This window comes from Protopterus annectens, chromosome 9.part0 (assembly GCF_019279795.1).
Source record: "Protopterus annectens isolate FY-2018-M chromosome 9.part0, PAN1.0, whole genome shotgun sequence".
In the NCBI taxonomy this organism is placed as follows: Eukaryota; Metazoa; Chordata; order Ceratodontiformes; family Protopteridae; genus Protopterus; species Protopterus annectens.
The window spans coordinates 73034742-73149741 of record NC_056743.1 but is presented as its reverse complement, the minus strand read 5'-3'; the positions used below and the strand labels follow the sequence as shown (position 1 = coordinate 73149741).

The following is a 115000-nucleotide window of genomic DNA, read 5'->3' as shown; positions in this document are numbered from 1 at the left end:
CAAACTGAGTATGGAGCGAGTGCTGACATTTTAGGGATTTGACTTGTTTGATTTGGCTTTTTCTCAGGTTGGGGAGAGAGGGAATTTTTTTTAAAACTCTAAAATTCTAAAAACGTAAGTTAGTTTCTGCGGGGGGGGGGGGGGGACAGAAAGTGCAACACATGAAAAACTGAATTCTTCATACTGTACTGTATTTCTTTGATTTTTTTGTTCTGGTTGCTTGAGTTCCGGTTAACTGAGAATTTACTGTACAATGTTACACAACAGGGAGGGCATGAGTCAATGAGTAAGATTTCGGAACCCAAGGCTCTGCGTCCAGCTTCCAACTGATATGAATGACACACATAATTATTATTACAGCAAAGTGTTTACTCCCAGTATTAGCAGAATACAGAACTAATGAAGGAGAAAATGAATATTGAAAAAGGTGCAACAGCAAGATAAATAGGTACTCATAGCCAAGGCTAATACCAAGTCAGTATTTTGGCTGCTAACCATCCATAGGGATAATCGGAGCTAGTTAGGTACTGAATTTGAAGATCGGTCCTACAGGCAGAGAAACAGGCTTAGGGGTTCTTCAGAGAACTGCACAGTATTTAAGAAAGTTGGTGCTTTTTTGACACTGAGCTTCAGTGCAGACATCAGGGTTTAATCACTACATTGTTGGCACTCCTGCTGGGAAATCCCAGTGGAAAAATCTGTCATGTGCAGGCCATTGGCAAAGGGGGCAGAATGTATTAAACTGCACTTCAGAATTACAATGTTTTTTGAGGTGTGCTTATTCATGTTATTAGGGATGTTGGTGTAGGGCACAGAGGTGACCAGAGGAACTGGCAATTCTTAACTGATGCATTAAGGAGCACAGGCTCTGGGAGACACATTAAATGGAGATTATCCATTACTTACCCTTTAAAAAATGTTGATGTTCGCTGAAATTAGTTTTGATGGATAGGGGTTGATGAATAAGCTGCTGATGAAAGCTGATTTCGACAATCTAATATAGACCCATCTCCCCATATCACATCACCCCTACAGGTGTACCTCAAAGATCCATCCTTGGCCCATTACTGTTTAATGTCTTCATCAATACCTTACATACATCCTCCTGTGAAGGCACTCTAATCCAATATGCAGATGACGCCACTATCATCTGTGCATCAGACACATTAACTCACCTACAACACATAATTCAACAAGCTTTCTCTTCCATAGAAACATGGCTCTCCAATGCTGGTTCTATAATTGACGACAGACTTTCTGCAGTAACCCACTGTCTCTAAGAATGCCCTCACCTGCCGCTTGGTAACAGGGGTAGGCCATGCCTGAATGGCTTCCACCTTGGAAGGTTATGGCCTGATCTTACCACTCCCCACTCTATGTCCCAGGTAGGAGACCTCTGCCATACCCACCTGACATTTGCTGCACTTAATGGTCAACCCTGCCCCCTGCAGTCTGCCCAGCACTCCCCTGACATGCTGAAGGTGCTCTTGCCAGGAATGGCTGTAGATGGCAATATCATCTAGGTAAGCAAGGGCAAAATCTCCTGCTCCTGCTAGGATATGATCTACCGGCCTCTAGAAAGCTACTGGGGCATTTTTCATCCCAAAGGGCATCTTCATGAACTCATACAAGCCAAAAGGAGTCACAAAAGCTAACCTCTCTCTAGCATTGTGAGTCAAGAGCACCTGCCAGTAACCCTTCGTAAGATCAGTAGTGGTAAGATACCTAGCCTCACCCAGCTGCTCTAGAGCTTCATCTGGCCTAAGCATGGGGTAAGCATCTGACTCTGTGTGACTATTTAATTTCCTGTAGTCCGCACAAAACCTGGTGCTGCCATCTTTCCTTGGTACCAGCACTACTGGGGAGGCCCAGAGGGCCTGCGTAATAGGCCTTTGGGGTCCTGTATCCACATGGTACTGCACCAGGTCGGTGCACCCTATTTTCCCTGTGAACATGTCCTCAAACTCCTGTAACACTGCTCAGATTTCTCAAACCTGGGTAGGGGATAGCTGCTGGGACATTGCTACCCCTTCCACTGAGGTGTCAGCCTGAGCCTCACTGAGGGGATCAGTCACCAGATCCCCCTCAGACTCCTCCTGCCTTCCACTGCAAATACTCAGCACAAGGGCCTCCCTGTCATGGTAAGGTTTCATCATGTTAACATGGTACAATTTGTGCGCCTGCCTCCTGCCTAGCAGTTCTACCATGTAGTTAACAATCACTGACCTTTCATACTACCTTGTAGGGTCCCTCCCAGGCTGCCTGCAACTTGTTGTTTCTGACAGGAATGAGAACCATTACCTGCTGCCCTACAGCGTACTCTCTAGCTTGAGCATTCCTGTCATACCAGACTTTTTTCTGTAGTTGGGCTTCAGCCAAGTTCTCCTGGGTAACATCCATGAGTTCCCTGAGCCTTGTCCTGAGGTTTAGGACATATACCACAACAGACTTCTTGTGGGATTCACACTCACCCTTCCACTCATCTCGAATCAAATCTAGGGGTCCCCTCACCCTATGACCATACAGCAACTCAAAGGGTGAAAAACCTGTGGATTTTTGGGGCACCTCTCTATAACCAAACAACAGACAGGGAAAATATTTGTTCCACTCCCTCTTAAACTGGTTTGCCAATGCCTGTAGCATCTTCTTGTGTGTAGAGTTTAACCTCTCAACAAAACCATTAATCTGGGGATGGTATGGGGTGACCTTTAGGTACGTCACCCCACAGTACTTCCAAAGACAAGCCAGCAGGTCTGACATGAAATTGACACCTCTGTCAGTCAGTATTTTTTTTAGGGAAACCTACCCTGCTGAAAATCTCTAACAAAGCATGTACCACCTTTTCTGCCTCGGTGGAGGACAGAGCAACTACCTCAGAGTATCTGACAGTGTAATCTACTACCACTAGGATACACTTTTTCCCTCTGGAACTTGGGGTACACTGAGGCCCCACAATATCCATAGCTGCCCTCTAAAATGTCTCCTCAATCACAGGCAAAGGCATCAAAGAAGCTTTCACCTTGTCTCCTGCCTTGCTTACCTTTTGGCACTGCTCACAGGTCCTGCAGTACTTTTTTACATCTCTGGAAATCCCAGGCCAATAAATGTTCTGCATAATACATTTCTTTGTACGTTTTATGCCCATATGACTTGCAAAGGGAATATCATGGGCTATAGCTAGAAGTGCCAGATGGCAGGCTATGGGCACTACCAACTGCTGTATTCTCTCACTTTCTAGCCCTCCCTCAGGAGTCAACTCTCTATACAGTAACCCTTTGTACCAGTATACAGATTCCCCCTTCCCTTGAGAATCTGGTGCCTCACTAGCTACCTCCCTCAGGCCTTGTAATGTAGGATCTGAGAGCTGAGCCTGTCTCAACTCTCTCTTAGTAACCCTTCCCAGCTCTCCTTCCACAGGAAGTCTGGTATCCTCTGACAGCGGTGCCTCACTGTCAGCCTGGGTACTACTATTCACCTCTGCCCTTGCAGTCACTCTGTCCAAGGGAGCATCAGTACCCACAAGCAGCTGTGGCTCACCTTCAGTCTCACTGCTACAGGGTAGCTCCCTCCCTAAAGTAACCAACTCACCAGTCCTGGCTGCAAGTATGTGGTCTGTCTAGGTCTCCCCCAGGCTACCAGACCCACATGCTTGTCTCCAAGCCTGACTGCATGTAACTGCATGCACACACGATACTGCATTATCAAAATCATTCTCTATCAGGACATCTGCACAGATATCCTCAAATGCACCTACTTGCTGGCTTCCTTTTCCACCCTCCCAGTCAAGGTGAACCCTAGCCAAAAGTATTTGGAATGGGGTCCCTCCTAAAGCTATTACTGGAGTAGACTGCTCAAGCAAGTAGTGCTCCTCTGTAACCATTGCAGGCTTCACAATAGTTAGGTCAGTGGCTGTGTCCCATGGCCTCTTTCCCACTTACTAAGATAGGATATAACCTCCTGTGGTAGTTTGGATTCCCTTGTTGTCTCAAAACAACCTACTGTTGGTATTTTGTCATTCCCACTTACTGGGTCTCCCACCTTTTGTTCCCACCCTGCCTCCATGAACATCTATATGCTACATGGCCCCACTGGTTGTATTTAAAACATTTAACCTTGGTCCTGGACATGTACCTGGGCCAGTGGCTTCCCCTGCTACTGGCGGACTCTGTTGGGGCAGTCTGTGCTTCCCACCATGGGTTCCCTTAGACCCATGAGCAGCACTGGATATCCTTTTCCTGTGCAGTGATGCCCTGCTTGCTAATTATAGGTCTCCCTTCTTCCCCAACTCATCTGCAGTATTGCATTGTCTGTCAGCTAACCAGATTGTCATGTCCTCAGGCAAAGTGATAAGGGCTTGTTCCCTCACCAAAATGTCTGCCAGCCCTTCAAAAGTGGGGACCTGACATCCACTCACCCACCTATGAAAATAAGTGCTTACTTCAGCAAAATATTCACACACAGTTGCATCTGCCTTGCGTCTTTGCTCATGAACATTTTTCCTGTAAGCTTCAGGTGTTAACTTAAAACATTCTAGCAAACAGTTCCTTACAACATTATAATTTAAACAATCAATATCAAACTGTTTAGAAATTGCAGTTACAGCTTTACCATGGAGAAAAGTGAGTCAGGAACCGTACTCAAAGCCCTTGGTCAACATTACACTGTTTACATACCCTTTCAAACATATGAATGAAACTATCAAAATTATCCCCCACTGTAAATTGTGGAAGAAATTTACTGACCTTTGTTGCTTCTGGGGTTCAGTTACTTCCTTCCCCATTAACTCCATGACTCTGGTGGAGAGTCAGCATCTCCTTTTCATGTTGCCTCTGCCTCTTCTTCTCCTCAGCTTCTAAGCATCACAGTTTCTCATCTTCTTCAGCTTTCAGACATTGCAGTTTCTCATTTTCCTCAGTCTCCTGATGTCTCAGTCTCTCTGCTACCTCTATTTCCAAACGCTTGGGCTCTAGCTCAAGTTTCTTTAACTCCAGATGGATTTTTAAGTCCTCAGTGGAAAGGTTGAGCAGTCCATTTTTAGAGAGTTGTGCATCTCCACGGCCAGTTTGTTTGTCCTGCTGGTTGCTATTCTGTGATGCAGCTGTGACTAAAGCTACAATCATGTCTGCTTTAGTCAGGTTGGCATGTGTCACTCCTATAGCCTGGCACATTTCAGCCAACTGGCTCCTTGTCAGCTTGCCATACTCCTCTGCTGACATGTTTGTCTGCTCTCCCTGGCTAACTAAGCTAAAAAAAAAAAAAAATTGTGATAAGAACTTAGAATGTTCACTGCGTGGCTGATTGAAAGTACAAACACCTTCAGTGACCACAGTATACAGGCTACAGGAATTCAATATCCACACCACTACAAGCCAATTAATATGGCTAACTCACCACTGTCAATTAATTAATATGTGATGTGGATATCCCACCACTGCCAAACAATATGTGAAGCCCCTGCACTGGCCCAGTAATCAAGGAGCCTCAATCCCCATCACTGGCAACAGTGAGGGATGTACACAATGGGAAGATGACAAGTACACACACAGTAAATTACAATTTCCCTTAAGAGTACACAGAGATCATAGTCAGTCTGGGGCTGGTTTCTCCCTCTTTCTCCATATCCCCAGTAAGACTCCCCACTGGCACAGCTATAGGGTTAAGATCTCAGTTGAGGGGTCAAACCAAGACCTCCAGCACATTCTCTGTCCAACCAGTGCTTCGTGTCCCTGCTCAAGTAGCTGAGACACACACACTTTGAGATTTGATTTATATACAAATACACACACAAACACACACACACACACACACACACACACACACACACACACACACACACACACACACACACACACACACACATACCTGGGGAAGGCTGGAACAGGTTTACTAGCTATGCCCCCTTCTGCCCAAACTATAAGGTAGTTATCATTGCCATCAACCCCTATTTATCAGCTACTTAAGGCCCTTACAAAGGGTGACCAATCCTACTGTGTAATGTTACTATTATCCAAATGGTATGTGTGACCAAGAGCAAGGCTATTGGAGTGGCCTATACAGTGTCACCAAATACACATGCAAATATGCTAAGGTCTTAAATATCTCTAAACAAACCAGCCACAAAGATAAGTTTAAATATATTTAATAATAAACAATAAAAGAACAAGACAATATTCAATCAACACAGTAACTACAGAGTTCAGAATCACAGGAAATATTTTAAAACAACATTGCAGAACAGTCTCAAATAAATATAGAAAACATCTAAACTAATCTTTACTATATTCCTATGTATATCTAAGACAAATTACTGTACCCAAGTTTCTTACTATTAGCAAGGCAAGTGCAGATGTTGATGATAATGGTGGAGGTTTCTATGTCTAAGACAAGATACAAAATGCACAGTCTTTCTCTAACAGAGTTCTTAAAGCAATATTAAATATTACTGCTGGGTCAGCCTGGATGATATCACTCTTTGTCATCTGCCTTCAGTTCCCAGGCTAACAGCAACTAACATAATTTTAACATCTCTGTGTGTGAAGTACATATCTCTCAGAAGTTTGCCCAGAACTGGAAGTAATAAAACAATTAAACATTTTTACATTTTAAACCTAGTAATTACTTCTCTCCAGGCAACAGAAAACATTTCTAGTTCTAGACATCCTGTATTCTTGCTGCATTGAAACTAACTTTTGCAGCACATTATAAAGCACTTAATTTCAACTTATTGTCTTGAAGTTTTGTAAGTTAATCTTCTATGTTCCAGCAGGGTATGTTGCGGTTACATTCTTGAAACTCAGTACATAACATACAGTTCTGTATAAATCATATCGATATTCACAAATGACATGGAATTATTTACAAAATTCCAGATAGCTGGGCTGGCAGTGTCACAAACCTAACAAAACCCCAGGCCTAAGCCTTATCTCATGCTCTGTGGCAAAACTATGGAACTTCTTTTCTGTAACTATTAAAACTGCTACTAACCTGCCCTCCTTCAAAACCTCTGTAAAAGAATACTTCAACAAAGCTTGGATTTGCACCTGTATGAGCTCAGGCTGAGGCACTCTTACACATTTTCCTACCTCTACTCTCTCTATCCCCACTACTAACTTACTCTTCCATCCCTTCCTCTACACATACTCCTCTGAGGTTACACTCATACCTTTCCCACATCTATCACAAATAAAGCAGCATAGTGAAGTACCTTAAAAACAACTAATAACTAAATTGTAAGCCACCATGGACCAGCCAGCAAGTAAATAAAACTTAAAACATTAGCACCACATTGGAACCACTTAAGAATGACAGAAACAGAAAAATAACTGAAAACCTTCTTAAGGACTTCAAAGAATTTATTAAATGTTAAGTGCTTTCATCCCAAAACAATAAATGGAACTTCATCAGAACATTACAAGCATTTCAGTTATTGTCTTTTATAAAAAAATGATTACCAATTATCCAGTTAAAAACAATTCATCTTAAAGAGACACTTCATAATAAAAAAGGCATATACAACTTATATAAGATCAAACATCATATAAAAATGTGTGAAATCACTAGATGTTGCCTCCACTTAATAAAATCCTTAAACCTTTTATTATTAAACTGAGTAAATTTAAAAACTGCAAAAAGAACAAAATATAATCATACCCCAGGACTTTCCTAATCTTGTAAAAAAACTATATAATCCATACCACATCTTAGTACACTGATAAAAAAAAATAAGTACCAAATGTGAAAAATCTAAAACTTGAGTTCCATCCATTTGGAAAAACTCCATTTTAAAAATCTAGGGCTTTCTTTCTTAGAATAAGAAGTAAGGAGAGATTTTCATTGATGCCTGGAGGAAGGGTAGCATTTAGCTTTATTTAACGTGTACACAGTGGTTGATCAACTGTGGTACAGACGTCGGCAATGTCAATAAATTTGTCAAGGAAGAGGTGAGCAGGCCAAAGCCGCGACATTTCCTGTGCTCAAAACACTTTGAGGATAGCCAATTTGAACAGAACTATATGTACGAGCTTTTTCCTGCAGAAATGAAGCCACGGCGACCAATTCGGTGACTAATTAAAGAAGCGGTGCCTACAATTTTCTCATTTGCCAACAAAAATCAAAGGACATCGAGACTACAGCATCGACAGCAGAAAGAACGGCGCAATGTAAGTAGATAGTCTGTGCATGAGGTGTGTTGAGCATGAAAAAGTCAGACTATGCAGATGTCTGAAGTGTGCACTGGTCATGACTTATCTGAGATACAGCTTGATACTTGCAGTTTTAGATGTGGGTCAATTCAGCAAAAGACCTAGACTGCATGAACGGATGTAGACATATCTTGAGCAAACTTATAGGTACGTGACAGACTAGGGAGAGTGGACACAATGTTGATGTAACATTGAGTGTCCATAAATGGTATGAATTAGGTGTGGAGACAACTATGTAAAATTTCTTAATAGTTTGACCTTTATTCTACAGCTTATAGAGAAACTTCTGAACAAACCACCAACAACCTTGCCAGAAATTGTTGATGCTGAAGTTTGTGCACAGCGTAAGGTAAGTCTATGTACATGCAATTCAGTGCACATTATCAAGCAGTCAGTACTTCACCTTTACACATTTGATGTAAATGGTGCTTCTTGATTTGACCAAAAAATTCTGTATTGCAGACTTGTAGCAATCAACAGCGAAAGAAGAAGAAAACTGCAGCAGACTCATTGGCAGAAGGTGCAGAAGGAAGTGTGTTTACACAACCAAACAGAGATTGTGATGTGGCCGTGGAACATGTTCAGGTAAGCAATAACTTCTTGCAATTAAATGAGCCCTGTAGAGGGTGCGAGTTTCACAGTGGAGGAGTATCGGTTGTCATAAGTAAAAAATGTAAAGTCATGTAGTAATTATACATTGAGTAGTGTATTGAGGTTAACAGTCATAAAGTTAATAGCATAGCTAATAACTGTGTTGTGTTTTGGTAACTTCAGTATGGAGTTTATTTTGAAAACTATTGGCCCGTATTCTGTATGGTATTGGAGAATGTCAATTTAGGGACAGACATGCTGTAATTCTTGGGATAGACTTACTGTAATGCAACTAATGTCCAGCACCATTAGATGTAGATATAGAAGTTGTTTTTAGACATGCATCACAGCCTCATAAGTAATGACAATGTTTTACTTGCAGGAAGCTGGTCCTGAATTGTATGAGGAAGCGGAAACCATTGAGATATACACTATGGAAATTCCGCAGTGTATTCAGAAAACGGTGGGTTGCCAAACGAAGATTCAGAAAAAAGGTTGCAGTATAGGTGTGCAAGCAAAGTGTTCAGAAGTTAAAACTCAGCGTGTGAAGATGATAGATGCAGCAGTACAGTTTCCTGAGGTGGTGTCAAAATGGACAGACCACACTTACTGCAAGCAGTCGAAGGTGGTGCAAACCGAAACAAGACAGCCTGATTTGGAGGGAGATCACATTTTAAGTGAACTAGCCACAAGCAGCACACATATGAGTAGCTGTAGTCATCCAGTGGAAGATAGCTGCATTGCTCAAGTCAACTCGAGTGCATCAGTGCCTTTTCCAGTGATGGCTTGCAGCACGCCGAAGAAGTGTCCTCCAGAAAGCCTGCAGACAAGCATGCAAAGTGACTCCTCTATATCAAGGTGTGGAAATGATGACATTGAAATGGATCCTGACTGGTGCTACCCCTCAGACACCGTATCAACCTCTGACATGGAAGACACAGTAGAAGTGGATGAAGATGAAAGGATGATAAGTGAGCCAAAGTACATAGTGTTTGAGTCTTGCCTGGATTCACTACTGTTGAAGTTGACTTGTCCCCAATGCCAAACGCCTGCCGTGGAAATTGAAAAAAAATCTAAGATCGGTTCTTGTGTGCATGTGAAGGTATCCTGCATCAGTGGTCATAAAGTACTGGAGTGGCAAAGTCAACCAGTGTTGGGACGGATGCCGGCGGGCAACTTACTACTTGCGTCCTCTGTTCTGTTTAGTGGCAGTACATATGCCCACATTGCTCGATTCTGCACATACCTTGGAGTAGAATTTATCAGCGAGACTACCTTCTACACTATCCAACGACAATATTTGTTCCCTGTATTACAGCATACCTGGACACAGCATCAGAATCTGTTACTGGCAAATGAAGACGGGAAAGAGATAAGGTTAGCTGGAGACGGTCGCTGCGATAGTCCTGGATATTCGGCAAAGTACTGTTGCTATAGCATGATGAATCTGGATTCAGGATACATAATCGATTTTGCAGTAGAGCAGGTTTCCATGGGAGTGACTTCTGTGGCACTGGAGAAAAAAGCGTTTAAGAGGTGCATGAATAACTTGAAGGGTAAGAATATGAAAATCAGCCTGGTGGCAACAGATAGACATCGTGGAATCAGATTTGTAATGCGCAAGGAATTTCAAGAAGTTGAACATCAGTTTGATGTATGGCATATGTCCAAAAGTTTAACTAAGAAAATAATGGAAGCGGGAAAAAGGCAGGGAAAACGTGACTTACTACGGTGGTGCCACAGCATTTCTAATCACCTTTGGTGGTGTGCAGAAACATGTGATGGGGATGGAGTACTTTTGGAAGAGAAATGGCTGTCATTGTTGTACCATGTGACAGACGTACACAGTTGGAGTGGGGCAAAGAAGTTGTCATGCTGTGAACATGACATGCCAATCATAGACGGAGATGAAAAGAAGTGGCTTGAAGATGATGATGCGTGTCACAGTGCCCTGAAGAGGATAGTTACAAACAGAGTATTTCTAAAGGATTTGAAGCAAATAACCAAGTTCTGTCACACTGGCAACCTTGAGGTCTTCCATGCATTGCTATGCAAGTACTGCCCCAAGTTCGAGCACTTCAGTTATGCAGGGATGAAAGCTCGTGTCATACTTGCCATCATGGATCATAATGAAAACCTTCATCGTGAACAGGCTGTGGTCAAATTCCCGAACAGCACGTCAGCAGCAATAGGTGAACCTAGATTCAAAGTTGTGTACCCAAAGGCAAAGCAGGAATGGGTTGCTAAACCAATATTTGAGAAGAGAAAGTTTGACTACATCTATGACTTGATGATGGAAGTGCTAAGAGCCAAACGAGGGAATTTGGAAATTGAACCCATGTCCATACCAGCCCATCCGAAGAACATCGCAAAGTGTGAGCGTCCAGAGAAGAGTGCAGTGATTGCAAGACACATTTCAAGATTTGGGAAAAATAATTTGAAGCCTGGATAATGGAGTAGCATCTATCGACTGGGTGAGTACCATGTCTGAGTATTTCTCTGAGTAGATGTGTAGTTTTGAGTGCAGGGAATGAAGGTTGGTAGTACAGAACACCATTCATTATAGATGCGCAATGGATTGTTGCAGTCATTTTAGGGTCTGGCAGATGACATTGCACATATTTTACTTTCCTCGCAATGAAAAACACATTGATGATAAATTAGATTACTAAAGTGGCACCAGGGAGTGGACTTTACTGTATTGCCATGATTGTCAACCTGACTGTGCATGGTGAATGGAGCAAATGAGGGAGAGTGCCTGTGGCTGTTGATGGTAGCATAAATAATCTCCTAAGCAAGAATTTAGTAATAGTGGGCAAAGGGCAGACGTAATGACATATTTGTGTTTTGGTATTATTTCTAGTAGATTGTTTTTGGAGTAGACTCACTCTTGCTATATAGTGTTCTCATATGTATTGCTCTGTTCTGGTGTAATACCATGGTGCTTGACATGTATGAGTTTTTCTGGTGGTTCGAGAAAAGTGGCCCATTCAGTTGAGTAACGTGTATTCTCAAAATGTGTACATGAGTCAGTGCAGTTGAATTACTTATAAACCATGCTATTAGCAGTAACTGTGGTAATACAGGTATGTGTTATGTGCTCTGGGAAGATTGATTGGTATGCTGTATATGTGAATTACATCTACCACATACTAATTAAATTGTACGTAGTAGCGAGGTCTGAGATGAAATATTGTGCTTTGAAATTGCACTTTTGTAATCCGTGCAGTTTGGGAGTTATCAGCCACACACGTGAAGTGGTAACACTGTTGAGTTAGAGTAGTATATGTCCCTATGTCCAAGTATGTCACAATTGGTTAATGTCATCTTGAATGTACCTGTTAATGGTAGCTGATGTGAAATGATAGTCGTGTGAATTTATTGTTTAGTGAGAGTATCAAAAGCATGGACAATGGCAAGAGTTGCATGTAACGTCTCCCATTTCATTGTGGTGCTGACATGCATGTAACGTCTCCTATTTCATTGTGGTGCTGACATGCATGTAACATCTCCCATTTCATTGTGGTGCTGACATTCCACTAAATATTGTATAAGACGCATATGAATATATTCTTCTGTGTATGTGTATATATGTGTATATATATATATATATATATTACACAAACCAAAAATACACTTGGCTTCCTGCTGCTTTCGGGTCTATGAAAGATACTGTGTAGATACTGTGTATGTTATGTGTTTTGCGCGCTGGGTGTTGGTGATGGGTCTTCTAAGTTATGTAGAGGTTGCTCCGCCTTTTTGTTTTTAAGCGCCTGTCATTAATTGCAATAGAGATGCATAACTGTTGTTGCTCTTTTCCTAGTCAGCAGATGTCAATTTACTAGATTGACAATGGCTCGATGGAACTAGCATAGCTGCTGTTGGTATTCCTAAATGTTTGAACAGTGAAGTTAGTGAATTGTATCTTTCCCACTCATGAGACAATGTAAGTAAAGACAAATCATGATCTTGTGGCTTGTTTCTGAAAATACACGGAATAGTAAGAAAACTTTCCTAGTTTGGTGGCATTGTGAGGAAACTAGTTTATTGTTACTCAGTTGTTGTGTTGCAAAGGTGGAGTAGCGTGTGTATTTATCCAAAAGCCGTTGGGACTATGGGATGGCAAAGTCTATAGCTGCTTATGAACAATCTGTAGAATAGGTGCTATAGTTGTTTTTCATGAAGGATGTGGATTTTAGCTGACACAGTATGTAGATGGATTGCTGATACTGTACAGTTATTGTAATATTGGTTGCATCAATTGTAATCGTCGTTGTAGGTGGTGTAGTAGGTATGAAGCTGTTGTCAGTTTGCCAGGATTCTGTATAGAAAATAGTAATGATTTTTCTTTTTATAATCTAGCAAGTGTAAATTCTATATTTAATGGCAACCAGATCAGTGCTTACAGGTAGCATAGGACTGTGTACGTGATGCAATAATCTGAACAACTTTTGTTATACATGTCCGAGTTTGCTGCATGATGTGTATGGAGATATTCAGTATTTGCGTTTTTTGCTAACTGACCGGTTTCGGTTAATGAAGGCTAATATCAGTGGTATTTCATGATGAAAATTTTGCACCTGGGGATGTTTTGCTCTCATGGCTGCTGCTGTTTGTATCCTTGTTTAATCCACGAAAGTTTTAAAGGAAAAAGAGCCATTGTAATAGGTGCGTCATCAATAGTCAGTATTTTTTTCCTTGTGTTCTATCTGATGGGTATCGTGTTTGCTGTCACCAACCCCTAGATTTTTAATTGATTTAAATGCACTGCTACTTCCATGAACACCCATGAGTGTCAGTCACAGATCTGTGGCAAAATGTCTTACCGTATACTTCACTGCCATATCCAGCGTTGTCATATTGTCTGCTTTGAAACACAGGTGATCAAACCACTCTTGCGATGATGTCTGTAATATTTTCTGTAATTGGAGCTACTTTGGGTTCTGCTGTGATGTCCTGACTCCTTGTCCTGTGTCAGTGTGCACCCTATCAACTTTCTCAGTCGGTTCATTTTCATCACCTGTAGCTTATTCACCTATTCAACCTATACTGCCCAGGGTTCCGTACCATAAAGTAGTAAAGGTTGCATCACTGTGTTGTACACCTTAACATAATTTGGCATTCGTCTGTGATTGCCTACACCAGGTCATGTATAACAGTCTGCTGTGCCCTACTATGGCTATAGCTTTGACATCTTCAAAAGACCCTTATCCTGAACTACCACGCCCTGCTACTTGATGCAGTTTACCTGTTGCGCCATATAACCTATCTGTATTCACAAGATCATATTACATGCAATTACCTTAGATTACCGCCAGTGTTTCTAGAAATTAACAGTGCATTATGCTGTCCTTTGCTGAAGTTCAAGCTCAGTCTGCCTGTACTGTCATATTGTCTGTTTACAGCAGCTTGGTTATCTGTCCCCTGCAATCTGATGGGTATTGTCCATGACCAGTATGAGCTGCAGCGAGAACAGTGGTTGCTTGGGACAATGTCATAAGCATTTCTGCAAGTTAAAGACTGCGCATGTGGAGTCTGTCCTACGTTCCAGCTTCGTCTCAAGTATGTGTAGCACTGCAAACATTGTGCCAGCCATGCTTCATCCTTATCTGAAAAATATTTTATCTCCCATCGCACAACCACCCTCTCCAGTAGTGGCATGCAATGTATTCGGACTTTGATGCCTTTAACTCCCACAGCTGTGAGGGTCAACTTTGATTTTGTTCACTGTATTTGATTGGAAAGTTATGGCTCGTGCTGTGGGCTGTCTTTTTTACTTGCGGATGTCTTTGGAGTCATGAATTCTACCCTAGTGACTCCTCCATACGAGGAATAAGTCTAGTTGCATTTGTAAATCATGGCTTGGCTCCTTTCAAGGCATTTGGCATACAAAAGTGTGGAATGGCTTCTCCTTCCTGTTGAGCCACCCATGTGTACTCGGGCAGTAGTCAAATCCTGTTCAGTTTGCTCTGATAATGGCATTAAAGTCATCCATTATAGATCGTCATGTTCTGCTGCTTTCTCCAGTCGGTCCTGCAACAGCTCTCTGCAATGTCACAATTTGGTTAATGTCATGTTGAATGTACCTGTTAGTGGTAGTTGATGTGAAATGATAGTTGGGTGAAGTTATTGGTAGTGAGAGTATGAAAAGCATGGACAATGGCAAGAGTTGCATGTAACGTCTCCCATTTCATTGTGGTGTTGACATGCATGTAACCCCCCCCCCATTTCATAGTGGTGCTGACATGCCATTAAATGGTGTGAGACACATATCAATACATTCTTAAAATCTACACAGATGTCAATATGCTGTATAACATTATCACACTAATGTCATTTTCTGTCTGAGAAATGGTGAAACCATACAACCGTAATGCTTGAAAGCTCAAGGGGATGTTTGGCAACTCGGCTGCTGAGTTACTGCTGTGATTAGTTATATTGCTGCTAATGTTTTTCACTGACTAGACCTCATCGCTATATTGATCTGCAATCGAACCAGGTGTGGAATATTTTCTTTGTATATACCAAAAAAAATATTGTTGCCTTCCTGCTGTGTCCGGGTCTTTGAAAGATACTGTGTATGTTATGTGTATTTCGTGCTGGATGTTGGTAATGCGTCTTCCAAGTGATGTAAAGGTTGCTCCGCCTATTTGCTTTTAAGCGCCTGTCATTAATTTCAATAGAGATGGATAACTGTTGCTCTTATCCTAGTCAGCAGATGTGTATTTACTAGATTGACAATGGCTCAATGGAACTAGCATAGCTGTGGTAGGTATTCCTAAATGTTCAAACAGTGAACTAAGTGGATTGTATCTTTCCCATACATTACATCATGTATATAAAGACAAATCATCTTGTGCCTTGTTTCTTAAAATGCACATAGTAGTAGGAAAACTTTCCTAGTTTGGTGGCATTGTGAGGAAACTTGTTTATTTTTACTTAGTTGTGTTGCAAAGATGGAGTAGTGTGTGGATTTATCCAATATGCGTAGCACTCTCTGATGGTAAAGTGTATTGCTGCTTATGAACAGTGTGTCTGTAGAACAGGCACTCTAGGTTTTCATGAAGAATTTGGATTTTAGCTCACACAGTAAGTAGATGGATTCCTGATACTGTACTGTTATTGTAAAAGAGGGTTGATGCATCAATCCTAATCGCCGTTGTAGGAGGTGGAGTAGCTATGAAGCTGTTGTCAGTTTCCAGGATTCTAAATTGAAAATGGTAATAATTTATCTTTTTGTAATCTAGCAAGTGTAAATTCTATATTTAATGGCAACCAGATCTGTGTTTACAGGAAGCAAAGGACTGCGTACATGATTGAATGATCTGAAAAACTTTTGGTTATTATACATGTCCGAGTTTGCTGCATGATGTGGATGGAGATATTAAGTAATTGCATTTTTTGCTAGCTGACCGCTTTTGCTGAATGAAGGCTAATAGCAGTGGTATTTCATGATGAAAAGTTTGTACCTGGGGATGTTTAGCTTTCATGGCTGCTGCTGTTTGTGTCCTTGTTTAATCAAAGAATGTTTAAAATGAAAAAATAACACTCATTGTAACAGGTGCTTCAACAGCCAGAAATTTTTTCCTACTGTTCTACCTGATGGGTATCGTGTTTGCTGTCACCAACTCCTTGTTTTTTAATTGATTTTAATGCACTGCTGCTTCCGTGAACACAAATGCGTGTCAGTCACAGATCTTTGGCAAAATGTGTTACCGTATACATCACTGCCAAATCCAGCGTACCATATTGTCTGTTTTTCAACACAGGTGATTAAACCACTCGAGGTGATGTCTTTAATATTTTCGGTAATTGGAGCTACTTTGGGTTCTGCTGTTATGTGCTGACTCCTTGTCCTGTGTCAGTGTGCACCCTAGCAACTTTGTCAGTTGATTCATTTTCATCACCTGTAGCTTATTCACCTGTTCAACCTATACTGCCCAGGGGTCTTTACCATAAAATAGTGAAGGTTGCACCACTGTGTTGTACACCTTAACGTTCATATAATTTGGCTTTCTTCTGTCATTGCCTACACCAGGTAATGTATAACTGTCTGCTGTGGCCTGCTGTGGCTATAGCTTTGACATCTTCAAAAGACCCTTATCCTGAACCACCCAGCCCTGATACTTGATGCAGTTTACCTGTTGCACCATATAACCTCCTATCTGTATTCACAAATTCCTATTGCATGCAATTACCTTCCATTACTGCCAATGTTACTAGAAAATAGTGCACTATGCTGTCCTTTGCTGAAGTTCAAGCTCAGTCTGCCTGTACTGTCATATTGTCTGTTTACAGCAGCTTGGTTGCTCTGTCCCCTGCAACCTGATGGCTATTGTCCATGACCAGTATGAGTAGCAGTGGGAACAGTGGTTGCTTGGGACACTGTCATAAGCATTTATACAAGTTAAAGAATGGTCATTTGGAGTCTGTCCTACTTTCCAGCATCGTCTCAAGTATGTGCATCACTGCAAACATTGTGCCATTCATGCTTCAGCCTTATCTGAATAACAATTTGTTAATCTACCATCGCACAATCGCCCTCTCCAGTAGTGGGATGCAATGCAGTCGTAGTTTGATGCCTTTAACTACCACGGTTGTGGGAGTCACCTTAGCTTTTGCCCACTGTACTTTATTGGCAAGTTATGGCTCTTGCTGTGGGACAGCTGTTTCACTTCGGGATTAGTTTGGAGTCAGGAATTCTACCCTACTGCATCCTCCATACTAGGAATAAGTATAGCTGTGTTTGTAAATTATGGCTTGGCTCCTTGCAAGGCATTTGGTATACAAAAGTATGCAATGGCTTCACTTTCCTGTTGAGCCACCCATGTACACAGTACAGGCAGTAGTCAAAATCGTGTTCAGTGTGCCCTGATAATGCCATTAAAGCCATCCATTATAGATGGTCATACTCTGATGCTTTCTCCAGTCTGTCCTGCAACAGCTGTCTGCACTCTTTTCCTCACTTTCAAAACACCCTGTTGTGATGCATAGTCTGACATTATGAATACTGTCATATCATTACACTGCAGTCTGCCATGATTGAGTCACAATTGGTGATGTCCCTCACTGCTTTCAGAAGAGCAGTCACCATAATTCATACATTGCAGCCTTGTCCTCCACCGGAGTAGTATAGTGTGGATTTCAAACCAGTATAAGCAGGAATATGTCTTGGACTAGATAATGTATTACTACTGACACCTTCCTGATTGCATTACATGTATGGCAGGCCCAAAAAAGGTGCAACAGGAGCACAGGTTCAGTGAACAGCCCACAGGTACAATCTGCTACTGTCAGATGGATTTTGGATGACTGGTTTGACCACAGTTTCAAATTGTGACTTTGAGCATGTCAGTGTAATGCCCACAGTCTGTCATGTGCAAGACTGTACTTGTTTAGCGATTTTAACTGTGTGCAAAATTTTTAGCCTTTGTATCTTGGTAAATGAGAGCAGTATACACAGAAGTACATGTTGTATGGTAACTGGAGAGCAATAGTTTAATTTGCGGACATAGAGGTAGCTATTGTGTGTGGGAGCTGGTTTGGATACATAGCTTGCATATAAGTAACAGCCAGTGATGCGTTTCCGTGCCTGTAGCAAGCAATAGTAGCCCGATTAGCAGTTATAAAAACAGTGACACCGGTGTCCTGGGAAATGTATTGTTACAGCCAGATGAGGAATTCGTACTTCCTGGTAATGCAATGTTTATTTTTAGCTTGTGTTCAGTGTAACATCCATTGATGGACGATAACTGAGTAGTGACAATATTTGTTGGTGTTGTGTGAATGTTGAAACAGTATGTAGATGTTTGGACTTGCTATGTTTGTTGCAGCTGCAGATTGAAAGCATTGTTGTAGTGGTAATGAATAGTCTGAGTATGGTGCTTGACTCCAGCTGATGATTGTGGAAGGCTGATTACCTGCAGGTGTGTTCTGAGAGTTTTGAGATGACTGGCTAGGGCTGCAGCTGCAAGTAGCGTTGTGGTGTGAATGGACCTCTGTGATGCTAGCTACCGTGAAGTGGTACAGAGGCTTGTCACAATGGTGCAATGTTGGTGAAGAACATTTGCACTTTGTAACCAAAAGCCAGCTTGTGTGGATGTCTACAGAGTGGGTAAGTATTGGTCAGCATGGATTGGTGCATAATTTAAAAGTTGAGTAATGTTTGTGAAAGTTCTCTTAACTTTTTATGACCAGGAATGAGTAACAGCTTGAGGAGACTGACCAAGAAAGTGCCGAGCTTTTCCACATCTTAAGAATGGATGACTGCTAACTAACTGATGTATTGGATGAGCTAGAAACACTTAGTCAGGTCCTGGAAAGAATGACTACAACTCTGGCACACGAAGGATTAGGTTGTGCAGTCAACATGGGATGAAGGTAAGGGGTATTATCTTTTCTATATCAGTCTTATTCGCGTAGTTGAGTAGAACTGTTACGTCTCAAGGTTATGAGCTGTTCTCCACGCAGGACTTTTAATTTCACTGTAATGTAAGCTATTAGATGGATGGATACAGAAAGTAGCAAATGTGCTATAAATTGTAAGCAACTGAGAGCGGACTCTATACAATTTATTTGCAATTGTGTGTCTAAAATATTTGGCTCTACTTATGTGCAACTACAGCACTGCGGTGGTGGTGCTGCTGTAGCATTGTCGCATGACAGCCAAACTTTGTCCCGTTTGCTTCTCGGGTAAAGCATCATCCATGTAGAGACATGCGTGAAGGGGCGTACCTTTGTTGAAGGTTGTATCAAGGCCGGCAACTCGCCACATAAAAATCTTCGTAGACCGGAGTTCCGCTGTGGCAACGCCTAACCGAGAAAAGCCGGAAGACACAACTTATGTGTAACCATATTTCAAGATGTAACTTGAATGACTGAGATATTGAGCTTGAGGTACTACTGACTGAGAAGGAACTTGTGAAGTCGCATGGTCAATATGCAGGGCAGTAACACTAACAATTTTAAAACTCCACAGGACAGTGGTATGAGTTGGCCAAAACTTAAGGTAGTTTATCCTTCTAAAGTAATGCTTTGGATTTCGTGGAGAAAATGTTTGTAGATGCAGGTTCAGAGGTTAAATGGTAATCTTCAAAATGTCAGTCAAGGTTTGTGATGTAGTCTGGCAGTGTTTCTATTGTTGAAATGCAAGCATGGTGATTATAAAGCCAATGGTTGGTGTATTACACTCGTTACAAGATCTGTGTGTTGCCAAACAATCCAATAAGTAGGTTGATTTATGTAGGCGGCAGTGTGCTAAAACATATTTGGTATAGTGATAAAGTATGACACCACAGATTGCTTGCAGCAACTAAAAAAATAAGTTGCTGAGCAACAGTTTTGTATAGGCATTTGCCAGCTGGGTGAAGGGTTGGTACGGGTTGCAAGTACATAGTCCCATGCTTTGGTGAACCATGTTAAGGTGCGTGAAAATGAATGGACATAACTAGGCTGGCAAATGTGAAGAGGCCTGTGACACTATAGTAATGTAAAGGAACTTTCCATGACAGGGTTATAGTGATAAAACATTGCAGGATTTGAATAAATGCAGTTTATTGAAATAAGGAGAGGAAGGAATTGTGAACAGAAGTACCACATCTGTGGATAATGTCCTTCCATGTCAGGGCTTGGTTATTATAGTGGCATTGAACAGATGTGTAATGCTGTATGGAGAGAAAGTGAATAAGTATTGCATTTTGCCTGAGATAGTAAAGTCTGGACAAAGTCTGTACATGCAGTGGCCTCTGTATGATAGGTATTTATCTTGATGGCCTTTTACTAAGCATTCTTGACAATAACTGACCTGGAAGCATCACACAGCACCCACGATGGTGAATGGGGTGTTACAAGAGGAAAGGGTAAAGGTACAGCAGTACTTGACAGACTTGCTAAGCTGATGTGCTGGGTATATTTTTAAGGAGAAATGTACAGAGTAGGCATAGCTAATTTGTTATAATGAATGGGAGGAAACATAAATGTGTAGTGACACACTGAATGCTGACTGGTAAACTGAGGTGTAACCGTATTGACAAGTGCCTAATTTAGGATTGGGATTGTGGTTCCTTTATATGCACTTGTCCTCACAGACTATATGCTTTATGTCCACATGCAGTGTTTTACGTACAAGTAATACAGGAATTTACAGTAGAGCAAAAATGTGAAGACCTGCATTGCAATGCTGCTGTGGACAAATTAACTACAATTACATCTTGGTGCAGCAGTGAGCATTCAAAAAAATCCTGAAAGTAACATGGTGTTTACTGATTAATGCAAAAGTGTAATGTCCTAGAACTGTCCTATTTTTCTTCACTGCAGCAGTCAAAATGTTTGGTACCTACAGTCAACAGGAAGGCATGAGAATGTGAGATCAAAATGCTTGCAAAACAGTGCCTCATGAAGTGCTATTGAGCATGGATGGTAATTTTGACAGACTGTGGTGTAGCTAAAAAAATGTCCCACTGTGAGAGTAAGACTGGAAGAGGTAAGCAGGCCATTAGTCAAGACTCCTGCTGTGAAATGTCAATCACAGCCAGAAGCAGCTCAAATTACCTTCAGTTCTATGTAAGCTAGGGAGGTGGTGTGAAGGGGGAGGGGAGATGAATAGAAGAACTACAAGCCAAGGATAACAAAAGACTTAAAAATTAGCAAGTCTAACAAGAAGCTGTAGTAAAAAAAAACTTTGAAAGTCTGTTCTTTGGAATTGCAGCTGCTTGTGGTATAATTAGCCACTGAAAAGCAACCATTGTTTGGTAAAAAGTTTGTGATTGAAGCAACAGAGTGGATGCATGCTAAGTGAATACTGTGACAGCAACTGTGGAACAGGTAAGGCTGCGTGATGTCATGGTTTTGAGACAAATACTGCATTGTGGGATAGCAGGAGGCTTAGTAAAACTTTGAAACAATTTCAACATGCTAGCCCCCATGTGGCAAGAGTATAACATTACGTATAAAAATTTCAAAAAAACTGTAAATGGTCCCAGAGTGCTGTTAAAATATAGGAAATATCAAAACTTGATGAAATAGACATTGTTTTTTCAGTCTGTGGGTGCGGTTCTCCTTTAATTTCTAAATCCAACTCCCACCATCCACCCTAGGGTTGTAGGGCACCACATCCAAAATACCAAACCTAAATTTTGTAAAACCTTGGCAGTCTAAGGTGTGTTTATAAACAGAATTATTAACATTAGCTTTAGAGATGGCATAAAAATGTTCATAAATTCTCTTTCTCAGTTGTCTGTTTTTCCAACATAAAAAAACACATTTGTCACAAATCGCAATATAAATTATACCTCTAGTGTTGCAGTTCCCCTTTTTTTACTTAATTACAGATGGTATCCCTTGTAAATAAACAGATGTTACTTCCAAAATATAAGGACATTGTTTGCATGTTCCACATCGGGTTGTACCTCTAAAATAAAGGGATGGATTGATTTTGACATGCTGAAAAAGATATTTAATATTCTTGTCATCTTTGTATACAAAACAGGATTCCTATGACAACCCATATTCAAGGTTGGTTTTGTTGATTCTGGTAATGAGGTACCAGAAGAGGTAGGAATCAGCAAAACAAACATCAAATGATTTTCTGAAATCAACTTGTCTGTGTTTCTTTTGCAAAGTTTTCAGTCTTCTTTATTTTTTACTTTTTACAGCGACTGAGTAAAAAGCATTCTTTATTAAAAAAAATCTTTTTTTTACTCATATTTTTATTTTTTACTTTTTAGTAATCAATGTCTCCCTAAAGGTTAATGGACTGAATGAATCATCAGGCAAATGTCTTAATGTATGCATTTCATGAGTAGGAGTCAAGAAAGGGCAGTTCAGCAATTCATCTTATTTTATTTTTTTAGTTTGCACGAGTCAAGAAAGGCCTCTTCAGCGATCCATTTTATTTTATTTTTTAGTTGTCAGAGAGGTTATTTCCTTCATATTATGTCTTTAAATTAAGACACACACACACTTAAAAAAAAAAGAGAAAGAAAGAAAGAAAGAAAGAAAGAAAGAAAGAAAGAAAGAAAGAAAGAAAGAAAGAAAGAATGAAAGAAAAGACGGAACCACAATTGCATGATTACACAGACAGTCTTTGGAGAGTTAAATTGGGAAACTCAGCAATAATTCACAGTAAGCCAACAGGGAGTGGAGAGGCCGGATGATGATGCAACTTAGTGGGTGTTGCTTCTGCAACCAATAAGAGAAGCATGAGAGAACCACAGAGAGACAGAGCCACAAAGCCAATTTCAATAAAAAGCATTCTAATAATAAGAAGAAGAATTATAAGATATTTACCTAAATTACATTTTATATTATGGCATGAACTTAAACTGATCTTTTAAGAATATCTAGCCATTCCTCTTCTAAATATTTTGGTATGGTGAAGGTTGTGGTAATAGCAATCTGTGCAGGGTAAACTAGACATCCCTACTCCTAGCAAAAGTCTCAAGACCATCCCTTGAGATCTCCGGGTATTGCCAGGCAAGCTGAAAGATATAATCCCTCCGTCATGCTCTGAATGTGTGCCAAGGCTTCCTCTGAGTAGATTGTATGTGGTATACGTTCCATGGGAGGCATCCAGGAGGCATCCTCACAAAGTGCCAAAATTACCTGAACTAATTCCTCTGGAAAAAAAACAGGTTTAATGGCTCTACTCTAAGATTCTCCCAGACTGTAAATCTCTTCAAAAATATTATTAAAAAAGAGACCAACAACCTTCCAAAGGAACCTCATTTCTACTACTTATGTCCACAATTTTATCCTTTTTGGTCACTACCTACAGCTCATGGTGTGGAAGGGGATGTAGACTGACGGGTAAATTGATGGTTTTATCCTATGATTCAGTTCTTGTTTCATCACTGCAGTCCAATGCAATGCCCATAACACTGCTGCCACTGCACCCATCTCTGGTCAAGCTCACAAACCTTACTATCTTATTTGTTAAAAAAACTCCAAGTTACTTAAAATACTCCAGCTGAAATGGCTGCTATCCCTCACTTGCAGATAGCTATTGTTGCTCGTCCTATATTATGATTCAAGATGAACAGGCGGGGTAATTCATTTATATGCTTTATTATATAGAAACATCAGGATGGATAGCAGCAACATAAAATATAAATGAACTGATTAACTGACAGACCATTATATACATGCATGCGTACATCTCAACAGCTCTCTACAAAATGGCAGTCTGGCTCACACGTGCTCACTATGTATACACATGTTCAAGCCCATGGAAAGCTACTTAAAGGTATGCATATATACTGATCTGCATCATCCATCCATAGTGAACTGCCCACAATAAAATGACATCTGAAAAACACATGCAATTATACAGACACTGAGAAATAAACACAACGTTCATGTCCAAGTTGCTGTGTATCTGGAACATGGTCTGTAAATATGACCTGATCTGGTGATATAGCAATTAGAACTGGGTTTAGCAACAGGGACAGTCATTGGTGACCATTCTGTTTCAGGAGTTTTGGGAATCTTCTCAGGAACAGGGAAATTTGCTGGACTGTCCTCTGAGACTGGAATACTGTATAAGTCACTCTGAGATCTAGAGTCTTTTTCAAAGGTAAGATGCTGCAGCACAGGCTTGGACACCAGCACTGTTTCCAATTCTGCCTAAATTCAACTCCTTGTGATTCCACAATGTATGATCTCGGCTCTAGGCATATACGTTTCATGACTTCAATCCGATCAAAACTTTGCATGTCTGCATCCTTACTGTCTCCCCTTCTTGTAATGGATTGAACAGTTTGCTGGACTCCTCATAATAGGATGTCTGGGACAAACACCTTTTCATGAGTTGAGCTGTCACTGCCTTGTTGTTCTTGGCACAGGGAACCAACAGATTGCTTGGTAGTGTGGATCTGGTTTGTCTAGATAAAAGCATTTGTGCAGGTGAACCAGGACGATTCAAGAGATTCAGAAAAACATCGCTATTGTCTCACTTCGACTTCTCGAATAACTGTTTTGCACTTTGAACTTCACATTCTGCCAAACCATTTGACTGAGGGTACTCAGGGCTACTTGTAACATGGATTAAGTCCCATTCTCCAGCAAATCTCTTGGACTGCTGGCTTGAAAACTATGTACCGTTGTCAGAAATAACTTTGTGTGGACTACCATGGACTGCAAAATGACGCTTCAACTTAGTAATGACAGTACTGGACACTAGATTAAGAAGTAGGTCAATCTCAAACCAATTTGAATAAGAGTCTACAAACACCAAGTAATGTTGACCATTCCATTTGAAAATGTCTGTAGCTGCTGTCAACCAAAGTAGTTCAGGAGTCTGGTTTAGCTGAAGTGGTTCCTTCTGTTGATGTGGCTTAGTACTATCACACACAAAACAAGATGAAAGCACTCTCTCAATATCTTTTGAGATAGAAGGCCAAAATACTAATCCTCTCACCCTTCTTTTGGTAGAATCAGTTCCTGGATGGCCACAAAGCAAAATGATAATATACTCTTGTTGTAAGGATTTTGGAACAATCACCTTTTGACCTTTCATGATGATACCATTGTCAAACAAAATCTCATCTCTGTAAGGAAAATATCGTTGCAGGTCATGAGGTAAACAAGATTGCCTTAACAGCCATCCTCGACTGATAAAGGGATTGAGCTTCTGAAGTAATGAATCTGAGGCTGTGTGACTTTTAAGCTCATCAAGATGTGTGGAAGAAAAATTTCTCACTTCCATGACTTCAAAATCAAGTCTCTCATTTTCATGCTGTTGGGTGGTATTTCTGGGCGATCTGGACAATGTATCAGCAGGAGAAAGAAGTTTGCCTTTTGTGTAGACTAGATGGAAATTATACTTTTGTAATTTCAACATCATGCATTGCAATCTGGCAGGAGCTCTATGCATAAGCTTTCTCAAAATAGTGATAGAAGTTGGTGATCTGTTTCAGTTTGAATACTAGGCTGACTATAAATATAATCACAGAACTTCAAACATGCAAACACAATTGCCAAGAGTTCTTTCTCTAGCTGGGCATAATGCATCTTGGTTTGGGTTAGAGCTCTGGATGCACAGGCTACTAGTCTACCCTCCTGAAGAATGACTGCACCAAGACCAAATTTGAAGCATCAAAAGAAAGAGTTACTGGTTTGTGAACGTCATAGTATCTGACAGTTGGTGTACTGGCAATTCTCTGTTTCAGGACATCAAATGCTCTTTGGTGCTGTTCTAACCAGGACCAGAATACATCTTTATGTGTCAACTCTCTGAGCGGTGCTGAAAGTTGGCTCAAGTCTGGAATGAACTTGCCTAGGTAGTTAACCATGCCAAGAAAACATTGCAGGGCTTGAACATTGTCTGGAGCTGGCATCTCAAGAATTGCTGTTTGCTTAGAAGAATATGGTTTTAAGCCTGAACTGGTAAACAAATGACCAACATAAGTAACTTCTCGTAGCCTGAATTTACACTTTCGAGGATTCAGCTTAAGATTCACTTCACATGCTCTTTCCAGAACTTTCCTAAGGTTTCTGTCATGTTTGGCTTCACCACTACCTCCTACTAGAATATCATCTACTGTAATAGCACATGGATAACCAGAAAAAAAATTGTTGCATGGCATGCTGGAAGACTTCACTGGCAGAATATATCCCAAATGGCATTCTTAAAAATCTGTACCTGCTAAAAGGAGTACTGAAAGTGGTTAGAAGTGAAGATTTTCGGTCAAGCAAAATTTGCTAAAATTAACTCTTTGCATCCAAAACAGAAAAAACTGCGGCATTTGGCATAAGAGCAGCAACTTATTCGACTGTACACATTGGATGATGAGGTATTTTCTGTGCTTTGTTCAAATCTCTTGAATCAATACATATTCTGATATAATCTGAGCTTTTCTTATGAGCTGCCACCAAAGAAGATACCCATTTGGCAGGATCGTCAGCTGGACAAATTACACCTTGGTACACCATTTTATATATCTTAGCTTTGACTCTGTTCTGCATAGCTAGGAACTTTCCGGGCTGACCTCTGGGTCTAACTTCATGAAGTACACAGCTAAGAGTTTGTTTAGTTTGTCTATGAAAAGCTCAGCATAGGTAGACAAAAATAGACTGCAATTAGAGCTGTGGTCTTTCAAGCTTACATGGTGGACTTCCTTATTAAATGAAAGTAGTCCCATTTTCAAACTATCTCTGAGGCCTAATAATGACTGTACATGCCTTTTGACTATGTAAAATTGCAAGACATAGCTGTTTCAAAGTAACATGAAAGCACTACTGAACCTTCAGTTTGAATTTCTTCACCACCATAAGCAACAAGCTTTGCACACTTTGCTAAATCAAGCTTCTCGCCAGCACATACTCTAGCAAATGTTTCTGCTGACATAACATTGCACTTTGAACCTGTATCAGCTTTGAGCTCTGTGCATCTTCCATTAATCCGAACAGTACAAAATACTTCATTATTTGCCCATATATCTACTGCATTGACTGTTTTATGAAGCACAGACACACCATCAACATAAAAAGCATGGTCACAGTTTCTAATTGATAAACTTGTCTCTTTGAATGTTCTCTTTTAATAAAAGAATGTGCCTCTTTTGATTTACAAAATCTTTAGAAATTATTCTACTTTTTACATCTTTGGCATTGCTGACCAAAAGTTAAGCACTTTTCTCTTTTAGTCACATGACTACCACCATAATTTCGAAAGTTGATTATGAGGCTAGATGAGAGAACATTCGTTGAGTTTGCAGACTCACCCTTGTGCTTCACTGAGACTGGGCATGCTCAGGAATTTGCTAGAAAGCTGCAGAGTTTACCAGGGAGTGTTACAGGGTTCACAGTTGCTGTCATGTGTTTGGGCCTGTTATTTTAACCACATGCTGCATACTATCAACATGAGCACTAGAAGATACTGGAAGCATGCATTTCTCATTTATAAGCATATTTGTGTGCTTTTCTGTGAGCTCATATATCTGACAAATCGCAATGGGCTTATTCAAAGTTAAATCACTGTCACAAAGCAAAATCTTTCTCACAGCATCATTTTTTACACCACACACCAGGCTGTCTTTTATCAACATTCCTTAAATCATCAAAGCTGCATGTTTTAGCCTTATTTCTCAAGTCAGTTATATATATGCTGCAAAAGTTAACCCAGGGTTTTGATCCCTTGTGTAAAATAAGTGCCTTTCCATTGTAATATTTGTTTGGGGGTTACACATTTCTCTAAATGTAGATTTTAAGCACTCAGGATCCTCCCTTGTTTCAGCTGGTACCACTATATGACAGTTTTCCCCCTCCTGAAAACACAGCAGGTGCATACACAAATGAACTCCGTCTTTCTATGGCTTCTGAACCAACTAAATCAAGCTGAATAAATGCCTTTGTACATGCATCTTTATCAAACAATGCAGCTTGCATGAAAATATCGTACTCTTGCTCACTCTCCAATTCTCGGCAATACTAATATCAAATACAAGTGGATCTGGTCTACGAAAGCCTTTACCCATGTCAACCAAGTCTGCTTAAACATACTGCAAATATGGCCCTTGCAATTATGTACGAACATGCACACACACCAAGTACTAATAATAACATTCAAATGTACAAGAAACTTTTCAAAATACTGTACTTTGAGAAATATGCTTTGAAATTAGCCTTGCCTTGTAGTGATACTAATGCTTAGTTGTGTTCCATATTTCTGATGAAGTTCGACATGAAACATTTTATGAACAAAAGCGCTCATTTTCTAGTTATATCTTTAGTGATCACTTATTAAAGCTGTTTGTCTTATTCTGAACATAGTTCTTCCATTTTTCAGAAAGTATTTAACATATATATATATATATATATATATATATATATATATATATATATATATGTGTGTAAAATATGGTTTACTATCAAAAGCTTGAAATGAACTTTGTCAAATGTTTCAAAAATGCACAGTGCAGAACCCGAGTACAAAGAATCCATGATAAAAAATATAAAACATGATTTGTTAGTATGAGTTTGGCTTTGTGAATGGAGATTGTGGTACAGTGAGGATCAAGCAATTTTTCCTTTTCCTCACTGTTGTGCGATCTTGTAATTAGTATATATAATTAGCAAGGGGTGTGGTGGGTGCATCTCCCCACATGGGGGGTACAGGGTGGCTTACCCCCTTGCAAAACAAAAACACTAGCACAGACTTTCAATTTCAAACATTTGGTGGTTTGAGTGGAAACATTGTGGTTAACATTTCCGACATTTAGTACAGAACAATGAGCACATTTTTGACATTCTAGATCAGCAGTATGAATAAACACACAATTACCATTTTGAATTTTGATAGTAAACCATAATATATATATATATATATATATATATATATATATATATATATTGCAATTTTTTTCACAGGTTGAGACTGAAATGGGTTCATTGAAATTAGTGCTCTACACTGGTTAACAAATTCAAAACAAAATAAAATAAACATGGTATTGAATTCCAACATTGGTCATGTTAGGGCTTTGTACAGGTTGTAGCAGTGGTCATGGAACCCTATAATGTTGTATCCCTTTCCAAAAGGCACTCATTGGTAGAAATGTATTTTCCATATCCACAAAGCACATGTAGCTGGTACTGGCAAACTCCCATGATCCTTCCAATATATGAACAACGACAAAGAGATGATCCACCGTTTCATAGTGAGGATAGAATCTGCTTTGCTTCTCCAGAATTAGAGATAAAACTACTGGATTCAGTCTCCTTTCTAGCACCCTGGAATATGTTTTCCCAGGGATGCTGGAAAATGTAATCCCTCTATATTTGGAACACACCTTACTGTCTATCGTTCTGAAAATGAGATGTACCACCTCTATTTACCAATCTGCAGGTACTTTCCAGGCTTCAGAGTAACACTGAATGATATAGAGTAAACCACAACATCTAGTGCCTTCACGACATCCATCTAAATGTTATCAAGTCCTCTAGCCTTGCTTCAGCAGAGCTTTTTAATTAATGCAGTCATCTTAATTTAAAAAATGGATCCTGTGCTGGGGGGAGAGGGTAGCTAGCCTGGGAACAAGATTGCTGCCTAAGTTGAGAGGCCCTTCATGTGTAATGATATAACTGTTGTTTCAGCAGATTTACTCATGACAACAGACCTTTGAAATATGACCAAGGATTGGTTAAGTGTGCAGACTTTATTATTAGACAAGTGGTAGCTAAAGTAGAGGCCTAGCAAGATAGGATGGTAAGGCAATAGGAGCAGCTGAAAGTGTTTGAAAGAAAACTTGAAACTTTTCCAGAAAATACCAAAATCACTTGATGAGGATATGAAGAAATAAATGAGAATGTGAAGGAAATGACGAAAGCGATGCAGTCACAAGCAGTAAATGCTGATGATCTCAAACATAGATTGAGACAGATCAATGTGTAGATGAGGTGCTTGCCTTAAACAGTAGCAGATGAAGATATTTGTTCTGTCATGGAGAAGATTCTGTGAGAGACGATGCCTCTGCCAATGTTTATGGGCTCAGCTACTGAAAGAATTCATAAAATTTGGAAGAGATTTTTGAAACAGCAGAGACATGTGTTAATGGTCTTACATTTGGCAAGAATAAGAGACTAGATTATTAATAATAGCAAGAAATATAGAGGGGTACTGTGGAGAAGATATTTAATTTTTACAGCAGAATATTCAACTAAATTATTTGATTTTTGACAATGAATGGGGAGTTTTAAAAACAAGTTGCACTGTTATCAGTACATATTTTGATTGGTACATTCAGCTGCACTAGTGGCTGAGGTTGATGGAAGAAAATATTTCTTAATAAAGTTGAAGAAGTGGAAGAATTTATGCAGAAAGTTAGAGTAGATTCATCAAAAAGATAATGCTCCACAGGAGGAAGCGGTATCAGAAAACGAAGTAGTGTCAGAAAAAGAAGTAGCATGGAAAGGGCTCAGCAGTAAGAGGGGAAAACGGTGTACACCTCATAGCCTAATTAAAGCTTCTGCTTAACAGCTCCCTGAGTCCCATAAAGAATTTTGTAGATGAAATCACTTAACTGCTACTTTGACATTTTACCTCTTCGCCTAACCTGAAAAAAGATGAAGCCAGTAAACTGTAGCTGAAAAACATAGAAACCAGGTTGTGCTTGTGAAATGATTTCATGAGGCATATCAGAAACAATGAGGATTGTTTAAAACAAAACACAGCCAACATTTTGGCTTATGATTGTTCTTATAAACATAGGGATAAGGTGTGTGTGTGTGTGTGTGTGTGTGTGTGTGTGTGTGTGTGTGTGTGTGTGTGTGTGTGTGTTCTCGTGTGCATGTGTGTCTGTTTGCATGAGCACATACATGAAGATATGGGGTTATGACAACATAAGGATATGAAAATTGTTTCTGTTCAAGTCAAAAGCCTAAGGAATTCAGAAAGATAGACTGTGGTATTCCCATACATTAGGAAACGGGAGGGAAATATTTACGGTATTCCATGCAGTAGGGGAGCAGGATGCTTGCATGAAGACCTCTCTCCCCTGCCATGCATTAAGTGTAGCCCTTGTTCATATCCAAGCACAGAGCTGGTGTCAGAAGAGGGATTAACAGTGGCTGTCACTGTACACATCCCACAAATTGACCAACCCATGCCATCACCTTATGACATCTTTCCTTGTGTGCTCTTAATGCCCTAAATCAGTTTTGTTGTTCCAGTGCTGAGAGGACCAGTAAGCTCATCACTACCTTGGCTACATGTCTTGTCCCCAAACAAGGTCATAACTGTCTGTTAATGAGTCTTGAACTAAGAAGATTTGACACAGTAAGTATTGCCATACTTCATACTTTATAGTGTAAGCAAGGACTCTGTAACCATGAGTCCACAGAAGTTACTTGGCAGTTTTTTTTTTTATAAATACTACTAAAGCTTTATTACAAATTGCCTAACATAGCATGGCAGGTTAGATGTCATTTGGAAGACTGTTCAAATGGTAAGTCATGTTTGATATCCTTATTCTTGAGAATTTCAGTTCCCGTGATTCTACATCTCAAAATCATCATTTTGAGGTTAGGAACAAATTACAAAGGATGCTGCAATGTGCCCAACAATTTTATCCATCCTTGTTTACTTTCTAGTGGTGGCAACTCCCCATAGTACTTACCTTTTTATAATCTGGTTTTAGATCTTCCTAAGTCAATAAATGATCCCTGCCTCAGCTTAGTAGGTCTAATTTTGCACTTGCTTTTACTCCATTTATGATTAATATATCTCTCTTGGTATTCAGCAACTGAATCAGTCTATGATAATATTCTTCGGTGGTGGCACCCCAAGAAAATGTTGTCAATGGTATTAAGTATGGTCTCAAGATCTTCAATTATCTGCACTACTAGAATACTTCTGATGCAGGAAAAATTCCAACTGGCAATAAAAGCATGTTCAAATGCTGTATTAAATGTGTCCAGCTTAATACTCTCCTTACCTAATCTCCAACACCCTTGATTAAACTCTCTTCATCTAACCTAATTTGAGAACACACTTTTTTATTATACAGCACTCAGGAGAACTTTGCATTTAGCAGGCTGACCACAAGTTATTCTACACCACAAAATGTACTCTGTTGCCTTTAGTTGTTCTACTAAGGTTCTGTGAATAAATGCATGGATGAATTGTATTACAGTAAACCAAAGTATCCATGCTATTCACCAAGGCATTTGCCAATTTTCCAACAAATGGCTCTGCAAATAGAGATTCAAGGTAGGCTGTAGTTGTGCAATTTTCACTTCTATCAATGTTGGTATCATGTAACACCATGCATCATTTAAGCTTTCAGGCTCAACAGAAGACTGACTACGACAGCAATACCTGATTCCATCTCACTGACTACTTGTGCAGCTGCTGTACGTAGCAGAAAGTGTCACATGGCTATATACATCCTTGTACTTTTATGCTGAAAGCTGCAAATACATTGGAAAGGGTGCACATGTGTGTGTGTGTATGAGAGAGAGAGAGAGAGAGAGAGAGAGAGAAAGAGTGTGCATGTGATTACATGCATATCTCATTTTGAGGAACATACTCAATGAATCTTAAAAATTCTGTGTTCCACTCTCATACATTTCAGCTGTACCTAAGTTCCTCATTTTGGCTCTTAAAGGTTCTATATTCTACATTGTTCCACATAAAAAGTGTAAATAGCATTGAATAATACTAAATTAAACTGAATCATCAATAGAACTATTTTTTTAAAGTATGAATAAACAGTCAATAACAATGCTGTGAGCTTGAGTTGTTAGTGAGAATTCTGCATTTTTGCCCATTTGTTTCACATTGTGAGAGGTATTGTTTCACATTTTGGAGGTGGAAGGTTAAGGGTTATGTCTATGCTGTTCCATGTTAAAAGGGTCTGCCACACATCCTTTATTATTTTTAACACATATCTGTACTAAATAATGAATTATATTACTCCATCAGAAGTACTTTCTGTAAGTATGAAGAAACAAGTATTGAGCAAGCTATTTCAAATTGTTTAATATTAATGAAACCAAAAGGAGCAACTAGGCTGATGCAGAGTCACAAGTAGAAATGAAAGGCAAAATCCTCAGGTTAAAATCCAAATGATTTTGCCTTTCATTTCTACTTGTGACTCTGCATCAGCCTAGTCGCTCCTTTTGGTTTCATTAATATTATTCAAGTTTTTCTGGAGCACTGGGCGTTTATCCTGTTTGTCAGCAAGTTGTTTGTTCCTATTTCAAATTGTTAGTAAGTATTCCTATTTTGCTCATTTGCTCAACATAATGAGTAGAGTTCCACATTTTAAAGAGGGAAGGTTGAGAGCTGTGTGTGTGCGTCCTTACTCCCTAATCTACCACTGACTATGGTCATCTCATCAAGAACAGGTTCTCTACAAACCCCTTGAATACATGAAGAGGCTCAATTTCGCCACAAGCCTTGGTTGTGGGGGATTACTCTAAGTCAGCAGCATGAATATAAATAGAAGTAGCTGCAATTGTTAAGCAGATCTGAAGAAGGTTGATAAACCGAAAGTGCTCATCTCTCTCTCTTGCGTTACAACGCTAACTTTCAAATGGTTAGGTTGTAGCTTTTAGTTTGTTTTTTGTTTTAAATCATTTTAATAAACCTTTTTTTAAAGAAGAAACAAGGAGAAGCATCTTAACAAGAATTTTAACAGCAGTAGCCAAGGAGGAAAGCACCAGCCTGAATAAAAAGGTCAAAGAGAGTATCCAAAATAGTATCCCAGACTGTATTCTGCACCATCTCCAGCAAGAACTAGCTTTGCCACTGAGCACCCTGTTCAACCACAGCCTAAATACAGGCTTCATTCCAGCTGAGTGGAGAACTGCTATTGTCATCCCTTTTCACAAAGGTGGTGCTACTACTGGCCCAAGAAACTATCGTCCCATCAGCTTGACATGTCTGGTCTGTAAAATCATGGAGCGTATTATTATGGATCTCATAAGCAAGGACATAGACAATCTCCAAGCACCCAACCCCACTCAATTCGGATTAGTCAGGGGCAGATCTTGCCTACTGAACCTAGTTGACTTCTTTGAGACTGTCACCAAGGCCCTGGATTAGGGAAAAGTCAGTACATACAGCTTACCTTGACCTGGCCAAGGCCTTTGACACAATCCCCCACTCAGGCATCATCGAAAACCTAACACAACTTGGTGTTAATCCCTATCTAGTCAGATGGGCAGCCAACTGGTTCACAGATAGGACCCACAAGGTCAGAATAGGGGCTGCCACCTCCGACAGCAGACTTGTCACTAGTGGTGTTCCCCAGAGATCTGTCCTGGGACCCCTGCTGTATGGCATATACTTCTCAGAGGTCCAGGCAAAGACAAAGGGCCTATAGCTGACCAGGTTTGCGGATGACTGTAAGCTGGGTGCTGTCATTGACTCCCCAATTGATGTCACAGCTATGAATAACTGGTGCCAAAGTCATGGCCTTAAGTTAAATGCAAAAAAAAGTATTATCGTACCATTCGGCAAAAACACGGCCCCTACTGATTTCCACATCAACAGCAAACCCCTAAGCACACAACCTGTGGTGAGAGACCTGGGTACTCAGGTTGACAACAATCTCATATTTGAACATCATGTGGCGACGGTGGTCAGAAAAGTCTTCTACTTGGTTCATCTCATAAGTAAAGGGATTGCATCCAGAAAAAAGGAGCTTATTAGCTCTCTGTACTCCTCCCTTATTAGACCTATAATTGAGTATAATGCCCTATTTTGTATGTACCTCTCCAAACACCTGCACCAACTGGAAAAGCCACAGAAATACCTTACAAAGAGAACCCATGGCCTCCAACACCTATCCTATGCCGACAGGCTTAAATCACTACCACTCTACTCTGTATCGTACAGATTGCTCAGAGGTGATGTGTCTCACCTACAAGGCAATATCGGACCCTGCCCTACTAGAGATGCTCAATATCCATAAGTCTAACTCCTCATACATTACCCACTCGATAGGCCTAAATCTAATATGCGACATCAACAAAACCTACTGGAGAGACATGTTTGTCTCCCAGAGGCTGCCCCATCTCTGGAATAGACTTCCCATACATGCCAAACAGAGTACCTCACTGAACCTCTTCAAATGCAACCTTGATGAGTGGATGGGAAACCATAACTTTGTCCCAGGGGTGCCATCTTTGCCCTTTATTGACAGGGCAACAGGTGCTGACTGAGGTTTCTTTTTTGGGGATAAACTCTTGGCTAGGTTTGTAAGGGTCCTAGGGCCATTAGCCTAGTAACCTCCTATTATCCTATGAAAAGAACAATTTTAAGTATAAAGAGACAGTTGATAAACATTCTACATGCTCCCCAATTGAAGTCATTAGTAAGTGTTTCAATTTTGCCTATGTGCTCCATAATGTGAGAGGCAGTGTACCACATTTTGGAGAAAGAAGGTTGAATGCTACATACACAGGACTACCAGAATTGTAGTTGGTGTGCAAATTTAAAAGTTCTGACAGTATGTCTGTCGCTGTGGTAGCTGTCAATAGATTAATTCCAAGTGGCAGTAGAAAATAAAGGAACTGCTACAGGGGGAGGGGGCTGTGTCAAATAAGCAAACTGCCATTCCTCTCAATTGTTATGATTTAGGCATAGCACTATGATTTTTACCCCAGAATTAGCTTTGCTCCTCTTAGAGTTACTGATTTCCTCATAAATTCAAACCTGATTATGTGTGCATACCTTATTAAATAAATAAAATAAGCCTACGCAAAGACTCCCCAGCGTTTAAGTGAATAGATTATTGTACAGTATATAAGGACCTTTTCTTATGAAGAATAAGAAAGTGCTCCTCTGCTGTGATTTTAAAGGCCAGTCTATGATTTTGATGCTTGGGGTTGAGAGCTACGCTAGCTGCAACCCTTAAATGAGATAGATAAGGAAAGTGAATTCCAAATGGAGATAAGACAGACTGTAATGTAACTCGTGCCTTTCTTCTTCTTCTTCTTTTTGTGAAGTAAGTGACAGGAGTATATGGACAGATAGCAAGTATAAAGGAAACGGAACTGGTAGGTGCGGTAGCAAGTAGCCCTGCAAGTTTGTCGGGTTGTGTGACAGAACCTGTAGCCAGACAACCAGGCAGTGATTAACAAACGGACCAAAAAAAAAAAAAAAACTTGCCCACCTCCAAGTTGTGCAATAACGATGACGAAGACTTACAATATTAGGAAGTAAAGGTGGAGAGCCGGGTAAACAGGTTAGAAATACTACAACTTCCTTGATAGGGATTCCAACTCAGCAACAGGTGAAGTGGCACTTGTGGAGGAATCACATTATTTCATATCGTGCTGTATGTCTTGTCGCCAAAGGTAACGCATCTACTGACAGTTTACACCTTAACATACAGGTGAGCATGACGCCACTCTAGTAAAATCTGCTAAAGTTTAATGGGGTTCGGGGACGCGGGGGTAAATAAAAGGCACGATCATAGTGAGGATGCGGGAATTTTGCAGAACTTATTTTATAACTTAAAAATATATGCTGCTATTAAGTGATATATATGTTCTAGTTATTAATATATGATAACATTCCGATATTCTATTAAACATTTATTATTTTGGTCAGTGATTGGGGATCCATTTTCTGGACCATCTAAGAAGAGTGGAAGGAAGTTAATAAATAACGTATCAGCAGTGAGTTACATAAGACGTCAGATTTCATTATTAGTAGTTCAAATGGGAGTGGGGAGAAGAGGCAATTAAATAAATACGCATGTAGACTTAAAGTTTGTACTTTTGTGTTGACGTGACGTTTGCATGATAGCTTGGAAAAGTACAGCTGATATATTCTCTTAATTATGTTGTCCGTATTGCCTAGGTACCGTCTGTCAGGAAAACTGTGCTGCACAAAATGTGACAGCAGTACTTGTTAAACTACTTCACTATAAAGGGACCCAAATGCTGCCAGCACAGACTCAAAACAACGAAGCGTCAGTAATAATAACCTCACGCGTGCATTGCTCTTACAGCAACACCCTGTGGCCGGCTCAGTGTGAATGACGTCATAACACAAGGCGGAAGCTGCAAAATAAGATCAGTGAAGGCAGGGGCTCTTAGTGGGAGTATGAGAGTTTGTTGTGAAAACATTTGTTGGGGTTTGGGGAGCTTATGCAGTGCCTAAAGCTTGAACAGGAGCAGCTGCAAACAAACGAGAGGGTACAGCAGTGTGGGAACCACGATGGAGAAAATGGCTCAAGTTTGTCTGTAATTAGGAATTAAGGAGCTTCATAAGTTTAGACAGAGGGAAGATAAAAAGGGGTATCCCTAAAGGGGGATAAATTAGTTGGTCTGAGTTTTTGGAGGAGTAGAAAAATACATCGTTATGAATTTTTACATCTCAATAAACAAGTTGTCATTTTTGTTATAGGAAGGAGGTGACCTTTTTAAAAACAGTATACACGTCACTGTTATTGAGATAGCGAGGACAATAAAGGAGGGAACTGTCTTGAGGAATGAACGGTTGTCTTCATTGCATAGTTATTGAAGAGAGTGCCAAAGAATTGGAACAGTCAAGCTCCGTGATGTTACTAGACGATGATATTGTTGTGTGTTTATATACAGATGTTCTTGTTCCATGCACACGCAAGACAGCAGACAAGGACTGTTAAGGAATTTTAGGGAGAATTGCTGGGAGGACAGGCTCAGGTTTTGGTAGAAATCCTGTAACATACCCTGGCTTCTTATGTGAATGGCTAATTAAAATATACGTAGGCAAGGACAAGTGATTTTTTTTCACAAATTGCTGGTTTGTATAACCATTTCTTTACTAAACAGGAGAGCCAACACTTGGTAACTTTTGACATCCTTGCTTCCGTATTTGGGGCCTCCTTGACTGTTTTCTGACATCTCTATTTTCTGTCTCCAATGAACAGGACACAGCTGAATCGTTCCAGGATCCTCAGAATGGCACTTTCTGGCTCCACGGACTCACAGGATCCTGAGAACAAAGAGGAGACTTTCTTGCTGAAGTCAATGAAGATTGCACTGGTGGTAACTTTGTATTGGTTTGTCTCCATAACCATGGTATTCTTGAACAAGTACTTGCTCGATAGCCCTGCACTGAAACTCGATGCCCCACTCTTTGTCACATTCTTCCAGTGTGTGGTTACTGTTGTACTGTGCTGGTGTATGAATATTCTTGCTATGCTGTGCCCTGGATCTGTAGATTTTCCCTCCATTAAATTTGACCCCAAAGTTTCCAGAAGTGTGCTTCCACTGTCAATTGTCTTCATTGGTATGATCACCTTCAACAATCTGTGCCTCAAGTATGTAGGGGTAGCCTTCTATAATGTTGGCAGATCCCTCACCACCGTTTTCAATGTCTTAATGTCCTACTTGATACTGAAGCAGACTACCTCCTTCCAGGCGCTGCTTTGCTGCGGAATCATAATTGGTAAGATATTTATTATATTCACTTTGCATAAAGATATAGTGGTCTGTTAAATGGGCAATCCCTTTACATTTTAAAATAATGTAAGTGTTATAAGGTACATCTAGAGGGCAAGAGGGAAAAGATATAGTGTGCCTTGTACAACTGTTTGAGAGATAAAAAGTGAGCCTTTAGGAAGATATTTGTTCTGTGAGTCCAATGGGGAAAAAGTTTAAGAGAGTGATAAGGAAATAATACTTTGATGAATGAATGAATGGAAAGTACCCAGATGTGCTGCTGAAGATTGTAGACAGGTTCAAACACTGTGGAGAACTGGTTATGTTTGTGGCAAAGAAGAAGAAAAGAATACCATATACCACACTGTCTTCAGAAGTGCTTGTTATACTAAACTTGAGTAGTTTGTTAGCAAAAGAGGCTTTCTCATTGTTATTTATCAGAAAGTGGTCTTTATTGTTCTGTAGCTGCATTTGGACAGTTATCTGTGCAGTAATCAAATAATTTTGAACATAGCCTAGTACCAACCTATGAATCTATCAGCCCTAGGGCCTATACAAGCCTATCCATAACAATTCCCTGGCTATTTCTTCCCACAATACTTACTTCCCTGGACCCCTGTCTAGCCGTGTGACTGATGTGATCCCCGGGGTCAGTTTGCTATCTCCCATCCAGTCGTCAAGGTTTCTTTTGAAGATGGCCAAGGAGGCACTCTGCTTGACATGTATGGGCAGTCTATTCCAGAGTATGGGGAGTCTCTGGGTCAGGAACCTATCCCTCAAGGTGATAACGTTATTGCCTCTTTCTCCAGCAAAGGGAGAAGCCCAGTTTTCTTCCTGATTTGGCTGCAGTGGAAAGCTTTCTTCCCAGCAACTCTAATAGAGTTCGGGAGGGGGGGGGCTAGGTGACTCAGCTTGGGATATCCCACATTGGCTACATAGAAGTATACCTGTGTACTTGTATGTGCTGGATATATTTCTGTATTTAATGTACATTTCTTTATAAACTTTTTATGTGTGCCTGTTTATGGTTAACCATTTTGTTTACTCTTAGAGCTGCATTTTTTGTTGAATAGCTTAATGACATAACCACAGAATTCACTTTGTATTTTGATTTAATTTATTTTTAAATTGATAGTATAGTATATTTTAATGATACATTACTTTTTGTGGCTACATCAGTACTTTAAGAGTTGTGTAGCATCATGTCACTACCTTTTTGCTAGACTAATTTGATATTCTCTGTATAACACTCTTACTGCCTGGGACCCTGGTTTTGGCAGAAAAGGTCAACTTGAATCAGACCACTAATTAACAAAAATAAACAGGCAAACAAATATTTACAAAAAGGAATGAGACAGATGTGTAGGGTTAAAACTACTGGGAGGGTGGGTACAAAAACTAGACTGAGTAAATGCCAGGGTATTCTTTTCTTTATTTTTTTTCTGTTGTGGTGAGCTCCAGCTGCTTCTGTGACTTGGCAGTATTGGTCTGTTTAAATCCAGGCACATGTAACTTAAATGGAGCTAGATATAAGCCAGCACCATGACGTTGAGGGATAAAGCCCTAACTGCGACCCATGTGACCTGGGTTTGATTATCGGCTTGGGCATCTGAAGTGCTGGCAGTGAGGGATGGCAGACCCTGTCACATGGTATGACATTTATCAAATACTTTCGCTGAGGAGAGGCACGGTCCACAGAGGGGAGTAGCCCCCTGACATTGACTATAACTGCAGGAGCACTGGTCAGGGAAATGAGGATAGGTCATAATATAACCCCTGTCAGCAGCAAAAGCAGTTGGTGGCACACCCCTCCCCCAGGATGCCCTTAAGGTCCACATTGGCCCCAGTTCACTTGGAGAAGGAGGTGCAGGTAGATCCAGCGATGGATGGGGGTCACTGTGATGCCCAGAAGGAGGGAAACAGCAAGGGGAAGGGAAAAATTGCGACCAGACATATATTACCTCATTACCTTGAACTTCAAAGGAAAAACACATCCCTTGTCGAGGAATGTTTAAAGTGTAGCTTTTCTGTGTATTACATTTTATTGTGTACATGAGAAGCATTCTGGTCTTGCAATAAATGGATGTGATTTGGTTGCTGAATGTTTAGGGTATGTATACTTAAAGGGTTCCATGTAACTAATGTTAGTGTAAAGTTGAAAAGTCAGCATAGCTTGGAGTTTAAAGAACTTTGGATTAGCTGCATTCTACATCCCAAATTTGATTTCCACCAATTGTGAGCGAGTTATATAGCTACCCATGTTTCTTACAGATAAGTACTTAATGAGCCTTACTTGGTTACCAAAAGAAAAATAATTTTTCTTTCATTTATTGATGTTTATGAGGTAGGTGGACTGATTCATAAAGTACCACTTTCAGACAACCAAGGGATACAGCGGTAAGATTTAAAATATAGGTAAATCATAATGTGAATGAATATCACAAGTATAAAAAAAGCAAGTTTCTGACTGTGCGCCTAACACCCCTGTAAGCAAACAAACCCACCACCTTTGCAGTAATACAGATGTGTATTTATTTATAACTGTTAATGTAACATCCAGTACAACACTTTATGATGGCAGCACCAACATTCAGTTTTGTGTCATGATGTGAAGTTTATCACTAAAATGATAATAATATAACAAGTAGTTTTGATCATTACCGTGCTGCCTCTCTTGATCAGTTTGATGTTAATTTTAACAGTGCATTATTTAAAGTCATGACCTTAAGTGGTTCATACATGCCATTAAGAATGTTTTAATTGTAACTATTTTTAGGTTTGTGCTCTGTGTACTGGCATCTTTGAAATAGCAAACCTTTCTGTAAAACAAATGCATACTCCCTGTCATGCTGCCTGCCCAGCTATCTGGAATTTTGTAAATAATTCTGTCATCTGTGAATATTTATATGATTTATACAGAACGGTATGTTATGTACTGAACTTCAAGAATGTAACCACTGCACCTCCTAGAACGTAGAAGATTAACTTGGAAAACTTAAGAATAGTTGAGGTTAAGTTACTTTATAGCCGGGGCATAAACAAGAGATCTTATCTCTCATTTTCAACGCAGGAGCACACACAATGTCTAGAGCTAGACGTTTTTCTATTGTCTTGAAAGAAAAGTAATTACTAGGTTTAAAATGTAAAGTGTTATTGTTTTACGACTCCCAAGATCTGGCAACATCTGAGAGATATGTATTTTTAACACAAAGATGTGAAATTCTGTTAAGTTTCTGTTTAGCCTTAGAACTGAAGTCAGCTGACAGTGATGTCATCCAAGCTGGCCCAGCAATAATGTTTGATATTAATTTGTGCACTCTCTGAGAGAGACTGTGCATTTTGTATTTTGTCTTGGACCTAGCAAGAACATCTGCATTTGCCTGTCTGTTAAGTAAGATTTGGGGCATAGTATCTCTCTTAGATGTAGATAGGAATATAGTAAAGATTAGTTTGTGTTTTCTGTATTTATTTGAGACTATCCTGCATTGTTGTTTTAAAATATTTCCTGTGATTTTGAACTCTGAAGTCACTGTGTTAAGTTACTGAGTATTGTCTTTCTTTTATTATGTATTATTAAATATATTTAAACCTGTCTTTGTGGCTGATATTTGTGAGACATATTTAAGGTCTTAGTGTACTTGCATATGTATTTGGTGACACTGTACAGGCCACTCCTAATAGCCTGGCACTTGATCAGAACTACCATTTGGATTAATAGTAACATTGCTCAGTAGGATTGGGCACCCTTTGGTAAGGGCCTTATAGTAGCTGATAAGGGTGGCTGCTTGCAGCTGGAACTAACTTGTAGTCTGGGTAAAAGGGGGCATAGCTAGTAAACCTGTGCAAGCCTTTCAAGGTGTGTGTGTGTGCGTGTGTGTATATCAGTCCAGTCTCAGTGTGTGTCAGCTGCTTGGGCAGGGACACAAAGCACTGGTTGGACAGAGAGGGTGATGGAGGTTTTGGCTTGGCCACTCAGCTGTGATCTCATCCCTATAGATGTGCCAGTGGGGAGTCGTATTGGGGATCTGGAGAAAGAGGGAGAAACCAGCCCCAGATTGACTGTTGTCTTTGTGTGCTCTTAAGGGAAATTGCACTTTACTGTGTGTCTACTTGTCATCCTCCGAATGTGTATGTCCCCTAGCTGTTGCCACTGGTGAGGATTGTGAGGCTCCTTGATTACTGGGACAGTGCAGGGCCGTCACACTCACAAAAAGGGGGGGATTGGAAGTTTTAGCAAAGTTCTCATGAAAGTTTAGGGAACAGCATACACCTTTTAGGAAATTTAAGGAAACACAGAAGGAGGAGCTGAAGATAATGAACAGTGTCTGTTTTGAAGCAAAAGGATATGGGGGAAATGCAGCCAGGAAAGCAAAGGACTGAAAAGGGCAAGTTAACCAGTTTAGTTAAGGAAGGTGAAATCTTTTGTAAACATTTAAGAGGAAGAAAATATAAAGTGGATGTGTGGTGAAGATCAGTAGAATTGATGTAGAAACAAGACTTATAAATAAGTCATTCTATTAGGCCTCATTGCATAGTGCCAGGAGATTCACATTTTGTGTTCAGTTTGTCAAAACCATGTGTTCTTGTAACATGAGAGCTGGTGGTACGCTCTAGTGTATTTACTTTTCCCCACTGTGGTGTGACCATGGAGTTTGTGTGTGTGTGTGTGTGTGTGTGTGTGTGTGTGTGTATACGTAATAGGTATAAAATCTTAAGGGGTGGAGGATGTTTTTTTTTAATCTTTGTCATGTTATGCTTTGTGTTGTTGAACAATTTAAAGAAGTTTGACTCAGAGAATGACTCAATGGAACACAGGGAAGAAGGCCTACATCTAGACTAACAAGGGTTTCAGTATTTTTGAAAATTTCTGCTGAGAGCATTACATAATTAATATGAAAGGCTTCACAGCTGTGGAATAAGATAGCTTGAATAGTTATATGTGTGTGTGTATGTATGTATGTGTGTGTGTGTGTATATATATATATATATATATATATATATATATATATATATATATAATGTGTGTGTGTATGTATGTGTATATATTTAGAGTATATAGTGTGATGCTTCCATTCAGAGGAATCAAAACCCTGAATGTGTACAGGAAATACTTGGCAATCGTGGTGGTTATAGCATTGCTGCAAACTGAGTATGAGCAAATTCTGTGTTGTGTGTTCTGTGTATATTACTGGCAGCAGTTCTGTGGTATTTTAATATCACATTTGACTGTTGTATAGGACCAGTTAACAAATGGTAAACAAATGCAAACTCTTCTCATTACTAACATTTTTGGCTCAATACTTGTAGTAAGAAGGAATAGAACCAGGAGTGTATTACATCATCTGCTCTTAGATTTGTGCTTCTGTGTATCATATACACACATTTCTGCTGTCAAAATGTGTTTTGACTTCATTATTTTGTATAGAGTTGGTTCTGTGATGTATGAGAGGTGGTATTCCGTTCACCAGCAACTTTGTGACTGCATTTTCAGTGATCATTGAGGGTGCCCTTTTCCCCACTGCATGGCTGTGGAGTTGTGTATACCTTGGGGTGTGGGTTCTTCCCTCATATGTGTGGGAGGTTGCAGGAACAGCTTGAAACTTGTTTCTGTGTCACATTTGGAGCACTCTGTACTAGAGTTGCCACTGCTTGTGCTGCGTATATGTTCACCATACACTACAGAAGTCTCTGACTAGGATGTAAACATCCCAAGGTAGACAATATGTAGGTGGGACAAAGAACAAGACAAAAGTGGAGGGAGTATATCCTGCCTGGAAGGGAAGGCCATTGTAGCAGTAGAACAAACAAGTTGGAACAAAGAGCTGACAAATCACTGTTGGCCAGATTGGATACAGGAAATGCCAAGACACTCCTCCCAGAGATGAGAGGTTATTTCGATTTCTGGAGCGTAAATTTGGGCAAAGTGAGGGAGTGCCTCAGGAAAACTATAGCACACACAAAGGAAGACAATGTGGACACACAACTGGGAGACATAAAAACTGTCATCAAGGGCAAATGTGTATGTTCAGTGATGACATTGCTAAATATAGCTTGTAAATGTCTTTTGAGAGGAATTTATGCCTCTGTTGATGGGCTTTTTTGCTTTCTTGTTTTCATTCTTAATTGGTACCTAGAGTTGGGGTTAATAGCTCTGCAGTCTTCTTGTGACGACAAAAGTTTCTGAAGATAATATTCCTTCCACTATTTTTGTGCCAGTAAGTGACTGTAGCCATGCAGGATGTTATAAACATTTTTCCTTGTTTAGCTAGTTAAATGAGGAGGAGGATGATAAACAAAATACACCTCTCTCTAGCTAGTTGTCTGGCTTGCTAGTTTGAGTCTGTGTCTCTGTGCTGATGCTTTTTGCATGGGAACATTTACACATCTTCTTCAAAGATGGCTTGATGATAAACAGAAACTAAAACATCTTTCTACATACATTTCGGTGTTTTTTTTTATCTATGTACTTGCTCAGGCATTTTTTTACTGCTTGCATTACCTTAGAAGCAACGTGTGAAAAAAGCTCATTAATCAAAAACAATGAAACAGCCATTGTGTTTTTCTATTGAAGTTATCGTTGATAGAAAAAAATTATAGCATTTAGGAAACGGAAGAAAATACAGAAAGAAGGCTTATGGATACAACAGCACAATGCTGTTAATGCTGAAAGCAGGAAACACATTAAAAAAAAAAGTAAGAGCCCAAAGTTTGGAACACGTAACTTGGCTAAGAAATAATAAAAAAAAAAAGGCATCTGTGATGGCAAAGTAAGTAAAAATATGGTGAACCAAATAAACCAGCTATGTTGAAATCCAATAAATAAGTAAACCAAAAACACAGCCAAGGAACCACATCATAGAAACCATTTAAAAAATCCACAGTAAAAAAAAAAATGTTGTTGCATCAAACGCAAACATGACTTCCCGAACAGCTGATATTAGATTTGCATAGTTGTTAGCACAGGCAGTACCCATTGCTACTCCTGTGATTTGTAAATAAAACATGTTCTCATATAAAATGACATCCTCACACATTATTCAAGTAGTAGACCTAATCTGTTTGGTGTAATTTGTACTACGTTTACAAAGGCCCTGATGAATATTATCCATACCATATGCATTTGGTATTACAGTAAAAAGTGATTGTATATCTAATGTAACAATATGCTTTGAGTATTATTTAAGATTTATAACTTGTATATAAATGCTCCAAAAACAAGGTTGAATGCTACCGTGAAACCTGGTTTGAATAACTGCTATAGTCTCAAACCAGTTTTACTTCAGTGGAAGCTCAAGTGCTGGTTGGATGTATTTAAATGCTGAGTTAGTGACATTAGGCTCATAAATATGTCTTTAGAATGGAATTAATCACTTTAAAACTTGATGAACGTGAAAGGTTTTATATTTTGTTGTGCTAATAAGTCATGGATTTGGATTTTTGTGTATGGTTTCTACCACATGATTTTTTGGCTGTGTTTTTGAATTGCTTATTTGTGAAGCCAACAAGAGTCAAAATTACAGTAAAACATTGCTAGCTTTGCTGAGGAATCCCCTTGTTTATGTATATTGACGCAGAGATACCACTTCCTTATAAGAAAGGGCATGCCCATTTCCTGAAGTTGCATGATCTAGCAGTTTAAACCCACTGAATTTATGAGTTGTTAACTTCAGCTGCATAAATATTGATGAAATAGGTTGCTAGAGGTTTATGTTACCCTGACTGTAGATTTGGCCGGAAATAGGGCTAATCCTGTTTTCTTAGAGCAGATGTTTATGAAGGAAGCTCAGAAATAAAGGTAGAACAATGAAGCCTGACAAGATTCAGTGTAGATTTCTTAGAAAATGGAGGCGAGAACTAGTAGTACCACTGACTAAAGGTAGACTGTCGACACTGCACCACAGCATGGGGGGGTGCACTCTTGAGTGTGCTGTCCTTGGGATGAGATGTTAAATTGAGGCCCCATCTGCTTGAGTTGGTGGTAGATCATCTGGATGTGAACAGTCCCATAGCACCCATCCAAAAGAGTAGGGATCCTTTCTTTAACACAACATAAAGACATTATTTACTTATTTTCAGAATATACATGTTTACAGGCACTTATGTACACATTTCAATATTTTTAGCATTTTTCTTATAACATTCTCATTTATATTCTTCCATAATTGACCCCCAATCATTATTCCACAGCCATAGTCTGTTTTTCTCAATATATCTGCCAAAATCCATTTTCCATTTAGCAACATTTCATTCAGTTTTTAATTCCAAAAATCCTTGTTAGATAAATAAGTTCTCATCTACTCTTTTCACGTATTCTTGTTCTTATAATACCCATACATAATCATATTCATAACTATATTGTTTGTCAATAATCTTTTCAAAAAATCATCACACGATTTTTTCCCAGCATTTCACCTCTCTTTTTCATTTAAAAAATATGCTCTGTCTCTTCCTCACAACAAAATAAATACGCTTTCAGCTTTCTTTTTATATGGCATGTTCCTCTTTACTAGTAAATTTAGTTTACCAGCCTTCATAGGAAATCTTAACACTGTACTTCCATGGTACACCACTTTTTTCCTGCCTTAAATGGCTTTAATCACTTCTGGTAACGTTTCCCTCGGATTTACATAATAACATTGTTTCATCAGATTGTTATACCACATCCTTCTATCTTTCTCTATATCATCAGTTTTAATTTTCAAGTTAATATTTTTACTTTGATAATTTTTAATTTCATTTACACATTCATTTTCTCTTATTCTAATCTTCTCCCATACTTTTTTGTACTCTCATTGAAATTCTCACAAATAGTCACTCCTCCTTTATCCACTTTAATACGCTATACAAGTTTAAAGAAACAAAACTGGATTTAGTAACCCCAATCACCCTTCATCTTCACACATATAGAGCACACACCTTTTCACTAGCCTTAATCTTGAGCCCCATATGAAAATAATTGGACAGTTTTCTTTTCATAATTTACTGGAATCATATAAACATTTGACATATATGCTTTTTTCCCCATTAATACCCAATTCATCAGATAAACTTTTTTCCTAAATGCTAATGTATACGTTCTCCACTAAGATATGTTTTTCTTTCTTTTATCAAACCTTCCTATTGTATCATCACAACTATCATTGTTTTGAAATTTTATTCCAAGCAGACACTTCATTCATTGAAAACACACACCATATTTTCACCACATTATCCAAACCCTTTCTTTTATCTTTATTCAAGGTCAGTCCCATTTCCTTCAAACATCCATTCAGACAACCCAACATGTCCTTTATGCATATTTTGTTCTTAAAAACTACACTGTATTGTCTGAGTATGTTTAAACTACTGGAATCACCACCACCTTTTTAAATAGGGGAGGACCTAGGATAAAGCCCTGAGGGACACCTTTAGTAACTGGTTGAAACGTTAAGTAGGTTTGTTGCCATTTAATAGCTTGTTGCCTTCCATATAGGTAACTAAGGAATCACAATAAGTATTGTGAAAGTCCTATTGAGAGTTGAATGAGCAGTTGCTGGTGTGAGTCAGTATCAAATGCCTTTGACAAGTCTAAGAACATGGTGGACACAAGCCAGACCATTGTTTCTATGTTGGCTTATTATATTATTAAAATGTAGTAGAGCAGTAGTGGTGCTCTGCTGGGGCCTAAAGCCATGTTGTGTTACTGATAACTGGTGATTTGAGTTTAGGTATTGCAAAAGCTGCATATGGATGCATTTCTTTAAAAATTTGGAGAGGGAGAGAGAATTGCTATCGGTCTGTAGTTATTAAACTCTAAATGTGTCGCCTTTGTGCAGCGGTATGATGTAGGATTTTTTTCCCCAGTGATGGGATGTATCTTTCCGCAATGGACTTTAGTATGGACACTGGGAAGGCTATGATTTCTGTGGCCATTTTTAGGTAGTCTAATGGTAATCCGTCTACAGCTGCAAAGTAGTTTAAGGAGCAACTTCATTATGAGTGAGGTAGGTACTAGACTACAAGTGAAGAGCTGTGGATGGTTTTGGTTGGACGGGGATGAGGGGGTAGATATATTAGTGTCTAAGAAAGATAGTATTGATTGTAGGAATTAAACTGGATGAGAATAGAGTCTGTCATATTGTCTGTTTTTGGAGAGGGAGTGGTGATCTTGCCAGGGTGGAGTAATTTGTCTATGTGATGACCAAAAATGGCTTGGGTTGTTTTTGTAGGTTGGTATAGTATGTTTGCTTATCCTGTTTTGGCATGGAGTTTTGCAAGGTTTCTAAGATGTCTAAATTGCTGGAAGGCATTTTGAGTTCTGTTTATACCAATTTTTCCATGCTTTATTCCTTTTAATCATGGGTTTGTTTTTTTCTTTTGTCAGCCATGGTGCATGGTTGGACTTTACTCTTTTTTTTATTACATATTGGTGCTAGATTATTTAAGGTCTGTAAGAATATGTTATTAAAGTGTTCTTCAGCAGTATCTAATAGCATTTTTCCAAGTACATTCCAGTTATATTGTTTAGTGTCTCGTTGAAATTATCTTTGCTGAAACTGGTTGTAGTTTGTATTTGATTATGGATAATATGTTTATCTAGGTTATGGTGAGTTGTAATGGCATATGTTGTTATATAGTCATTAATGCTGAGAGGCCGCTTACTTTTGTCAGTTTGTCGGATTTGTTTGTAAGAATCCAGTCTAATGTTGTCTCTCTGTGAAGTTTTGTTGATTCTAGTAGTTGTGGTTATTAATTGTCTGAAGTTGTACAAGTTTATGGATTTAGTGGGGCTAGTGGAATTTGAGTTGCCATTCCATTTTTAAGTCTCCCAGGTATTCCATTTTCATGGTTATTTTTGGGATATCCAATACAGGATACTTTCAGCAGTATCTGTTATTGTTCCCTAGTGGTATATACATTTCTGTTAAACATAGTTTTCCTATTATTGATTTTTTAGAAGTGTTATTAGAAGTTCATTATTGTTAAATTTGGGTATTTCCCATGGAAGTAAGGTGATTGGTTAGGGAATTTTTATAGATGATTGCTATACCACCTACATGCTTGTTTTGTCTGTCATACCAGAGTATACTGTATCCTGGGGTTGATCCCATTGTCTTTTATTTTATTAACCAGGTTTTAATAGCTATGACTACATCAGGAGTATGTGTGGCAAGATGGCCATGCATGTCATGGATTTTGTTTGCACTTCTTGAGGTCATGGATTTTATTGCACATAATTCTTAGGTTCATATTTAGTAAGGTGAGTTTGGATACTGTTTTTTGTAGAGATGTATTAGGTGACTGGTTTATTTTGGGGATGGAAATTATGAGTAATGGGACCTGGATTGGGGTGAATATCTCTGCTATTTTTTTTAATTAATATTTTACAGAGGGAAGAGTGTGGACAGTTATATTTTGGTCTTAGTTTATTTTATTGTAAATTTGGACACTTAGTTTTGAGATATTTATAGCTAAATTAAATCAGATCTGGTTTGTTTGTAGACCTATGGTGTTATGGAGAAAGACAGGCTGGGTAGATGTTGATATTCTTTGTGAGGATTGTTTGAAGTCCTAAGTATTTGAAGGAGGTGGATTTGATAATTGGTGGTGAAGGCTAATAGAGTGAGGAGGAATAATAAAATAATCTGAGTTAGAAGCATCTTATTTAACTTGGGGTTATCCTTTATGTAAGTTAGGATTAGCAAATGTTTGGAGAGTACTGGGTTAGTTGTAGAGAGTCTTGGGTGGTAAACTAGAGTGGGTGATAGTACCTAATGTCATTTGTTTTTCTTTCGGAGGGAAGTGATGGTATTTGTTTGAGGAATGTGTGGGTGATGCTGTGGAAGTATAACTGTAGAGTGTGAGGGGGTGGGTGGGAATTGGTGGTTGGGTAGGGGAATGGAGTGAACCCAGGTGTAGTAAGGGCAAATTAAGTGGAATGAAAACTTGGCAAAGAGATGAGGAAAAAATCCGTGACTGAACGTAAACAGCCACAGATCTGCTGAGAGTGGGGTAAGTAAAAGGAATGATGCAGTTTAAAAGGTCTCTGTGCTAGTAGATAAGTCTTACTTTTGTTGTTGTAGGACACAGTTTTAGTAGGATAGTTAGTCCAATATCACCTTAACCTGATTAATGGTGATAACTGTAACAAATTGCACATGACTGAAGAACTTTGTAATGTAAAGAGGTTTCTGTGGACTTTGAAATGCAAAGGCCAAAGGCTACCCCAACCCCCACAGATCACCAAAACCATGAGAAAAAGTAAGCAAGAATGCAAGAGTGCAGCTGTGGAAAGATACTGGCTCGGAACTAAAAGTGTTTACACAGGAAGAGAAATAAACTTAAGCAAGGGAGACAGTGGATTGCTAAAAACAATAGAGTGAGCACATTAAAGGAGAGTGTGCCAGTGGGACTGCTGTGGTCTAAGAAAATGGAGCTATTATAGTGAACAAAGTTCTTTGTTTTAGGCTGCCACAATATTTATATTTTACATAAAAATATGCCTACAGACTGGTGTTCACAAAATAAAAACACACCAATAAGACATTTGAGTGCACTGAGTCAGTGTTGACTGTGCACAAATACTAGCTCAGATCTAAAAGTGGTTTAATAACTGTCTCTGGTAAGGAGAAAAAAGAAAGGAAGGGGAAGACCAAGGGTGCCTTCCTTGAAAGCATGCAGTTCCAGTAAAGAAAAACACAAAGACATATAAGTAATGGGAATAACAAGTCTAGAAAAAATGAAGAAAATATAATAGAGAGAAATAGTTTGAGTAAGAGCAGTATGAGTAAATGTCCGTGTATGTTAGGAAGTAGAGAGTAAAAGCTAAACAGCAGAATGTCTGTGAAGGGAAGGTTTACAGGCTGTAAGGCTGTTGGTTACAAACTAGGAAACAGAGGCACTTATCTTCAGGCTAGTCACTATGCAGGCTAAAATGCACGCAGAAGACTGGATGTTCCTCGCACATACTTAAAGCACATGGGCGGTGGTGGTACACAGTTTGTCCTAAATTAATGGTGAGTGGCTTGACTGGACTTGGACTGCATATTAGATGAGCCTGATATACATATACATATACATATATATATATATATATATATATAATATATATATATATATATATATATATATAATATATATGTTTTAGGGATGTTTCTAGTGAACCTGTTGAAAAACAAAAGAATGTATTCAAGGTTCAGTAGAAATCCAATTAAGTTACTATGGGATGGAAATATAAATAAATTTATATATATATATATATATATATATATATATATATATATATACAGAATACTGCTAGCAGTAAATGCACCAAACTTGTGGTTTCTTAATAAATACAGAAATTAATTTATGCAATACAGTTGCTGTGATGGGCCAGTTGCTTACCACCTTAATCAACACATTCTCAGAAGGAAACAAACAGTACTATTTTGTTAACACCCTTACAACTTATGGACACATCTTTCAAAAAGAAAGATTATTTTGATATGCTGACCTACACACTGTCCTAATTCTATTACCAACTCCATACTTCTCCATAACATCCCAAAAGCATGATGTCCTACTGTATCAAATGCCTTGCTGATATCACCTACCATAAGTTTCACATTCTCCCTTTTACTTGTATCATGCTTCACAATTTTCCTCTGTATTATTCTCATAGGTTTTATAACCTGTGTTTTGTGTGATGGGGCTACAATTTTTATTTCATTCTCATATTTGTTCCATATACATTTTAATGTCCTACTACAGAACGCTTCGTAAACAAACACCTTCTTCAACAGTTCATTCAGTACATTTACAAAATACTGTTTTTGCCTGCCCTTTCATTTCTTAGACATTCCATACCCTGTCCCATCTGGGCCTGATACTGAGTCAGTGTTTACTTTCTTAAGTATTTCATCCAATTCACTAATAATAATTTATTTTTCAAATTCTTCCTTTAGCTCGTTTTGGATTTTTCTTCCTACTTTCCATTTTCTCTTATTTTCCTTCTTTTTACTCTCGTACACATTTTCCACATGCTATACTACAGTAGTAATAATTTTTCTCTTGTGTTTTTACATCTCCTTTTAAATTTTTAATTTTCCTCATTATACTAATATTCTCTCTTACCATTTTACACAAATGTGCAGATACCACCTCCCTTTTCCCTAGTAAATAATATCTGTCTAAATAGTAATGTCTTTTTTTTTAATATATATTTCTTGTTTTCCAAATTATAATAATCTCTTGCAGTACGTAAATTCTCTAACACACCTCTATAAATGTTGCTGTACTTCACTTTCTGTTCCTTTCTTACTTTATCCTGACACTCAGACCGGTTTTGATAGAAGTCCTTTATGGTTATATGATCCTTCCATAACTGCAGTACTTCGCTCCATTATCATATCATAATGTCTCATTTATTCTTTTTATTCCCCTTCCTATTTTAATGTAGTCCCTTTCTTATAGAGTCATAGGTAATTACTAGGCTAGCTGTACTTTGGGCTATTTTAGGCCTAGCCAATTTCCCTTTCTGTGTTTGAAATAACCTGTCCCATTTTGGTTATCAATTGCATTTACCCAGCCCAGGATCAATAATTATATATTGCCCCTAATGACAAATGGAATCATACCATAGATAATTTGAAGGGACCCATGCATGCCTCTGTCCATTAGTAGTGCAGGGGTCATTCCTAGGGTAAATTTTCTGTTTCCCATCCATAGGTCTAAATTGCAGTTGAAAATGGACAGGGATAAACTTTGTTTTTGTGGATGAGTAGTCTGTTCCAGACCAGCAGTATCCACTGCAAGATGCACCTGTCCCTCCAAATCATTCTATTGATGTTGCAGAAGAGGTTTAGATCTCTAGACTGGGTGTTTATGATGCCATTTGACTTGTTAATGTGCAGTAAATCCATCAGTAATGGGTTGGAGGACGCCTTATATGCTCGACACAGGTCACCTCTTAGCAGTCTGTAGGATACTGAGTATAGTGCAAGGCTTTGAGTCTGTCCATGTAAGACATGTTTCTTAGGCCCTGTGTTCTTTTAGTAAGATATGTCTGTGGTTGTTTCAGTTGCATGCATTTATACAGACATGCCAAAAGGGGCATTATATTCAATTACTGGAATAATGAGGGCTGAGTAAAGGGGTACAATGGCATCCCTAGATCCAGATACATCCCTTTGTTTATAAGCTGGGCTATATCGAAGGACTTCTTCACAACAATGAGCACATGTTGGTCAAAAGTTAGGTTATGTTCACAAAGCCCAAACAACTGGGTCAAGTCTTACAAGTATATTGTCAATGTGCTGGTTACATGGGGTGGATGACTTCCAAAAGGATACAATAATGCCTTTTTGTTGGCATTTAGTTTCAGTCCATGATTTTGGTACCGGTTATTTATTTGGGACAAACCTTCCTGCAGGATGGCTAAGTTGTATGGGGATTCAATAACTGTCAACTGCAAACTTAGACAGCCTGCCCCTTTCATCTGCACACTTAAGTCAGCTAGAGCCCTTTGTTATTGGCTTTTCTTCAGAAAAATTCCATTGCCTCCATCCATATTGCTAAATGGACTGAAAAACCTGTCACAACTGTATCACCATCTGCTACCCCCAAGCTTTCAGATAATACAAAATACTCAATTTAAAATCAAAGTTCCCCCTTCTATAAGTCCATTGACTTTTGTTTCACACAGCTAATTTTACCATATTTTATCACATATATTACTGTATCTTCTTTTTTTTTTTGCATTGTTCCCTTTTTACGTCTTCCCTGTAAATCACAATTAAACTCTCCTGCAATTATAATTTTCATGCTAATCACATCTATTTAATGAAATAATTTGTCTTTCTTTGCTAGTTATATATGCATATAATGCTATAGTTCTATAAACATGTTCTCTCCACCTCACATCCACAACAGTTCACCTTCCCATCCTTACCAACAGTATTTCTAGTATTTTCACTTTTTTTTTACACAACACAACCACTCCAGAACAGCTTGCACTTTGCAAGTTCCATGTTGCATTTCCACCCTACAATTTTTGTTTACATATCACATTTAGCACACCATTCCAGTATCTCTGTCCTTCTTACAGTGTTATAAATACTGTTCACATTTACTGAAAGTATTCTAAAAGTATTGCTTTTCCATCTTTTTAAGCTTAGGGGAAATATTTTGGACATTTTATTTTCTTATATTTACTCCCCCCTTCCCCTGCCATTGAATATTTTTCTTGGGTTCATGTACAAATAATCCATGTTCCTTGGATCAGATTTTCCATCGGCTAGAACTTTTTATATATATATATATATATATATATATATATATATATATATATATATATATATATATATATATATATATATATAAAATATATACACTCTGGTGTCAGTCCTTTCTCCTGACCCCTATCATCTCCCCTCCATATTTTTTCTTCTACTTTTCTTCTTCCCTTAGTTCACCCTCTCCCCCAGCCCCTTGCTGTCCTTCCTTGTGTGTGTTTTCTTCCCTTCCCCTTCTTTTTTCATTATGTATTGTTTGCTCTTTAAAATCCGTCCAAAATTGTCCTTTTTTTAGCGCAACCTGCATCCAGGCACACACCTTCTTGCTGTATGCCCTTTCTCCCCACACTGGTTACAGTGTACCTTGTCACACTCATTAATTAGATAAAAAAGGCCCCACAAAAGAAACATGATGTAGACTTGTCCACTTGCAAAAAAGAAGTTTAAATGAGAAGAGTGATGTTCGGGATTCACTCTTCTCCTGGATTTTCAGTCATCTTTTTTTGGGTTTGCATTCATCTTTTTGAGCGTGAGCATGGCTGTAGGGAGCCCAACAAATCACACTTCTTCATTTGACATGCACAGAATTCACACAGCACAACATTCAATGCGTTTCACATACAAGGATAAAAAAATCCAAAATTCTTTCTCAGTCTTTTTTCTGTTCTTTTCAAGATAACGAATGAATTTTACCCCAAAACAGAAGCAAATATGGAGTGGAGGACGCCGACTCCATCGTAAAGTTTCAGTATTTTTATTTATTGGAACATAAAAAGGAGAAGCCATATAATTTATACATTCCTTCCCTACCTGCTACACTTTAATGTTGGACTAATAACAATCCCGTTTAATTAGTAGACAGAAGGATCATTCAGAGCCTAGTAAAACCTCCCCCAGTCTTTTACATATGGTAGATTATGCTGTAAACATTTAAATAAATATTTTTTCATTTCATTTTCTTCTAATTTAGAAGCATACCTCTCAACTTCTTAGTAAAAAAAAAAATCTGAACAAAGCCTAGCAGCATTGCTCATAAACTTAGAAAGTTGCTGGAATAATACATTTTATGTTAACATGCATTTTTTTCTGAAAGATATACATTCTGAAACTCAAACGTGTGATTTGCTAGGAAACTACAAATTTTATGAGGAACAGGAAAAAAAAATGAGGCAAAAATGTGTGCAGTTGAGAGGTATACCTGGAAGCAGGCATGCATTGTAGACCGCTATCCAACATAGGACAAGCACCTGGGAGTGTTGCTCTTAAGGATAGAGCTTCAGTAAAAGTACTGAAACTTCCAGGAAGAAAGAGGTCATTGTCTCTCTCTACTCTTTCCTCATTAGACCAAATATAATGCCGCATTTGGCGTGTACCTCACTAGACACCTGCAACAGCTAGAGAGGCCACAGAAGTACATTACGAAGAGGATCATAGGCATTAAACACATGTCCTACATGGACAGACTCAAAAGACTCCAGCTATTCCTTCATATCGCCTACTTGGAGACGATTTCTGCTTAACTTACAAAGCCATGTCTGACCCAGCTCTGTTAGAAATGCTGCAACCAAAGAAATCCCAATCCCTTCGCACCACATGCTCCAGAGACCTCAACCTCATTACCACAATCAACGGAACATGCTGGAGGGACAGGTTCCTCACCCAGAGACTGCCCATGCTCTGGAATAGACTTCCCATACATGTCAGGGTGCACACCTCGCTGACCCTCTTCAGGAGAAGTCTAGATGAGTGGATGGGTAATAGAAAGTTCACCCTGGGGATCACTCCAGTGGCTGTACTTGATAGAGGCACTGGTAACTAACGTTGGGCGGCACGATGCTGAGGCACTTCTATGGGCTAAGCTTGTAAAGGCTCCAAGGCCATTAGCCTAGTACACACCTATGAACGTATGAACTTTACAGCTTACCATGAGCCGTGCTTGTTTTGCTTCTGTTTGTGATGCAAGTCAGATTGCACCCAATATAGTTGTTTGACTGGGTAACCCATTTACATAGGTAACAACATTTTATCTACATAGGTTTCTTCAAGGTGTTTTGTAGGCTACCTGACATAAAATTTATGAACAATTTGAGGTAGGTTATTGCTTGGTAGCTGCTATACCACACTGCAGGCAAAACAAGGCAGGGAGGACCACACTAAATGGAGTTTGCTAAGGTGAATGAATGGTTGGTTACTGGTGGTGCCACTGTGGTCAGTGATGGGAACGGGGACTGGTCCTTTTTAATGTCTGTATAGAGATGCTGCAGGAGTTGAGCCTTTTTGTTAATGACTCCAAACTGTGTATGACAAAGCTGATGCTTCACAACATTAGAAAGGATGAAAATGGATTTTGCAGGACTTGGATGGTGGTCTAAAACATGTCAGTTTAAATTCAGTAAAAAAAAAACTACTAATGAATGTATTTGGGTAGTAATAACCCACAAAAAGAGCATAGAGCTGGAGAAGAAACAGCAATGCCATCAGAAATAGAAAGGGGTATGGGTTGGATTAGTGTTTCATGTAATCTGAAAGTAGGCCAGGAGACGGACAGAGTTACTAAAAAAGATTTCATATGTATTGGTGACAGGTGTATGTATCAGCAATACAAAAAAATGTTAAGGATAGTAGATAATGTGGGAGAAGTTTATCTATTAGTAGTATGCATAGCTCTGCAAGCCTCTCTTTAATCATAATATAGACTGGGTAAGGCAACCAAAATAATGCATAGCTTTCACCAGAAGCAAAAGGGTGCTAAAGCTTTATAGGTGCAGATGTTAAGAAAAATAATGAAGTGGTGATAAATGGTGATATGAGAGAAGCTATTAAATGCATCAGAGCATCTACACCATGCAAATAAGTATAGTTTTTGAGATATTTGAGAACACAGGGATACAGTTTAAAGAATGAATGTGGAAGTATAAAGACAGATGTGAGGCACACTGTTTTAGGGAAATGATAGCAGATGACTGGAGCACTGTTTCTGAGTAGGTGGTAGCATCAGAAGCCATGACTGCATTTAGGAATGTGTGGGGCATAAGGCAGTTATGCAGTATGGAAGAAAAAGCCTTTACTGTTAAGAAGGACCTAGAGCTTGTACAGAAGATGGGGCATTAGGAAATCTAGGTGGAGTATTAAGTGGTCCTTTTGTTGGAATCAGAGTTTCTAGATGCACAGTCTAGAAGCAGGGAAGCTTGTCATAGCTGTCTGAGAAATAGTTTAGTCCTTAGGTCTGTCCCCAGAAGTAAAGAACATCTTTTGCTAGGATCTCGCTGAAAATAGAAAGCGTAGTTGTGTGAGTTACTTGTTGAAATAATTTGCTCAGGAGAAAAACATGTTTAGCTCTTTGGATCTCTTCCAGCAATTTTACTGTAAATCTGACTTTATTTTGGATTATAGAGTTATTTTTCTTGTCATAGGTCTGTAGGTTAATGCTAGGCCATTTATCCAGAGGAACATTTGCAGCCTAGCCACAAAATCCCAAATTATGAATAACCAGATGTGAAGATAGGTGAAGGCTGCCAGCCTAGCCAGATATAATTCTGTCATTTGTAAATGTTAATGTAAGCCACAGACTTGTTCTCTTAATTGTGAAAAGACTGCATTGGATATTGAACTGCAAAAATGTAACAACAGTGCACTCTGCTGCAAGAAAACTAAGTCAGGCATTTTATGACTGTCTTTGATGTCAAAATTCAGAGCCGATATGTCTGGATGAAGAAATTCTGGCTATTGTCTTGAGACCAGAATTAATTGCTAGAATTTGCATTTATAAGTTATTTTATTGTTCTGGCTTCCTGACCAGCTGCAAGATCAAGGGCTATTAACCTCTGAGAATCTGTTAGCCTGGGAACCAGAAATAATTGATTTAATCTGAAATGACTGCAAACTGGGCGCCGCAGTTGAAAACACATCCGACAAAGATATCCTTCAGAAGGGTCTCACAGAAACGGATAACTGGTGCCAGAGCCATGGCCTAAAGTTAAATGCCAAGAAATGCATAGTCATACCCTTCGGGAAAAATAAGGTCACCCCTAGCTACCATATAGGAGGCAATCCCCTGATCACAGAAGAGGTTATCAGGGACCTGGGAACCCAGGTGGACAGTAGCCTTTCATTCGACACCCATATTGCTAAAGTAGTTAGGAAGACCTTCTACATTGCCCACCTTATCATGAAGGGATTCACATCTAGATCAAGGGAAGTCATAGTCTCCCTATACTCATCACTCATCAGACCAATGATCGAGTACAATGCCCCATTCGGAATGTATCTGACCCGACACTTGCAGCAGCTGGAGAGGCCACAAAAGTTCCTCACCAAAAGGATAAAGGGTCTCAAAAATCTGTCTTATGCTGCCCGACTGAAAGAACTCCAGTTATATTCAGTTGCTTACCGCTTGCTCAGAGGTGACCTATGCCTGACATACAAGGCCATGTCAAACCCAGATTTGATGAACATGCTTCATCTCAAAAAATCTAGATCCCTCAGAGCCACAAGGGCGGGAGACTTAAACCTTGACACGGTTATTAATAGGACGTGCTGGAGGGATAGATTCATCACCCAGAGACTCCCTATGCTGTGGAACAAAATCCCGGTCTATGTGAGGCAGAGCACCTCGCTGGCCTTGTTCAAGAGGAATCTTGACCAATGGATGGGGGATCGCAGATACACCCCAGGGGTTACCTCAGTGTCACTGCTAGACAGAGGCACAGCAAAATAATGGGAATAGTTTCTCCAAACTAAAGGGGTGGCGTAAGCCACAAAACTATGGGCTAGGCTTATAAATGCCCTCGGGCAGATAGCCAAGTATGAACCTATGAATCAGTGGTACTGTGTTACCAATTTAAGGACAGAAGGAATGAGAGCATTAGAGCATTTGACTTGAGAACATATAACTCACCAGATCTCTGCCTGTGTCTGTATGTAAGTAAGATTTTAGAACTGTGTTTTCTCTTACTCTGATCTTCCTAATTCACTATTTCTAAGTATTTTTTTTGTGTTCATGTCAGAACCTTTTTACGGTATGATTTTAAGTATTTCTCTGTGATCTCTGAACTCTTGCCTAGCACTGTGTAGTAAGAAGTATTGTCTTGTTTTTTTATTATTATTAAATATTTGTAAACCTTTCAACTGTGGCTGTTTTGCGTACAGATAATTTAAGCTCCGAGTACATTGCATGTATATAGTGATACTGTACCAAGTCACTCCAAATAAGTCTTGACTGGTTGCACTTACCATTTGGATAATAATATTGCACAGTAATAATTGGACACCCTTCATAAAGGACTTTGAGTAGCTGATACATATTAGTTAGGTGGTGGCAGTGATTTCTACCGTATAGTCTGGGTAAAAAGGGCACAGCTGGAGAACCTGTGCCAGCCTTCCCTAGGAGTGTCTGTGTGGTTGTATAAACTCTTACCTCAAAGTGTGTGTGTGTCAGCTACTTGGGGAGGGACATGAAGCACTGGTTGGAGAGAGAGCGTGCTGGAGTTTTTAGCTTTCCCACTAGGCTGAGATCTGAACCCTATAGCTGTGCCAGTGGGGAGTCTTATTGGGGACCTGGAGAGAAAGGGAGCAACCAGCCCCAGACTGACTGATCTCTGTGTGCTCTTAAGGGAAATTGTACTTTACTGTGTGTGTATTTATTATCTTTTCTCTGTGTGGACCCCCCTCACTGGTGTTAGTGGTGAGGATTGAGGCTTCTTGATTGCTGGGCCAGTGCACGGGCGTCCCATATTGTTTGGCAGTGATGGTATATCCACACCACATATTGATTGGTTGGCAAATACTAATTGGTTTGTAGTGGTGTGGGTAGAGTGAATTCCTGTAGCTTGTGTGCAGCGATCACTGAAGGTGTTTTGTACTCTAAATCAGCCACACAGTGAATACTCAGAGTTCAGATCACAATTGTTTTATTTCTTTTGTTAGCTTAATTAGTCAGGGAGAACAGGCAGCATGTCAGCAGAGGAGAATGGAACGCTGACAAGGAGCCAGCTGGCTGAGATGTGCCAGGCTATGGGACTGGTGCATGGAAACCTGACAAAGGCAGACATTATTGCAGCTTTGGTCATAGCTGCATCAGAAAACAGCATCCAGGAGGATGGATCAGACTGGCAGTGGAGATGTAGCACACTCAGAGAATGGACAGCCAAACCTTTCTGCGGATGACTTAAAAATCCATCTGGAGCTAAAGAGACTTGAGTTGGAGGCCAGGTGTTTGGAAATAGAAGCAGCTGAGAGACTGAGGTGTCTAGAGAGTGAGGACAATGAGAAACTATGATGGTTGCAGGCTGAGGAGACTGAGAAACTGCTACGCCTGGAAGCTGAGGAAAAGAAGAGGCAGAGGCAGCATGAGAAGGAGATCCTGACTCTTCGCCAGAGTCATGGAGGTAATGGGGAAGGGAGTAACTGGACCCCAGAAGCACAAAAGGTCAGTAAAGTTCTTCCGCAGTTTAAAGAGGGGGATAATTTTGATAGTTTCAGTCATATGTTTGAGAGGGTATGTAAACAGTATGATGTTGACCAAAGGCTCTAGGTACGGTTCCTGACCCCCTTACTCCATGGTAAAGCTGTAACTATGTTTCTAAAATGTCTGACGTTGACTGTTTTAATTACACTTTTAAGAATTGCTTTAAGCTAACCCTAAAACGTATAGGAAAAAGTTTCATGAGCATAGACACAAGGAAGTTGAAAGTGTGTGTGAATATGTTGCTGAACTGAGCACTTATTTTCATAGGTGGGTGAGTGGATGTTAGGTCACCACTTTTAAAGGGCTGGCAGACCTTTTGGTGAGAGAACAAGCCCTTAGCACTTTGCCTGAGGACATGAGGATCTGGTTAGCTACTTCAGATGAGTTGGGGAAGAAGGGAGACCTTATACCTAGCAAGCAGGGCATCCCTGCACAGGAATGGGACCCCTAGTACTGCTCATGGGTCTAAAGGAACCGATGGTGGGCAGCACAGACTGCCCCAGCAGAATCTGCCAGTAGCAGGGGAAGCCACTAGTCCAGGTACACATCCAGGACCTAGGGTTAAATGTTTCAAATGCAACCAATGGAGTCATGTGGCATACAGATGTCCACGGAAGCAAGGTGGGGAACAATAGGTGAGAGAGCCAGTAAGTGGGAAAGACAAAATGCTAATAGTAGGTTGTCTTGAGACAACAGGGGTACCAAACTACCATCCTGCAGATGTCCTGATAGGGAAGGATTTGGATGAGGCATTACCATGTGTTTATGCAGCTGCACACAGTCAGGCTAGAAGACAAGCATGTGGGTCTGGTAGCCTGGGGGAGACCCAGACAGACTGCATACTTGCAGCCAGGACTGGTGAGGTGGTTACTTCAGGGAGGGAGCTACTCTGTAGCAGTGAGACTGAAGGTGAGCCACAGCTGCTTGTGGGTACTGATGTTCCCTTGGACAAAGTGACTGCAAAGGTAGAGGTGAGTAGTAGTACCCAGGCTGACAGTGAGGCACCACTGTCAGAGGATAACAGACTTCTTGTGGAAGGGGAGTTGGGAAGGGTTACAAAAAGAGTTGAGCAGGCTCAGCTCTCAGACCCTACATTGCAAGGCCTGAGGTAGGTAGCTAGTAAGGCACCTGATTCTCAAGGGAAGGGGGAATCTGTGTACTGGGACAAAGGGTTACTGTATAGAGAGTGGACCCCTGAGGGAGGGCTAGAAGGTGAGAGGGTACAGCAGTTGATAGTGCCTAGAGCCTGCCATCTGGTCCCTCTAGCCATAGCCCATGATATTCCCTTTGCAGGTCATATGGGCATAAAATGTACAAAGAGGCATATTATGCAGAACTTCTGTTGGCCTGGAATTTTCAGAGATGTAACAGGGTACTGCAGGACCTGTGAGCATTGCTAAAAAGTAGGCAAGGCCGGAGACAAGGTAAAATCTCCTTGGATGCCTTTGCCTGTGATTGAAGAGCCATTTCAGAGGGTAGCAATATATATTGTGGGGCCTCTGAGTACCTCAAGGTCCACAGGGAAAAAGTACATCCTAGTGGTAGTGGATTACGCTACCGATACCCTGAAGCAGTGGCTCTGTCCTCCATTGAGGCAGAAAAGGTGACAAATGCTTTGTTAGATTTTCAGCAGGGTAGGTTTCCCAAAAGAAATACTGACTGACAGAGGTGTCAATTTCATGTCAGACCTGCTGGCTTGCCTGTGGAAGTCCTGTGGGGTGAAGCACCTGAAGACCACCTCCTACCATCCCCAGACTAATGGTCTTGTTGAGAGGCTAAACTCTACAATCATGTCCATGCTATGGGCATTTGCAGACCATTTTAAGAGGAGTGGGACACATTTTCCCCATCTGTTGTTTGCTTACAGAGGTACCCCAGGAATCCACAGGTTTTTCACACTTTGAGTTGCTGCATGGGCATAGGGTAAGGGGCACTCTAGATTTAATTTGTGATGAGTGGGAAGGTGAGTGTGAACCTCACGGAGGAGTCTGTTGTGGCATATGTCCTAAACCTCAGGACAAGGCTCAGGGAACACATGGGCTTGACCCAGGAGAACCTGACAGTAGCCCAACAACAGGAACAGGTATGGTATGACAGGAATGCTCGAGCTAGAGAGTACGCTGTGGGGCAGCAGGTAATGGTTTTTATTCCTGTCAGACACAACAAGCTGCAAGCAGCTTGGAAGGGACTCTACAAGGTGGTAAGAAAGGTAAGTGATAACTACATGGTGGAATTCTAGTCATGAGGCAGGGGCAGAAATTGTACCATGTTAACCCGATGAAACCTTACCATGATAGGGAGCCCCTTGTGCTGAGCATTTGCAGTGGATTGCAGGAGGAGTCTGAGGGAGATCTGGTGACTGATCTCCTCAGTGAGGCTCGGACTGACACCTCAGTGTCCCAGCAGCTCTTACCAAGGTTCGAGAAATCTGAGCAGTGTTACATGAGTTTGGGGACATGTTCACTGGGAAACCAGGATGCACCCACCTAGTGCAGCACCAGGTGAATACAGGACCCCAAAGGCCTATTAGGCAGGCCCCTTATAGGGTGCCTGAGAGAGTCAAACAGACTCTGAGGGAGGAGATACAGGAAATGTTGGAACTAGGGGTAATTCAAGAGTCCAACAGTCCCTTGGCCTCCCTAGTGGTGATGGTGCCAAGAAGGATGGCAGCACCCGGTTCTTTGTGGATTACAGGAAATTAGTCACACAGTGTCAGATGCTTACCCCATGCCTAGGACAGATGAGGCTCTAGAGCAGCTGGGTGGGGTTGAGTATCCTACAACCATTGATCTTACCAACGGTTACTGGCAGGTGCCCTTGACTCCCAGTGCTAGAGAGATGTTAGCCTTTGTGACTCCTTTTAGCTTGTATGAGTTCATAAAGATGCTCTTTGGGATGAAAAATGCCTCCGCAACTTTCTAGAGGCTGGTAGATCATATCCGAGCAGGAGGTTTGCCCTTGCTTACCTAGATGATATTGCCATCTACAGCTATTCCTGGCAACAGCACCTTCATCATGTCAGGGAGGTGCTGGGCAAACTACAGAGGACATGTTTGACCATTAAGCTGAGCAAATGTCAGGTGGGTATGGCAGAGGTCTCCTACCTGGGACATAGTGGGGAGTGGTAAGATCAGGCCAGAACCTGCCAAAGTAGAAGCGATTTAGGCATGGCCTGCACCTGTTACCAAAAAGCAGGTGAGGGCATTCTTAGGGACAGCAGAGTACTACAGAAAGTTCATCCCCAGTTATAGTACCATAGCTAGCTGCTCTCCTCAAAGACCTGACAAGGAAGAGCAGGCCAGATAAGGTAGTGTGGACCACAGCATGTGAGAGAGCATTCCAGAAGCTTAAAGAAACTTTGGGAGGACCCCCTGTGTTAGCCAGTCCAGATTACAGCGTGAACCAATTTGCCTGTATGTAGTACATCATTGACTTGTTCAAAGCAGACCAACAAGTTCAGGAGGCAAGATCTGCCTTTAACTAGCCCAAACAAACTTTGATCCAGGGCTTATAGACTGCCTATAGCCGTGTTGATAACCTCCATAATGATATGTTTTTTTTCAGTTTACAGATATGGCTGGTGAAGCTTATATCTCTGTACTTTTCCAGGATCAGTAGTAGGTTCTCCCCTTTAGGAGTCCGAGGACTACAGCAAGTTGTCTGCATCTTTTGTATGAATTCAGTTGAAAGGCTTTGACTTAAATAGGCTTAGTAACAATATCTACAAGAAGTGTTCTGGTACTTACAAGAGGGCAACCACCCCACACATTATCAGGATCTATGGAGCAAGTGGTTTTGGCCTTGGAGAGAGAGCACTCAGGACTTTGTCAGAAGGGATTGGGGGTTGACTTGGGAATGCTTAATTTCTTCTGGAAAATTGGGGGTAAGGAGGAGTGTAAAGTTTTAGTTAAACTTGTCAGGCATAATGTCGGCTATGTCCTCAGATGAAGATTGTGTTGTATATTAGCTCCCTGCAATGCTGTACATTACTTCTAAGGTTTCTGACATAGCTGAGGATGGCTTTGTGGTGTCCTAAGCATGGGTGTCAATGTTCGGTTCATACTTACTTTCTGGCCCATTTGATTTTGTTTCTGAGTTCTTCAGTGATCTTTTGAGTTCATCTGTAAATGACTGGGTATTAAGTTTATTCCTACAAGCTAAGAGTTTTTTCCTCTTACTGTATAGTTGGTTTATACTAGAGTTCCACCATTGACATTTATTCCTGAACATGGCATTATATTTGTGTCTTGTGGGGACTGATATCTTGGTGCATTCTTGAGGTGGGCATAGAAGTTATTTGTAACTGTGGCAGCATGTGTAGTGGAGTCTTACAGTATTTGGTTACTGTCAGTTGCAACAAGAGAAAACCAAAATATGGCTTAGGGTAACACTGTTTTTATATAATGCAGTCACCATTACTGGAAGAGCAGCAGCCTGCAACCTTTGTAACTATCCTACAGGGTGGTCATTCAGCAGCTGAAATGATATCCCTGAACAGAAGCCCCAGATTAATGCATACTGCTACAAGTGTATCTGGCGTGAAGATATGTTGTTAATGGTCAGTTCCTGTCACACCTCTGCTTTCTGGTATTTGTCAAATACTTTGAAGTCAATAGGCATCCCTTTGGTGTAGTCCTGTGTATCTCACTAGCAGCCTAGCTTTTGTAAAGGGCATGCTACTGTCTTGTCAACACTGATCTTTATTCAGAGCATCAGTTTTCTTCCACACACAGAGTTTGCTGGTATTACTTAATTGTTTGCATTGAATCTTGGGTTCTTCCTTAAGAAACCGTGCTGTATGTGTCTTGCATATTTTTTGTTAATTTGTTTCTTTATTACCATCATTTTTGTTTTAACATTTGAAGAACTAGGACAGTGTGTTTATGTGCTTCTCCAAGGAAAAATTGGAGTACTTCAGGGCTTAGCTTTAATCCCCTTGATGTCAGGCCACCTGCTCGTTTGTTGATTAGGTCTGGTGTGTACTGACAACCTGATAAGTGTCCTAGGTTCTGTGTCAGTAAGAAATGTGTCCTACTGTAAACAGTCTGTGAGCTGTTAATACGCTACTTCTTGTGATACAGGGTTTGATTCGCTCAGTTTTCATTTGCCTACTTTGTGACTTTCAGAAAGCCATTTAACCAAACAATTTGGGCTATGTATCTCCCTTGTCTTATGGACTGCATGTCTGGTAACTACATAAGAACTTTGAACTGTCCTAAGCCCTGAATATCCCTTAAGTTATTGGCTGCTAAATAACAAATTAATGTTTTCTTCAGATTAACAGTGTATTTGTTGTTCAGATGTTAGTTATATTTGTATTCCCTTGAATGGGGATAGGTGTCGCATCATTTGTCTAAGTTAGTGCCTTGTCCGACCCTACTGTAGTGTTCCACAGATACATTGTGTTGTCTTTAAATCCATTGGCATGGCTCTAGTTACTTCACACACTGTTTTCTCCTTACCAAAATATGCCAGGAAGGCCTTAATTCAAGGTACCTGCAGACTACAGATATGCATGGTGATGGCCTCTGTACATAGTTGCTGCTTGGTATAGCCAAGTACATGCCCCTAGCACTTGTATTGCTGCAGTGACACTCATATTCCAGCAGGTGTCACTAACATAGCAAATTAGACTGACTTCTCAACAGTCCCAGATGAGCTCTGAGGCTCCCCTCTCACACTGGCTGCTTCACTCCTGAAGCACATACTGAAATTGGGTTGATTGGGTCACATATGGTGGCCTTATCCCTTGCACCACTTTTTTTTTTTTTTTTATGTTTCCTGACGTGTATTAAAAAACATTACTGGCTATCACAGTTATCAGTATCTTATCTCATTAAATCTTACACGTGGAGGAAAGTAATCCTGAATGCTGCAGGTCCTGGTTCTTATCCTGGTTATAAGTTACAGATAAAATCTTGAGATGATTCATCTTGAAATACTTTTACCTAGACGATTGGTACAAGTAAATAAACTGCTTGCAACAGGGAAGTGGATTACTCCTGTTTCAGCCACAGAAAACCTGCTGCCATAATTTTAGTAAATACAGAGGAGTTATGTTGCTAGAAGGCTAAAACTAAAAGCATGAATGTTTTGGCTCTTGTCTTACATTAAATACATTAAATAAATAGCAGTTATGTGCCTTCAGACATTAATATCGTGCTTTTCAGATTTGTCCTTAAATAACAAATTTGATGTCTCTTTTTAAGCCAGGCAAGTTTCCTGTTAGATCGTTGTTTAGCTTTTAGGGATGCAGTAATATTAGACTAACGTTTTGCACGTGAAATAAATTATTCTGAACAACGTCTGTCACTTGGTTATTTCCTGTCAAGCTTTTAAGAACACATCCTACAGTCTTCCACTTGAAGTTCAGAGCTCCAAAGTCAAAGCTCAAGTGTTGCTTTCTTTTCGGGCACTTCTTCTATGTAGTGTACTGCAACATTGCCTGTATTTCAGTCTATTAACTTTTAATTTTCAGCTAGTTAAAAGTGATCCCTTTGCAGGTGTTTTAATATGCTTTTAACATTTTTGTATGCAAAGGATAAATACCGCTGTGTGTTGTGTGCACAGATGTAAAATGTCAGCCTTAGTTTCTGCCCTTTACATGACTGTGTGTAACTGCAAATAACATTGGAGAGGAAAGCAACTAATACCCTCTAAACCCAGTCCTTTAGAAGGGTTTCGTATCAGTGTTATACTGCAATGTTGGGAAGTAAATTTTCTCTGAGCTTTTGCTTTGCTTATGATGAGAATCGCCTCCATGGAGAGGCCCTAGTCAGTTTTATGGGCACCACAGACAGGTATGTATTTATGTATATATATGAAATACAGAATTTAAGATATTTCTGTCATGAGCTGTTTAAATTATGGAGGACAGAGCAATGAATTCATCCATTTGGTTATAAATCTGTGTTGAAAAAATATCTAAGGCCACAATCTTATTTGAAAAAGGTGTCAGTGCCCTAATTTATCGAGCTAATACCGTGTGTGCCTGTAATCATGTAATGCTGCCAGATGGCTGGTTTGCCCATTCTGCAGTGCAGTGCAGTGCTTCCACCTGACTCTCTCCAGTTCCATCCCACCAGGAAAAGTTTAATTGCATGAATAAAATGACCCCAAGCTGAGTGTTGCATATATGCACAGTTTTTTTTTTTTTTTTATAGGAATTACTATTTTTGGCGACAGTTTTCAAAATGTTCTGATTATTAAGCGTTTAAAGAAGTAGTTGCTGTAGAGGTGATGTCAGGGAAGCATTTTCCCAATCTTTCTACTCGCTGCATACCTAAGAAGGTGGTATGAAAGTGATAATGGGCTGTCACACTGTTCTAGTTATGACTTTCCTTGCCACAATGGGTGCCTGTTGCAAACAAGTAGGACTTGTTGATAGGCATAGTAAATAATCTGTTTGTCTGTCCACCATTTAAAATGCTGTTAAGAGTGGTGAGAGGAAACCAATGGTACATTATGTGGTTAAAGGTAAATTTGGCAGCCTGGGAAACGTTTAATGCTGAGCATTACTGTGACCCTGTACTTTGGTCCTACCAGTTTACTGTAGGTGGATCACTTCATAGTACATGTAGCAGTTTGGTGAGTATTGTTAATGTTTGTGATGTCTAGGTAAGGGACTGTTTTTGTTTTTTTTTGTGCACTTGCACAGGCAGCCTGTTGCTTCAGCATCAGGTAGCACTGGGGAGCAAGTAGTTACTCTTCAGCACTGGGAGTTTTTTTCCCAGCTTTTAGCATGCATATACCCATTTACAGGCTTAGGTCAATGTAAGCCTTGCTGACTGTACAGTGAATACCCTTGCTGACTAAGTAGTGTTGCACATACCTCTCAAGTGTTCAGTTTTTTGCCTCATACATTTTTTTTGTGGTTTTGTGGCAAATCACTGAGGATTGAAGTCACTAAATAATAAGCATTTGAGATTCATACTCCACACCCTTCAGAAAATGCATTCTGACACAAATCCTTTTATTCTACCAACTTTCTAATTTTGTAAGAGAAATGTTTAAAATATGTCCCTGTCTTTGAGCCTTTGACCCCCCCCCATTATTTTAGACGTTGTCCAGATTTCTTGAGCTAAGAGGTTGAGAGAGATGGTCGTGCAGAAGTTTTCTTGATGTGCCTTCTAGTAGGGGCATCTTATGTTCCTTGGCTGCTGGACTGCAGGCCCTCCATTTTTGTTAATGTTTTGTCATGCTATAAGTATGCATCATGGCATAAGTTTGTGCCACGATGCATCTTACTTTAGTCCATTCTAGTTTAGTTGGGCCATTTTTGTTAATAAATAGCTTTGTAAACTTTGAATTGACACCACAGCCCAAATAAATTTGTTTTTCTCCATGATGTCATCTTAGTTATCTTCCTTAGACTTTAATGGGTATGTCTCTGAACCTGCGCTGCATGCATCAATTAAAGTCTGTGGACATACCGCTTGTTTTCCAAGTTGATATCTCTGAGATTGAAGATTAATATTTCTGTTCAGTGGCATCTGTATGGGGAAACTACATTTTATGGGGTTACCTTTTCAGGTGAAAAGGAGAATGAAAGTATTCACAAATCAGGTGAAAATGGGGATCGGCACTTTTTTACACCACATATGGTGCTGCCAAAGGTATGTCACTCGGTTCTAAGAAAACACTTTAAAATGTACTCTTACTTAGTTAATTTAAATCATGCCCTGCAGCAGTTTTTGTCCGCAAGTTGCTGTGAGAAAATCAGGTGAACTTTTTAATTGCAGGTGATACTGTGTTTGTGTACTCCTCTGACTGCTGTAAAAATAAATAACGAATTGGGCTGGTTTTAACAGCCTAGGCTAAATGTTTAGTTCAACAATGTGAATTAGACAATTACAAATTGACAGCCTCCTGCTGTTTTAATGCCCTCAAAATCACATTTCTGGGGAGACCAGTTGGACTACCAGAAGAGTCAGCTCACCTAAAGGAAGTTTTAGTATGTTCTGTTTGCATGAGCAAACAGAATACTCAAGTTTGCAGAGTCTCTGCCACTGGACTCTATTTTTGAACAGACATAAATGCAATTTATTGCAGTGTAGCTAGTTAAAAAAAATAATATATATTCCACATCCCAGAATGATCCAGATGGAGAAAAAGATACCATGGCGGATTTACCACAGACAATTCTACAGCTTTCACTATTTATTGCACTGTGTGTGGGTCTAAAGCATTTATGTAATTAACAAATCAACACTAAATCCAAAAATCTTTCAGAGAAACGTTGTTAATGAGTTATTCCTTTTGACCATTCAGATAGATATATACTGTTGTCTGTTAATATGAAGCATTTCTTTCAAAACGTTATGAGAAAACGTGCAGTTTGTTTTCCATCACAATACAGTTAACAAATGTTACAGATAAGGACATCCCTTTGTGTTTAACTACATATATGTACTCATAATGGGAACAGCCAAGTCATTCTGTCATAGCAGTCTACCCAGGTTGTAGAAGATATGCCATGTTATGAAGGTTTATGTGACAAATATCAGTAATACAGAACATATTCATTTTTTTGGTAGCACTAATTACATTAAAAATAATTCTATCAATTTTAATAGACTGATTTCTGATTTTGCAGTGATCAGTTTTAAGTACTAATTGAATAAATGACTGCATGCTGAGTGGGTTCGGCCTTTATCCAACTTGTAGAGATTAGATTGTTCACATGCTTGTTAGTTTACTGACAAGTGCCAGTACAAATTTTCTGCTAGTACATGAATTGTTTTTGACTAAACCATGGCAAGTTTCATGCCAGTGCCTGAATGTGCTTATTTTGAGGATACTGCAGAATGACAACATATAGTCTAGTTTAAAAGTCTAAAACTGTTGAAAGTCTATGCATGTAAGTACGTGTGTTTGTTTATATGTTTGTATGTGTATACATAATTTCATGTACCTACAAACACATATATATGTAAGTATGTAAACAGTAATAGCCAGTGAAGTTGTTCAAAACACACATTAAACAACTTCTTCGAAGATTACATTCAACATTACATGAAGTAATTTGACTAAAATGATCACAAATGTAAAACATCAAATGATCTTATCTGAGATTACATTCGGCACTACCTGAAATAATCTGACTAAAGTGATCACAAATGTAAAACAATGTATTACATATATGATCACCAAAAAACAGCTTTTACCTGGAGTGCTTTGCCCCGTGCCCCGTACACCTTCTGGCGGGTTGATTATGTTTTATGTGCAGCAGTGCTGCTAAGATATGGTTTGAGGATCTTGCTGAGGTTTGATTTATTCATTCATATACAGATTCACCACTCTTATATGCTTGTGAATCCTTGAAGGCTAGTTTGGCAAAGAGAATACTTTATTATTGATAGTAAGCTGTTTGATGTTTGTCACTAAGTAGAAAGTGCTGGTACTGTAAGGCAGTTTGAAATCAAGGCTACAGCAGATTGTTGTTCTTAACATTTGTTTGCTAGGAAAGTCCAACTGGGACAGAGCCCGTTTTCAAGAGGAGGACCGGGGCGAAACACTTCAGAAGCATCTCTTTGGAATGTGGGAGGAAACCAGATTAGCAAGAGGAAACTCAATGCGAATGCAGGGAGGATATGCAGAATCCAAACAGGAGGCACCCCAGGCTAGAATCTAATAGGAGAACCTCTTGCTGTGAGGTGACAATGCTAACCGTTGCACCACTGTGCCGCAAAGTGGTTTAAGGCCCTACTACCTGCTTTGACCTTAACTTTGCAAATATCCAAAATAAAAGGGATGCCATCATTTTTGGGGCAGGGAGTACCCCTGAAATGTAGTCACTAATGCCACAGTACAAGTGCAGGAGGAGCAGTTAAGATCAGTTGCATTTGAGCCCAGTTTCTTTACTCGGGTTGTCAGTCTTATGTAGCTTGTAAGCATGCAAGTAATTTTTTAAATGGCTGTGACAAGCCACCAGTATGCTTCTGTGCTCGTACTAGCTCAATGCCATGTACCTAAAGTTTTTAATAGAAAAAGTTTATTTTTCCACATCACCTGAGTTTTACAGCAGGCCTATATTTTAGGCTTATGTTTGGATATGGCAAGCCTACTTAAATCAATTGTCTAAGTTCAGTGTTAAGGCTTTGTTCACTTCTTGAGTAAACTGTAATGAGGTGTTAAGGCTTTGTTCACTTCTACTTGTTTGCTATAGTACAAGAGGTGATGTCAACATTCTAGCATAACTTACATGTCTGGTATTTTCCAGAATGTGCTTATCTCTGTTCTGCTTTACTATTTTTGCAGCTGCTTTAATTCTGATTAGTTGAACCTATAACTTTATTTTCTTTTCTTGCAGGTGGCTTCTGGTTGGGAGTTGACCAAGAGGATGCCCATGGCAACTTGTCATGGATTGGCATTGCATTTGGTATCCTAGCCAGCTTGTGTGTGTCCCTTAATGCTATCTTCACAAAGAGAGTGCTTCCTGCAGTTGATGGCAGTATTTGGAGACTCACCTACTACAACAATATTAATGCTTGTGTCCTCTTCATCCCATTCATCATCATCTTGGGTGAACTTCGGACCATTTATAACTTTGATAAGCTGGGCAACTTGGACTTTTGGGGCATAATGATCCTCGGTGGGGTCTTTGGCTTTGCCATTGGTTATGTTACAGGCCTTCAGATCAAGTTTACCAGCCCTCTTACCCACAACGTTTCTGGAACAGCTAAGGCATGTGCACAGACAGTGTTGGCAGTGTCTTACTACAATGAAAAGAAGACTTTCTTGTGGTGGACGAGTAATGTGATGGTTTTGGGGGGGTCGTCTGCGTATACTTGGGTCAAAGCACAGGCAATGAAGAGTAACCATGAGATAAAGCAATCCAAAAGTGAATCTGGAGTTTAATGACTGAAAAAGTTTTTTCTTTTGTTTTTTTGTTTTTTTTTTGTTCTACAGAATACTATATTTCAGGGTTTATAATTTATATGTTAATGTTTTTAATATTCTCCAAAAATATATACTATTTCCATTTCCTGACATGAATGGGTGGCTGCTTTTACTTATTGCCCACTGAGGCTTATCTAGATTTATAAAGTGCACACTTTTGTCCATTTTGAAGTGTGTTTCTAGTCCCTGGTCCCACTCTGTAATATGTTTGTATTGGTACTCCCTGTGTATTTTATTAAAAGTACTGGATTTTGATTATCACAATATTTATATAAAATATTTAGCAGTGTATTCATCAGCTAATTATTATACCACATTTCATGTTTCTAGAGGAAAATAATAACAAACAGGAAGCTTCCATGTAAGAAACACTCAGAACGCTTGTAGGTGTACATTTATTTTGTACTTCATAGTAAGGCACAAGTCCACCAAAAATACTAACAAACAGGAAGCTTCCATGTAAGAAACACTCAGAACGCTTGTAGGTGTACATTTATTTTGTACTTCATAGTAAGGCACAAGTCCACCAAAAATACTAACAAACAGGAAGCTTCCATGTAAGAAACACTCAGAACGCTTGTAGGTGTACATTTATTTTGTACTTCATAGTAAGGCACAAGTCCACCAAAAATACTAATTTCAACTGGAAATAGTGTGTACACCACAAGCATCCATACAGATTTGTGTTGCACTGAGTAAAAAGGTATGCATTATACAGCTGCGTCCCCACACCCCTTGCTAATTAAATATACCAACTCCGAGATTGCACTACATTGCAGAAAAGGGTAAGGTTTCCTGCTCTGCGTTGTACCACAATCTCCATTCAAAATGTTCAAAGTTTCAAAACGTTGATCATATGATCAAAGCCGTATGACTTCTATTAATCTGATAGGGACCCGTGTGTATGTATATATATATATATATATATATATATATATATGAGAGAGAAATATAGATATAGATTATAGGTATAGATTTTATATATATATATATATATATATATATATGTATATATATATATATATATGTATATATATATATACACATACATATATGTGTGTGTGTCTATATATTAGATATAGATATATACACACACATATTTGTCTGGGTATTTGTGTGTGTGTGTGTATGTATATATATATATGTGTGTGTGTGTGTATATATGTACACATTTTTATATATATATATATGTGTGCGTGCATATTGTGAGTTTACGTCATAACACTGAAACTCGTAAGGTTGAACCCATTTAACTGGTAACAATACTGAAAAGTGTAGAGTTGTATAGAACTATGTAGAATGTGTGCAGTGGTGTCATTTCTTATCATAGGAGTTATTAGGGGTGCGAGTCTAGCACAGTATGTGTGAATTGCGAGGGTCAACATCATGTTGTACCCCCAGATCTGTAGATGTCCATATTTGTTCTTAAGCACTGATTCACTTTGTGTGTGGTGTTTTTTTTCTTTTCGCCACAGTTGTGTGATCATGGAGTTACTCTGTATAAGTAAGGGGGTGGGGGTTGCAGGGGTCTTGCTCCCCTACAAAAACATGTTTTAGGATATATTTCTTATGGAATATGTTTTTGACCTTACGGGTTTCAGTGTTATGGCATAGACCCATATATATATATATATATATATATATATATATATATATCTGTGTGTATCTATCTATATTATACTCTCTATATAATATGTAGCCGCAGCAGGGCTAGCCACAAATACATACAGCCTTCCATCCATCCTCAGCTCCTTTTCCTATTTTACACATGGGGTCAGGGTATCAGTTCTGCAGTGACAATCATTTTGAGGCGTGGTTTACACCGTCCCTTGGCTAGCCCTGCTGTGGCTACATATTATATAGAGAGTGTATTATATAGATAGATACACACACACAGATATATATGGGTATCATTGAACTTATTTATCACTTTATCTAATTGCAAATTGTCAATTAATTGTTACGTTGGCAAATTATATTCTTCAATACAGTTTACCTGTTATAACTTCGATAATAAGGAATGTTTATGGTTTTTTTGATCACTGGAATTGAGTTTTCTTAAAGTTTTAGACATAATAGTGAAGTTATTACTTCTGTTACATGAAGTGACATACACCCATATATATATATATATATATATATATATATATATATATATATAAAAGGGTACAAGTTCAGTTATGTTGGCGGATGTGTTTGTACAGATGTTTCTTATACAAATCAGACATTTCTGGCTACTCACTTGTGTAGTGGAGCACAAACTGATATGAAACAACCAAGCTGTTGGTCAGGGAAGAATCATTTCACAGTCCCAGAAACTGCCCTTAAAGAAGGGGTTATGGAGAATGGATTCTGTAGTCTGTAACAATAATTATGCACATTCTGTATTATTCTAGCAGTTTAATCCCTGGCATGTTTAAAGACATACACCATAGGAAGCCATGTACATCTTAATGCCTGTAAAGTATGCTGCCTTATTCTGGGGCACACCCCTACATAGTTATTGGACAGATGTACTATTATGTTTTAAAAAATAATTGCGGCTTTAAAACATCACTTTTTCCATTTAGAAACAGCACCTACATTTATCTTTCTTGTGTCCTGTTATGTGACCTTTAATCTTGAGCTTATGTAATTGGGGTACGCATGTCTTCTGTAGTCTACTTTTACTCTTCTGTGCTAAGGATAAGGGACGAACATTCTTCAGGTCTCTTGGTTCATTTTAGTCACTTCCATAGTTTAGACCGCCTACTAATTTGTGTAATTAGAAACTTACTTCATTTAGAGTTTTTAATCAATTAAGTCAGTTGTGTTTGCATTCATCAGATTATGAGTTGATACCCCTGTGATATAAGATTTTTTTTGTTCAGCATCTGTTCGCAATGTATCTGATTCATCCTCATAACTTGTCAGTATCAAAGGCAGAAGTTTAAAGCCCTCAGCAAGGTCTGCATTTAGCAGAGATAGGTAGAAGGAGCTCTTGGAAGGAATTGTTTGAAAATCTCAAGTAGTTGTGCTTAAGAGAGGAAAGCAAAATTAAGGGGCCCAGTCCCCAGATCTGTCTTCCTTTCAAAGTCTACCACTCCAAGTCTGGGCTCCAGTCCTTCTCCTGCAGTGTTTTTGTACTTTGGGAAGCGGTCATTATTCCATTCTCATTTTTAGAAAAGCTTGATATTGACCAGAGAAAGGCTCCCAGGCAGTTGCATTTAGGAGAGCAACCCGGAATGCAACCACCTCCCCCATTCTCTAGCCTTAACAGGTTGTTGCCGTTTAAAGCACTGAGTGGCGTCTGAAGTAACATGGACATGTTTGGGTTTGTACTGAGGGCCAGGGATTGTGTTTTTTTTCACTTCCTTTTTGATGGATGGCTACTAACCAGCAAAGGTTGATGTGGTCCCAGATGTCCATTTTTAGGACTTCTCTGTCCTTGTGCTTGATTTAAATGTCTGTTCGGAATATGGAAGGTGGCTGAATGATACATGTGAACATGAATTAGCACAGCTGGTGACAGACTTTGTGCCATACCCTTAATCCCTCATTTCATACCCGATTCATTTCTTCCCACTCAATATTTGGTGTTGGTCAAACTTATAGCCTATGCTACCCATGTACACCTGCCCCACAGGTCCTAAACTTAGGTGGATTTTTGTCTGTGAGATTTCACAGCTGTCAGGAAAGTCTGAATAGAGATTGGGTCCGTCTGGTAAAGGATAATTTGGCATGGCATCTTTCTGTTATTGTAGCTGCCGTCCTGAGGACCACCACCTTTGAAAATATCTAAGGCTTATAAAGTCTATTAAAGCCATCTCTTCCTCACCCCACCCCACCCCCATGTTTATCATGCTTATCTTAGGGAAAGAAAAGTAGGGACTCTTTGGTTATCCACTTCGTTAAGCCTGTTAAGGATGCCATATTTGTAGTCTTTAAACACATGAATTCAGCTTCTCTGTTACCTACGAAGTCAAGCCATGTGTATTATCCACCTCTTGTCTAAATCCCAGTGAAGATTCACATTATTCTGTTCTGTTCTCAGTATGATTTATAGACAATCCAGCATTTAATCATTCATGTCCTGGCTGGAGAGTTAAAGGCTGTGGAGAATTTGATTCTTCTGCCACAAGTCCACATATCTTAATTTCTTTGTCTTATTTCCATACTTTTAAAATTGAAAAAAAAAAATACAGAATTGCCCCCCTTCCTGATTGTGATACACTGGAGGTTGTAAATAAAAACCCTTTCTTTGCATTTTCTGTAGGATGCCACATAGCCTGCTGTAGCTTTGATACACTTGCCATGATGTTGTACTGAGGAACTTCTTCAGGCTGTCACATATGGCATACTTGGGGGAAATGTGCTTTTTGCTGAGCCTTTTGAAATAATTGAGGGCCTCCAGCAGAAAACTAAAGTGTTGAGAGTTTGTGTAATCCTCTTCCTTATTTATCTGCTATTTTTTCTCAGTCTTTTAGATGAAAGAAGATTGCCTTGACCTTACCCAAACCAGTCCATCTAAGAGGCATCTACTAATTTGCCCTTCATAGTAGTCATCACTGTCGCTTCTGACTGAACTGTTAGGGAAGGTGGGTTCTGGCCATCCTGTAAAAAAGAGAATTTCCTACAATTATTTGGACAACCCCTGGCTTATTCTTGGTCGTGGATCAATCGGTTGGAGTAACTGCTAGCAAATTCTCAACCACTGCTTGCCAGAAAGATAGCAAAGGTGCTAGGGGGGATGTGGAAAGCAGCACATCTCTCTCTTGTTTCTGGAGACTGGGACATCCAGAGTTTTGAATATTTATTTATTTGGTAACCCAGGTAGGAAGGCTGTACAAGTCCATGACCTGGGCCAAAGGCATAGTACATGTTTAACATTTAAGTTCAAATTATTGTGTGATTCTGTTTTTAATAATGACATAAAAATGTATGTTTTCACATATTAATATTTATTGAATTTTATAAATATCTATATATCTGCAAATCAGTATATTGATATCTATGCATTCAGTTATTGCTGTCTTTGCATGCAGTAATTTGTCAGTAAATCAGGTTAGTGAAAGCAAAAGAAGAGCAGAACAGCAACGGATAATCTGATGCTTGAATAACCCACTACCTCAGGACAGTCTTCTTACATCACCTTGCTTTTGCATGTTTCAGCCATTTTATGTATATTCTGTACCAGTTGCAGATTTGTTTGAGTTTTATGCTGTCCATAGGTTAACATACCATTCATTCTACCAAATGCATTTCATGAGGCATTTACTGTTTCTTGCTTGTTTGCTGAGAACCGTAACTGACACGCACACATTTGCACCATATCTTGTACCTCAAAGAGCATTTATTTGGTAGTAAAACACTGCTTTTCCATCTTGAATACCAAAAGTGGAACGGAGATGGGCATGTAGCTATTTCACATATAACAACTGGGCTGTCCTACAACCATTCATTGACACACAGATTCAGTTAATTTACTAACAGAAACCTTGATATATTCTCCCAGAGTATATCTCTTGTTGCACTGGCAGATATGGCTACAGCTTGTATTTCCTGCAGCTGCCTCCTCACCTTGCCATCTGAAATAATGGGTAGAGTATAACGACTATTCAGAAGATGAGGTATCTTTTTTTTTATTTTTATTTATTTATTTATTTATTTTTAAGGAAGACAGAAGTACTACAGAATTCACTTGTCAGTTTCTGCAAAATATGTATTTGTATACATTAATTGTTGGTGCATAGCATTTCATGAAACTGTAGCTTTAATCACAGCAAGGGGGGGGTTGATAATTCTTTTTGAAGAAAATTGTAAATAAAAGCACAGTTTATATTTTAATGGAGGAAATCTAGGATATTGTGAACAAATGTAGAACAACTTTGTATGATTTTTTTTTTTTTTTTTTTTTTAATGCTTATGATCAGGTTCCCTCTAATGGTAATAGTACAGTACTGCAGCCCTATAGGAATGTCTGAAGCTTAAAAATATAAAAAAAAAAAAAAAAGATTGCTGACTTGACATGCACCTTTGATTTTATTCCAGTAATTTATGATTTCCTGCAGCAGTGATCCTGTTGTTAGAGTATCTTTCTTTACAGTGGGGGTACTCACAATGTCCTTGGCTCAAATTACAGTTTTGTAAGTACAATTATCATACTGTACAGATGATAATGTTAAAAAATTTAACTACATTTTCCAATTTAGTGAGCCTGACAGTTTTATTAAAGTTCGATCTGAAGTAGTTAACTTCAGTTTATCTTTATCCTGTGGGTATTCAGATCCATATCTGATCCGAGCCGGCAACTTTACAAGCATCTGCTCCGAACTCCAACCTCCTCCCCCTTACCCCGTAATACACCACCATCTACTGCCTTCCCTCAGATCTTGTTTGTTGCTTCATGCATCAGCATCGTGATCTCAGCAGCTCTGAGTTTTCAGCGATACTCTAAGTGCTTTTTGGGGTTGTTCTAGTGAGTTTTCAATCAGTTAGTTTCCCTTTTCCTCCTCTTACGCTAGTTCGTCGAACTTTTCAAAAAAAAAAAAATATATATATATATATATAGTGAGGTAGTTTTGTGTAGTCCCTTCCCTTCCTTAGTGTTTGCATGGTCAGGCTAGTTTGTTTTTGGTGAGTATGTGTTTTTTTTTTCCTTTGTTGGGATGTCTGATCAACCTAAACCCACCTTTAAAAAAATGCACAGAGTGTGGCCATAAGCTTTCACCAGCGGATGGCCACACTCTGTGTTGTTTCCTTGGGTGTTGCACATTGGTCCATCTAATACAGCATTTGTGCAGGGTTCAATCCTAGGGCCCTTAGAGACAGAAAGGCCAAACTCGTGGCGAAAGGCCTACTTTCAGCGTCGACCTTGGATTCGTCAACTATCACAGCCTCTGCTTCTACTGCAACTCCCGCCCAACCCCTCCAGGCTGGGACTCACCCTCCCGCTAGACTTGCTGAAGGGGATGTTGTCAATGGGAGAGACCAGGACAAAAAGGACAGACCTGAGGATTCGGCGAGAGGGAGAGACAAGGAGAAGAAAGGGGATAAGCCCTGTAAGAGGCCTTCCCTAGCCTGCTTTCTAAGGTTTTGAAACCTGTTTCTCCTCAGCTCCATTCCCCCAGATTTTCCCTGGAGCCAACTGAGCCTACAGAGCCGAGGCCTTCTTCTAGATCCTCCCAGCAACCAGCCAGATCTGAGTCTGTCGCTTTCTCATGCTCTACTCTGAGTCTTTCTGAAATGGACATGGACAGGATGATGAGATTTCATTCGGACCCAAATCCAGATGTGAGTCTTGCTAGGCCCCTCTCCCCCTGGAGGGAGGACCTCCATGGCTATCTTCCACCAGATTTCTCCTTCCCTGTTCCAGCCTTCGGTTTTGGGGTACATGGATCCGAGGATCTTCAGAACTGAGGATTTGGCACTGATGGTTCCACCAACCTTGACTCCGGTGATTAACTTGAGTTTTTTCGGATCTAACTAGCTTGGATCCGAGCAGCTCTCTGGGCAAAGGACAGGGAGTCGGGCCAAAGGGGTTGGATGTGTCTTCGGCTCCGATCTTGTTGGATCCAAGCCATTCCTTCTGAGCTCCGGCTACCCTAGCCTCAGCTCTGATCCTCATGATGGACCCAGGGAGAGCTTCCTCCTTATTGGGCTCTAAAGAGGTATGCTATCCCTCGGCGTTCGATGTGGTGGAGAGGGTTTTCTCCCAAGGATCAAGACCCCAGCCTATTCCCTTGGATTCCGCCCAGACTCCCTTGGTTTCAGTTGTGACTTCCTTCATCTTGTCTCAGGGACAAGCCTGTGCTAGAGGAGCCCCAGGCGGTTCCCCTGTAGGAACCCCCCACTGCTCACGAGCTCTCTTCAGAGAGACCCACTGAGGAGGGGCATCGTAAGCACACATGCAGAAGGAGGCACTTGGACTCCCCTGAGTCCCTTACCAAGGACACTGATTGAGATGAAGGAGAAGGTTCCACCAGGTCACCTCCCAAGGATGTCTCGTTTGGAGACATCATGGAAATCCTTTGCCAGAGGGGAGCTTGGTCAGCCCCAAAACCTTCTACGGATGAATCTGTGTTCCTGGAGGCTTTTGGCACGGGGCCCATCTACTTCCTGGGTGTCCTCGCTGGCGGATCCTTTATTGGATCTTATCACCACGCAGGCGTGGTGGTGGTGCTGCGGTAGCGTTGTCGCCTCACAGTAAGACGCTGTCCAGTTCGATTCTCAGCTAGAGCATCTTCTGCGTGGAGACGTGCGTGAATGGGCGTACTTTCATTGAAGGTTGTGCATCAGAGCTGGTAACTCGGTACGTAAAAATCAACTACCAATCATTAGCGGACCGGAGTTCCGCTGTGGTGACCCTTAACCGGGAAAAGCCGAAAGACACAACAACATCACCATGCGGGCATGGAAGGAGCCTGACACCATAGAGCCAATACCAAAGTGCCCAGACAAAGTTCTCTCTTCACCCTCTGACAGACTGGCATGGTATAAAGGATCCTCGGTGGATGCTATGATGGTTGCAGCAACCACCAAGAGGGAACTGGCTTGAGAGTTCCTCGGTCCACCCTCCGGATAAGGAATCCAGGATGGTGGATCAGTTTGGGAAGCAAGTGTATTCTTCAGCGACTTTTTCCATCTGAGCGCTGAACTACTTGGCGCACACATCATATGACTGCAGCGAGACCTAGTCACGGAGTTAGCTGAGTCACCCACAGTCTTTGTCGCAGGAGGACAAGTGTCGTTCTCTGTGAAGATGTTTAATCTGAAATCAGTGTTGAACACGTCCATGCATCTCCTTTCTCATGCTACGGAAGGAGCAGCTAGGGAGGCTGAGACTGGTGTTGCTATGGCAGTAGTAGCGGCTCACCTGAGGCTTCAGGGGATTCAGGTATTCCCTTACCTAGATGATTGGATCCTCGCCGCTTCCACCAAGCGTCTTCTTTACCAAGCCAGAGACTTCTTCCTACATCTTGCAGCCTTGTTAGGGATTACAGTCAACGTTCTCAAGTCACTCTTGAATCCTGTACACATCTTGGGCCTTATCGGGGCATGGCTGGACACCCTTCAATTGAAAGTCTTCCTAACTCCAGACAGGGTCCAGAGTCTAAGGGCTCATGTATCACTGATTCTTGGCCCCAGGTTGCCAAAGGTGGTGGATGTTCTCAGAGCCTTGGGCTCTATGGCTGCCGCAGTCTGTATCCTCCCCTGCACGCGTCTTCACATGCGTGTTTTACAATGGACTTTAGCCATACAGTGGTCTTGGCTGGATCTCTCCCCATGGAATACCCACTTCACATCAGCAAAGCTTGCAGGGCATCACTTCTCTGGTGGGTTCAGTCTCCAAAGATTGTAGTGGGACACCCCTTTGTTCCATCCACAGTCCAAGCCACAGTGACCACGGATGCCTCCCAGCCAGGGTGGGAGGGCATTATCTGAGGAGGATGGTCCAAGGCACATGTTCCCAGATCGAGACCAGATTGCACATCATTGTACTGAAGATGAGAGCAGTGCTTTTAGCGTTGCTGGCCTTCCATACTGTTCTTCCCCTGGGAACTATTGCAGTTCAGTCAGACAACATGTCTGTTGTCTGGTACATCAACAAACTGGGAATAACCAGATCTTACCCTCTGTGTAGCGAGACCATGAGAGTTTGGGAGTGGGAAATTTCCACCAGTCGGTTTCTGATTGCAATGCACATCCCGGGACGCATCGACATTTCAGCAGACAAATTGAGTTGGGCTATTCTGATGCCATACGAGTGGTAGTTGGTAGTGGAGATCTTCCTTGCTTGGGGTCAGCCTTGCTGCGATCTCTTCTCATCTCCTTCCAATGTGAAGTGCAGCAAGTTCTTTGCTCTGATTCCCTCACCAAGGGGACCCCCCCCCCCAGAGACGCACTAGTCCATGCTTATCCTTCCGGGCTTCTGTATGCTTACCCGCTGTTACCACTCATTCTGAAGTTTCTTCAGAAGGCTTGCGAACTGGGATGCAAGGTGATCCTCATTGCCCTGTTCTGGCCTCGTTAGGTTTGGTTCCCCTTCCTCTGGTCTCATGTTCTAGCTCCTCCTTAGATTCTAGATCCCTGCCCGGATCTCATTTATCATCCTTCAGGCATCTGTCTGCCCAACCTGGACAGCCTCAAGCTGACAGCTTGGTTGCTGCAGTTCCCTTAATTGCCAGGACTCCTGGTCTTCTGTCTTTAGTAAAAACTATTCTAGTGGCGTTTCATAAGTCTTCCACCAAGAAGATTTACTGCAGTAAATGGAAATGATTTTCTATTTAGGCATCTCGGAGAAAGCTGGATCCCTTTACGGCCCCTGTATCCACAGTACTGGATGTTTTAGCCAGCATTTTTCAGCAAGGGGCCAATTCTTCCACTGTGAAAGTGCAACTGGCAGCTATTTTAAATTTTCATGTTGGCGAGAACACGAATGCCCTGGCCTCTTCTAGATTGTGTAAGGCTTTTCTTAAAGGCACTTTTCTTTTACGCCCCCCCAGTTAAGAACCCTGTCCTTCCTTGGGACCTTAACTTTGGTTCTTCAGGCCTTAGTTGCTCCCCCCTTTGAACCTGCAGCTTCATTGGATTTAAAGTTTCTGTCCTGGAAGACAGCCTTCCTCGTGGCTATTACTTCTGCTAGGAGAGTTTCTGAGCTTCAGGCCTTGTCTGCTGTGCCCCCTTATTTGATCTTCCTTAAGGATAGGGTTTCTCTCTGCACAAACCCTTCTTTCTTACCAAAAGTGGCATCTGAATCAAACATCAATCAAACAACCTGCCTGTTTTCTTCACAAATTTTCAGAACAAAGGTGAATATAAACTGCATTTACTAGATGTTCATAGACAACTTCATTTTTATTTGCACAAAACAAAGCTCTTCCGCAAGTCTGACCAGTTATTTGTGTCCTTTTCTAAGCCCTTTTTGGGTAAGACCATCTTCAAAGTTTCTTTAGGTAGATGGATTACGCTATGTGTTTTGCAGATTTGCAAAGACAAAGGTTTGTCTCCTCCTGGTCCGATTAAAGCTCATTCTACCAGATCTATGGCGACATCTGCTACTTTCTGGTCTAGGAAGTCATTGGATGACATTTGTGCGGCAGGAACTTGGGCTAAGTTGCATACCTTCATTTCTTATAAGTTGGATTTAATCTCTAGAGGGAGAGCATCCTTCGGCTCTGCGGTGCTCAGGAATATCCTTCCATGAGGGCCTCTCAGGGGCTTGAGTAGCTGGAGACTCTGTCCCACAGGTTGAAGATAAAATGAAGTTAACTACTTCAGATAAAGAAGTTATGTACTACCATTAACATTCCATCTGAGTAGTTATACTTCATTTTTCTGCAACTGTCCCACCCTCCTTCCCACAAAACTTCTCATGTTATGATCATGTATGGTTTATTTCCAGTTTGAGTTGCTAGTTAGTTTGGTTTGCAGGAAACTCGATCTGAGCGAAGGCAGTAGAAGGTAGTGTATTATGGGTAAGGGGAGGAGCTTGGAGCTCAGCGCAGATGGTTGTAAAGTTGCCGGCTCAGATCCGATATGGATCCGAATACCCACAGGTTGCAGAAAAATGAAGTATAACTACTCGGATGGAACGTTATGGTGAGTACATAACTTTATATATATATATATATATATATATATATATATATATATTCAGCCATTTTTAGTAATTTGTGCTTTCTAAATCAGCTGCAGCATGCTGTCAGGATTCTTAAAGCTGCGTAAAACTTACCATTTTTGCAGTACTTTACAAAACATTTTAGCTGTGATTGGCCTTATCCATCCCATGGTCAATAATTATATATTACCCCTAATAAGAATAACTGGGCTCTTACCATAGAGAAGTTGATGGGACCAATGCATAGGATAAATCATTTAGGAACTGCCTCTGTCTATTAGTTGTACACTGGGTAGTCCTGGGGTAAATTATCTTTTTTCCAATCCATGGATTTAAGTTGCAGTTGAATATAGACAAGGATGAACTTTGTTTTATGTTGATGCGGAGTCTCTTAAGAGCAGCAGTATCCACTGTGAGATATACCTGTCCTCCTAAACTGTTTTTGCAGAACAGGTTTGGATCCCAAGATCGAGTATTGTTGATGCCATTTGACTTGCTGATGTGCACTAAGTCCATCAGTAATGGGTGTTGAGGATGCCTTGTTTGCCAGACCCAGGTCACCTCTTAGCAGTGTGTGTAAGATACTGAGTATAGTGACAAGACTTTGAGTCGGTCCATGAAAGACATGTTGTTTAGGCCTTGTATCCTTTCAGTAAGGTATCTGTGTGGGTACTCCAGTTGTTGTATGTCTGGACATGTACATGCCAAAGGGGGCATTATATTCATTGACTAGCCTACTGAGGGCCGAGTAAAGAGGGACAGTGACATCCCTAAATCTAGACACTGTTTTATGATTTCCTCCATCCTGCTGTTTAAATCCACCTTACTGACAGCACAGGTGAATACCCTTTCATAGTACCATTGGACCATCGTTTTCTCACTTTGTTTACTTTTCAACTTCATTAGAATATCTGCCCCTTGAGTCTGCTGTCAGATGGCTTTTTGTTTTTGTATCCTCTAGTTCTTGAACATCAGGTATGCTGGCAGATGTTGCTGTGTAAAGGTATTTGAACATTTCTGGAATTCTCCTACCTTTGTTTGAAATATTGAGAAGAATTGTGATTAGTTACATGTCAAATTATAAAAGGTGAAGAAGATGTCCCTTTGTCTCAAGGACAAGGCTTCTGCCGGGCATGTAAGTGACCCAGGTTCGAATGGTGGCATGGATCCCTAAGCATCAGCCAAAGGAAAAGTGACGGTGACTGTTTGCTTTTCTTTGAGGAATAGTGCTGCCTCCATAACTTCCAGAGGAGATTAAGGGTGCTGCAGGCAGAGGTTCTAAGAAATAAGTGATGTTTGGTTGTACAGCCAGGATTGTACTTGTGTAGTGACTTGCACACTTTTATACCCGAGTTCTCCCCCACAGTTTGGCAAATCTTGGGGGGGATGAAACATAGATGAACTTAAGCAGAAAAACCCCTGTTCACACATGTGACAGTAATCTGTTTGCCATGGTTTGTTACCATTCTAAGGAGAAACAAATGAACCTTTGGAGAGATATGGATCAGTCTTGTATGGTAATTATACTAGATTTAAGTTTGGAAGGAAGAATAAGTTTAGGATGCATCAGTAAGTGGTGTGCAGCATACATAAAGGTTGTTTTGTAATCACTCCAAGTATTTTAAGAAGTAGATATTTAGTAGTAAAGAGAATCATACAGCAACTCTGCTATCATACAGCCGTTCAGTTCATTTACTGACAGAAACCTTGGTATGTTCTCTCGGAGCATATTTTTTATTGCACTGGCAGAGATGGCTACAGCTTTTATTTCCTGTAGCCATCTCCACAACTTGCCATCTGAAATAATGGGTAGAATATAATGACTATTCAGAAGATGATGTATTGGTTATTTTAAGGAAGGCAGGGAAAGTACTACATAATTCATGTGTCGGTTTCTGCAAAATTTGTGTGTACACATTAACAGTGCATAACATTTCATGAAACTGTAGATATAACCACAGCCAGGGGGTTTGATAATTCTTTTTGAAGAAAATTGTAAATAAAAACACAGTTTATATTTTGGTGGAGGAAATCTAAGGTATTAATTGTGAAACAATGTTGGGCTTTTATGTATGATTGTTATAGTTTTTTTTAAATAAAAATTTTTTCAAGGCGATTCATTTATTTATTGGTATGGAAAGAAAAAGGTGCAGTGAGCTTATAATGTATTCTTTCTAATTTTGTAGTGGTGGATATATGTTTTAGTAGAGCTACTACCCAGTCAGACTTTCCCAATAATCAAATGTCAGTAAATAAGTAAATAAATTCTTTCAGTTTTCTGCATAAACCATATGTATTACAAATAGACTTTCACAGAATTCTCAAGCCCTGATTTTATAAATTGTGTATTTGTTAAAGTAAGCTTTTCACAGAGGTATACAGGTTTGATAATTCTGAGATGCTTTTAGATGTATAATAATTCACAAATTACATAGCTTAAATAGTTCACTAAATATCAGTAATTTACAGTTCTCTGCAGTTTTATTTACACTGAGTATACAGACCTTCCTTACCTGTCTCTCTGGTCTTGCATCAGACGTTCTTCCATCAGACATCCTGGCTTCTGCATGTCAGGGATCAGGTTCCCACTTTATAATTCTGTTGGGCAAGCCTTTTCCTAAGAGTTAGGCTACCAGTTATATAACTCCCATGAACCAGACCCCCACCTGAATTTCTCTGTAATCCTTCTGCAGTGAGAGTAAGACATATCTGTTGCTTCCATTCCCTCTTTATAGAAGCACTCCACCTTCGGTTACTTCTACCCCACCAGCAGGCAGTGTCTTTGCCAGTCCATTCTTCCAACAGTTCCTGGCCTCACCTATGGACCATTTTATTGAATAAGTGGTCTTCCAACACCACAACATCTCACACACCCCCAGCTCAGATGGATCTATATTATAACAGCTGTTAAAAACGGTGAACACCCTTACTTTGACACATCTTAACTGAAACAATTAATCTCAAATGGCCAGAACAGCGATCCCCCCCCAGGGAAAAAAAATTGCTGGACAAAAAAAAAAAAAAACGAAATTAAGTAGGGGTTTCACCCCCCCCCCCTTCTTAAATATATCAACTCTGAGATTGCGCTACAGTGGAGGAAAAGGCAAATTTCCTGCAATGGCCCAGCATTTTTTTCCTGGAAAAAAAATCACTGTTCTGGACGTTTGAGGTTTAGTGTTTTGGTTAAGATGTGTCAAGGTAAGGGTGTTTACTGTTTTTAACAGTCGGTGTTATAATATTGACCTGGTCAGATTTGGGGGGGTATGAATTACACCATTAGCCTGCTGACTGCCAACACAACCAACAAACCAACTCTGCAGTATAATAGGCATTGGCAGGTCTCTGTCTTACAGGAACTCCCCAGAATGTGAGTACCATCCCCCTAACAATGAGCCGTTAGTGCTACCTTTTCATTTATTTCATGTGTTGAATTTTGAAATGATATAAAGCAAAATTTCCTAGTTTCAAAGATTTCTTTGTCTCAAGCCGCAATGAGTTTCAGAAGTTAACCATATTTGGCAAATACCCTTTATATGCTCTTGTCATCTGTTGTATAATCCAGGCCACTTACAAGTCCCTTCCTTCTGTTATAGTCATTGAGTCTTTTCTTATTTGTCACATGTCTGCATATTTTCAGAGAGTAATTTTGCCCATTGTAAAATGCCTTTATCTCTGACTATTCTCTTAGTTATTTTCTCTTTCACATACCAATATGGAATAATTCCATGAAAACCATGTAGATTTTCCTGCTCAGTTCTGCTATCTGCAGTTTTTCTTTAAACACTTTATGGCAGCACTTTTTTTATTTATATGTATTTTTTTAATTTCTCCAAATATTTTGGGTTTCTAATACCATGACAGGAAAGAACATCATTCCTAAGTCAGTGTACAATTAAAATTAATGAGATTATTGTTTTAGTATTATATATTTGCCAAGAGTGTTCTTTTCTGCTCCCACAGTGTACCCAGAATTGCCTTCTTTTGCACTTCATACGTGGTCATGTGTACCAGTACCATATTTAAATATAATTGTAAAATTTCTTTTTATTAGTCCTGGTGCCCCTTCTACTATTGGAACTGTCTGGGATTATATCTTTCTTCTACACTGTTCTCATTTGCCCCTTTGTACCCCTGTCCTTACCAACTTGCAGATATCTGTTTAAACTTAAAGTATGCTACAACAAAGTTGCTAAATTTGCTGCCAATAAACAATACCGTACACATTACTGCAAGGCCTTTAACATTTTGAACTGGCTTGAAATACCCTACTACATGGACTCTGTATAACTAGCAACTTCCCACATCATCTTTATGATCCGCATGCCTGTCCTGCACTAAGGTCTATCCTTCCTATCACCCAAATAGACCCCTTTCTCTAAAGATAAACAACTCTCCATCTGTAAACCTCAAAAAGCAACTGAAAATAGCCTTTATTGCTACTCTGTTGCCAAACAGTGGAATTTATTTTACAGGCAATTAGAACTGCAACTTACCATCCTTCCTTCAAGCATCTTCTGAAAGGCCACCTATCAAACTCATGGCCCTGCTCATGCTATACCCCCCCCCTCCCGAGTTGAACATAAATCTTATCTATGTTTCTCCACTCCTGTCTGTACAGATTTTCTACTCCTCTCCATTTCCTCATCTTCACCTGGCTATGCTACCCTCTCTACTACTTTACATAACCTTTTCCTATCATCCACTCTCCATTTATACTAATCTACCCCCCCCATACGTTCAATTGAACTAAACATGACTTTTACTTATTACTATTGTGAATTGCCAGAAGAACACTATTCAGAATTGTATATAGTAATCTGATATTGTTAATCCTTGTTCATTCCTTACGCATGGGTATCGGTTCCGACCTCGGAACTGAGCCGGCCATTTTTCAAACTTGCGTCGGCTTCAAACCCTCGAGCTAAACTCTTACCCACAACCCCCCCTCTCCCTATTACCTCAGATTCCATTTGCCGCATTGCCATTCAGTCGTGTCAAGGTACTTCTCTTGAGCTAAGTACAGTTATTTGTTGTTTAATAGTCTTTCAGATTACTTTTCTGTCAGAAAAGTTTATATTTCATCGTCTCTTACCTATCACATCTAGCGTACACCCTTTCTTCAGGTTTTTCTGCTATTTTCTTTACCTTTTTACCACAAGGTATTTTCTCTTTACCATCATTGGTAAACCTTTCCTTTTTTCTCATACCTTCGGGTATTCTTTTGTACCATTGCTGGTACCTTTTTCTATTAATTAATTTGCTGTCATGGCAGATGAGAAAGGTAGTCCGGGGTTTAAGCAGTGTTCTGATTGTGGACACAAACTGGCTACTTCTGATGCACACTCTTTGTGCATTTCTTGTTTGGAGGCGTTCCACTTGTCTGTTGACCCACCATGTACTATTTGTGAACTTTTCTAATAGAACCTTGTTGGAAAGGAAAAACAAGCTGTTACTGAAGGGACTTCTTAAATCTCCCTTTTCAGAGGCTATTTCTGGGTCGGAGGCCTCAACCCCTCCTAGAGCCCATAAGAAAATCTTGGATGTTCCTACCAAGGCTAAATCTTTACCTGCATCCCCGGATGGGGACTCCCGTCAACCAAACCTAAAAAGGCTAAAATTTCGGCTCCGGAGCTCACTCAGCCCAAGTGCTTTCGGTGCCTAGACCTTTGGCACCGAGACTTTCGACTCCATTAGTGATCTCAGCTCCATCTTCTCCTGCAGCCTTCACTATATAGGCACCAAGGGGCTCCTCGGTTAGGACTATTACCACTGTATCGACACCGACCGTTCAGTTGGCGCAGACCTTGACCTCGTCGGCTCTGAGATCTTCCTCGGAACCGATGCTTTTATTGTTGACTCCAATTTTGTCGGTTCCAGCTTCGGTACAGACAACCACTTCGGCACCGATCCCTGTGTCGGTGCAGACTATGACCTCTGCACTGATGACTTCTTCGATGTGGGCACCTGTAGTCTAGTCTCTCGTGGACGGGTGAGATGGGCACCGAGTTTGTCTCTTCTGTGGACAGGCCTGTTTCTCCTCAGTCTCCATGAGGTCCACTAGAAACCTTTCCGAACATGATGTGTTGCGTCTTGTGAATCAGGTGCTCTTGGCCAGAGGTATCCCACCCCTCAGGAATTATCCTTCCTTGGGATGTGATCACCCATCTCCAAAGACCCCTTCTTATTCTCCTCATTCATTGCCTTTGAAGTCCATGGATATAGCACAGTCTTCCCCTTTTGCGGTCCCCTTTATGGATATTGCTAAGGAACCGCAGTTGCCTTCATGGCAGGAAAGTTTTGCTATGACCAAGGATGTCAGTTGTGACATGCATAGTTTGCTGCTCCACAGCCATCCAGGGACTCCGGGTCGGCAGGCTGAGCCACTTAGGGGAGGGGTGACCCCTGTCCTAGACATGCACTCCTCTTCAGGTGGACCAGTCTTCCAACTGATGGAGAAGGCTTTCGCTGCTGCTGGCGATACTGGACTGTCTATACCTCTGCCCTCCTCTGGTACACTGATTTCACAAGTCGCACCTAGCGGACACCGGGTGCAAGGGCCTCAGGACATATTCCCACAGGAATCCCCTTTTCTGTTGTCTTCTCCAGATTCTCCCGCTGAGGAGGTCCACTGAAAAAGTTCATTTAAGAGGAAGCACATGGACTCCACAGAGGAGTCCCTCACTGAAGACATGGATTTTGATGAGGGGGAAGGATCCCCCCGGTCACCCTCTGAGGTATCCTTTGGTGATATCCTTGAAATTCTGAAACAGAGAGATGACTGGCAGTCCTCTAATCCAACCTCTATGGAATCTATGTTCCTGCAGGCCTTTCGCGCCCGGCCCCCTACCTCCTGGGTTACTCCACCTGCCAATGAACTTCTCCGGCTCCTTGTGCAGTGTGCTTTGGAAGGCTCCTGATACCGTCAAAGCTATTCTCTGGATGCCAGATAAGATTTTGTCCCCTCCTGCTTCGGATCCCCATCAGTCCAAAGGTCTTCCTGTGGATGCTTTGGTATTGGCGGCCACAACAAAAAAGGATCTGGCAGAAGAAGAAAGTCAGACTGTCCATCCGCCTAACAAAGAGTCCCAGGCCCTGGACAGGATAGGGAAGCGCACCTTTGCTTCAGCGACCTTTACTATCAGGTCCCTGAATTATATGGCACACTTTACCAGGCTTCAAAGGGATCTGATTTCTGAGCTTTCCGAAACCTTGGCTGGTGCCGTTTCTGATGAGGTCCGTGACAAAGTGGCCTCTCAGCTGGCCACCATTGAATCAATATTTAACTCCTCTATGCAACTGATATCCCACGCATCAAAAGGAGCAGCTAGAGCAGCGGGTTCAGCTGCAGTCTTGAGATGACACGCCTGGATGTTTGTGCAATTTTGCAGAACCCTTTAAGGCTTCCTTTCTTAATGCTCCTATTGAGGCCTCTTCATTGTTTGGGCCCAAAGTTAAAAGCACACTGGCCAGATGTGAACAGGACGGTAAGACCCTTTCTGCCATAGGTGTCAGTTATTCTTCCCCTCAATGTGCTTTCTCCCGAAATCAAAAGAGTGGGAAGATATGGTTCAAGAAATGTCAGGGTCCTTTCCATGACACACAGGCCGAGTTCTCCCCCAGAGGCAGAGGGGGGAAACTCACAGGGAAGACTCCTTTTGGGGCAGAGGGGGTCTGCATAACCAGGGTTCCAGGGATTCTTTCCCTGTTCAATCCTACCAGCGCTCCTGAAGAGTGGCCCAACTCCTTTCCTCTGGAGGTGGTTGGGGGACGTTTCTCATTGTACCCTTCTGCCTGGCTAACCATCACCACCGATTTTTGGGTACAAAGGATTATAACCAGAGGTTATTGTATCCCCTTCGATCTTTGTCCTGCCCCTTCAAAAAAACCTTCCTGGCGTTCCACCCAGTCGAAGGGAAGAAGCAGCACTAGAGATAGAAAAGCTGCTAAGAAAAAGGGAGTCATCCAAATAGTCCCTCCAGACCTGATAGGACCCGGATTCTACTCAAGACTATTTTTGGTGCCAAAGAAAACTGGGGACTGGAGACCAATTTTGGATCTCAGTTTATTGAACAAGTTTGTGAGAGTACAAAAATTCGGATGGTCACAATACAGTCTATCCTCCTGCTTTTGGAAAAAGACTATTGGATGTGCTTGATAGATCTTCAAGATGCGTACTACCACATAAAAGTGGACAGGCCATCAAGAAGATTTCTGCACTTTCGTGCGGGAGCCAGTCACTTCCAGTTCAGAGTACTGCCCTTCTGACTCTCTACAACCCCCAGAGTGTTCACAAAGTGCATGGCAGTTGTCACAGCTCACTTGCGACTTCAAGGATTCCAGGTGTTTTTATACCTAGACGACTGGCTCATTTCCGCCCCCACCAGACATCTACGGAAAAAGCCCTGGCATACTCTTTCCTCGCTGCTCAAAGGCTAGGCATAACCATAAACTGTCAAAAATCCAATCTCAGTCGACAGAATTCATAGGGGTTATCTTGGACACAAAAAACTGCAGATCTGCTATTCCAGAGCACAGAATTCTAAGGATAAAGCAACAACGGATTCCAATCCTTTCAAGGGAGAAATCCACGGCTCACTCGGTACTACAGCTTTTGGGTTCCATGGCAGCCTCCATCACCATTGTTCCCCTGGCAAGGTTTCACATGAGGCTTCTACAATGGCTACTGCTTACCCAATGGTATCCTTTTCAGCATCTTCTTTCAGCCATGATTTGAGTAACCCACAGGTGCAAACAGGATTTAAATTGGTGGATGACACACAATCTGTTACAGTGGTCTTGCCCCTTCTCCCCCCAGCAACCCAAGGCCACAGTGACCATGGACACCTCCCTGATGGGGTGGGGGGGCTATGTCAGGGACAGACAGTCCAAAGCACTTGGTCCGAACTGGAGGCACATCTGCATATAAACATTCTAGAGCTGAGGGCAGGTGCTTCTGCCGTTGCAAGCATTCCATCCCCTGCTGCCATCTGGGATTATTGGGATTCAGTCAGACAACATGGAGGTGGTCTGGTACATCAACAAGCAAGGTGGAACCAAATCTTACTCCCTTTGTCAAGAGGCCATGAGAATATGGCAATAGGTGATGGCTACCAATCATTTTCTTCTAGCAACACACATTCCTGGGAGTTCCACCGTGATAGCAGACAGACTCAGCAGGTGCATTCTTCAACCTCACGAGTGGTCCCTGAATCCATTGATAGTGGTGGCGATCTTCCACCGCTGGGGCCGTCCTTGCTGTGACCTCTTTGCCTCCCCGACCAACTACAAATGCAGCAACTACTTCGCCTTGATTCCCCCTCCAGGATGGTCACCCAGGGATGCACTAGTCCATAATTGGTCTTCTTTATGCATTTCCATCCTTTCTCCTCATTCCTCAGTTTCTGAAGAAGGCCCGTTGGTTGAAGAGCAAGGTGGTCCTCATAGCACCATATTAGCCTCGACAGATTTGGTTCCCCTTCCTTTGACCTCACTTACTAGATCGACCATGGATTCTCCATCTAACCCCAGAGTTGATCTCACATCCACAGTACCTGATTCATCCCAACTTGAACAGCATAAAGCTCACGCTTGGCTACTCCAATTCCTTTGATTGCCAGGCAGAATGATCTTTCTTTACAAGTACATGATATTCTCATTGCATCTCATAAGTCTTCCACTAGAATTACTTATCTGAGCAAGTGGAAAAGATTTACCTGTTGGCTGAAAGATAAACAAGTAGATCCCTTCTCAGCACCAGTGTCGATAATACTAGACTATGTGGCTGACCTCTTTCAATCGGGTCTATCGGCCTTTACCATTAGGGTTCATTCAGCTGCAATTTCTAATTTTCACGAGGGTGTACAAGATTCCTCTCATGTCCCACAAGTTGTGCAAGACCTTCATAAAAGGTGTGAATCATCTGAAACCATCTTTTAGAGAACCTATTCAACCATGGGATTTATCATTAGTTCTACAAGCTCTGACAATGCCACCCTTTGAACCTGCCTCTTCTTGCGACCTCAAGTATTTGTCATGGAAAACCTTGTTTTTAGTCACCATTACTTCTGCCAGATGTATTTCTGAGCTTCAAGCTCTATGTATCGAGAGTCCTTACTTGATCTTTCATAGAGATAGGGTCTCTAAGAACTAATCCATCTTTTCTGCCTAAAGTGATCTCTGAAATGTACATTAATCAAGCCATTGAATTGCCAGTTTTCTTTCCCAATCATTCAAACAGAGAAGAGTATTGCCTACATACTCTAGATATCCACAGGCAAATTAATTTTTACCTAAACAGGATTAGGCACTTTCGTAAATCTGACCAGTTATTTTTGGCTTTTTCTGGACCTAGATTAGGATCTGCTGTTGCTAAGGTCACATTAGCTAGATGGTTGAAGGACTGTGTGACCTTCATTTATACACAACACAATATCTCGTTGCCTGAAAGCTCATTCAACAAGGTCGGTGGCAACTTCTGCTGCCTTCCATGCCAGAGCTTCCTTACATGACATCTGTGCAGCTGCAACTTGGGCTATGCCTCATACCTTCATCAATCATTACAAATTTGATTTGGCCTCCAGGGGAAGAGCATCTTTCAGTTCTATGGTGCTCAGGAATGTCCTTCCATGAGAGCCTCCCAGGAACAGAGGTAGCTGGGGACTCTGTCCCATGCGTAAGGAATGAACGAGGATTAACAATATTAGATAAAGAAGTTATGTCTTACCATAACATTCCATCTGTATTGTTGATCCTTGTTCAGTCATTACGACCCTCCCTCCTTCCCCCTCCTGTGGTTTTTAGTGGATCTGACCATCTGGTTCTCTTAGGTTATTTGACCAGAGGTAGCCTCTACCTTCTTTGACTTGCAAACTCAATCTGAGGTAACAGGGAGAGGGGGATTGTGGGTAAGAGGTTAGCTTGAGAGTTTGAAGCTGACGCGAACTTGGAAAATGGCCGGCTCGGTTTCGAGGTCGGAACCAATACCCATGCGTAATGATTGAACAAGGATCAACAATACTTTACTTTTTCTCAGTGTAACATATTTTTATTATATCTCTCTGCTTTACAATATTATTTATTTTTGAAAAGTATAATTTTCAGCTGTTTATGTTATGTGTTTGAACTTTTTTTTTTATTTTCTCTGTTAAGTGGAGCTTTTCTCCCCGGGCCTCTACTGAAAATAGGCTTTTATGACCCAGTCAGACTTGCCCAGTAAGCAAATGTCAATAAATAAATACATTTCTACACTTAAATCTTGGTAATTTATGACTTTGTGTGCCTTAGTACATAAGACATTATAATCACTGGGTATAGCCTAGGGATATCTGTTCCTGTGTGGAAACATGTAGGAGCTTCTCCCAGGTAACAGCATTCAACTCGCCAACCACAGGAATACATTTATTCCAGGGCATGACAGGTGAATCAGCTTGCTCCCAAGCCTTCTTCAACAGTCACCTACAGTGAGGATGAATGGACTAATAGAGCTGTTGGCCAAGCCTGAGAATGAAGTGATGATTCTTTTTATCACTCAAATAAAAGTGAGTGAAGCTCTTGTCACTCTGTAAAAGGGATGAATAGGCTGTTTGGAGGCTGGGAAAGGAAGCAGTTGGGCAGGTTGGATAGGTATAAAAAAAATGTTGGTGTATTGCTGCATTTTTGTGTAGCACAAGTAGGTCATTACTGCTAAAGGAATGTAGAAAGTTGTTGCAGAGTCTGTGTTGTTTTAGTGATGGATAAGAATCCAGTTAAAGATTCCATCCTTCCCAAAGTGTCATTTTTGAGGAGGAGGATCATGTCTTCTCTGAGGCCACAGAGGATGACTGCATCAAGCAGTAATGAGTCGATGGAATGGGCCCCAGTCTCTATTTATAAAGTCCCTTAAAACAATGATTTTATTTCAGCCTTTATTAGTAGACAACCATGCAAAAGTATTGTTTAATAATATGGACTCTTCTAGGGAATGTTGATATCAGCAACATCATTTTTTTAACCACTGCAGCACTAACTTATTACTAAAAGTTATGGCCTCTCTCTCTCCTGGAAGGCAGAAGTAATTCATGAATCTGTGAGACTATCCATAATAAGAATGTACATCCCACCAATGCTTATAAAGTGCAATCCTGGTGCTATGTATTAATCAAGGAAAAGTGACCTCTCTACCACAGGTATATGGCTTTAGCCAAGTTTCAGAGATGATTAGAATGACCAGAAAAGAAAGGACTGTAAGAGATGTAACTATTTTAACTTGTTTTGGATATTTCTCACAATGACTTAAAGAAATCGAAGATGAAAGTAATTTGCCAACTTCAGACCTTGAGGTGAAGTAAGAGTGATATAGGGATATTTATAACATGGTACAGCATTAAACAGAGGGACTATCCAAAACCTGATACATGTACAACCAGGATTAGATGAACATCTTCAAATGGCAAGAGATTAAAACAATAAAAAGAACCAAAAGGAAGCTTTAATGACTAGCTGGTAACAGGAAGCCCACCTTTATGAGTTCTGCCTGTTCTGGGTGTCATAACACTTTATGACAAGATCAAGCAGAAAGCAGTTCAATAGTTACAACATTTACAGGTGGGCCAAGGATAGATTGAATCTTTCGGTCTGTAAAAGTTGAACATTTCTGTTTGAAATCTGTTGTTGCCCAACACAGCACTTAAATTAAAAAAAATGGTAACAATAGCAGGTTTTCCTAAAGGAAGAATGTTACAGGAATATGCATTTGCCATATGGTAGGAGGATATTAATATGACGAGAGAGGAAGATGGGAATGAGTCCTGAGATAAATAGAACATCAGAAGAGTAATATCAATTTATCTTCAAATAGTATATCAAGACAGATATTGAGGTGAGAATACATGGCTAAAGTCAGTAAAGAAGCAGAATGGAGGAAGAGAATGAAAAAAAACAGTCTATGTGGGCAGAAGTATAGAAAAGATGAGCAGAAGAACTGAAAACAATTGAGGAAACCACAGAACGAAAATGCTACACACTGATGCGGAGGGGAAGAGTAAGAGGGAAAAATAGGAGGCCAATAATTAGACAAGAGAGGAAAACTAAATGAACACAGATAAGGAAGAAAAGGGAGAACTAATTCCTTATTGAGAGCAAAATAGAGGAAAAAGGAGTGAAATTTAGTGAACAGGAAATTAAAAAATATTGTATGATGGCCCTCTTGTAGTTGTCACACCATGCAGCAGGAAGACAAATGTAGAAGAGTGTGGCCCCCTCACACAAGACTCACAATAAGGAAGAATATTGTTTGACAAACATCAGTTTTTACATTAAGGTGTAATCCAATTGATAAGAAAATAGTGACAGCCTTTCAACAGCTGACATGTAAGGGGGGATGTGGTACAGTGTGACACCCATCTCTCAAATGACACAGTAAAGAGAGCAAATAGAAAAGTGAAAGATGCAGGAGTAATATATAAAAAGAGAGTCACCTCTGATGTCGCATAGTGGCCCACAGTATGCCAGAAGACCCTGAAGGTTCAGACAGTTGTGGAAGCCCTATCAGTAAAGGCATTAGGCTATGGAAAAAAACACTACACATAGACAAAATAAGGAGCAGAACAGAAACAGACTTTTTAATAAGGATGAGTAAGAGACAATTTAAGGATGTATCAAGCTTGAGAGGATATGGTTAACAGATCATGCTGCTTCTCCAGGGATGGTCTGAATCTGTCCCCTTTTGGGTTTGAGATGTTGTCTAAAACCTTATTCACCACAGTAGTATCTTTTTATACAATGGCAACTTGATAAACCTTCTGACCTACCAAAACCATCCAAGGATAATCTAAAGGTGTTACTGCTCAGTACTAGGAGTCTAAACAAAAAACTCCACTCTGCAAGCTGTCTTCACATTGGAGATGTCTGTGTAGTTATGGAGACATGGTTTAAAGCCACAGAGTGCACCCCAACAGTGAAAAGTTATAATGCCTTGCACACATTTAGATCACCTACTGCACTGGAAGGGACAAAAGGTAGAGGTGTCCCAATATTCATCAACAACTGTCACCTCAAACCTGGTTAGGCAGTATGATGCACCTGAGCTTCTCTGTGTCCAGCTCATCATAAGCAAAATCACACACCATATAATTTCAAGCTATAGGTCCCCTCTTTGATCCAGGATACCCACATTGCATATCTAAATGAAATGGAGTCACTCTGCATTGAACCCAGTGCTATATTCCTGGGCAACTTTAACTAACCCAGCATAAACTGGGAAATGCACAACTTTCAGTACACAGGCCTAGAGATTCCTGTACTTTGTCAGCACAAGTGCTCTGGATCAGCTAGCCTGTACACCTTGTAGTAGTGCCATCATCTTTGACCTGACCCTCACTAACATGGGGGAACATTGCAACCACCCGTATGTAACATACTTACTTGTCAGGTTGGATCAAAAAGCCATCTCCTTTGACATTAAACAAAACATTTGACTTCATCTAACCTTGAACATTTAGGAATTATTCCTGAGCAAACTTCCTACAATTGAGGAATACCATGCAAAATTTCAAACCTGGGTAACTACAGACCCATAAGTCTGACTAGTCTCATATGTAAATCCATGGAAAGAACTATTATGAATATTATACATAAAGATATAGGAAACCTTCAGACACTTGATCCAATACAATTGGTTTTGTCATGAGCAGATTGTGCCTGCTCAATCTGGTGAACTTTTTTTGAGAAAGTCACCAAGCTATGGATGATAAAGCAGCAAATACTGCCTATCTTGATCTGGCAAAAACATTTGCCGCTATTCCTCATTTAGGCATTGTCAACAATCTCATGAAGCTTGGAGTAAACCCCTATGTCTCCCATTGGATTGCAAACTGGCTCTCAGATAAGTCACAGGAAGTCATGAAAGAGGACTCCACCGCCACAAAAGATCAGTCACTTCTGAAATCTCTCAGGGCTCAGTGCTGAAGCCTCTCCTTTTTGGAATCTACTTTGTGAAAATCAAGTATAAACTAAGGGGCTTGTGGCTGACCAAGTTTGCAGATGATTGCAAGCTTGGTGCAATCATAGAATCCCTAAAGGACACTAATATCCTTCACGAGGGCTTGTCACAAACTAAAAATTGGTACCACAGCTATAGTCTAAATCTGAATGCCAAAAAATGTGTGACAGTATTTGTGGAAAAGTTGGCCTCCCACAGGAATTACGATATAGATAATACACCCCATAGAGTAGGGCCAGTTAGGGATTTCATAACATATGTAGACAAAGATTTGGTCTTTGACCATCATTTGTCTGTTGTTGTAAGGAAATCATTTTATATTGCCAAATTTATAAGTAAAGGGTATGGCATCCAAGTCCAAGGATGTCATTTTTCTGCTGTATTCCACCCTCATTAGGCCAACCATTATGTACAATGCTCCTTTCAGCATGTCAGACCAGACTTTTGCAACAAATGGAACACACACAGAAGTTACTCACAGAAACAGTACAAGGTGTAAACCACATGAAATACGGAGACTGCCTCAAAGTTTTATCATTATACTTACTGAAAGGTGAACTATGGCTGGCTTACAAGGCATGATCTGATCCAGTACCAATGGACTTGCTGCACATCTGTAAGTCTAACAGAGTTAGAAATATCCAATTAAAAGACCTAAACCTCATCTGCAACATAAATAGTATATGTTGGAGGGATGGGTATATGTCTCAAACACTAGCCCTACTCTGGAACAAGGCCAATAAAGCCAGGATAAAAAAGAATAAAAAATAAAAAAAAAATAAGTTATGGGCATTCAGTAATGATGTAGCTGAAAAAAATGGTGTCTTTAAGGATCCATTTGCATATATCCCATGGGTCTCAAATACAAAGTATTAAACAGTGAAGACTCTATCTTAGCTAGGGTTTCCAGTTTTTACTGAATTATTTGTCTGTGTGACCTTTCACCCTGCTGTAGTTCATAATTACTGGATGAAGACAAAAGTACACTTTTCAAACAAAATACACAAAATAATGGCAGCTGAGAAAATGTAGCCAATAATCAACATTTTAGAGGATAAACTGATCAAAATCTTATACTAGATTTGTATGATACATTTTAAACAAGACAAAGGCATTGATGGGCAAAATGTGTCACTTTAGGTAACTATCTTGTCGAAGAAGCTTTAATACAAGTAGTAAATGTGATATTATTTCCACTTTGATTCTATACTATGCATCAGCTTCAGTTTCTGTGCATGTGCTGGATCCATAGAGTAGAAGGCTGAAGTCCTACCTATCATTGCAGTGATCCAGGAGTGACTTGGAGCACGTTGTTTTAGCATAGCCAGTTAAAGTGGAATCTTCTGGCATGAAGTTCCATGACAGAAAGGCAATGAAAATGAAGTAACTTCCATACCAAAGGGCAGAACCTTATTTTAGTGGACAAAGAACTGTACTGTTATGGAACAGAACAATTTGTGGGGTTACTGACTTTCGTGCAGTTGAGCAATCACAAAGTTAGTAAATTGGTATGTATAAAACTAAAGGGGGTTGGAGACCAAGCCCCCTTACAATGGGAATGAAGGAAGGAATTGCTTCACTCCACAAAAAAATCTATTTCAATTGTTTTTATTTATTACTTTTGTGAATAGAGTGTATTTAATTGTTTTTGTTTTTCACTTTGTGTAGTGCTTCATTTTTTTTTTCATTCATACTGCTTACAGTATTTTTTTCATTAGGTGTCATTTTTACCTAGTGAGATTCATTCTTCTGACATTTTGGGCAGTAGCTCCCTTGAACACCTATGTGCACACCTAACCTTATTGCATTTTCCAAAATGGAGGAGAATGAGGCTGGGTATCATACGTACACACACACACACACACACACACACACACAAAAAAAAAAGTCAACGAGCCACAGCATGCTGGTGCCTTACCTGGACCCATAATACTCCAGTATGATGATTCATACCTCCACCTGTATCTACAGACTCTGTCCAGAGAATGACCTTGCTAGCCCTAGGTTATTATCAAAGGCAGGGGGAGCCACAAAGGAGGGAAATATCACAAAGCAACCTGATGTCAGTGGCAACCAAATACACCTAAAAGTAGAAAAACGTTCTATACGTTACACAAAATAAATAAAATACAAGACGGTACTACATAATCTGTGACTTGTTCCTGATATGACACTGCTGGAGCATGATGCAAAATGTAGAATGACTGACAGCAGAAAACAGCGGCAGTATTGCTATGTTGTCAGCAATCTCACAATGCACTCAGTAACAAGTTTTTTTACACTTGCTAAGCTGTTTTACTCCATATTTTTCCTGAGTATAGACTTTTTTCCAATGGCACATGCCAGCTGGTTATTTCTTAAAGCCTCATCCAAAATGATATCTGACTTTTCTCAGTATATATGTCTTCCCTATGAAACACCCTATATATGTCTCTTAGATATGAACAATTGTTAAACCTTTATAAGGATGACTTGAAAACGTACTTCAGATTAAAATGATTTATAGTATGGAGTTAAATGGCCACCAGATAAATACTAATAAAATATATTAATTCATTCATGATCTACGTCACTTTAAACCAGTACTATCAGATTCCTGATTTCCATTAGATGTGAAAGAGAAATGAACTTTAAAAAAAAATAGATCAGCTAATAGCATTAATAACCAGTTAGTGATACCCTCATAAATATCCTGCTGTCCCTGATCTTATATTACATTACATTACATTTTTTTCTTACCAAACTATGATTTATATCTATGATTGTTGACAGTAAATTGATTTTTTTCTGCTTAAAATTATTTAACTTTGCTAGTACCTAACAAAAAGTCAACTGCAGTTCTAAAAACTACATAGTTGTGGACGAAAGTGCTTTGTTTATCACGACTAAATAAAACATAGTCCTGTGGGTGACCAAACCTACTTTATTTTAACAACAATCTAAAAGAGTGTGGGTGTATATCAGAATGTACACATGGCTGGTGTGTTGTGATCTCCAAGTGATTATAACCGCAGATGGGAGTGGATTGCTGCTATTATACAATAACATTATTTATGAAGGAAATGACCTTTCTTACATAATGCGACTGTGTAAAGGAACTTTGGTGTTCTTCTACCTTGTGTCATGAAAACTGGTATACTGTGTATGCATGTGTCAAGTCTACATGCTTGCACAGTACATCAGTGTAGTACAAGGAGCAGAATGGGGATGTCAGGGAATTCGTAGCACTCTCACTGTCTTTTTTTTGTATTTGTTGCCGGGTTACATTCTGGCTGTTTCAGTGAAAAATAAGAATGAAGCTGTGAGACGAGAAATGCTTGTGCACATAAAAAAATATAAGAGGGACAGCAGACCTATGAGGAAAATTAGAGATGTTCTGCAAATCTGTGGACAGTCACCAGGTAAAACATTTCTGTTTTAATCCATTTTCTAGTTTCTCTTGTAAAGTAGGTAATCAAGCATATATCAATGCAAAGTCTGGCTACTCAAGAATACTTGAAGAGCTGGACTTTTTTTGCATTGATATTTGCTCGATTTAGTGGGCACGTTGATTGTGCTGTGCAATCAACATGTACATTTTTGCATAAGAATGAGACTGTATTGTATAATTTAATTTTTACATTTTAAAACTAAAGATTTACTTTTGAAGTAATGTTAACGCTTAGCGAATGCCCAAAGTATAGTGATTGCTGTGAATTTATAACAGAGAAGTACAAACAGCTGGCTACTCTCACACTGGGGTCAACTATTCCCTTTGCATCTCTGATTTTGCTTTTATAATTATCATGAACCTCCTCTTTCTCCATTTTTTACATAAAGTCAGGGTTTCAGTTGCATTATCACAACTTCTCAATTCAGTGCCACTCCTACATTTTTTGATAGTTGTCTTTGACTGTCACAGGTCTTCTCTCACATAATTCATCCATCTGTTTGCTGGATGCCCTTGTTTCTTTTTGCCTTTTTCCTGTCTGTTCCAAATCTTTGTAGGCCTTCTGCTTTCCTGTACATGTGCCCAAACCACAGTAATCTGTTCTCTTTGACATTCTGTGTAATTGGAGCTGCTTGGGCTTCTACTCTGATGTCCTTACTTCTTTGCCTGTCTCACAGTGTGCATCCTACCACCCATCTCAGACATTTCAGTTCCATCACCTCTAGCTTACTCAGGTGCTCCACCTTCACTGCCCAGGTTTCTGTACCATACAGTAGTACTGGTCATACCACTGTTTTACACACCTAACATTTCAGTTCCTCTGGCATTCTTCTGTCACACAATACTTGTAATACACTGTGCAATTTGGCTGCAGCTCCTCAGATTCTAGCTTTGAGTTCCTCATTCAAACTTCCCTTCTCCTCAACCATTCTTTACAGATATTTGGAAGTTGTTAGCCTATTCCATTATTTCTCATTCATCTCAATTTTTAGCTTCTTCTGATTCTCCCCATTGGCTGCCATAACATTTGTCTTATATGTACCCATTTTCATCCCATGTGCCTTCAGCTTTGCATTCTATTCCTGTAGTTTGCTGAAGTTCCTGTTCAGAGTCTGCTTGTAATCCTGCATTGTCTACATACAGCAGCAGCTTTGTTGATCTGTCTCCTCTAGCAGTATGTAGTCCATCATCAGTATTACCAGCAGTGGGCTCATAGCTGAACACTGATGTGCATCCAGTCCCACTGGGAGCCCCTCTGTGAGTCCGAACACTGCTAATAGTTACATAATTGGATCCTTGTACAAAACCTGTACTAATCTAATTCTTTCAAGGTTTCCAGAACTTTGAATCACCACAGGGCTGCCCAAATTAGCTTTCTAGGGAGTTTGTGATAGCTTTCTCCAAGTCTAGGAATGCTTAGTTGGACTCTTTCTTCATCTCTAGCCTCTTCTCAGCTATCTGGCTTACTGCAAAACTTTTTTTTAGTTATGCTGCTCATGAACTGCTCATCTCCCATTTAACTTTCTACCGCTGTGCTTATTCATTTATCAATCACTCTTTCCAGCACTTTCATGCAGTGTGGCAGGAGCCTGATACTTCTGCACTGCCCACAGTTGTGAATGTCCCCTTTTGTTTTTGTACACTGGTACTAGAGTGCATATTCTCCAGTCATGTGGGACACAACTTTCTGCCCACACTGCTATGACTATTCTTTGGAGCAATTTCTCCCCTAAATCACCCAACATCTTAATCATATCTGCTGTGACATCTGATCCTGCTGCTTTCCCCAACTTCATTTGCCTTAGTGCCATTGTTACTTCTTCCATGGTGGGTCGCTCATCTTCTTTCATCATAGGCTGTGTCTAGGGCAGTGCAGCTTCTGTGGGGTTTCCTTCATTATGAAGCTGCTGGAAGTACTCCGTCCATCTTCTGTTCATGTCCTGTGGGCTGATGAGTAGGTTGTTACTGGAATCTCTTATGAAGGCATCTGATTATCTTCTGTATTCGCCTTGCAACTAAGAATTTATTTGTGCCATCTGCCAAGTCACTTTCCAGAAGGTGGTAGAGTTCCTCTGATGCCTTGTTTTCTATATATATATATATATATATATATATATATATATATATATAGATATATATATAGATATATATATATATATATGTGCATGTGTGTATGTATCTATATTTATATCTATATAGATATTTATATATATATATATATATATATATATATATATATATATATATATATATTTATAATGTCAACAGATACAAACGTCGATATTCAAAAATTCAACCACAAAACATTGTCAGTGCAAGTGTCAACACGCTACTATGCATTTAACTTTGAAATATGCAAAATTAAAAGAACAACATCATTTGTTGGGGGGAGGGGAGGGGAGGCCAGCCTCACTTTGCACTCCCACCCCACCCTGCAAATTGCATATAATAACTCATAATATTGCATATTATCGAGAAAAGGGTACCTTCCCCAGTACGAAGAACTATGCAGTCTCACACACCTGTCGACCATCTGCTTAGTCAACCATATGTTGTCAACTAAACAGATGACGACCAAACAAAGTTTTGACAAAGTTCAGTGCTACCATATGTATACATATATGTATATATATATATATATATAAATATATTTATATCTATATATATATATATATATATATATATGTGTGTGTGTGTGTGTGTATATATGTGTGTCTATATCCATATATAATTTTTATAGAAGATAGATTTAGAAAGATACAAGTATCGATATCTCTCTATATATTCATAGATTCATAAATATGTACATTGTTACTAGGCTAACAACCCGGGGGGCCTTTTTAAGCCTAGCCAAGTTTTCCCAAAAAATTATGATGTCCTGTATCCGAACAGGATATTGAGGGCCATATATTTATAAGCAACCTCTGTCTATCAGGGACATGGCTGCAAGGCCCATTGTAAATTTCCTGTTCCCCATCCACTGGTCTAGGTTGCTCTTAATCTGAGTAGTAGATGTACTTAGCTTTACATGGATGGGAAGCTTGTTCCAAAGGAGAGACAGTCTCTGGGGCACACATATGTCTCTCCAGCATGTTCTGTTTAAGTCACAGACAAAATTCAGGTCCCTAGACCTATATATATATATATATATATATATATATATATATATATATATGTATATGTATATAAATATATATATATATATATATATATATATATATATACACACACACACACACATATATATATATATATATATATATATATATATATATATATATATATACACACACACACACACACACACATATAGTAGAAACATTAGTATATTTTGTTTGTATATTTTGCATAAATGTTTCTTTGGAGCTTTTCTCCCCGGACCTCCACTGAAAATGGACATGTATCCAATTGGACTATCCTGGTTAACAAATGTAAAATAAATAAATAATAAATATATATACAATGGTATATATAGTTATGCATGCACACACACACATATATATATATATATATATATATATATATATATATACACATATACAGATACATACATAGGTAGATATATTTAACTATCTGTATGTATATATAATTTATAAATATATTTCTGTATAAATATTTATATTATTTCATATATATATATATATATATATATATATATATATATATTTACATCTGTATCTGCATATAAATTTACACATGGTTCTCTTTTAGAAGCTCGAGTTTTCAAAAACTCAGAATTCATATTGTCAAGAAAATATGATCAAGTTTCGAAAACTTGAAGCTTTTGAATGGAGATTGGGGTACAGCAAGGATCAGGGAGTTTATCCTTTTCCCCTCTGTTGTACAATCTCTGAGTTGGTATATGTAATATGCAGGGGCTTTGAGGGGCCATATTCTCCCACATGGCGGGTGCAGGAGGGCTTGCCTCCTGCAAAAATGTTGACAAAGGATAGTTTTTTGTTGTTTTTTGAAAACTCAGTCATATTGTCTCCACAATATGATTTTGAGTTTCTGAAAATTTGAGCTTCTGACATAGACCCATACACACACACACACACACACACACACACACACATACACACACACACACACACACACACACAGAATATTGTAGTGTAGTGCTTCTCCCCATACCTCTTAACTTCCTAAAACAAGAAATCTGGACAAAGTCTTTAATAATTGGGAAGAAAGACCCCAAAATAGGGACATATTTTAAATATTGCTGTTATAAACTTAGGATGTTGTCAGAATAACAGGTTTTGTGTTAGTTTGTATTTTCTGAAGGGTATGAAGTCTGAAACTCAAATGTATGTCATTATTTCGTGACATCAATCCTGAGCAGTTTGCTAGAAAAAGCACAAATGTTAACAGGGGCAGAGCAAACATATGAAACAAAACTCTGGGGATTCTGTGGAAATCTGGAGAGTTGAGAGGTATGCTTCTCCTAGGCATCCTCCGAGAATGTTTTTTTTCAGCAATGCATATGCATAACAAAGCAAATAAATTATTTCAAAATAGCTATATCCTAAAGCATGCAGGTGCTTTTAGAATCTGCTGTTTTAATCCATGGTCCCTAAATTAATAGTATATGTCCTTCTGCTTTGTTAAAATTTTAGCTAGTGTCTGTGAATGCCAATATTAAAAAAAATAAATTACTAAAACAGCTGGATATGATGGCCATTTGTCACAGTCTGTGCAGAAGCCCATTTTGTCTAGTTGTCTAGGCAAGTAACAGTTAATTAATCTGCACACTTACTCCCAAATTACTTCAAAGGCTGCAACAGTAAGAAAGGGAGCTTGATGTCTCCCACCAGTAGAGCTTTTTGTGACCTAGATTCTCAGCTATGGAATTTGTAGTCATACCTACTGACTAGTGTTCTTCAAGGGGCACGTGATAAGAGATTGCTTGATAAAGACAGCTTAGGTTCTTACCTTATCTGTTTGCTCATGGTTGCTGCATATTTGACACAAATATCTACGTCACTTTTGTATGATTCACTGGATTATGACTACAACTTAATAATTTTAAGACTCAGTTTTTTTTCTTATATACAAAATGAGATGCAGTTTAAAAATTATGCTTCTACAGTTTTTAGTTTTCCAAATACAAAAGACATTCTTTACTGCAGACAAGGAACCAACTATAAATATAGCTAAATACATAGTCCCATATCTCTCCACCTCTTGGCACAAGAAATCTGGACAAAGCCAAAATTAATAGAGGACAAAGGCCCCAAAACAGAAACAGATGTTTAATATTGCTCTTATAGACTTAGAATGTTTTTAGAACAAAAGGGTTTGTGTTTCCATGTATTTTCTGAAGGATATGGAGTCCGAAATTTAAATGAATGCCGTTATTTAGTGACTTCAATCTTCACTGATTTATCAAAAAACACTAAAAGTATGAAGCGAAAATCTGGACATTCTTCAAACATCTGGACAGTTGAGAGGCATGGATAGACCTATATTTCAGAGGTCACAATTAGCCATTCATTTGGAGTTCATCTCAAGTTTGAAGCTACGGTGGTAGCTCTGAAAGTATGCCAGGAATTTTAATTTGTTTGTATTCAAACAACCTTTTTTATTCTCATATCTACTAGCAGAGCAACGTGCATTATTTTTAGTCTGTCAGGGCACTTGTGAAACATAAACATTCTTTATATATCATGAGAATTATTATTATTATTAATATTATTCTTTGACTTTACATACTGTATTGCAGGAAATTACACTTTTGATGGAATAATGAGCTTGTAAAAGATGAATACAGTGTCAGAGGTACAGTGAGCAGGTGACAAAAAGACTGTAACATGGAGTGCGATTGTGCAATTGGGTAAATGAGTGGCAGTGTGTAAGTGGCTGAATGAGACCGTGAGTGAGTAAGCATATAACAGTGAGTGAGCAAGCGTGTAACAGTAAGTGAATGAGTAAGTGAGCATGTAAAATTGAGTACGTGGGTATTTAACAGTGGCCAATTAAGTGAGTGAGTGAGTGAGTGAGTGAGTGAGTGAGTATGAGTTATGTAACAATGAGTGATTGAGTGAGTGAGCTTGAGCAAGAAACAGCAAGTGACTGAGAATATAACAGTGAGTGAGCACGTTACAGTAAGTAAATAAGTGACCAGGTAACAGTAAGTGAGTGAACATAAAACAGTGAGAAAGTAAGCTTGTAACAGTGAGTAAGTGAGACAGAGACAGAGAATGTAACAGTGAGTCAGAGAGTGAGCAAATGTGTTGCAGTTTAAAATTTTTGTAAGTGACTAAGTGAGCATGTAACAGTAAGTGAGTGAGTGAGTATATAACAGTGGAAGAGCATGCAACAGTAAGTAAATGAGTAGACATAACAGTAAGTGAGAGAACAAACAAAAGTGAGTGAGTAAACATGCAACAGAAAATGAGTGAGGAAGAATGTAATAGTGAGTCAGTGAGTAAATACTTATCAATAAGTAAGTGACTGAGCATGTAACAGTATGTGAGTGAGCATATAACATTGAGTGATTGAGTGGGTGACCAATAGTAACTGAGTCAGTGAGTTTAACAGTGAGTGATCATGTAACAGTGAGTGAGTTAGTGAGTGAACATGTAACAATGTGTTTGTGAGTGAGCATATAACAGTGAATGAGTGAGTTAGCATTCAAAAGTGAGTGAATGAACATGTAACAGCAAGTGAGTGAGTGATCAAGTGAGTAACAGGGCAAAGGAGTGAATAAGTATGGATTTGTTTAGTTGATCAAGTCCCAGTCAATTGATGGAACGTTTCAGAAAAAGTTACAAACCTTCCCAGCCCTGCAGCATCAGAAGATGTAATGTGGTACAGGGGACATAGGGATGTTAGGGAAGTTTGTTCTCCCATTTCACCTAGAGCTGCTTCATTAATGTGAATTAAATAATTTTCACTGAAACAGTCCTCTGATTGGTTGGGACTTAGAAGGTAATACCATAACAAAGTGATTACGGAAAGAAGGCATGAGACAGTGAGTAAAACATTGAATAAGTGACAGGGTACAAAAGTGAATGATGAATGAGTTAGTGAATGACTGACAGAGAAACACATAAGTTGTTGTTATTGTTGTCTTTTGGCTTTTCCCGGTTAGGGATCACCACAGCGAAACTCCAGTCCACTAAAGATTGGCAGTAGATTTTGATGAACGCTGAGGTGCCAGCTCGACGTTCAACCTTCAATGAAGGCATGCCTATTTATGCATGTCTTTCGAACGCCCACCCAACCGCGGGGAGGACATGCAGACTCCACACAGAAAGCACTCCTAAGTGACAGAAAGTAAAGGGCTACTTGGGTTAATGTCTAAGTGGGAGACTGAGAGAGGGTGAATGGATTGGAGACTCAGAGTGAGTAAGAAATTATGTTATTGAAAGTTATATTGTTGACAATGATGCATTTGATTAAGTGTGAATTGTTTTTAATAAGTATTAATTAATTTTATATGTTTAGATGGGCTGGGTTTGGCGCCTTTTTGTCTTTATAAAGTGAAAGAATGATACTATCTTTTTATGGTCTGAGGAAGCCCTTTTGGGGTGAAAGTGCTTACCTATGTTCTGTCTGTTTCATGAATAAAAGATCTTTCTGCTGTGGATTTGGATGCTTTGCTTTGTGGATTATTGAATGACTTTTCAGAGTTTCAGCTTTGTTTCGCTCCAGCACCTGTGTTTTTGTTATGTATATGTTATTGAAAGAGTGAATATCTAACAACAGTGAATATGTGAGTGAGTGCTTGAGTGACTGGGTGAGACTGAGTTACTCAGTAAATGACAGAATAAGTATATAGATGAGTAACTGAGTAGGTAAATGAGTATGTCAGTGAAAATATGAATGACCAGATAAGAGTGAGAGTGAGTGACTGAATGGGGTAGTGATTGAGAAGGTAAATTAATGACTAGTGACTAAATGGAAGAGCGAGTGAGCAATGAAGGAACCTTTGAGTGAGACAGTAGGTGACATACTGAGTGACAGACACCTAGTGAGTGAAGAGGAGTGACTGAACAAATGAGTGAGCAATCCAATGTGCAAATAAGTAAAGCAGTGAACAAGTGAAAGGCTGATACATTGAAAGGTTAGTGAGTGAGACTGAGAAAAGTGCATAAGGAAACACTTGTGACAAAGTGGATGAGAGTGAACAAAAGTGGGTAAGTGAACAAGGTGGTGAGTTTAGTAAGTTACTGGGAGAGTGTTGATGAGAGAAGGAATGATAAGAGAGTGTGTCAACAAATGAGTGAATAAGGGAGTCAGTGGAATATTGAATTAATTAAGAGTAAGTAAGTGGTCAGATTCTGACATATTAACCGAATGAGACATCATATATCAAAGATCTACTAATGAAAAATCCAAGCAAGTCTGTGTAGAACATAAACTGACATGTTTGCCTGTGGCTTTAAAAACAGAAGGAAATCACTGAACCTTCATTGTTTTTCACTGGTTTGATAAAACCACAGCAAATATGTAAATATTTTTAGCATGCTTTGTGTTCTCTTAAATTTACATCAGGAGAACAAACCTTGACTCTAAAATATAATTGTATCAGCATGCCAACCATCATCAGGCCATTCTGTGCCACAACAAATTTGAAAATAACCAGTTACAACAATGAACAGCTGCAGAGAGTATAAATGTATCATAAAAAGTATACTTTTTGAGTTATTGAGGGTGGATACCTATTACGGAAATCTAACATGACTTTTTTTGTGAATCCAAATGTGTTAAGGCAGTAACTAAAACTGTATAGAAACTAAACAAGCTGACAGGACATATTACCCTGTAATAAAGTGTACATTTTTGTTTGTTTAATTTATTAAAATATCAGTTGCAGATTTAGATGGTACCTACCTCCTTACCATATACACATACAGAGCAATATACTCCAAAAACCTAGGTCGAAGGCCTCTGAGGAAAAATATTTTAGATCAATCAATTGGAAAGGGTGAGCTTAGAATCATTCTTACCATATCTAGATTTCTCAAAGGAGGTAAGCAAAATGATCATCTTTATGAAATGTTTTTTTCTGTCTCCGCATAACATCTAAGCTGTCTGTTGGCATCCACAGAATGAAAAAGGTATTCACCACAAAATATTCAAGAAAAAAAAGGCAGATGTATTGACTGGTTCAAATTTTAATCTTTGGTAACTTTTGTCATGGAATCTGGATTGTTCCTTTTCCTGTTGTAGAAAATTAGGTAAGATGTCTTGATAGAGCTTGTAATTTATATCCTCTTGGCAGAAGTGGTAGCTACTAAAAGAAGAATTTTCTATGGTAGGAACTTCATGTCCATGCAGCCACCATGTTCAAATGGTGAAAACATAAAAACAAATGTCCCACGGGCCAGGCTTTTGAATGGGGCCCTGAGGTAAAATATACAGTATAAGAAGGTGTTAAAGATCTTAATAATGCCAAAAAAATAGAGTTTAGACCATAATGAAAGTTGGAAATGGCCACCAAATAATACTTTATAATAGTAATTGAGCCCAGATTGAAAGATTTCAGATAGCCAACACCAAAAGAATAGGAGCTGTTAACATGGGTATACCTTTGTCCATAACCCCAACAGTAGACTGGGCTCATTTACCTTCGTTAGTTATTTTGGTAGAAGACCTCTGAAAGAAGGAGACAACATTTTCAGAAAATGTAGGTGTTTTATCTAGCTATAGAACTAGAGAAATCAGGTTATCGGTTTTGAGAGTGACAATCTGGTTGAGTTTTGACTAAGGGTTAAAAAGACAGCATCTTGAGAGGACATAGATGCAGGGATTTCTGATGAAAAATGAGTCTCATAAGAGGAAATGCTGCCTGGGTCAGAACCCACTGGAATAACCATAACTGAGGAATTTGCCTTTCTTTTTTTATTATTTATTTATTTTTTTTTTTTTCAAAACAGGTTTATTGTTTTAACATATAAGAGAAATATCATAACAATTTTATACAAGTAATTAAAAATAGGTATTATTATAATATTCAGCAAAACAACTAAAGTATTTACAAAGACATCCACTACAATCAGATCAATTAATTAAACTAAAATACCATGCTATTGAAATTAAAATTTTTTTAACAAATTTTGTAAATTATCCCTTACAATAAAATAAGATGTTTTTCTGTTTGTTCTAGTCCTAATTGTGTTTCTTTCCATATGGCACACTATATTCATAACATTTTTAAATTCATTGAACGAAGGAGGTGTATCTGAAATCCAATTTCTAGTTATTATTTTCCTAGCCACTGCTAGAATAGACCATAACAAGGGAAGCTTAACCTTTTTAACACTTTGAGGTACAGGTGTGTTGAATAATATAAGAGATTTAGAAATAATGAAATTATCTGTAAAAAGAGCCTGCAAAAATTCATTAATTGACTTCCAGTATTCTTTCAATTTTATAGAGTCATAAAACATATGAGCCCAGTCAGCATTAATTTCTACATTACATCTCTTACATAGATTATCTTTATTATTTATTTTATTCATCATCAAAGGTGTATAAAAAGATCTATGTAAAAATTTCCATGTATAAAGTCTCCAGACAATGGAAGACGTAGTTCTATAAGCAGATTCCAATATATATTATTTATCTTGTTGATTTGGTGGGTCCCCATTAATAGAAGTGAAATAATTCCAGTATGAATCTACACTGTAAAAAGTTTCTTGTCTGATAATTTTATGTATGTATGAAAGTTTACCTTTATCAGAAACTTTATGTTGTAAATTTAATATCAAGTAATCAATCAGTGTTGGAATAGATTCTTTAACAGTTCTAGACATTAAATCTATTTTATTAATGAGATGTTGTCTAAAGGTCTGAACCTCTAACCAGCAAATTTCTCTTAGATCAAATTCTTGTTTTAAGAAATCTAGATTTTTAACTTTATTATCAGATATCAACTGATACCAGTACTTTAGATCATTATCTATAGCTAAATGAGTTCCTTCAGATGTAGATGACAAAAGCATACCCTGAGTATACATTATAGGAAATACAATAAAATTCCATTCCCTATACTTAGGGTGCATGAATATAAAGTTACGATAACTAATAATAATATTTAATGGGTAACAAACCATATGTTTAGGTGTAATAGGTGAAGTACAAAATTCCTTTAGTAACCATAACATGGAGTTATTTACAATCATATTTTTATGTGTTAAGGAGATTTTCATGAAGTGTATACTAATTAGCTCCCAATAATCTTTCCATTTTGTAACATATGACTGATCTATTAATAAAGTAATAACTTTTACAATAGAAGAGATAGTATATAAATTAAAGTCTGGAAAAGAAATACCCCCTTGAGACCAGCTATTAGTATGTTTCTTTAATGCAATCCTAGGTCTATTAGGTGCCCATAAGAAATTTAACATTAGTGTGTACAGTTTCTTGATAACTATTTTTGTAGGTGGAAGTATTATTGATTGTATTAAGTATAAAATCTTGGGGAATATTATCATTTTAATAATTGTAAGTCTCTCCTCCATAGTAAAAAACATATTATTCCAGGTATTGAAAAGATTTTGTATATTAAGAAAACAGGTATTATAATTATTATATATATAATAGATTTAATATCTTTAGATAGTATTATACCTAAATAAGTTATCTGACCTGAATTGGGTACATATTTAGTAAAATCACTAATGAGAATATTTTTGTGTATATATAGGTAGTATTTTAGTTTTTTCTTCATTGAATATTAAACCAGAAATACTTTT

The 115000-nt window shown here is 39.6% G+C and overlaps 1 protein-coding gene across 3 annotated transcripts; it reads left to right on the top strand.

The window, feature by feature from the left end:
* The first annotated feature begins 36459 nt into the window (after nt 1-36459).
* SLC35C1 (solute carrier family 35 member C1) lies at nt 36460-73541 on the top strand. Of its 3 annotated transcripts, none has more exons than XM_044082572.1 (3): nt 36460-36590; nt 38153-38673; nt 72697-73541. In XM_044082572.1, exons 1-3 carry the CDS (start codon nt 36574-36576, stop codon nt 73242-73244), a joined length of 1086 nt encoding a protein of 361 aa, XP_043938507.1. In that variant the 5' UTR covers nt 36460-36573; the 3' UTR covers nt 73245-73541. The 3 variants fall into 3 exon arrangements, with proteins under 3 accessions (XP_043938507.1, XP_043938508.1, XP_043938510.1); XM_044082573.1 differs by having other exon boundaries at nt 36460-36628; XM_044082575.1 differs by lacking the exon at nt 36460-36590 and adding an exon at nt 37275-38025.
* The last annotated feature ends 41459 nt before the right edge of the window (nt 73542-115000 follow it).

Bases quoted from the DNA above. Each gene is read 5' to 3' on its own strand.
- SLC35C1 (XM_044082572.1), top strand. The intron at 38,674-72,696 runs GTAAGATATTTA...CTTTTCTTGCAG, and splicing joins TTGCTGCGGAATCATAATTG to GTGGCTTCTGGTTGGGAGTT.